The following is a 133,461-nucleotide window of genomic DNA, read 5'->3' as shown; positions in this document are numbered from 1 at the left end:
CCTCCCCATAGCCCTGATCCACACCCTATAGACCTGGCCCCCACTCTATATCACTGGCCCCCTCCCTATAGCCCTGGCCTTCACCCAACAGCGCTGGAACCCTCCCTATAGCCCTGGCCCTCACCTTACAGCCCTGATCCACACCCTATAGCCCTGGTCCTCACTCTATAGCCCTGGACCCCCCCCCAGCCCTGAACCCTCTATAGCCGCGACCCATACCATACTGCCCTGTTCCCCCCCCGGCCCCTCACCCCAAACACGGCCCCCCCCCCGGCCCCTTCCCCGCCCCCCTGGCCACGCCCCCCCAGCACCCCCTTCCTCGGCGCCACTGGCGGCGCGGCCCAATCCCGTTATCTCGCCTCGCCCTCGCCTCGCTCCCATTGGGCGAGACGGAGGAAGGACGCGGCGCCGAGCCAACGGGAGCTGGTGCCGCGGGCGGGGGCGGGACATCCTGCGGGCCGGCCCGTCCCCGCCCCGCTGCCCGGTGCTGCCCGCGGCCTGGGCCTCCGCCGCCGCCGCCCCGCCCCGCGGCCGCCATGCCGCACAGCTTCAAGCCCGGAGACCTCGTCTTCGCCAAGATGAAGGGCTACCCGCACTGGCCGGCCCGGGTGAGACCGCGAGACCGCGCTGGCGGGGGGCGGGGGGGGCCGGGACGGGGGACCGGTACCGGCGTGGGACCGGTACTGTCGCGAGGTGGGGACACGCACCGGCCCCTGTCTCCGGGTGGGGGGCCCGTACCGGGATGGAGATGCCATAACGGTACCCGTACCGGGATGGGGGACCTGGAACCAGCACATGTCCCGGGATGGGGACCCGGTACCGGCACCAGGGACCTGTAGCAGCACCCATACCGGGATGGAGATCCCGTAACAGCACCCGCTCCGGGATGGGACCTGGCACTGGTACGGAGCATCCCGTACTGGGATAGGAGGTGCCATACTGGGATGGGGACTCGCTACCAGCACGGGGTGTCCCATACCGGGATGGGGGACCCATGTCGGGATCTATCCTGGGATGCAGGCCCGGTACGGGCGTAAGGGAGCTGCACCCGTACTGGGTTGGGACGTCCCGTACCAGGGTGGGAGCTCTGGTACCAGCACCTGTACTGGGATGGGGACCCGGTACCAGGATGGGGTGCTCCGTACTGGGATGGGAGGTCCCATTCCAGCATCCATACTGGGATGGGGACCTGGTATGAAAATAGGGCATCCTGTACCAGAATGGGAGATGCCATGTTGGCACCTGTACTGGGATGAGGGCTCAGTGCTGGGATGGAGGTCCCCTGCAGGCACCCATGCCACGATGGGGGCCCAGTACCGGGATGGGGTCCTGCACTGGAGTGGGGGGTCCCACACCAGCACCCAACCAGCACTGGGGTTTGATCCCAGGAGGGGGGTGGCCTGTTGGCACCTGTACCAGGATGGAGAAACCCAGACTGGGATGGGGGTCCAGGACTGGAATTGGGGTCCCATGCAGGCACATGTACTGGGAGGGGATCTTGCACCAGGTTTGGGGTCCCGTACTGGCACCCTCACCGAGGGGGAGAGGGGGTCCCACACTGGTGCCTGTACCTGGGGTACAGGGATGGGGGAGACCTGGGGGACCCCTTGCCAGGAGGGTGTTTGATAACCCCGTGCAGGGGCACCTGGGACCCCACTCCTGACCAACGGCACCCTGAGCCCTGCCTTTGGACCCACACCCAGGGGACATCCTGACCCACTTGGGGTGACCACACGGGGCCTCAGCCCTGCTTCACCCACCAGGACCCCCGGCCTGGGGACCCTCTCTCCTGCTGGGGTGACCCTGCCACCCCCCTCCCTGCTGCAGCCCTGGCATTCCAGGCACCCCAACCCCACGGGGGTGTCCTTCACAGCCCACCTCCTGCCCCAGCACCCCAGCAGAGTCCTGCCCCTTGCTCTCCATCCTCATCCTCCCACTGCCCAGCAGGGCCCCATCCCTCCAGAGACCCCCACTCCCCTTCCCAGCCTGGATGTCACCCACCCTCTGTCTCCCACTGGGGACAGCAGCAGGAGGCCTGAGTTTGGGGAGGGGTGGGGGACAGAGCCGGGGTCCGGGGCTGTGTCCCTTGGTGGGGACGAGGGGGATACGCACGCTGGGGACATCGCCTGGGTGTGCCACGTGTGGGGGGCTGCAGCTGAGCGCTCGCGAGGGGCAGGATTGGAGGGTGCCGGTGCGGGTTGGGGGGGGTGTGTGTGGATGGGGCGATGGAGCGTGTGTGGTAGGGGACAACTGGTCCTGCCGGCCGGGTGACAACGTTATGCTGTGGTGGTGCTTGGGGGAGGCCCGGAGCAGCAGGCAGAGTGGGAACCAGTGGAGGATGTGCTCATGAGGGGAGCGCAAGGCAGCTCAGGGTGTCAGATGGGGGTCTGCAATGGTCCCTGGCGGCAGCTGAGGGCAAGGCAGGTTCATACGCTTGAAGGTGACTGATGGCAAGAGACTGGCAGGTGGAAACCATGTGGGATCGGGGCCGGCAGGTACCGGGGAGGCTCAGGGTGCTGGAGACGACGATGCTTGGCCGCACCATGCCGTGAGATCTAGGATGCTGTCCCCACGCTGTCGTGGCTGGCCTGGCGCTGAGAGGACTCGGTCGTTCCAGGAGAGCCCTTGCGCTGCCGGCATCTGCAACCCCTCCTGCTTTAGCTCGCTTGCTCTTTTGGGGAAGGCTTCACCCTGCCCCGAAGACCTCCCCAGCATGCGGGGCAGCCCCTGCAGACCCCGAGGCTCCCGCCTGCGGCTTTGCCTGCAGCCCAGACCACATGGAGCAGACACACGGGTGCTGGAGCCGCGCGTGGGAAGAAGACAGGGTGGCCCACGCGTTCCGCTGGCAGCGGGGCTTTTCCTGCGGCCAGTCTCCAGCCAGGAAGGACCCTCAGGCCACCCCGTTGGAGCAATCGTCCCCCACCCTGGGCTGGAGGGGGCTTCCCTCGGGCGTCCCCCCCGAGGCGGCTCATGCGATGGATCTCTGAGGAGTAGCACAAGGCCTGTGTTTCCCTGGGCGCTGAGCCCGGCAGCGGAGAGACGACCTCGCGCCGAGCTCTAGCCGTAGAGCATCCGTGCCGGATCCCTTCTGTTACTCTTCTAGAGATCCCGCCGGGCCCTGATGCTGCAGTGGGACTCTTGTGCGTAGCAAGGTCCCCATCCGGGTGCTTTCTTGCCATGCTTGCCTCCAAGCGGGTGCGGGTACCGGAGGCCAACACTGCTAGCCGGGGCTGACGTGCCTCGCAGAGGATGTGCTCAAGCCACTCTCTCTGACCACCTCCTGCTTTGGGTTTCCTTTCAGATCGATGACATCGTGGATGGCGCCGTGAAACCCCCACCGAACAAGTACCCCATCTTCTTCTTCGGCACCCACGAGACGTAAGCGCTGCCTCGCTCCCCTCTCTGGGCCTTTGCCCCGCTGCCTCTGCTACCAGGCTCACCTCTGCTTTGTTTCTCTCCAGCGCCTTCTTGGGCCCTAAAGATCTCTTCCCTTATGAAAAATATAAAGACAAATATGGCAAACCAAACAAGAGAAAAGGCTTCAACGAGGGATTGTGGGAAATCCAGAACAACCCTCATGCCAGTTACAGTGCCCCTCCGGTGAGTGCGGCCTTGTGTGGCGGGGGGCCAGCAAGGACGTGGGCTGCTGGTGCCTCCATCTCTCCTTTCCTCCGAGTCGCTCTCCTTTTTCTGCTTCTCATTGCTACGGTGCCTACGTGCTTCCAGCTTGCAGATCGGCTTTCTCGGGGTTGAAGTAGCTTCCCTTCCCTGCCCTCTCCCTTCCTGAGGGAGTCAGCCCTCCTCCTCCTCCTCCTCCTCTGGAGGAAGATGCCTTTGCCCCATCTTCAAGGTGGAACCGGGGATGTGCTTTGTGCTGCTTGCCCAAAGCACGGAGGATTTCGTTGTCAGAGCGAGAACTTGAGGCTTGCTTGTCCCCGGCTCCCGGACCTGCGCGTGGAGTATTGGGCAGTCCCCCTCTTCATCCGTTTCTGAGGTCCTGAGCCAAAAGCCGCTGGGCTGCTCCTTCAGCGGGCTTCAGAGCAGGCTGGGAGACGGCTCTTTGCTGTCAATTGCTTGCACGGGCATTCCGTAACCATAATTGTGTGATAAAATTTATTGTATAGCGATCTTCAAAGAAGGCGTCCAAAGCAGCTTCATAGGCAGTTGGTCTGAAGAGGCAGAGGAAGGTTTTTAAGGTGAGCTACAAGGACAAGGTGGTCTAGAGGTAGGCAGGCTCAGGGAATGAGCCCCCCCGGCTGTGCCGCTGCCAGTGCAGGAGAGAGGATGTGGTTTGAGTAGCTGTGGGAGATGGTTGGACCCAAGACTGCAGACGTAGGGTAAGGCGAGACCATGGAGATGCTTGAAAACCTGGAGAACAACTTCAGCTTATTGGGCGGGAGGCTGGTGATGGTGAGGGAGGCAGCACCCGCTTTGTCCAGGGACTCCACCGTGAATTCCCAGCAGGGGTAAGAAACCTGTTGGTGAAGGGCCTGCTGAGGGATAGAGGCAACGCCAACAGCCCCAGCAAGGCTGAGGGTTCACCGACACCAGCTGCATTTTGTGGCCAAAATACCTGGAGGAGCAGAAGAAGAGACTGAAGTAGAGATCTTTCTTGGTTTTGTGACCTAAATGAAGGAGGTGCCAGGAACAGTCAAGGACAAGGAGAGGCTTTCCAGCAGGAAGCCCCAGCATTGGAAGAATCCCAGCTCTAGGAAGTCCCTTTGGTGCAATGCCCTTGTGTGAGGAACCTCGTGATGGGCTGGTGAGAAGCCAGGAGACCTTCCCTCTGTGGGAGTGGGGGAGCAGGACACAGGAGGTCCCAGCTGGGAAGAGTGGTGGCCACCACGCCAGACTTCTTGTGTGGACCTTTCCCATGGGGAAGGTGTGCGATGCGCTGTGGGGTGAAGCCACCTGAGAAGAAAGAGGCCTGTCCCGAGTCGAGGGTTGGTGGCCAGCCCACCGGAGGAGAGTGGCTGCTCCCTGACGCTGGCAGAGAGGCTGAACCGAGCCACCCAGCCCTGCTTGTCTGGCGCCGTTAGGGCAGAGGAGGGCTGGGGTCCGCTCGCCCAGGAGGGGCTGTCAGGTCTAGGCTTCTCCAGGGGTCTTTAGCAAAGCGCAAGGATGGGGAGGAGAAAAGAGCGAGGCAGCAGCAGCGGGTGGAAGCCGAGCTGGAGGATCCAGAGGGAAGGTGTTGCTGGTGATCTTGGGGTGGTGTGTGAGGGGCCTTGGGAAGGGGGTGCAGGGGAATTAGAAGGGGGTCGACTGAGCGTCCTCATTGAAGGACTGGTCACGTTGTCCCTCTGCCCCAGAGCCACGCTGAAGGGTTCTGTGCTGGGAGGGGAGGCTGCCCCACGCTCCTCTGCACGCACACCTCTGCTCAGCGCTGCCATCCATTGCTCATCACCCTTTTGTGCCCCTTCTCCTCTCCCCCCTGATACGCCACAGGCCCCTCGGGCGATAACACAACTCTCGTCTCCACTGTCTTTAGCCTGCGAGCTCCTCGGACAGCGACATTCCTGAGAACGACCCAATGGGGGGAAGTGATGCAGGTGATGATGAGGAAGATGCTGCCATGGCTGCAGTCACCACGGAGAAAATGGAAAGTGATGAAGACTCGGATCGAGGCAGCGACCACAGCGGGCGCAAGCGAAAATCACTGGCTATGAAAGTGAGTGTGGGCTGAAGTGGTTCCACGCAGCAGGGATGGGAGGGTGTCCTGGTCAGGAGGGTGCTGATACGGTCCATGGGTCCGCCACTCTGCTTCCATCCACTGCGCAGCATGTCAAACCCACCGTGGCAGGAGGTGGTGAAGAAACCAACTCCCTCTGGATATGCCAGTGGGAAATGGGGTTCAGTGCATCTTTGGGGATCTCACAGCTGTCTCGTGTTGTCTGAGATGGTGGGACGGCCCAGTCCCGGTGTGGTTTGCAGCCTGGAGGAGAAGCCAGAGCTATGGATCTCTTCTGAGTGCATGTGGCTGCTCTTGCAGGGCCAGTCGGGAAGAGTCAGGCAAAGCCCTTTCCCAGCGAGTGTTGGCTTTCTGTGGTGGGTGGAGGGGCAGTGGGCTTCTCTCATGTTGTTACTTCTTGGATATCAGATGCCAGTGGCAAAACGGCCTCGGAAATCCTCCAGTGACCTGGATCAGGGCAGCCCCTCCCTGACAGAAGAGGAGAGCTCAGAAACGTCTTCCGAGTCAGAAAAAAACAGTGACCAGGTAAGAGGGTTTTGGGATATGGCTGGGAAGGCTTTGGGATGGAGGCTGGCAGGATGGTGGGTAAAAGGCTGTAGGAAGAGCATCACCGTCTCGGGGGGCGATGGCTTAAGGAAACCTGCCTGGCTTCTGAAACTGTCGTGAGACTGTTCTCCATGTTTTCCTATCTGTCTTTTCCTCCAGGACTTCACTCCCGAGAAGAAGCCAGTGGCCAGGGCTCCCCGGAGGATGCCGGCAGGGGGGAGGAAGAAGAAGGTAAAGGACCCCTAGTCTGCAGTGCAGTGGGAGGGAAGCTGGAGAGGAGTCTGGGGTCTGTGCTGGCTGGAGCAGGGCTGGGGGGTGGCAGAGCTCTGCCCTGGGTGTGGGTTCAGCACTAGGAGGGACCTTGCTGATGCCTCAGTGACCCGGCTGTGCCCTGTCCTGCTGTGTTTCGGGGCACGCTGCTGAGCCGCAGCCACCCCCTGGTCCAACCCCACTCTGTGCCTGCAGAAAGTGGAGTCCAGCTCCGACTCAGACTCCAAAGTGGACTCGGATTCAGAAATGGGAAATGCGACCGTGGACATGACCAAGTCGGACTCCAACTCCGATTCAGACTCGGATGTGTCTGTGAAGAAGGCTCCACGGGGCCGGAAGCCAGGTAACGCCAAGGAAGCTTCTTCACTGCTGGCTTCCTCAGGGGACTGGAGAGCATGTGAGGCTGGGGGCTCTTGAGGCTCAGGGGTCCCCTTCTGTTGTGGACACCCTCCAGCCCATATCTGAACCTGTGCCCCCCAACTTGGGGCTGTTTTAACAGAAGGACAACCAGGGCCTCTGCTGAACATCTCCCCGTTGTCTTGCAGCTGAGAAACCCCCTCCCAAGCCCCGTGGCAGGAAACCGAAGCCCGAGCGTGTCCCGACCAGTTCCAGCAGCGACAGGTGAGATCAGCTGGGACGCTGCCACCCTTGGGGCTGGGCTGGAGGGTCACCCACCTCCCCTCCGCACAAGGGGACCAAGCATGCTCTGTCCTTTGCAGTGACAGCGATAGCGACGTGGACCGCATCAGTGAGTGGAAGAGGCGAGATGAAGAACGACGGCGGGAGCTGGAGGAGAAGAGGAAGAGGGAGCAGGAGGAAGAGATCCGTCGACTCCGGGAGCAGGAGAAGGAGGAGAAAGAGAAGAGGAAGGAGAAAGCAGAGAAGGGCGAAGAGGTGCACTCAGACTCAGACAGCAGTGCAGAGGATGAAGTGGCCAAAAAGGGCCGGAAAGGTCGTGCCAAGGCCCCATCCTCCTCAGACTCGGAACTGGAGCTGGAGAAAGAGGTGAGTACAGAGCCGTGGGGAGCTGGGGACAAACAGACAGCCCATCCTCTCAGGTCAGCAGGGACCTCAAGGAGTGACAGGGACCTGCTGTCTCAGTCTTGCATTACCCTGTGGTGACCCACAGAGCGCTGGAAAGGGTTATGTCTGTAGACACATCCGCGCCCTGCAAAAGGGAGCTCTTCCGGCCCAGGACACCCCATCCTGCTACTGGTCTCGCATCGCCACGATGTTCTCCCTCCCACCACAGTCATTGGATTTGCTTTGCTGCCCTCCCCAGAGCCTAGAGGAGCATCAGCTGGATTCAGCTGAAGCACAGGGGAGGGTTGCAGAGGGCTCATAGGAGCCACGCTGCCCATGGTCAGAGGCAAGGTCACCCTTGTAGCCTGGTGAGTTCCTCCCTGCGGAGGAGGAGCCAGGAAGGCAGCCTGAAGATCTTGATGTCTGGAAGGACGCGTGGGTCTGCCAGTTGGGTACTGCAGGCTGGGTGGGCCACTGTAGATACCAGGATATTTACTTTTGGAGCAGCACACCCCTGTGCTGCAGCCCGAGTCCTTCTTTACCCTGTGCGGGGTTTGCCCCTGCACCCAAACTGACTTGCAGCAGTGGTGTGATAGCCACTGGATCGTGCCCAGTGGGGGCCGTGGCACTGTCTCCCTCCTGCAGCAGGGAGGGCTCTGCCGCTCTCGCCTGCATTGTTCTCTCCTCCAAGGTAAAGAAGCCGGTGAAGAAGCAGCCCTCGGAGTTGTCAAGGAAACCGAATCAGAAGGAGAAGAGGGGCCGAGCAGAGGAGAAACCACGGAACAAGTCAGCATCTCCCCTCCCTACATCAGCGCTTTCTTCCTCTGGGGACAGGGCCGTTCCTCTGCTGCCCAGCCCTCCCCGGCTGATACCCGGGGTGGGGATGGGGCCTCCCCATGGAGCTGCCCCTGGGCCGGCAGCACCTGTGGAGGGGCTGGGCTGTTTCTTCCCCTCCTGTCTTCCACAGCTGAAGGGGCTGGAGGAGGTGTCAGGGGGCACCAGGCTGAGCTTCCTTGGTGTTTTCCATCTTGCAGGGGAAGATTCTTGGGGTATCGCTTTGGGACTCTGCCTTTCTGCAATCCCGGGAAGATGGGGCATGGGGGAGCTGCTGCCTCAGGGCTCCCACCTGCCTGCGAGCTGGGAGATGTGTGTGAAAGCATGGGTGGAGCATGGCAGGGCTCTGCTGCCTGGCTCACACCGTTGGGCAGGCCGCGGGGATGCGCCAACACGTGCTGTCACCCTTCTTGTTAGCCCAGCAGCGAGCAGGTGGTTTCACCTGAATGATCTTACCTCTTTCCTTTTCCTCCCACAGACCTTTGAAAGTGGAACGAGGCCGGAAGAAATCTGATCTGATCCACGAAAGGAGGATGGAGAAGAAAAAGGGTGAGAGCTGTTGCTCATTGTCACAGAGGGGAGGAGAGGGAGAAAAGTGATCCAGGGTTGGTTCCCCCATCCCGAGGAAGGGAAGGAATCATTCCCACAGGGTTCTTTCCCAGCACTTCTGTTCCCACCATCATGTTGGAAAGTATTTACAGGGTGTGCAGAGACGGTGAGCTTCCCTATATACATCCCCTCCCAATCGTGGCGCACACCGACTCATCCTCTTCAGAGAGGCCCCCCTGGGGCTGTGTTTGACTTTGGAGATGCAGGAGGAAACCAAACCCTTGCTGGGGGAGAGGTCCCGGGCTCCAGGCAGTGCTGTGCTCTCCTCCGGTGGGCTGATGCCTCGACCTGTCTCTCTTGCTGCTCCAGAGCCCACAGTTGAAGAGAAACTTCAGAAACTTCACAGTGAGATCAAGTTTGCCCTGAAGGTGGATAACCCGGTGAGTGCCCAAGAGCGTTGGGCTGGCCTGGGATGTCCCTGCTCATCGGGTCCTTGGCCACTGCACCCAGCTGCGATACCTGGGGGTGCTCAGCCTGGCTGAGCCTCCTCTTGCCTTTCTGGATGCTGGGTGGCATCAGAGGACCATGCTCCATGCAGAGCTGCCCCAGGAGCCCACAGGGAGACTTCCAGGCAGCTTCTGACCTTTGTGCCACCCTTGCAGGACATCAAGCGGTGTCTGAATGCCCTAGAGGAGCTGGGCACACTCCAGGTCACCTCTCACATCCTCCAGAAGCACACTGATGTGGTGGCTACGCTGAAAAAGGTAGAGCAGAGGGCTGAGTCCCTGCCTGGAGCGAGTGAGGAGCGTGCTTTGGTCACCCCAGCTCTAAGGGCATCCCTCCTCCCTCTTTCTGGTGCAGATCCGTCGCTATAAAGCAAACAAGGATGTGATGGAGAAAGCTGCTGAAGTCTACACCCGGTTGAAGTCGCGCGTCCTGGGACCAAAGATGGAGGCGATCCAGAAGGCCAACAAAGCCAGGCCTGAGAAGGACAAGGGGGAGGCGGAGAAGGGCCAGGAGAAGCTGTCGGGAGGGGAAACACGGAATGAGAAGGGGGAAGAGGAGACAAATGCTGGTAACGCTCCCTGCACATCTCGGGGTGGTTCCCTGCTGTCTCTGGGCACGTAACGATCCGGGGGCCCTTCATGGGGCACAGCACATCCTGCTGGGGACCAGGGACATGAGCAGGGGTGGCTCTTGGCCTCGGTGGCGGAGGGGATCGGCAGCCATGCATGGCACCTCCAGTCCTTTGTTTGCTGGAGTGCCAAGAGTGGTAAAGGACTGAATATTGAACACTTGTGGCAGTGAGAGCAGAGGGCAAACCTCAACGCCCACACCCTGGCTTTGGGTGCCTCTGGGCTGATTTTTGGGCCAGGACGGCTCCTCACTGCCAGCTTGAGCACTGGTCCAAGGCACCAGCAAGACGGAGGAATGCGGAGACGCCCTTGGACGCTGGCTCAGGCTCTTGCGCAGGCAGCTGGTGACTGGGATCTTCCACCCTTGTAGCCGGGTGCCTGCCTGGGGACGTCCTGGTGATGTTACAAGAGCTTTCCTGGAGGAGCTGATGGGGAAAATCCGCTCTGATGCCCGCCTCTGGGCTTGGGGGATGGGGTCTTTGGGGTCTTTCTTCTAGCTGTTGGCATCAGGCTCAACCTGGGGTCCCCTTGGTCTTGGCTGTGTGTCCCTTGCCTAAATGGGGACAACCTGTGGCCGTGGGTCCTCAGCTTGCCCGGTCCCTCGTGGGTCAGTGTGGATGAGGTCTGCAATGGTGACCCAAATCTCTGAGCCTCTCTCTCTTCCCTTTAGAGTTGTCAGGTCCTGTGAATGGTGAATCCCTGTCCCAAAAAGCGGAGGGCACAGAGGAGAAGGACAAAAGCCAAGGGCTGGGAGCCGGAGAGCCGGAGGCATCCGCCGAGGAGACCCACAACAAGTGAGTGTGCAAGGGGCAGAGCTGGGGGCTCGGGAGCTCCCCTGGATCTGATGCGTGTCCAAGCTGGGTTCTCACATGGATGGTTTTGGGGGCTCTCCGGGCTTGGGAAGGAGCCTGAGGCACAGGAGTCGGGCTGCCGCGGGCAGGGGAAGGCAGACAGGCGGGGAGGCGCTTGTTGAGATGCCTGTGCTCTCCCCCAGCAGCATGCAGGACTATCCCAAGGTCGAGCGAGCCGGACCAGAGTGGGAGAGGGCTCGTGGGGAGTCAGAGGCTGTGGATGACGTGGAGGAGAGCTGAGGAAGCAGCTTCTGCCTGGAGGAGGAGGTGGAGGGGCTACGAAGGGAGACCGGCCTCTGCCTCATGCCGTTTGAGTTACGTCACTAAGACACACAGTAGCTGATGTCCTAGGTCTTGTCCTGTGCCCCCAGCCCTGCGAAAGCACTGACCGTAGGGGGGCTGTGCTGGTTGTCTGTATTTGTCCCCTCTTTTTTCTTTTTTTTATTCTTTTTTTGTTTTGTTTTTCTTCCTCTTTTTTTTTTTTTTGTTTGTTTGTTTTGGTTTTCCCTCCTACCTAATTTCTTGTGATTTCAACCGACATGAAATGAATATAAAGGGTTTTTTAATGAAAAATACAAGGAGCCCTAGTGTCTGTTTCTTGAGGCATCGCTGACTGTGAGGAGGGGAGAGCAGGAGCATCCCCCTGCCCGGGGCCAGGACTGGAAAATGACCCCACGGGTCCCCCCTTCCCTCGGGCCCTGGCCCACCCTTCGAGCCAGGACCAGGCACTCACAGGTGTCCCTGCCAGGCCCTGGGGAGGGGAGCAGACAGCCAGACGAGGCTGCTTTCTGCTTGATTTTCCAGTGCCTGTGCTGGGCTCTGCCTCGGCCATGGGGGCTTGTTGCTGTTGCCCTGAGCCCCTTTCCCCGCCATCACCTTCTCTCTGGCCAGAGGCAACAACTGGAGCCAGGTCCTTCTGCTCCAGGGGCGGCAGCAGGGCTGGGCACCAGCTTTTGGGTTAAAAACAGAGTGAAAATAGCATATTCTCTCTCCTATCTCAGCCAGGAGGGATTGAACTGTGGCGGCATCCTGCCTTGTGCTGGGCAGCATCTTTGTCTGCTCTTTTGCAACAAGCCGAAGCTTTTGTACATGTAAAATAAAGATGTTCCCAGCTCAACCAGATGCTGCGTCCTTGAGTCCTGTTTGTGCCGTGGCGGAGTAAGGATGCCTCGACCCTGCTTTGCGGCTGCTGTTGCCGTAACTCTGCCCTGGGGAGAGGGTTATATTTTTTCCCAGGGCTGTTTTCATGCTCCAGCCCTCCGTAAACAAAATCCAAAATAAAAAGCCCCGTGTGCCTCTTGCCCAACTGCCGGGAAGCGGGGGGGGGGGGGGGGGGGGGGGGGTGGGGGGGGGTGGGGGGTGGAAGAGATGGGTGCTACTGCCCAGTGCAGCGCTGGGGCTCAGCCCCATCCTCAGACTAGGAAGACATGGGGGCAACCCAGACCCTGATGCTGGGGAAGGTGGCTGGGGACAGGGGGATGTGTCACCACCCCACAGGAGGGGCTGGTTAAGCCCTGCACTGCCCCAGCAAGGAGCCTATGTGAGACCCCTCCCTCCTTGGGACCTCACCCTGGGTCAGGGGAGATTTAAAGGTGGATATGAGGTCTGTCCCCACCCCAAACGCCTCCATTGCCTTTGGCTGTTGCAGCCCCCATCAGCACAGGTGCCAGCATGGCAGGAACAGAATAACACCCAGACACGGACATGAAGGTGAGCAGAGTCATGTTGGTGCCACTGAGGACACAGCCGGGTTTCAGACCCTTACACTGCCCAGGGGAGCAGCTGTGGCTGGTTGAATTTGGGGCACCCCAGGTTTGGGAGTGCAGCAGGGTGGTGAGTGGTGCCTCTGTGCCAGCAGCCTCGGCGATGTCCTCCAGCCATGGCACCAGCGGGTGCAGGAACAGCAGCAGCGCCTCCCAGGTCTAGGCTACCACCTCATGTCCCCGGGCCACCACAGCCCCCAGCAGCTCCCGCATGGCCCCGGCTCAGCTGAAGGTGCTGTGGACCACGGCCATGCCATGCTGGGCTCGCCATGCTGCCTGCTGCAGCAGGGCTGGCAGCTGCCCGACCCAAGCCCGCAGCAGCACCAAGGTGTCCTGCAGCCGCTGTGCCAGCATTTGCCTCACAGCCAGCACCCGCCCCGCTGGCAGCATGGGGGTCCTGCACCCCTCCACCGGCCTCGCCTGGGTGCTGGGACAGGCAGAGTGTGGGCAGGGGCTGCCTGCGCTTGGTTCCTGTGAGCCCACATATTGCCTGGCTGTTGCAGAGCAGCTCTTCCAAGCCTTGCTGCACAGTCTTCATCTGCAGAAGGAACAGCACCATGAGCACGGGGGTCCTGGGCACACCGGGGGTCCCCACCCCAGCACCACGGAACGGCAGCTCTCACCACATTGAGGATGTGCTGGAGGTGGGGGGTGTCCAGCCACTTCTGCCAGAGCTGCTGCACCAGGGCCATGGCTCAGCACCTGGCGTTGCCAGAGAGGGAGCCGAGGGGAAGGAGGCTGCTGTGCTCAAGAGGTGAGGCCGAATCTGGCCCCTCTGCAGCCCTGTCCACTGCGGGGAAAGAGGTGCTGGAGACGGGGCGCTGGGGTTCCTGACCCCAGCAGCATCGCAGGGTGACAGGGATGTGGACACCCACACCAACATCCCCAGCAACATCCTGGGGTCTCTCACCCACCTGCCTCTCGCCCAGGGGCAGGTAACAGTTCAGCCACTGCCAGGATGTATCCAGCGTCCGCTCCATGCTGTTGAGGAAGAGCTGCCCCACCGTGGGGCCCAGCAGGGCACGGAGGATGGTGGCCATGACCAAGGGGATGCTGGTACCAGTGTCCTCAGGGACCCCAGCTGCATGGGGGGAGACCTTGGGGCAGAGCCTGCAGCAGCCTGGGTTTACACAGGGGCTGCCGTCAGACATGCACCCTGGGGACACCACTAGAGTCCCCTCCAGGGACCTGTGGGACCCCAAGCAGGGGCACAGCCCCCAGGGACAGGGTACCTGCTGGCATGGCTGCGGGGTGGTCTCATCCACAGGGTCCATGGAGGCTCTGCCTGCAAGGGAGGGGGGCACAGTGCTGATACCCAGGGTGCAGGTGGGTGCCATGGAGCCCCAGTTCCATCTGGGGGCCCAGCTGTGCCTGTGGAGTGGCCAGGGGGAACCCATGCTGGCCTCAGTGCCTGTCTCGTGGGCATGCAGGGGGCTGCTGGCAGGATGGGTGGGCACCCGGCTCATAGCAGGCTGTGTGGGGTGAGGGGCTCAGCCATGCCAGGGGGACCCCCACACCCAGCCCCTCGCACCAACCTGCTGCTGCCCAGCACCACAGCCTGTGGTCATCGCCGCTGGGGGGGTGATGCCCTGGTCTGGCGGGACAGAGAAGGGTGCAACCACATGGGATGCACAGCCCAGGGGCTGCCTCTCCTGCCCAGCAACCCAGACCCCCACACGCTCCCCTGGGTCCTGCTGCTGGGACAGGGGCTGTGCCTGAGCCCCCCAGGATCAGCTTGCCTGGGCCCCAGGGCTGGGGGGACCCTGCTCCCAGGCCAGCCCTGGTCCCACCTCCTGCTCCCATCCTCCCACACTGGGTCCCCACCAGGGCTGGGGACAGGCGGGGGGGTCTCACTGGGCTGTGGGATATGGGGGTCCCCAGGACTTGGGGGTAGCTGTTCCTCCAGAGCACCCCCTCCACTCACCCTCAGCCATGGGCTCTGCTCAGGGGGTGGGGTCTCAGCACCAGACTCTAATAACTCCAGTAGAAGCCCCAGCCCCTGTGAGGTCACGCAGGCCTATGACATCATCACTCCCCAAGCCCTTACTCAGGGTGGGATGCAGCCACCCCCCCAGAAGAAGCTTCAGTCCAGTGCAAAACTAACCAGAGTTTATTGCTTCATGAGCCATCCCCGATCCCCCAAGACCAGGGGTGTGAAGGCACTGAGGACAAGAGGACTTGGGGGATCCCGGTGGGGGCCAGAGGTGACCCCAATAGGCACTTGGGGGATTGAAGGCACGTTAGTGCATGTCCCAGGCACAGGTGACAGGGCTGCACTTGGGGCAGGCAGGAGAGGTCCCTTGTACAGGCAGGCACTATGGTTGCAGGTAAGGTGGGCTAGGCTGGAGTTAGTAGACGCTTCTATCTCTGCTTGGGAAAGGGGGAGAACCAACATCACCCCACCCCAGATGATGCTACTGCATCGCCAGGTCCACCAGGCGCTGGCCCGAGGGGGCGAAGGGTCCCACCAGCCAGGTCAGGGGGGTGTTGTGGGCCACGTGCTCCACCAGCTCGTCCATCAGCTGGCGAGCTTTGGTGGCACGAGCATGGCTTGGGCCAGCACGCTGCCCGTCACGTCCTGGAGGGAGGCGGCGGAGGTGAGGGCTGCCCGTAGCTCCTCCACGTTTTGCCAGACCTGCCCCGCCGTGTCCTGGATGGTGGCAGGGAGGCCCTGGAGGCTGGACACCAAGGGCTGGCAGGAGCTCTGGAGCTGCTGTGTCAAGCCCTGCAGCAGGGCCAGCGTGCCCGACTCCACCGTCTGCAGGGGGACAAGGGGGTGGTGAGGGGTGTGTGTGGGACACCGGGTGACCCCAGGGACCCCCTACCCTCCACCTACCTCTAGTGGCACCAGGTCCTTGCCTCCACCTGGTTGCTTCTTGCTCCACTCCAGCCACATCTGCTGCAGCTTCTCCTGCCCTCCTTGCAGCTTCTGGTCCATGCCCTGCTTGAGGTTCTCCACCTGGGAAGAGAGGCAGAGGCTGCCATGGGTGGTCTGCCACGGCCCCAGGGTGGTGTGGGGGGACATGGGGATGGGTCCTACCAGGTCGAGGGTGCACTGGAGCTGGGCCAGCACCTCCTGGCTGCTGCTGTTGCTGGCATTCTGCAGCTTGCCCAGCGAGTGCTGGAGGGCTCGGTGCCGCAGCTTGGCCGAGAGGGAGCCCAGGTGCACGAAGTAGCTCTGCTGCTGCTTCTGCTGCTCTGTTTCGAAGCCCTCCATGGCTGTGGCCAGCTTAGCTGTGGGAGAGGAGCTGCTGAGATGGCCCCACCACCAACAACCCCACACAGAGCCAGCACTGCCCTGCCCAGGCTCTGCCCACCCCTCTCCAAGAGGACCCCCAGGCCATGACACATCTCCAGAGGATTGCAATCTTCTCCTTACCCAGCTCCTCATCCGTCATGGGCAGGTAATGGTCCACCAGTTCCTCTGACTTCTCCAGCACGGAGCCCATCCCACTCACCACCATTTGGCCCACAGTCGAGCCCATGACAGTGCTGATGCGCTGCTCACTGCCGACTTGGTCAGCTCCACGCTGCCCTGCACGGCCCCTTTGGTCATGTCCATCACACCCGTCACCCGGCTGGTCACCACGTCCTTGGCCCCAGCCACAGTGCTGGTCAGGACATCCTTGGCCCCCATCACCATGGATGTCACCAGCTGCTTGGTGTCCCAGATGAGCTGGTTGGGGGTTGGACAACCCTCTGTTAAGTAGCATAGAGGAGGGAGGGAAACACAATTGTGCTTGCCCACCCCACTACCTTCTCTGTAGGCTCCAGCTTGGTGAGGATGGGCTGGGCCCCGCTAACCGCCGTCAGTGTCTTCACCCCCTTTTCGGTGGCATCGCAGACGGACTTGATGTAGGGGTGGCTCTTCTTGGTGGAGGCGTAGGCGGTGGAGACCATGTCATAGGCAGAGCTCACCAGGGGCAGGTTGGCCACGCGCATCCCAATGCTCTGTGGCATGAAGGGGTCAGGATGAGTGTGTGGGGTGATGGGGCACCAAATCTCACATGGGATGGGGGGCACTGTGTGCTCCCAGACCCCCAAGGATGGCTTTGGGGTATTCTGAGGATTCTCTAAGCCCACCCAAGGGTAGGATAACCCAGAGCCCTGTCCCCAAGTAGGGACCCCCTGGACACCCCCACCCCAACCCCTCCCTTTGCCCCCACTGACCTGCTGCTCCTCTGCCTTGGGCTGCGCCACCCCGGGCTCGCTGCTGGCCACGGCGGTGCTGCGGGGGAGGAACCGTGAAGTAGGGTCAGACCCCCCACCCCAACACCCCCAGCACGGGCGTACCCCACGTCACCCCCTTCCAAAGGACGGGGCAGCCCCCAGCCAGTTGGGGCCCTTCCGGGGGGGGGGGGGGGGGGGGGGGGGGGGGGTCCGGACCGGGCTTACCGCTGGAGGTTAGGCTGAGCTCCGAACTCGCCCCGCTCCCTCCCCGCCGGCCTTTATAGCCCCGGAGCCCGGCCCCGAGCGCACGTGACCGGGTCCCGCCCTACCGGGGCCGGCCCGGGGCGGTCCGGGGGCACCGACCGGCCGGGAGCGGCGCTGCCCGGGGCTGCAGCGACCCCCTCCGGGACCCCCGGGATCGGGCTGCACCGATCCCCGCCACCCCCGGGACTGGATGCCCCCGCACCAGGCTGCACTGACACCCCCCCCCCACCGGGGACCGAATCCCCCCGAGACCGTGTCCCCCAGGCCGGGCTGCTCTGACCCTCGGGACCCGACCTCCACCCACACCCACCCCCCCGGGCCGGATCAGGCACCGACGCCCCCAAAACCCACCCTCCCCTCGGGGGGAATCCCCAGCACGCAGCTCCCGCTGTTCCCCCACACCTGGCCCAGTGGAGGTCAGACTGGTCCCAGTGGGTGCCGGTGGCAGGAGGAGGACGGACAGTCTGGGGGACCCGGTGCCACCCCGCGGGGTGCTGTGGCCATGCTGCACCTGCAATGTTGGGGATACCCCAGGCCCAGCCCTGCCACGGGACGCGGCGGTGATAACCAGGACGAAGTTCACTGCCACATGGCTGCGGTTCACAGTCCAGCCGCCCCGGCACCCCGCCGGCACCCTTCACCCCAGCACCCCACCGCCACCCTGCCGGCACAACCCTCCCCATGGGGTCACCCCGCCCCCCAGCTCTGCCGCCCCTGCTGAGCCCCACAGCGAGCCCAGCACAACGTGGTGGCTCTGCCACAGCTGGCGCTGCGGGCTGCGAGGCAGATTAAGGCCTAAAAAGTTGTTTTATTCCTCTTTAAAATGCTTTGAAGCTGCTAAGACAAGAAATCCTCATGCTCCCCAGGCTCGGGGACACCATGGGGAGCCCTGGACCATGGACAGGCAGGGCTGGGCACACACTGTGCCCTCCGCATGCCACCATCCCCTCCCTCCCCAAATGAGTCCCTGGCTGCAGCATCAGGGGTCCCATGCCGGGTCACCAAGTCCATCGTCACCTCGACCCCAGTGGGGATGGGGTTCGCTGCTGTGGGTGGGTGGGTGCTCCCCCAGTTTGGTGGTGCCGGGGCTCAGCGCTGGCTGCAGAGCTGTGGGGGACCGGGCACCTGGTGTGTGTCCCCCACGGTGATGCAACCCTCCCATTTGGCCATTTCCACGGGGACATCCTCAAGATACTCCACCAGGGCGGGGGCGAAGGGTCCCACCAGCCAGGGCAGGGGCGCATGCTGCCCCGCATACTCCAGCAGCTCATCGATGCTCAGCTGCGCCCGCGTCACCGTCTCCCAGCTCTGCGCCAGCACCAAACTCGACAGGTCATGGAAGGAGCGGGTGCGGGAGAGGGAAGCCTGCACGCCCTCCACGCCGTGCCGGACATGTCCCGCCATCTCCTGCACGCTGCTGGGTAAACACCGGGCGCCGGCGGTCAGGCGGGTGCAGGCGGCGTGGAGCTGGCACAGGAGCCCGCGCAGCATGGCCAGCATCCGCACCTCCACCTGCAAGGCAGCCGGCGGGCAGCAGCGGCCCCGGGGTGCCGTGCTCCCCTTGCCCGGCTCGGAGCCCCATACCTCGGCATCCTCCACGGGCACAGACCCCCACCCCATACCTTGATGTCCCCCACACCTTGCTCTCCTCCATGGGCACAGCAACCTGCTGGCTCCACTCCAGCCACATGCGGTGGAGATGCTGCCGGGCACCGTACAGCGGCCCATCCATGCCCTGCCGCCCCTGCTCGATCTGGGGGAACAGACAATGAGGTTGCAGCACACTGTGGGGCGCCAGGCTGGCACGGGGCTGGCACGGTCCCCACTGCATCCTTACCAGCTCGAAGATGCGGTGGAGCTGGGCCAGGACCCGCTGGGCACTGTGCCGTGCCCGCTGCAGCTCGGCCAGCGAGCACTGCAGGGCTCGGTGCCGCAGCTTGGCCGAGAGCAAGCCCACATGGACAAAGTAGCTCTGCCACTGTCTCTGCCGCTCCGGTGAGGCCACCTCGACACCCGCCACCACCGCTGCAGGGCCAGGGGGTGAGAACCGTGTGGCTGGAGCATCCTGCACTGGGCACCGGAGCATCCCACCGCTGGCACTGGGATGAGCCTCCCCGAGCTCCTCACCCCATCACAGGACGCAGGGGTGCCCCGCTGCAGGATGCTTGGCCACTGGGTCATGTGGAGGTGTCACTAAAAAGCCAGGTGGCCTCTCCAGTCACCTCTGCTGTGACACGGGGCCAGCTCTGCCCACTGCTACCTCATGCCGAGCTATAAATAGCCGGGGTGGGTGGCGCACGGGGCTATATTTGCTTTCTGGTTTCCAGGTGAGAGTTCACCCACAGCCGCGCCACGTCCCCTGGCTTTGGGTTCCCGCCGGGCAGGGACCGTCCCCTGTGCAGCGTCATGGTAGCCCTGGGCACCACAGGGGGCTCGGCAGTGCCCTGGCTCTACAGAGCTGCCTGGGCACCACCGTGGGGGGCTAAGCAGAGGCACCAGGTGCAAGCGATGCCGGGGTAGTGCTGAGCGATGGGGTGGGGGTCCCAGGGGGGCTTGGCACCCTGAATTTGGGAGATGTTTTCCGGCCCAGTGCGGTCAGCACTCATCCAGCTCCTCGTCTGTCCCAGGCAGGTATCGCTCCACCAGTTCCTCCGATTTCCCCAGCACCACGTCCACCCCCGTGGCCAGCAGCTGGCCCACACGGGAGCCCACCACGGTGCTGACCCTGGTGCTCAGCGCCGAGCGCGTCCTCTCCACGCTGCCCTGCACTGCGCCGCGGGCCAGGCCCACCGTGCCGCTCACGGTGGATGACACCAGCTCCCTGGTCCCTGCCACCACCTGGGAGGGGACAGCAGAGGAATGTCTAGTCCCAGCACCTCACCGAGGACTGGACCCCCTCCAGAGTGACCCCCAGGGGAGACATTACCCTCTCTGGGGGCTGCTGCAGGATGGGCAGCTTCCCCTCCAGCTTATCCAGCCCTTTGCAGGCGTATTCATTGGCGGTGGAAACTAGAAACGTGAAAATAGAGGGGTTTTAATATCCTCCTGCCTGACAAGAGCTCTCCTAGGACCAGCTTTTTGGGTACCCCAAAGCCGCGGGGTGCCGCCCCCCCCCAGCCCCACTCACTCTGCGGCTCCAGCTTGGTGAGGATGGGCTGGGCCCCGCTGACTGCCGCCGCTGTCAGCGTCTTCACCCCCTTTTCGGCGGCGTCGCAGACGGACTTGACGTAGGGGTGGCTCTTCTTGGTGGAGGCGTATGCCGTGGAGATGGCGCCACAAGCACAGCTCACCAGGGCCAGGCTGGCCACCCGGCTCACCACGCTCTGCCGTGGGGGAATGGCAGTGAGCTGCGGCCCCCAGCGATGCCTGCAGCCCCCCCCCAGCCTTCCTTGCACCCCTACCTTCAGCTCCTGCCCGTCCTGTGCCGGCGCGGTGTTTTCGGCTGACGTGGCAGCGGCAGCTGCAGTGGGAAGAGAAAGATCATGCATGGGTGGCTGAGCCCAGCGTGGACCTTGGGGTGGCCAAGCCACGTGGCCACCCCTCACCGTGCTGAGGAAAGTGGCTCACAGTGGGGCTGAGCCCCCCAGCATGTCTCTCCATAGTCCCTACCCCTCTGAGGGCTGAGACCCACCAACTCATGACACGAGTGGGAGGCAGCCGGAGGCCTCCGAGCCACTCGAGGGAGAGTCACAGGGGGTCTGGGAGGAGTTTGGGGTCAGGGCTGACCTCCCATCCCTCCGATATGTGGTTGGGTTGGGTCCCCCACCCCTCCTTGCGTCCCCCCAGCCCCATTTGGGGCCGAGGAGGGTTTTTGGGTGATTCAGCCAGAAGCTGGGCTGGATGTGCCTTTGGGAAGCCTGCGGTGGGGACGTGCCACTGGTCACCCTCACCTCGGCCGGGGCAGCCCCAGGTCCCACCGCAGGGAGCGGAGCAGGGAGTGGAGCGGCCGGCAGCCCCCTCCCAACCCCACCCCAGCAGCGTCCCTGACCCTTGGGGTGTCCCACTGCCACGCGGCTGCACCCGGGGTCCCGCTGGGGACAGGGCAGCGTCCCTGCCCCGCTGCCCCCCCCCAGCCTGGCCCTGTGCACCCCCGGGGACAAGTCCTGGGGGGCTTTGGGGGGGCCTGCGGGCGGGTCCGGGGGGCGGTGCAGGTCCCTGGGGGTGTCCCCTTGGGTCTCGGGGGCCAGGTCCCCGGGGGGAGGCAGGTACCCCCGGGGTCCCTGGGGTGCTCCGGGGCACCCATCACGGGGGAGGGGGGGACCGGCAGGGGATACCTGGGGACCCCCCCCCGACCCTGCTGTCCTGCCTGGAGCTGCAGGGCTCTCAGCAGCCCCTGCCAGCCCCCGGAGCTCTCTCGGGCCCTGCGGGGCCGGATCCGGGCAGCCCCGGATCCCCCCTTCCGGGACCCCCAGGCCCCCCCACCCGGGACCCCCGGACCACGCCCTCGGGCCCACCTTCCACCCTCCCACTGCCGCCACGTCCCGCGGACGGTACTTACGGGGCGGGGGGGGTGGTCTGTCGCAACCCCCGGTCGTGATCGCGAACCGCCGGCCCCCGCCCAGCTCCGGATTCATAGTTGGTGGCGGGAGCAAATCAGCGAAGGGGAGGGCCGCGCCTCCACCAATTAGGAGGAAGGGGCGGGCCGAGGGGGGCGGGCTTTGGGGGGTGCCGCGGCGTGGGGGGGGCCCACATGGGGCCGCGGGGGCCCGATCCTGCCCGGGGGCTCCGCGACGTCCCGCGGCCCCGGGGACATCTGCGGGGACACCCTGTCCCGAGTGGGCGGCCAGGGGGCCTCGAGCCACCGCCCCACGGCAAGTGTCCCCACCCTGGGTGTCCCCATGCCAAGGAACCCAATGCCGGGTGTCCCCTTGCCAGGTGTCCCCATGCCAAGCATCTCCATGCCAAGTGTCCCCTTGGCATATGTCCCCATACCAAATGTCCCCATGCCAAACATCTCCATGCCAAGTGTCCCCAAGCCAGGTGTCTCCATGCCAAGCAGAGTCCTAGGCCTCCCCCAGCCCCTGTGGGTGCTCGGGCCAGGGGACAGCAGTGTCACTCAGCAGTGAGCAATGCCGGAGGGTGGGAGAGGGTGGTGGGCAATCCAAGGGGGTGACCCTGTGGGGGAGCAGGCTGGCCCGGATGGGAACAGGCCTGGGCAGGGGACACAGTGGGTATGGGGTGGGCATGGGTGGGGGACATGGTGCCCATCACTGCCTTATCCCCAGGGACTTCATAGGACAACACACAGGAGAAACTGTGATGGCTCCAAGTGACAGCATTTAATGTGCCCTTGTGGGGTGGGGACAGGGACATCTGCCAGGCGGGATGGGGACAGGGACGCAGGACAGCCTGAGCCAGGTGGGATGGGGCTGGGGGCCGTTGGGATGGGCATCACAGGATGGGGATGGGGCCATCAGGATGGGGACAGCTGCACCCCTGCCTGTTTCCCTAGGATTGCTCGTCTTGGCTGGGGACAGAGTGGCCAGGAGGGACGTGACATGCCCAGGCACCCAGGGTGACACCAAACCCCTCGCCTAGGGGTTTGGCGGGTCCTGCTTGGTCTCGCAGCCCGTGTCCCCAGCCTGGCCGATGGCGGCCACCTCCTGTCCCTGGTAGTGTGGGGGCCTTGCACAGAGGGTGTCGTGGGTGGCGCTGAGCCGCGGGGCCGCCTGCTGCAGCAACGCCAGCAGCGGGCACTCACACACCCAGGGGTTACCCGAGATGTCGAGGTCCAACATGGGGCCGGGGGACCGGGGGGGCAGCTCCAGTGCCTGCAGCCGGTTACGTGCCAGGTCGAGGACACGGAGATGACGCAGCGGGGTGAAAATGCCGGCAGGCAGCGCCCGCAGCTCATTATCCTGGAGGAAGAGGAGGCGCAGGCCGGGTGTGGGCGCGAAGGTGGCGGGCGGCAGCGTGCCCAGCCGGTTCCCCTCCAGGTCGAGCTGCTCCAGCGCCCGCAGCCTGGCCAGCGCGCCCAGTGCCAGGGATGCCAGGCGGTTGCGGGACAGATCCAGGCTACACAGGGAATGCAGCGGGCGGAAAACCTCCGGCGGCACCTCCACCAATGCGTTGGCAGCCAGGTCGAGCCAGTGCAGCCGGGGAAAGTGCTGGAACCAGGCACGCTACAGCGCCTGCAGCTGGTTCCCCTGCAGCACCAAGTGCTGGAGGTGGCCCGTGGTGGCGAAGATGTCGGCAGGGAGGTCGGCCAGGAGGTTGTTCGTCAGGTCAAGGACACGCAGGGTGGGTACGGGCCGCAGGAGGACTCTGGGGAGGGTGGCGAGGCGGTTGGAGGAGAGGTGGAGCTCCTGCAGCAGAGGCAGCCCGACCAGGGCGGTGGGGAGGAGGGTGTCCAGCGCCATGAACTCCACCGAGATGGCCAGGGTGGTGGGGGGCAGCCCGGAGGGGAAGGTGCTCAGGGTGGGCTCTGTGCAGATGAAATGGGTGGTGTTGGGTTGTGGGGAGCACGGTGTGGCAGGGCCCGGCTGCAGCAGCAGCAGGAGCAGCAGCAGCGGTAGCAGGATCCAGCCCGGTGGCATCATGGTGCTGTGCTGCGGGCAGGCGGACATCGTCTGAGGGTTGTGCAAGCCCCACCGCTGCCATCCCGCTGCCAGCTCTCCACCGCGGGGCAGGCAGGACACGGCTGCAGTCAGGGCGATGCCCTGACACCCATGACCCCCTTCCCTGGCCCCACTCTGAGCCCCCCAGGCCTGCCCTTACCTTTCCAACCAGCCGTGAGGCTCCTCGGGGACTGTCCTCCCTCCTCGGTGGCTGACACCCGGGGGGGGGGGGTGGTGGCTCGGCCTCACATGCTGGTTGGGAAATCACCGCATTTGCTGCCAGCTCGCAGGGTGCCAACATCCGGGGCAGGGTCAGGGTGCTGGCGTCCCCACATCCCCATTGTACCCCACAGCTCTTGGGGGACACAGCACTGACTCCCCTCTCTCCCACCCTCATCCCTCTCGGAGACCTTATGGGACCCCACCACCCAGCACACCGTGGGCAGCATATAGTGCCGTACACCCGCACGGGGGAAACTGAGGCACGGCACGTTATGGGTGCTGGGGAGCGGAGGGCCCCCGCGTGGCACCCGCTGCATCATGGCAAAGCCGCGCGAGTGGCTCCGTGGCATTACGAGCCATGGCTGGCGGCTGCTGTGGGCTGAGCACGGGGAACTCGTTGCATGGGAGAGGGGCTGGGAGTGGGTGGTTCTGGGTGCTGGGGTGTGGGTGCTGGGGGGGGTGAGCACAGGGGAATGGGTAGAGGGGTGTGAGGGCATGGGAGGGGGTGAGCATAGGGGTGTGGGCACATGGGGTGGGGGTGTGAGCACAGGTGGGTACACAGCGGCAGGTAAGCATGGAGGTGTGTGGGTGGGTGGACAGGGGGTGGGGGCATGCAAAGGGACATTGTACACTGGGAGTCCCTGGGCAGCCAGGCCCTGTATCCCCCCCCCACCCCTGTGTCCCACATCACCCACCGCCAGCACCCCAGTGCCTGGACCCAGCCGGGGGTCCTGCAGGGGTAAGAAGGTGCCAAGGCAGCAGTGGGGGAGTCGCCTCTGGTAAACGGGCGTTTATTGGGGCCGCGGGGGTACAGACCGCGGGCGGCCGCATGCATGGCCGCGGGGGGGGAGCGCCCGCTGCCCCCCACCCTATTTACAGCCTGCCACCCCCACGAGGGCCCGCCACCCCGGGGCTGGGCAGGGGTGGCACCGAAAGGGCACCCTTTGCCAGCAGAGAGTGGGTTTGGTGGGGATCTCCCCCCCAGCCCCAGCGCTGCCCCCACACCCTGGCTGTGCTTTCCAGGAGGGGGCTGCCAGAGGGGGGTTGATGAATGAGGCCCCCCCCAAGCTGGCAGTGGGCAGGGGTTGACCCCAGGCCGTGGGGGGTGTGCCCCATCCCCAGATAACACACACATTTGGGGGCCCCCCACCCCCCCACACCCCAAATGCTCACCATGTCCCATCACCGCAACAAACGCACCTCGGTGGCACCCCCTGGCTGGGTGTCCCCAGGGTGCTGCCAGCACCCACAAACCCCCCCCGGTGCCTGGCACGGCCAATAGGTCCGAGGGGCTGTGGCGTGGGGGGCACAGCCCTGCTCTGCCTTGGCTGTGCCCATGTCCGTGTGTCCATCCTGCTGCCTCCCAGGGATCCCCCTCCCAGGGTGCTGCAGGCCCTGGGTCCAGCCTGGGGAGGGGATGGGATGGATGGAATCCCTGCGACCCAGGCAAAGCAGCCGGAGCGTGGGGCACTGCCCCATGCCAGCTGGGAACGCCCCCAAACCCCATCCGGGGGCACCCAGGGGGTGCCTGTCCCCCACGTCTGCCCATGCAGCATCTCACCCTGTGCCCGCAGCTCCTGCCTGGCCACCCCTCCCTGTCCCCAGGGAGCTGGAGGACCCCATCAGTGCCCGGGGGGGGACACGCATGGTGGAACCCTATTTTCCCGAGGGAGTCCGCTCCATGCCGTAGCGCAGGAGGTGATGCAGGTCCGTCAGCGCCCGCGGGGGCCCAGCGCCAGGTGCCCGGGGTGCCGTGCCGTGCCACCCGTAACCACCCGCCAGCGCCTCGCTGCTGTTGAACGTGTGGTTCCTCTTGAGGTGGGCAGCGGGGCGGCCCGTGCCATTGTTGGCATTGAAGTTCAGCTGCTCGGGGTGCCAGGGCGGCCCCTCGGAAAAGTCTCCCCCCTCCCCACTGGGTGCCGAAACCACCCGTCGGTGATCAGGGCTGGGGTGCGGCGTGCTGGCGAAGTCACCGTAGGAGCTGCGGGGTGGGCGGCGGGTGCCGGCGGGTGGGTGTTGCCGGGTGCAGGGACCCTCCTGTGGGTCCCGACCCCAATGCCCATCACCCGAGGAGTCGCTGAATTCGGCCTCCAGCTCCTGGTCCACCAGGATGGCGTGGCAGGAGAGGGGGATACCGCGAGCCGAGCGGCCAGAGCCGGCGTGCAGCCGACCGGCGCCAACGGTGGCAGTGCCAGATCCACCGGGGTCCCGCAAAGCGGCGTTGATGATGTTATGACTCTGCTCCCAGGTGCAGTTTTGGAGGGCGCCGGGGCAGCGTTTCTGCTGCAACGGGGTCTGCTCTGGCGTGGGCAGGACCCCCGAGTCCAGGTCGTGTTGGATGACCTTCCCCAGCTCCTTGGGCCAACCGTTGGGCATGAGCGGGGCCAGCAAGGCGCCGGGTTGCCTGCTGCGCGCCCGCCGCTCGCCCAGCCGGCTGACGCTCACCACCGACTCGCTGTGCGCCAGGATGGACTCCTTGTCCTTGCGGCGTGCCAACTCCTTGCGGTCCCGGTGGCTGATGAACCAGCAGACGCTGAAGCCGGAGATGACGGTGCCGATGACGAAGGCGGCTACAGAGGAGATCACCAACAGGTTCACCGATACCAGCCCGTCCGGCTCATCCACGAAGCTCTCTGTCACCAGCCCTGGGTGATGGCGGAGCGGGACGTCAGGGGACGGCTGCCATGGGAGCCTGGCGGTGCCACCGCTGTATCCCCGAGCCCCATCCCTGCCCCACACTCACCCTCGCACTCGCCCAGGTGGGACGTACTGCTGCCGGTGATGTCCTGCTCGAAGGCCACCCTGGGAGGGTACAAATTGGGGGGGTCAGCTGGTCCCAAATAGCTGGGCAGACGGCTCCCGTCTTGCTTCAGCAAGCGATGAGTTTGCTGGGTCTCAGCAGTAGCGAGGGTTGCAGGAGCTGATGCTCTCTGGGGAGCCCGTGAGACTCTGCTGTCCCCCCTGCCCCATGTCCCCCAGCATCCCCCTGGGCCTGGCAGCGTTACCTGGGGTTGGGCTCCAGGAAGATGCAGGAGCCCTCGGGTGTCCAGCCGCAGTAGGGATCCTGGCTCCCGAGGCAGCTCCTGGCAGGGAGCAGCAACATCAGAATCAGCCTTGACATGGAGGGGGACGACACCTCGGCCCCCACGAGGCCCTGCACCACAACGTGCCTCAGTTTCCCCTAGCTGTGCTCCCAGCCATACCAAGCCCTTCCCAGCTGGATCCTGGGACAGAGCAAATTCCTGGGATGTGAAGGTAACCCCTCTGCCCATGGCCCCGCCCTGCAGTGACCCCTGCCCACCCCGGGGGGCATCTGAGACCAGCACACTCACTTCAGGCAGCCCGAGTGCTGCTGGCAGCGAGCCACGGGCACCCTGGCCACGCACGGGGGGAAGGCCAGTAGTAGGGATCCAGCTGCCTTGTCCAGCTCCAGCCCCAGGAGCCGCCGCTCATCCTCCGTGTCCCGGCCACACCTGGGGACGGGGCAGAGCTCAGTGTGGCCCCAGCCCTGGTCCCCACCTGCCCACCATGGAGCTGGCCCCAGCACAGGCTGGTCTAGAGGAGGGCATCTCACTCATACCCCTCACCCCACTCACCCACCCACCCACCCCTTGCATCCCTCTGACCCATCCCCTCCAACCGTCCATCATCTTGTCCATCCATCCATCCCCAAACACCTCATTCATCCTCCCTGTCACCCTGCAACCATCAATCAATCCCTCCCTAAACATCTTATCCATCAACCCACACCCTCGCATCAATCCAACCACCCCCATCCATCCAACCACTCATCCATCCACCCACCCACCCACCCAGCCGACCAACCACTCACTCTCCCACCCATCCACCCACTCACCCAAACAACCATCCAACTACCCACGCACTGACCCACCCACCTATCCAGCTACTCACCCAACTGTCCAAGCAACCACCCACCCACCCATCCAACCACCCACCCAAACAACCATCCAACCACTCCCCCACCCCAGCACCCACCTCCCAGGGTGGTAGGTCTCAAACTCCTCCAGGAAGACACTCTGGCTGCCGGGAAGGGTGGGTGCAGGGCTGGTGCTGGCGTTGGGCTGGATGAGGAACTTGAGGACGGTGCCCGTGCTGGAGCCCAGGAAGACCACAGTGTGGTTGCCCCACGGCCCCGCTGCATTGTCCACCACGATCTTGCGGAGCTGGTACCTGTGTGGTGTGAACACAGCAGGCGTTGGGGCATGTGGGAGCCTGCGTGTCCCCAGGTAGGGGGAAACTGAGGCAGGGTGGGGGGCTGCGATCCCCCGTGGGGATGGACAGGCTGCGGCTGGCCCTGAGCAGGGAGTCCGTAGAGAGCGTGAGGGGCTGTGCAGATCCCAGATGGAAACTAGTCCAGATCCCAGCCAGGACCCAGCCCAGGTCCCACTCAGGATCCTGCCCACATCCTGCCTGGACCCAGCCTGGATTCCTCCCAGATCCCACCATGGAACCAGTCCAGATCCCCCCAGTCCCTCGGCAGGATCCCAGCTGGTTCCCAGCCCCACATCACCGTACCCAACCTCGTGTCCCCATCCCCAGCCCTGCATCCTTGTCCCCAGCCTTGTGTCCCCATCCCAGCCTCATGTCCCTGTCCCCAGCCTTCTGTCCCTGTCCCCAGCCCCACATGCCCTTCTGAAGACTTGTGTCCCTGTTCCCAGCTTCATGTCCCCAGCCCCAGCCCCACACGCCCAGCCCCAGCCTTGTGTCCCCATCCCCATCCCCATGTCCCCGTCCCCATCCCCATCCCCACGTGCTCATCCCCAGCCCCACATGCCCATCTCCACCCCTGTGTCCCCGTCCCCAGCCCCACACGCGCCCCAGCTGCCCTGCCGGCGCGAGGCTACGGCCCGAGAGCACCGCTTGATTAATTCCCCATCAAGCAGCAATTAAGGCAGATTTAATTAGGAGGAGACAATCTCCACTGCAAAGTTTAGGAGATTTATCAGGTCTCTCAGCGCTCTCCTGACACTGGCACGCACGTGCAAGGGCAGCATGAGAAGCTCCAGCCAGCACCCACCAGCACCCGCCAGCACCCCCGCCCCTCCCTGGGCCAGATCCTGCCCCGGGGTGCTCACCGGCTCATGGTGCGGAGGATCCAGGGCACGTTGCCCAGGGACGGCACCGCCTCGTCCATCAGCGGATGCGTCTTGACGAAGTTGAGGATCTCGTCGGGGAAGGTGCTGGAGGAGTTGTAGCGCATCCCCGGGGACGCACAGCACCCGGGCCTGCGGCCGCGGCACAGCTCAGTGTCCCCATGGCCACCCGGCCTTGTCCCCAGCCCTGCCTGTCCCCGGCCCTGCCAGTACTAGTCCTGGCTGTCACTGTTGCTGTCCCAGTCCCTGTCCCCATCCCTGTCCCTTTCCCCATCCCCACCACTGTCCCTGCTAGCACCAGCCCTTGCCAACCCTGTCCCTGTCCCTGTCCCCATCTCTACCACCCTCCCTGTGGGTACCAGCCCTGATCATCCCTGTCCCTATGCCCACTCCCATTGCTCTCCCCGCAGAGACCCCAGCTGTCCCTGTCCCCACCCCTGTTCCCACCTCTATCCCCATGCCCCTTCCTGCCGATCCCAGCCTGGATGTCCCCATCCCTGCCCCCACGGCACGTCGCTCACCGGGGCTTTGGCACCATGTCCTCAGGCACGGGTGTCCAGATGGATTCGGGCGATTTTTGCTCCCGGAAACGTCCCTCAAAGACAGCGGCCACTTGGGTCATATCAAAGGCACAGACAGCCGAGCCGGGGATGCTGGGGAGACGTGGGCATGGCGTGAACACCTCAACCCATCTGCCATGTCCCCCACAGCCTCCACAGGCACTGGGGTGCACGGAGGGGTCCCAGCCCAGCCCCAGGGGTCTGACCTGTTGGTAGGTGTGGAGAAGACAGCCAGCACCACGGGGCGGCCGTCCAGCTCCAGGATGTCCGTCACGGCTTGGATGACGTTGAAGTAGAAGTGTGAGTCACCCGGCACAGAGCAGTTGAGCCGGGCCTTGAGGAAGGAGGTCCACTGCTTCTCCAGCACCCGCTGCGAGCCCCCCATGTCGTTCTTGCACACCCGGGCCACCCGGGACACCACCACCTATGAGATGGACACCCATTACCACCTGCTACCCAACCCCAATGACCATCCCCTTGTCCCTGTCCCCACCCTGGGTATCTTGGGTCACCGTGGGGTTGTCTCCCACCTTCTCCAGATAGTTGAACTCCATGGCGATCTCCCGGAAGAAGAAGTAGACGTGGCTCTTCCATTCCACGGCGTGCACGAAGTAGGGCTCTGTGGGGACAGTGGCAGAGTCAGGGTTGTCCCAGGATGGTGTCAAAGGGGATGGGGACCGGTGCTGTGTGGCACATGGTGGGCACCACACCACAGGAGGCACCTTTGAACCATTTGGAGTCGTGTTTGACGGTTCGGAGGGTCGGGCTGTCCCCGAGGCTGCGGTAGATGACGGCATCAATGGCCAGGAAATCCGTCACCGTGGCGGTGAAGAGCATCCCCCCTGCATGGGAGAGGGGCATCAGCAGGGCGTGGGGTGAGGGACAGCGGGCAGAGCGCCTGGCGTGGCTTCGGCAGTGCCACCGCTCACCTGTGAAGAGGGCCACGTTGGCGTGCTTAGGGTCATAGGGACACCGGGCCATGCCGCTGATGTTGTCCCCGATGGGCTCCAGCGTGTCCATCTATAGCGGGTGAGACGGGACCGTGAGCGATGCCACATGGGCAGCGGGGTCCGGGCTGCCCCGGCGGTGCAGGCAGGAGCATCCCCTGCCCACGGAGCCGGTCACCCGGACACAGTGGGGGTGACACGTGGGGTCCCAGGTATCTCCATCCCGGCGGGAGGATGGGTGACTCACGCTGTAGTTGGCGCAGACAGGGTTGAAGGCGTTGGTGCCGCAGACAAAGAGCAGGCTCTCATTCCGCACCAGCAGCACCTTGATGAAGTTACGGCACTCTGCCTGTGCCGGCGAGAGGGGACCGTCACCCCTGGGCTCCCAGAGCCCCCCTGCCCCACCTCTACGTGCTCCCACCCAGGCCTCCACTGCTGCGAGGGTCTGGCTTGGGGGTTGTTTTCAACCCAAAAAAGGCATTTATGGGACCTGGAAATTGGATTTCTGCCAGATGCTGGGCTGTGCCTGCCCCGATCCATGTGCCCCAAATAATTAATTACAAACCCAATTATCCAAGCAGCCAATAAATCACAGAGACACAACCGCTGGCAGGGAGCGTGGAGGCAGAGGGTGACACCGGGGGGGACAGGGTGGCTTTGTCTGAGTGACACGGGGTGCAGAGGGTGCTCAGTCCCCACCCGGGGGGTCTCATAGGGTGCGGACCCCCTCTCCTGCATACCTCGTGTTTCCCCTTCATCCGGCAGATGCTGATGTCATGCTGGTTCGAGCGCCACGTCAGCTTCTGGGGGCGGGGAGAAAACCCAGCATGGGGCTGGGGTGAAGCCAGCAGCCCCCCCCAGGACGCCCCAGCACCCGGGGACTAGGCACTTACCCGGTGGTAGCGCATCTCGCTGGCACCAGCGGGCTCCAGGCTCACGCGGTAGACATTGTCCCTGGGGAGGGGGACACGGGTGTCACCTCCCTTCAGGGCTCCCAGCTGCGATGCTGGGGGCACCCCGGGGATGTGCCCCCCAGTGAGGCATGTTAGGTGGGTGCGGGATCCACTGCCACCCCACTGGGGAGATGTGGGGTGCTGGGGTGGGCAATGAGCATCACCAGGGCAGGGCCAGCCCCACCAGAGCCTCCCAAGGTGCCCCATGGCAGATTTTGGGGTGCCCCAGGGCAGGTAGTGTGGTCCCTCCCCAGCAAAGAGGGTTGGGGTGGGTGTCAGGTGCCAGGAGGGTAGTGTCAGGAAGGGAGGCTTTGGGGTGTCACGGTTCGGACCTGTCCCCGATGAAGAGGGTCCGGTTGACCTTGAGGATGCGCTGGATGTTGAGGTGCTGGGTCCCCCCACCCTCGGGGCCAGCTGGGTGGCTTGTCCCGTGGCCCACGAAGACGGCGTAGTGCTTCACGTCTTGGGGGAACACACAGGGAGGGTCAGCTGCTGGGGCACCCCCACCCACCCTGGCTCCCCCAGCCAGCCAGGGCACCACACTCACCCAGCCCCGCCCATGGGTGCCCCCCTCCTGTCTTCACCCCAAAGCACCCCAACACCCCTTCCCATGGGTGCTCCCCTCCTGCCTTCACCCCAAAGCACCCCAAAACCCCTTCCCATGGGTGCCTCCCTCCTGCCTTCACCCCAAAGCACCCCAAAATCCCATCACCTCTCTGTGCCAAGCCATGTCCCCCACCTTACACATTGATGCAGCACCCTGACCCCCAACCTGCACCCCCGGAGACCCCCTGTGTGGGTACTCACAGTCCTCAGGAGCCACAGCGATGGGGCTGGGCTCCTCAGGGAAGGTGCCACGGGCTGTCCTCTCCACCGCGAGCAGGAGCAACAGGACGAGGGGGACACGGAGGGGTGGCCCCATAGTGTCCCCCAGCACGGGTGGGCACCCACCGCACCTGTGGGCATGGGGAGAGGGTGGGAGGGGAGGCAGCACCCACCCAGATGCCTGCATTCCCTCGCCATTACGTGCCACTGACCCCCTCCTCCCTGTAGCACCTGCACCCCAAACCCATCACCAGTGCCGGGGTCTGGGGCGGGTGTCAGGGGGCGGGTGGGGGGCTTAAGGCGCTGGCGCTGGGCTGGTGCCAGCAGCAAGGGGCCGGCACGGGATGCGGCTGGGATTGGCGATAAGGAAGCGAGTCCTTCCCCGGCTGAAGAATTTCAAATATGCTGGGAAAAGCGTCCCCTGTGCCCCCGCCGAGCCGCCCCCAGCGCCTGCGTGGCTCCGCACTGGGCCTACTGGGCCCAAACTGGGGGTTTACTGGCAGCTCACCACCAACAACCCATGGGGGAACAAAGGCCGTGTGTGGTGGCATGGCAGGGCTGGGGATATGGGGACATAGGGGAAGCCAGCGAGACTCTGCCCCCATCCAAAAATGCCACGGGGAAATCCCTGGGGACACATCAGTGCACCACGTGCCATGGCACCCCCACCGCCGGACAGCCCCAGTGCCACGGCCACCCTCCCCACACCGCACCTGGCCACTGCCACCGCCCTGCCACCTGTCCCCGTGGGGCAGCGGGGACAGGGCTAGGGCTGGGTAATTAGCAGCCAGGCAGAGATTTAATTGATTATCAATTCCGTGAGAGCGGGGAGCAGGTTCGATCGAACCATCGCCCTCCTGCCGCCGCGTCCCCTGCGGCGAGCTGGGGGGGTGACATTGTGCAGGGCTGGGGGTCACGGCGCCTGGACGCCGGGCGGTGCCAGTGGGGAGACTCGACCTTGTCCCCTCTGTGGTGTCACCAGCCCCGGGTGAGACCCCGCACTGTCCCCATCCCGGTCCCCTCTGCGGTGTCACAGCCTCTGGGGACATCTGACCCTGACACCGCTGTGTCACAGTCCCTGGGTAGGACCTGACCCCAGTGGGACCTGACCCTGGCATCACAGCCCCTGGGGACAGCTGACCCCATCCCCATGGTGTCATGGACCCCAGGGACAGCTGACCCAGTCCCCACAGTTTCACAGCCCCCAGGGGCATCCAACTCTGTCCCCACAGTGTCATGGAGCCCAGGGATGTGCAACAACATCCCCATGGTGTCACAGCCCCTGGGGACAACTTTCTCCATCCTCACGGTCTCACAGCCCCCAGGACATCCAGCAATGTCGCCAGGGTGTCAGGGACCCCAGGGACACCCAACCCCATCCCCACAGTGTCACAGTCCCCAGGGACACCCACCTTCCCAGTGGCCTCCCGGGGAAGGCCCACGCCACGTGGGGCCGGGATACCCAGCCGTGGAACGGGGCTGTGCCTCAGTTTCCCCACTTGCCCAAGGAGCAAACAGCACCACCCCTTATTAAATTATTTTATATATTTCTATTAAAAATAACCGACGGGTGCCTGCAAGAGCAAACCATGCCTCAAAGCCTGGCACAGCTGAGCCGGCAGCGCCAGCGGCACAACCATGGCACAACCACAGCAAACATCAAAAGTAACCCAGAGGTTTGGTGTTGCTGCCGAGTTCATGCCAAGGAGTGGGATGGGGGAGATTTTTCCTCAAAAAAGAGAGAAATGAGCTGCTTCTGGAACACGCAGCTGCAGGTTTGTCACCCACAGCACACTGCCACCGGCCCGGCTGTGCCTGTGGTGTGCCGTGGGTGACAAACCAGCCGGGATGGGCCCCGTCCCCTGGGTCCCAGCCTGGAAATTCCAATTTTTTAATCTATTTTTTGTGTGTGGGCTGTTTTATAAAAGCCATTAACAATTTAATTGCTGTAATTAACTTCTCAGAGGCTTTTACCACCTGAGCTGAATTAGTGGGCTCCCCTAATGCCCCCCCCCCAAGCTTTCCCTTTAAGGGCTGGCTGCTGGAGGCTCCGAGCCCAGCCTCATTACCCAAATGAACTGTCCCGCTTGGGTAATGATGTCCTCATGCTGTAACTCCCCCCAACACTGACCAACACCAGCAACATCCAAAAATCACAAAATTTAAGCATTCCTTTGGGGTCCCTAGGCACTGTAGGGAAGGGGGACCCCAAAAATCAGCCCAAGGTTCAGCATATATCAGCCACCTGAGAATCCACCCACGCCGGGTGGGATTTAGGGCGCGGGGAGGTCGTGTCACTACCTCAGGCGCCTGTAACCCCTAGCGGGGGGGGCTGGTGTTACCGTCCCCCCAGCCTGCGTGGTGACAGCGAGCAGACGTGGGGTAACCGGAGCCTCTGGCGACATAAATGCCTGCGATTGTGCAGGCGAAGAAAAGGCAGCGAAGGAAGCGAGGAGGAGGGGGCTGGTGGGGAGAGGGGCACGGCACAGGGACGGGGGACAAACAGGGACCCATTCACGGCGGTGGCGGAGGAGAGGGGACAGACACTGTGCTGGTCCCCAACATGGCTATGGGGAAACTGAGGCAGCAGGTAGGGACAGGGCGGCCGTGCTGGGGTTGCAGTGGGTGCTCCTGGGGGGTTGGGGGTCTCCAGCCAAGATGTCTCCGACACTGAGCGGCTGAACAGCCTCAGCCATGTCCCTTGTCCTTGTCCCTGCTGGAGCCCCTTGCTCTGTGCCTCAGTTTCCCCATTTGAAAGTACCCTCACCCTCTGCACACAAATCCCGGGCGGGGGGGCAGCCCCCCACCCTGTCCTCCCCACCCCAGCCCTGCAGCATCTCCCCCACCTCATGACACGGGGGTGATGGGGAGGAAGGGAGGACAGCCCCCCAGTTTTGTACCCCCCCCAATGCCCTCATTTCCAGGGGCTGATAAAGGGGGACTGCAGTGATCCCCAAGCACAGTGGGGTCCCTGTGAACCCAAAGAGGGGGCTGCCAGCCCCCTCCCCGTCTGCTGGGGGGGATATGCTGCCCCCATTCTCCTCCTGGGGATAGGAGCCCTTCCCCGTGGTGTCTGGGCATGGCTCCTGCTCCCGCCCCCCCCCCCAGCACCCTGCTCTGCCCACCTGAGCTCCGCTGGCCACCTCCGCCACTGGCCCTACAGCACGGCCACTGCTGTCCCCACCACTCGGGGGGGGGGGGGGTCCCGGATGCCTGGGTCCCATAGCTGGGGGTGGGTGTCCCCCCCACAGGCCGCCCCGATGGCACTGGGGGCTCCGGCGTCCCGAAAGCAGCTCAGCTGTCACGTAATCCCCCCAGGGACCCCCAGTGGAGGGGGGCCTGCGCCCCCCACCCACGCCAGGTGGGAAGGTAGGACTGATGTCACCGTAACCGGAGCCACCACCCCCCCCGGCAGCTGTCACCACAGCCGGGGACTCAGGGGGGGCTACCCATGGGACACCCCGAGTGGCACCATGGCGTCCCCTCCCAAAGCATGACGGGGAGCTGCCGGTGCGAGCCCACCAGGTGACACCCGGGTGACACCCCTCCCAAAGCCGCTGTGGGGACAGAGGCACCGCGGTCCCCCCCATCCTCACCAGCCGTCGCCGCACCCAGAGCTGATCCCCGCTCGGCTCGTTCCCGTGGGATCCCCGATTCCATCGCACTGGCTCAGCCTCAGAACATAAACCCACTAGAAAGGCACTGGGAAAGTGGGGGGACACCAGCCCTGAAATCCCTTAAAATACATCTTTTTGGGGGGAATAATGGCAGCGGCAGCCCAGTACAACCAGCCACCAGCCCCTAATTCATCAGGGTTCGTTAGGAGGCATCTGACGAGAGGCATGTTATTCAACCCTCCCCGTACGGGGGGGCCACCGTATTATCTCAATATCTGAATCCCTTCCCTTTTCATAGGGCTAATGCTGGATTTTATGTGCTGTTTGGGGTAATTTCCTTTAGAAAGTACCAAGCGCCAATAAGCAATCAGCAATTAGATATGCTAATGAGGCTCTTATAAGCAGCATTAAGGAAAATGCCCCCCTCCATGCACTTGCCAGCCCCCCCGAAATGCAGCTCCCAGTCCCCAGAGCATCCCTTGCTCTTCGGGGTCACACAGGGGGGCACCCCCATTGCCATAGAGGGGGGGTTTGGGGGTCACCAGCAATAGCACCCCCCTGAAATAGGCTGTAGAGACAACACCCCCCCCAACCCAGCTGCTGCTGCTGCCAGGGCTGGGGGGCTCAGTGCCCCCCCTGGGTTTCCGTTCCAGGGCCGGTTCAGATGGCAGAGCCAGGAAGCAGCTGTCCCCATGGCGGGGATGGAGCAAATGTCACCCCGGCCACCTGGCACCGCGGGCTGGCGCTGTCCCTGTCCCCTGCCATGTCATGTGTGCCCCCCCCCCCGCCAAGCTGCGCTCCCTGCCCTGCAGGCAGTCAGCACCCCCAGAGCTGGGGGGTGCCAAGAGGGTTGGGGGGACCCCAGAATCGGTGGGGTCTGCATGTGGGTGACAGGGATGGGGGGCCACCGGCATGGTGGCGGGGGGAACACACAGCACCCACAATTTACCTTGGCGCTTCCGCGGCCCCGCCGGCGGCTCAAATGTCCCCCCAGGCCTCCTGCTCCGGTTACCAGCTCCGCTTACAGCTGCCATTTATAGCCCCCATCCCTGTCCCCTCCCCATCACGCATGAACCCCACCCAGGGTGGGCACCCAGGCCTCCTCCAGGCCCCCCCAGGACATCCCCAGGCATCATGGGGGTCCGACCCCCCAACACGGGCTTTGGGGATGGTGGGGACCCTGTGGTCGCTTTGGGTGGCTTTATTCCCGCACCCGTCACCCACTGTGGGTGCCCAGGGGTGACACGAGCTGCTGGGTGCTGTCAGCACCTTCAACACCCACCGGGTGACACCCTTGGGTGCTGGGTGCCCCCGGCACATCCCTTCCACCACACCAGGGCAGTGCTGGTGGCTGGCCAGAGCCGCATGGTAATTTGCATATTAAATACATACTTATCTGCATATTAAGGATGGTTTCCTATCGAGGACGCATCACACTTCATGCCAAAACAAACTCATGGAGAGGACAGTGGGGGTGGCAGGTGTGCCCCCCAAAATTCACAGCCCTTGTCCCCTGTCCCCAAGCACATGGCTGCTCTGTCCCCCCAGTTCACAGCCCTTGTCCCCTGTCCCCCCAGGGCACATGGATCCCCCTGTCCTGCTGAACCCCAGAGGCACGTGTCCCTACAGACACACATCCTCCCACGTCCCTCTTGTCTCCCCGAAGACTGTCACCCCCACTTGTCCCCAAGGGCACTCATTCCCTTGTCCCCAAAAGCACTCATCCCCCCTTGTCCCTCTTGTCCCCCCCAAGAAAGCCATCCCCCTTGTCCCCATTGTCCCCAAAGTCACACATCCCCCCCTTGTCCCCAAAGGCACTCACCCCCCCTTGTCCTCCCCAGTTTCCCGTGCCACCCCAGGGGCACTGTACCCTCGCCGGGTCCCCTCAGGCTGCCCAGCCTCACCCCGGCACCCCGCTTCAGCATCTGCCTGGCCCCAGGGCCGCCCGGGCTGTGGGTGGCTGCAGACAGGTCCTGCCGGCTGGAGCAGGTCTGGCCACTCTGAGTCACCACTTCTGGTCTCATGCCGCGTTTCCCCATGGCGTGGGAAGGGGGAACCCCCTGCTCCCGTCCCAAGCCTGGCCACCACTCCTGGGAGCCCCCACCCAAAACCCTGCCAGTCCCCTGGACCACACCTCCCTTGTGCACCCCAGGGTGCCCCATGCCCAGGGAGCCCTGGCCCCAAGGAACCATGTCCCCAGGGAGCCTCCATCCCCATGGCACCCATATCCCCAGCATGCCCCATCCCCAGGGAACTCTGTCCCTAGGGTGCCCTCACCCCAATGGAGCCCATGCCCCCAAGGAACCCTGTCCCAGGGTGCCACATCCCCATGGAGCCCTGTCCCCATGGAGCCCTGTCCCCATGGAGCCCCATCCCCAGGGTGACCCCATCCCCAGGGTGACCCCATCCCCATGGAGCCCTGTCCCCAGGGAGACCCGTCCCCAAAGAGCCCCGTCCCCAGAGAGCCCCATCCCCAGGGTGACCCCGTCCCCATGGAGCCCTGTCCCCAGGGTGCCCCCATCCCCAGGGTGACCCCATCCCCATGGAGCCCCCATCCCCATGGAGCCCCATCCCCAGGGTGACCCCGTCCCCATGGAGCCCTGACCCCATGGAGCCCCATCCCCAGGGTGCCCCCATCCCCATGGAGCCCTGTCCCCATGGAGCCCCATCCCCAGGGTGACCCCATCCCCATGGAGCCCATGTCCCCAGGGTGCCCCGGCCGCACGGAGCCCCGTCCCTGAGCAGGCAGAGGGACACACAGCTCCTGGTTCAATCCCAAAACCCACAGGCAAACCCATCTCCGCAGGGGAGACCCTACAACAACAAACCGCCGCGTTTATGCCCAGCTCCAAGCGGGAACCCCGCAATCACAAACGAGGGCACGGAGCCCCATCATTGACCAGACGGAGGTTGCTGTACGCACCCGCACCCGTCAGAAACAACCCCCATCCCGAGAAAACAACCCTACAGTAACAAACCCACAGATCCCAGCAGCCGAGGAGAGCCAGAGGAGCTGGAGGAGGTGCTGGAGATGCCATGAGCGAGCGCTCAGCCCCTCAGCCTGCTCATTTTTTAAGCTTTAATAAAGTTTAGTTGTTGATGGTGGGTTTTATTTCCATTTTGGGCTCCCCCCTGCCGGCCGTGCTCTGCTGCCCTGCTCCAGCCGGGAAAATGGGGCTTTTAATTGCTCCAAGCCCAGGCGTCTCAAGTTCAGATTTCTACGCTTCAGAACACTTATTTGTAGTTAAATAAGATTAAATATTGGCTTGGTCAAAGAGCATGGAGAGGAGAGAGGGGTGTGGGCAAGCACTGGGGGGCTGAAGCTCCCGGGGTCCCCCCAGGGCCCCACTGTGTGCCCTCCCCAGCATCACACTGTCCCCAAGGTGATGGTGGCCCTAGAGCTGCCAGCGGGGTGTGTGCCCTCCCAGGGGGCCCACTCTGCGACCCCACTCCCCTCCTCCGAGCCACCCACCCCCTGGGGAAACCAAGGGACGGGGACCCATGGGGACAGGAGCCACGGCCAGATCCAGCAAACCTGCTCCCGGCACAGCCAGTGTGCCAGAAGGGTGGGAAGCGGCTGCCGGTGCCGTGGCATGGGCTACAGCACGTGAGCCCAGCATTCGCCTGGCGGCCTCCTCCTCCTCCTCCCCCAGTGAGGCTGCAGGCTCCATTGCACCCTCGGGGGCACCCTGAGCCCCGACTGGGCTGTGGGATGCACTGGAGCCGGACTAGTGTGGGTGCTGGCGCTGCGGCACTGCCAGGGCATGGGAAGGGACGTGGGATGGGATGTGGGATGGGACGCAGTATGTGGCGTGGGATGCGGGGTGCAGGGTGGGATGCGGGGTAGGATGGGATGAAAGATGGGATGCAGGGTCGGATGCAGGACACAGGATGGGACGTGGGACGCAGGCTAGGATATGGGATGGAGGCTGGGATGTGGGATGCAGAACAGGATGTGGGACGGGGTGCAGGATGGGATGTAAGATAGGATACAGGATGGGATGCGGGACACAGGATGAAGGATGGGGGATATGGGATGCAGGATGGGATGCAGGATGGGTATGCGGGATGCAGGATGGGATGTGGGATGCGGGACGGGATGGGTATGCGAGATGGGATATGGGATGGGATGTGGGATGCCAGCGGCAGCACGGAACAAAGGGCCATTGTTTGCGGGCGCGCGCCCAGCGCTGCCGCCTCTGCGCTCACCGCCGCGCCGGAAGTTCAGGTGTTTCCTCGCTGCCCTCGAAACAGCTCCTTGTTCTCCTGCCAGCGCCGGCAAAGCCTGCTCAGCCGCGGGTGCCCGCCAGGCCGGCACGGCCCCGGCCCCCTCCCACCGCCGCCGCATGCTCCCGGCCACCGGCGCCACCAAGCTCACACCAGGACAGGTGACAAAGGTCCCTGTCCCCGGGGTGGCCCTGCCAGATGTGCCGGGTGTCATCTGTGTGCGGGGGGGTGTGCATGGGGCGTCACATGTGTGCAAGTGTGTGTGTGCACCGTGTCATATGTGTGCGTGCAGGTGTCAGTGTGTGCACCGGGTGTCATGTGTGTGCACCGGCTGGCACATGTGTGTAGGTGTCAGCATATGCACCAGCTGGCACACGTGTGCAGGCGTGTGGGCACCAGGTGTCATGTGCATGTGCCGGTGTGTGCGCACCGGGTGTCATCTGTGTGCAGGCGTGTGTGCACCACGTGTCATCTGTGTGTAGGTGTTGGTGTGTGCACCGGCTGGCACATGTCTGGCACATGTGTGTGCTGGTGTGTGTGCACCAAGTGTCATGTGTGCAGGTGTCAGCATGTCGTGTGTGTGCACCATGTCATGTGTGTGCAGGTGTCTCTGCACGGGGTGTCGTGTGTGTGGGTGTCTGCACCGGCTGTCATGCATGTCAGGGGCGTGCAGGGGTGGGTGTGCACAGGAGCGGTGTGCGTGTCTGCACACAGGGCTCTGTGTCTGTGTGCACACATTGGGCTGTGTGTGTGCGGCTGTTGTGCACGCATGGCGACACGCACACATCTGCAGGTAGGGCTGGTGTAAACATGCACATGTGTGCACAGGGCTGTCGAGCACATGTGGCATGTGCAAGCTGCAGGGGCTGTGCAATGCACCTTGCATGTGCACCCTGGCTCTGACTGGGGTGCTGCAGGGGGGCGGAAGCAGAGCACCCCCACACCAGCGAGGCCTGACAGCCCCTCCCAGCCCAGCCAGGCAGGATCAGGCCCTGGGCTGTGCTCCCAGGCTATTCCCACCGCTGACCTCATGCCGTGCCGGCTCACTGCCTGAAAGGTGACACGAAGGATAGGGCGCAGCCGGTGCCGGGGCAGCTGCCGGGGTTATTTGCAGCTCCATGCTCCCTACCTGCTGCCCTGGGCAGGATCCGGCCCCGCGCGGGGCAAGGACAGATCCCAGCTCCCAGCCTCCCAAATCGCCTTCTTAACGCTTCCTAATTTCCCGGTGCCTTATTTCGATGTCCCCCGGCGGAAGATGATGGATGGGGCTGATAATAGAAGCCAGTTACATTCCCACTGCCCAAATTGGGGCCGGATTGGTCTCTCTGGGGGGCACGTGGGTGCTGCCACCGCTGCCTCTTCCCATCCCGCCCTCCTCTGGCACCGTGGGTTTTTTGCGGTGCTGGGATGGGGGCGGCTGCCACCCACCTCTCCTCATCCCCAGCTACTGCAAAGCCACATGCTGTCCCCCGCTCCGTGCCTCAGTTTCCCCACCCAATGCCCTCACGTCCCACGAGCATCCGCAGCCCCGTTTCGCCCTGCCGAGGATGTGCCCACAGCCGCCGCTCCCCCAGGGCCACCACATTGTGTCCCCCTGCCCTGCCAGATCCATCCAGCACCAAACCCAGCACGGAGCTCGACCGCGGCGCGGCCGGGGTTGATGAGATTATCCCGGCAGGTGGGATTACACAGGAAAGAACGGGGGATTAGCCACGGCACGGCAGCACACCGCCACTGCCACAACCACAGTTGCGGCCGGCCTCGCACGTGGGCCGAACTGGGAGGAACTGGAACCAAGGTGTGAATGCCAAGCCTCAGGGCTGGGGTCCCCTGGGACCTCCTCTGGGGACCAGTGGCTTCACCAGTCACTCTTTAATTAACCGGCTGCTGGGAACCGGCACAAAGAGACAAGAGGGATCTTTTTTCCCCCCCTTTTATTTTTTTAATTTGACAAAATTGTAATTAAATAGGGAGTAAAATCCTGTTAGCACAAGGCAGCCCCGCTGGGATCTCCTCTGCATCAGACGATCGCTCTTCTCCCTCCTGCCTTCACGAAGGGAATGGAAACCTCCATCACCCCACCGCGAGGGACGCAACTGAAGCCTGAGGGTCCCTGGGGATGAGTGGGGGGTCCCCAGCACCACCGGGTCCCCTCTGTGGTGGGGCTGGGCACTTCCCGGGGTACAGCAGCATCCTTTTGGATACAACGCTCCAGCATCCACCTCTATCGCCATCCTGGGGATGGCGGGATGGGAAGAAGAGACCCTGGAGCCCCCTCGGATGTAGCACCCATGACACCAGCAGCAATCAGGTTATGATGACTCGAACAGGTTAAAGCAGGCGCAGCGGCACAGCCCAGATGGAACCGGGCTTGCTCTTGGTTTTCTTTACTACTGTTTATGTTGCCAAACGCACGCTGGGTGCCACCGCACCAGCACCACCATGAAACCATCCCGTCTGGGCTGCTCGCCTGGCACAGAGAGAGGCATGGGGGAAGCCACTGGTCTGCACTTGGTAGGAAAAAACCTCACCAAATCCAATGCCAGGAAATAGATACGGCTGGAGCGGCCCCGGCGTGGGAGACACACCAAGGGGCCAGCACAGCTCAGCCCACTGAAAAATTAAATTGCGTTCAAACTGGCAGGTTTAATTAAAAATACTCGAGCTTGTCTAAGGATACAAACTGCGTCCAGCACTGCAGCAGGGATCTGCATCCAGCTCCGGTACCCGGCGAGCATCACGCCGGCATGGGCCTCCTGGCCAAGCTGAGCCCTCCCAGCCCTGGTATGGCAGAGCTGGTGGGGAGGGAAGAGCCCTCCCAGGAGTCACTGGTTTAACTGGGAGGCCTCCCAGAAGCCACTGGTTTAACTGGGAGCCAAACCATCACGTGGCATGTGCAAAGCAAGCTGCAAGGGATGCTGGCTCTGAGGGCTGAGGGGGCATGTGAGGGGGACGGTGACACCCAGCCTGGCGCGTCACCACGCTGCCCCGTGACTTCAGGCTCCTGGCAGGGCTTGGAGGGCTGCAAAGCCACCGAAAACCTCCTGCTTTAGGGAGAGCACTGGGGTCCCTGCAACCCCCCCTCAGCCAGGGGCAGCTCCGCCACCGACAGCGGCGCACCCACACGCGTGCACACGCATGCACATGCATGTAACACGCATGCATGGCCACCTCCAACCCACTGCGGTCACCGGGCAGCGCAGCCCAGTTTGCCAGTGGCTTCGCCACTGCCGGGGGGTTGAATTTGGTGATTTCCCTTTGTTTATGTGAACGGCAGCAAAACCACCTCGGGAAGCGGCTCCTGGGGGGGCGGGAAAGGAACCGTCTCCCCCACCGCCAAAACGCCGGCGGCACGGTCACTGCTGGTGGGGGCTGAGCTGCCCCTCAGCATCCTCAAAGCCTGAATCTCATCCCCTCAGGGACCATCTCCAGCTCCCCCCATGCACAAAACCTCCCCACTGCAGCCACGTGCCCCAGTGACAGCGGTGACCCAATTCCCGTGTCACCCCAGGGACTCTGCAAAAGGGGCGTCTCGGCGGGGCTGGGACAAGCATCGCTGCCTGCGCTCACCTCAGCACCTGCCTGGATCCAGCCCCCGGCACCCAGTGGGGACACGCACCTGCAAACACCCCCCATGGCTGGGTGTGGTGGGGGGGGCACACCACGCTGGCAGGGTCCTGGCACCCAGGGCCAGATCCTGCACCCTCCGGCTGTGTGCGGAGCCGTGAGCTGCCCTCTAGTGTCACCAGTTCAGGCCCTAAATCATGGCTAAAATTGCCCGGGGGGGTGGTGAAGGAGGGCCCCCCCCAAGCCAGTGCATCCCTTCCCCACAGCTATCTCAGCATGATGGGACAGGGGGCTCAGCCATCCCCCCCAGTGCATCCCCGGAGGAGGATCTGGCCCCTCTGGGGCAACCCTGGGACCAACCCAGAGCCGAAGAGATTGGGGTGAAGGCACTGGAGTGGGGAGCCGGGGGAGGACAACCTCTCCCAGGCGCTGGGGACAAGTGGACATGGGTGTTCCCGATGGGGGGGGTGCTCGTGGCAAACCCCCCACCCTTACTCCACAGGGTGGGTGGAGGGGTCAGGTTCAGCACTCAACACGGGGGGGGGGGCGGTGTCCCCTCTGCTGCTTATAGTTGTATTTGATGGAGGGGAAACTGAGGCACGGCGGGAGGCAGTGTTCACCCAAGGTCACCCCAAGCTGATGGCACATTCCTGCTGCCCCCCCACTCCCATGGGGGGTGCTGGGCCCCCCCAAAGCCCCCCACGCTGGGACAAGGCTCCCCAACCCTCCCACCCCTAGGGGGGAATCCAGAGGGGCTGGGCAGGGCAGGTGGGGGCTCGGGGTGGGGGGCAGCACCCCAACTGCTCTGGGTTATGTGGGAGCGAGGGAGGCCAGGCCTGGGGGGGCCGGAGTTGGGGGCTGGGGTTGCCCAGGGCACCCCACAGAGAAGGCGACAGGGCAGGATTTGGGTCAGGCTCAGAGCCCCCCACCCTGTGTTATTTTAGGGTTACCCCCCCAAAATCCACAGATGGCACGACAGTGCTGAGCCCCAAAAGGGGGGATGGGGCCCCCCAGCCCTGCTGGTGCTGCCTACATGGGGGTCCCCAGCCCTACCCTGATGCTGGAGGGTGCCAGCCCCCCTCCATGCACAGCAGGTGCCCCACTTTGGCCAGGCGTGGCCCCACCATGGGAAAAGTTACAGCTCCAGCGAGACAGAGCTGGGCACCCCCCTCAATTTGTGGGGGCTCTGCCCCCCGCAGCCCTGCAGTGTTATCGTGGGGGGGACCCTACCATCAACCCCCGAAGGGTGAGCCCTTGCCGCTCCCTGCTGCCCTTTCAGGGGCTGCATTGGCTGGGCCCCCCCATTTCAGCCCCTCCACTCCCACAGCCCAGCAGAGGCTGCCTGGGGTGGGGGGCACACACCAGGCCCCCTCCTTTTCCTGCCCCCCCCAACAGCAAGCCCTGGCTGCTTCCCAAAGAGGCGGTGGAGGCAAAACGGAGCCCGATGAAGCAGGGACACCCCCCCTCACCCCCAGTCTCTATCCTGCCAGTTCAGAGGAACCCCCCAGCCCCTTGTGCCCATCACCGTGTCCCGGGGCTGGGGTGCTGGCCCGGGGTGCTGATGGGTGGGATGGGGATGTGGAAGGGGACAGGAGGTGGGACTGGGTGCTGGGTGGAGGGGATGGGTGGGCCAGGTACGGGATTGGGGTGCTGGGGGGGTGCTCAAGGGTGCGGGGGGGATGGATCGGGGCGCTGGGTTGGGGAGAGATTGCGGCATCAGGGTGCTGGGGGGAGACTGGGGTGTGGGATCGGGATGCTGCGGGGGGTGCAGGGTGCTGGGGGGGGCATGGGGGTGCAGGACCGGGGTGTGAGGAGGGTCTCCAGGGTGCCGGGGGTGGGCTGGGGGTGCAGGATCAGGGTGCCGGGAGGCTCGCCGGGATGCCAGGCTGGGCTGGGGGTCCGGGCGGGTGCCCAGGGTGCCGGAGGGGACTGGGGGGGGAGAGGATTGGGGTGCCGAGGGGCCCCCCCGGGGTGCTGGGGTGGGGATGGAGATGCAGGATGGAGGTGCTGGGGGGGGGGGAGGCGCGGCGGAGGGGGGCCGCAGGGTGTAGGGAGGGAGAGCAGAGGAGTGCGGACTGGGGGTGCTGGGGGTACCGGGGGGTGCGGGGGGGCCGGGGGGCCCCTCCAGCCCGTGACCCTTCAAGGTTCCGTCCGCTCCGCCCGGAGAGCCGCTAACAAAAGCGCCGCTTCCCAATGCAGCAGCCGCCGCCGGCGGGAGGGGGGAGAGCTGGGGGGAAGGGGGGCACCCCCAGTTCCCTCCCATCCCCCGCGACCCCCCCCCGGGAGGAGACAACCGATGAGGGGGGTGGGGGATAAACCGGAGGGGAGACCGGACCGCATCGCTCGGGGCGGGGGCACCGGCCGCGCTCTTACCTCGCCGTCCCGGGGAGGGGGGGGTGTCCTGGGGAGGGGAGAGGGGGGTCCGGGGCACCGTGCACCTGCGCCCACCGGCAACGCGGCCCGGCCCCGCTCGGCTCCGCTCCGCTACGCCGCGGCGGGAGGCGCCGGGGCACCGGAGCCCGGGCGGGGCGGGGCCGCGGGCGGCGCTGGGGGAGGGGGCGGGGGAGCTTTGGGGGGGGGGGGCGGGCCGCGGCCGGGCCCGAAGCCGGGCCCGCTTGGTGGCTGCGGCTGCACATGGGCCGCTCCGGCAATAACGGCGCTGTCGGAGCCGCCGCCCCCGCCCCGGGGAGGCGGCCCGGCCCGGCCTCGGGCCCCCCCGCCCCCGGCGCGGAGAGGAGGGGACAGGCGGGGGGAGTCGGCCCGGCCTGCCCGCCCCCACCCCGGCAAAAGGGCATCCCCCTCTCTGCCTTCCCCGGCACGGGAGGGGCTGGGGCTGGGACTGGGACCGGGACCGACCCCCACCCCTGCCCGTCCCCTGCCTCAGTTTCCCCCCTTTTCCCGGCATGGAGAGGCGGGGGGACCCCGTGCTGCAGCCTCGCACCCTTCCCGGGAAGGGGATACCCCCCCTTTCGTTGCTGAGCACATCCCTGCCCCCCCGCCTCAGTTTCCTCCTGCAAAAGGGCTCCCCCCCGCCTCCTTCCCCTCCCTGGCACTGGAGAGGTAGCACGACCATGTCCCCAGCCCCCTGCCTCAGTTTCCCCTCACACAAGGGGGTCCCTGTCCCCCCCTTCCCCTCCCGGCACTGCCAGCCGGTGTGACACCCCCAGCCCCCGCCTCAGTTTCCCCTCGCACCGAGGGCCCAGAGCTGCTCTATGGCCCACCGGCACTGCCTGACTGCAACGAGGGGAGGCCAAACCTCCTCACCCCAGGGTGCAGGGGATGCCAGGGTGGGTGTCGGGGGGGCACACCAGGGGCTGGGGCTGACACATGGGGTGGGGACTGAGCGCGGCAGGAGAAGGTGCTTTGCTTTCACTGCTTCCATGCTTCACCACCGGTTCCCCCACCACCATCTGCTTCCCAGCCTGTTTTAGCTGAACTTTCCCAAAAAAAAACCCAAATCAGGCTAGTCAGAAATAAACCATCTGCCCCCCACCCCGGGCAGATGCTCAGCACAGGAAATCTCAGCTCAGCCCCGCCAAAGGTGCCGGGGTGCGCCACGGGCAATGCCACCGACCTCCAGTGTCACGGCTCTGCAGCCGCTTGGGTTTCCAGAGAAGCAAAGCACGGACCCCGCAGAGCTGCCGGTGCTGTGGCAGCACGTCTCCTACCTGCCTCGGTGTCATCGGTGCACTGAGTTGTGCCCAGCGCTCAGCCTGCACTGGCAAGCAGGAATTTTCTCACACCACTGCCGGTGATTCACCTCTTCCTGTCTCTCCTCCAGTCCCTCCTAGTCCCCGGGGCAGGGAAGGGGACAGCCACCACCAGGGCAGGGGAGACACTGGGCTGCCCGTGCTGGAAGGGGGAGTCTCCAGGGGAAGGAAACCATGGCTGTGACTCAGCACCTGAGTCACCGTCACCAGGGAAACACCGAGGGGACACCGCTGAGCCCCTTGACCTATTCACACAACCCCCCAGCCCTCAGCTCCCCGCGCTGGCCAAACTCAGACTAATTAAGGCTAATTAACACTCCTCTGAATTAATTCCTCCCCAATTCTCATACATCCTCCAAGCATCGCCAACATACTGTGGCACCCCAGCATCCCATGGTACCCCAACATCCCATGGCACCCCAAGCACCCCACAACACCCCAACATCCTGCAGCTGTGATGGTCACAGGAATTCTCACGGGTAGGGATTTTGGCCGGCAGTCTGGAAAACTGCAGTTCGGGGAGGGCTATTCTCGTCTGCAGCCTCTGTACCGAGATTTATTCCCAGGCTGTGGGGTTTATTTGACCTTTCGGAAATAGAGTGAGTTGAAGAGGAGCTAATTGGCTCGCTGTAAATCCTGCAGCCACATGTGTGATGAGCAGTGCCAGTCTCTGATGGGGGGACTGTCTCCCAGCTGGCTGGAGGGGGGGTTAAGGAGGAAGGTCAGCCCCCATTTGTGTGCACCCCGCCAACCTCGTGCATGCTGAGCACGCGGGGCAGCATGAAGTGGAGCTGCGGCCCCCCAGGCCTGTCCCAGCACACCTGCCGCCTCCGGCACAGCATGGCACGAGATCCCATGCCACGCACCCCACCCGGACACCCCTGGTCCCCTGAGCCCTGCTGGGGCCCAGGCAGGGGTTTTGGGGAGCAGTGCCTTCACAGTAGCTCCCATCCTCACTGGCAGAGCCCCTGGATGAGGGCCCTGACAGGGTCCCCTCCCCAGGACAGGGGCCCCACCCCCCACCCACAAGGTGATGTACCCCCAGCAGCACCCTGCCCTCCTTTCCTCCCAGCGGGGAGGGCGCCTTGTGGGGGGAGGAGGACACAGGGCTGGTCCCCAGAGGGACCTGGTGCACAGCGGGCCCAAGGGGACAGGGACACTGGCTGTCCCACCACACCCAGGGGGGTCCTGGCATGGGGCATGGCTGCTCAGGGGGGTCAGGCACCATGGCTTGGGGGTCCTCTCCTCCCCGTGTGGAACCAGCCATCAGCATAATTTTTGGGGGAACATCCCCTGCACCCAGCCCCAAGTGCGCCCACCCACCCACAGCCCTCCCTGGGGGGCTGGGGGGGTGCCAGGCAGGGCACCCAGCTCTGGTCCTGCCAACAAACCCCCACCCCCCCGCACCCACTTCCAGCCCTGCCCTGAGCAGCGACCTTAACCCCAGCTAATTGCCTCACTCCTAATTAGCCAGCCGCTGCTCGCCGCCTGCCTGCACCTGCAGGAAGGCCCTGCCTTAAGGGCTCAGCAGCCCTCTTAATGGGATGAACTGGGCAAACTGGGAATCGTACAGCATCGTCCCAGGCTGACCCAATTCTCTCCCCTTGGCCAGGCACCCGCAGCACTCAGCGCTGTGTGCTGGTGCAGGGATGCTCCGGGCACAGGGGCACCCAAGGGTTGGGCTGTGCCGCAACGGAGGCTGGGAAGATAAAAAAAAGCTGGACTATGAATAGGAGAGAGACAGATAGAAGGGGGAGACAATTCCCAACAAGTTGTTCTCTTAATTCTGCCTTATCCCAGCCCAGAGCTCCTGGTGTTTTCCTGCGCCTGGATCCAGGAGCAGCAGCTGGCTGCCGGAATAGGGAGCGGGGTGGGGGGGTGTCAGCCCTGTGCCCGTGGAGTGGGTGCTGCTCCGGAGGGATGGCTTCCATCTGCCCTTGGAACTGCCTGGCCCTCTGGAGGGTGGGGACCCTGTGGGTGCTGCTGGTGTGGGCCAGGGGTTGGTGTCTAGGTGGGGAGGGTGCAAGGCAGCACAGGCACCCATGGGTGCTGCACGTGGAGCGAGGTGGTGCTGAGGGTGTCGTGGCTGGGAAGGTGGGGAAACTGAGGCACGCGGGGGGATGCGGTGACAGCAGCACGGTAATGGGGGGAGACTGGGGCAGGGCTGAGCGCACACGTGTGTGCATGGCTGTGCTTCTGCATGCATGTATGCACGGGTGTGTAAATATCATACGTGCATGTCTGCCTGCTTCCATGTGCGCACGCATGCACGCGTGCGTGTGTGTGCCTATGTGTGTGCACGCCTCCGCATGCACGCCGGCGTGTGCATTCGCACACATGCACGTGTGTACATGTGCGAGCGGATGTGTGCACACGTGTGCACACCCTGCAGCGCAGGGAACGCGTCTCCCTGGGCTTTCCAGCTGCAGCCGAGGCTGCTGGGGCAGGCGCCCGGTGCTGGCTCGCTGCCCCCAGGCTCTGCGGCGCTGGGTGCCGGCGGCGAGGCCGTGCTGGCAGCCCTGGCGGGCAGGCTGCCCGCACACAGGCCTGCCTTTCAGGCACCCCGCGCTGTGCCAACGTCGCCCACCTGGGCCGGGAGCTGAGCACCGCACCACAGAGCCGCCTTTGTGCCGCTGGGCGGGCGTGCATGGATACATGCATGCGTGTGCGTGTGTGTGTGTGTGCGCACGCATGTCCCTGCATTCACTGGGCTGGGACCATTGCAGTCGCCCCCCAAACCTCCCCAGCTGGCAACGGCCCCCTCAAAAGTACACCACTGGGTCCCCAGCACCTGCCACCGGCCGTGGCTGTGCCTGGCCCTTCCCCAGCATGCCGTGGCGCTCGGGGGAGGAAGAGTGGTAATTAAGTTAATTTGCACATGCAAATTATCCTCAGTTTGAATCTGTTAATTTTATAATTTGATGTTTAATGTATATATCTGCTGTGTTTTCCCAGCCAGAAACCCAACATTTTCTGGGTGCTAATGAAGGGGGCTGTACTCCAGGGGCAGGGGAGAAGGACCCCACGGTTGCACAGATGCTGATGATGCACCAGAGATTAATCGCCACAGTAATGAGTGCACCCTGTGATGTGGGTGCCCGGCAGGGCCAGGAGAAGGGGCTCACCCAGCACCCAGGCGGGCTCAGCCTTCTCCCCGCAGCCCTCGCCCGCCCCGCGTGGCAGCGGCCGGGGCCGTGCCGCAAACCAGCAATTTGAGTTGGGTTTAAAATATCTACAAATCACTACCTGTCGGCAAGGCTGATGCTGTCAGGGAGAAGGTGAAGAGTTGCTGGGCACAGCTGCTCCTGGTGTGAGGAGGGGAGATGCTGTGTACTCATGGGGCAGCCCCAAAAATGACTGAATTTGCCCCGTTCTGGAGGCAGCACAGGTCCTTTCCATCCCTTCTGCCAAGGAGGTGTTTTGGGATGTGGGTGGTGGTGAGCTGAGACCTGGCAACTCATGTCACCCAGCTGCCGGCCTCTAAGGGACAGAGGGGCGTGCCGGTCTTCGCGCTGCAGGGCCACCCATGGCATTCACAGAAGCACCCGGCTCCCTGGGGAGCCCAGCACCCGCTGTCAGCACCTCGAACTGCAGGGCCCATGGAGTACACGGCATCCTCACCCTGTCCCATCCCACCCCTGAGAGCTCTGCCGGCTCATCCCCAACCCTGAAAGTCCTGCCTAAAGAAAGGGGAATGCAAAAACTGGGGCTGTGTAGGCTGTGCCGAGGCTGAGCATCACCCCAAGGCTGAGCATCACCCCGGGGCCAAACATCACCCCAAGACCGAGCACTGCCCCGTGCCACAGCAGCCGCGGGCTGGCAGAGGCCGACAAGCCGCATCCCTGTTTATCTGCGGTGCTGGCTGAGATTTTGCATATGCCAGATTTGCAGGTTCCCTTTGAAGCTCCGGCTGCTGCCGGCCCGTTTCTGCCTCGGCAGGGATGAAGCGGTTCCCCACAGCCACCGAGCTTGGGAAGGATGCTGCCACCCGCCTACCTGGGGCTGGATTGGGCCAGGTGATCACTGGATCCCCAACAAGGCAGGGAGCAGCCCTTGGGGAGCAGGGGAAGGTGACGCCACCTTTCTAATGAAAACTAATTGCAATTAATCCCATCTCATTGTTTACTCGGGGCTGATTTAAGCACATTTCAGGCTAGACTGAGCAGTTGAACATTTCTAATGTATTTTTCTTTCTGCTTTAATGACCTCGTTCCTGACACTCTGCTGTCGTCTCCCTGCTCCGGGAGAGGAGTGGTAACTTCATCAAGTTCATTTGGAACGAGAAAAATCCTTTGTGGCTGCTCCAGGGGTGGCCAGGAAGGAGCTGAGCCCCCCTCGTCCTGTGGGGACCTGGCTTGGCCCGGTGCTGGCCAGGACAGCCCCTTGTCCCCATGAGCGTCACCGAGCCATGGCCATCGCTGGGCTCTCCTGTCCAGCTGTTCCCCAAAGCCAAATCCAGCTGTTCCCATAGCCAGCCCTGCACAGCCCCTCTGGCTGCCCTCCCCATGATCCCAGGGCTCTCCCATCCAGGTGTGCCCCCATGACCCCATTCCAGCTGTTCCTATTGCCATCCCAGGGATCTCCATCCAGCTGTTGCCCCCATGTCCCCAAACCAGCTGTTCTCACTGTTACCCAGGGCTCCCCCACCCACATGTGCTCTTGTGAGCCCAGTCTCTCCCAATCCAGTTGTTCTCCCTGCAGTCTACAGGCCCTTCCTCCCAGCCATCCCCACACCCCAGCCTGTCCCCACGTCCCCCCTGGTCCCCCCTCAGCCTCCCACTGAGCCGGGGCTATTTTTAACCTCCCCTTCAGCTCTTTCCTGCTCCACGCAGAGCCAGTGACTTTCACAACCTCCTTTTTCCAACCTGGAGACTTTCTGTTCTCCTCCCTCCCTCCCTCCCTCCCTTCCTCCCTCCCTCCAGCAATGAAGTGATGCCGGGGGGGCCCAAGGAGGTGCCCATCTCCTTGGGTCCCTGCTGAGGGGCTTTGCCACACTCGCCTTCTCAGAAGAGCCATCTCCCATCCTCGCGCCCCCCCAGCCTCTCCCCTTTCTCCCCACCAGGACAAAATTCTTCAGGTTTCCATATCCTGCTGAGGAAGAGGAGCAGAATTAAGGCTTTCAGGGTGGGCGGGGGGGGGTTGCCTACTGGGCTGACAGCGCGGTGATGGAGGGGCAAAGGAGCATCCCTCCAACACCATCCCTCTGCTCCTTTCCCCACGTCCCCCACCTTGGCTCCCACCCCATGCCTCAGTTTCCCCAGCAGCCCAGTGCACCGTGACCAAGGGACCCCCCCAAACCCCACCACCAGCACCAGTACCCCCCAGCCGGGCTGTCCCCATGGCAGGCAGCCGGTGCGGATGCCACCAGCCCCCCGCCGCATATGGATGCCCTTTGGCAGGGCGGCTCTTGCCAGGGAAGAGCCGGCCCCGGCAGTGATTGTGATTTTCCCCTCAAGCGTGGCTAATGCTGGTGCTCGCTGGGCGGCACAGCCAAAGCCAAAGCATTTTTCGCTCCCCCTGGGGTAGCTCAGGCAACACCCGCTGCAGAGACAACACTGGGAGGGGGATCGCCTCCTACACCAGGGAGAGAAAAGAAATCACAAGAATTTCACCCAAAATAATGGCACCAAATCAGAGCAGGCTGCTGCTGAACCCATCCTGCAATTTATTTGGTTTTTTTTTTCTCCCCTCCATCAGCTATTTTCCACCTTTCAGCCCAATCCTGAAGCTCTGATCTCCCCTCCCTGAGAGGATAAAACCCTGGGAGCGGGGAGCAGGGGACATGCACAGGGCTCTGTTCCTTGAATTCACTAAATTCAAGGACAATCAGAGTCGAAGAAGCTGCTTTTTTAAATTATTATTTATTTATGCTATTATTACAGTGAGTTAGTAGAAAAAGATGCTCTCCCAGCTTTGAAGTGGAGCAAACAAACTGCCCTAAATGGTTAAAAAAAACCCAATTAAATGGTAAAAATCCTGCCCTTCCTCCCCGCCTAAGGACTGGAGTTAAGGTCAGCTCTTTCCTTTCCTTAATCTGTGATTTTGTACCTTAATAGCAATTTTCCCTTGGCTGCCAACTGGTTGGTAAACGGCCTCTTTTGTCTTTAGCCCTTCCTTTCCTTTCAGTAAAACGGAATCCTATTTTTTTTTCGGTGTGTTATCTATATGCCGGGGGTGCGGTACCCAATGCCACGAGTTGGGGTGATGCTCTGGTACCTGCTGCATCCCAGCGGGGCGGATGAACCCACACCGGGTGCTCTCGGAGCAGAGGGGCCAGTTGCTTTGGGCATCAGCCCGTGGCTTGTTTAACGTCCCCGTCTGTCACCGCGAGTGCCCGGGACGCGGTCCAGTGAGTGGTTTGCGACGGTGAGTGCCAAGCCAGCACGCTGCGGGTGCCTGGCAGGCATGGAGAGGTTTTGTCGGCGTTTCCCATGGCCAAGCATCACGTCGATGCGTGTCCCCAGCCCCGGCACGCTTTGTCCCCAAAGGGGTGCCTGTGCCAGAGGGGGTCCAGCACCTCTGTGGGTGCATCGCACCAGGAACGCTCCCCCAGCTTTGGCTTCCAGCCCCTGAAGCCAGATCCTGCATTCCCCTGCCCACGGAAGCCTTCGGCCTCGCTGCTGCCCAAGGCTTTGCTCCGATCGATGCTCCAGCCTCTCTTAACACCTCGCAGGGATCGATGGACAAGGCGGGGAATTGCCTGCACCAGAGGGACATGGCTAATCCCTCTGGCAGGGCTCTGCTTGCAGCCGCTCGCCTTAACCCTGCCCGTGCCGTGGTGGTCACCAGGCTCTCTGGCAGCGCCACCCACCTGGTGCCCATCACCATGGCTTCTGGGCACCACTGCAGTGCTGCATCCCCAGGGCTCTGCCTGTTTCAGCCACCTCCTCCAATCTCTGCCTCTCCTCCAACTGCAAAGAGCTCCCTGAGGTCACAACAGCTGAGAAAACACCAAAATTCACCAAAATCTCCCCAAAATTGGAGCCTGCTGGTGGCACCAGGGCTGTTTCCCCAGCTGCAGGGACACCGGTGCCTGTCACTGACCTTCCCCTGCCAGATCCCCTGCCAGACCCCACGTCCCATTCCACGGAGCAATTTAATCACTAAAAGGCAATTTGGCACCTTAAAATCATGCTCTGCAAATGGGTGCTGGGGTGGCAATGCTCCCATGGGGCTCCTGGGTGGGTGCACGTCCCCGGTGGGGTCTGTGGGGCTGGGAGAGGGCTCCCAAGCCACGAGGATGGTGCTATGCTGCGTTGCCCACGTGGCTGGAGCACCAGAGCATCCTTAAACGGGAGCAGGAACCGGCTCAGCCAGTGCCAGAGACCTGCTGAGCCCTGTCACAGCTCAGCACACGCATGAGTTCATCAAAAGTGGGATCCAGGTCCCCAAGGGGTGGCACGGCTGGGGATGGTGGGGACCACAACAGCCCGGCAAGGAGCTGGATCCTGTCCTGGGAAGTCGGCTTTCGAGGAAAAGCGGTGCAGGGAGAGGGAAGAGGAGGCTGGAAAGGCTCCAAGATCAGCAGCGCTGATATGAAACTATAAATTATCCTCCTGGCTGAGCCGGCTGCGGGGAAACGCAGCCCCTCCAAAAAGCTGGGGAAGTGGCACAGCCGGCACGGACCCCGGCCTCGCCTCTGTCTCCCTCAGCTGCGGCTAAATGGAGGTGAGCCGGCTGCCATCATTAGAGGAAGCTGCAATTTCTCATCAATCCAAAGTGAATAATTAATGGGTGCCGGTGACCGGGGCCGCTCCCTGCATCCATCACGGCACGCGGCCCCGGGGCCGGCAGGGTTGGTGCCAGCTGTAAATCACCCGCACGGAGGCTCTGTGCCAAGGCATGCTGGCCAGTACCCCCATCACCGCCCCCTCCCCCCCAGCTTAAGCTGGTCCCTTGGCAGAGCAGAAACCCCCCAAATTTTGTAGGGGGCTGGGGAGCATCCACGGTGGGACAGGCAGCGCTGGGATGGCTCCAGTTCCCTTCATCCCCCTCCGGTGAGCATTAACCAGCGCTGCTTCCCGGCATCCCCGCAATCTAATTACACCCAAGATGAAGCAGGGAATGATACCTTGCCTTTAATTAATATCTCGGCATGGCTGAGACCATGATGCTGGGTGCTGGCAGTTCAGGGTGCCCAGGTTTTGGGGTGCAGACCCCCTGCACCCCACAGACACCCTTGGAGCCTGAACGGAAGACAGGAGCTGAAAAATGACATTTAAATAATAAATCCCAGCTATTAAGGGGAGGCCGCACCTGGGAGAGCCGGCAAGCACCGGCGGCCAGCCGGGTAATTAGACCGCGGCTGAAATGATGAAAAGATATTTGCAGGCTTTGAGGTCGAGGCTTTGAAGCTGTAAATCCTGTGAAGGCAGCATTCCCACACGCACCCGCCGGGAGATATTTACCCAGGACTTGCTTTCCGCCATCCACACCGTGCCCAGAGCCTAGAAAGAAAAGCCTCCCCTGGGGAGATGCTGAGCCCAGAGGGATGCTCCTGGGTTTGGGGTGCGTGTGGGGCTGCATACCCTGAATTCTGCATATCTTGCTCTGGGGAAAGGCGGCCCCGGCGCTGGGAACACACCACGTACTGCGATGTCACGGCGGTTCAGCCGGAGGTTAATCCAGTGCCGTGAGCCTGTGCCGGAGAGGGCCGGAGCCTCATCCTGCAGGGAGCCAGAGGGAATCAATGAGTGTCCGTGCTTCTGGGATTAAGTAAAAGGCCCCAGTTCAAACCAGGGGATGGATGAGTTCAGCAAGAGGAAAAAGCGCTGCTGGGGAAGGGTTGGTGTTGCAGGGGGTTCCCTTGGACTGGCTGGGGTTGCTCCTCCACCATGTGGAAGGTCTCGACTTAAAACACCCCCGCACTGTGTTTGCATGTGCACACACCCACATACACACAGACACCCCTGCATGCACTGGTGAGTGCACACACTCCTGCACCATCACACCCGTGCACACTCACACCCGTGCACCCTCACACTCCTGCACCATCACACCCGTGCACACTCACACCCCTGCACACTCACACCCACCCGTGCACCCACACCCCACATGCTCCCCAGCGCCCCACGATGAGCAGCAGCGAGAGCAGTGCAGCTTCCCTGGCCATGGGTCCCACAGCTGGACACACGGACAAGCTCCTGGGGGGCCGACACACCACCCCACGCCTCCATGGCCGTGGAGCTGCCTCCGCAGCACTCACCAAGGCCAAGGCTGCGTGGGGATGGAGCCCATCCCCGTGATCTGCCAAACAGGCACCTTTTGGTCCTTAAACACCAGCCCGGCTGAGGCCATTCACCCAAAGGCATGTGACCAGGTCTGCGGCGGAGCCAGGAGCATCCTGGGATGCGGGTGCTGGCAGGCGCCTGTCCTCGGAGAGGGCATCCATATGGGAAGACCCTTGGATTTGGCCTCTATCCCCGCCATAAACCCATGGCACGGGGTCTCAGACCGGCAGTGCCGGGGGGTGCCGTAAGGGACATAGGTGGGATCCGGACGGCCGGGCCGGAGAGCCAGACCCCAGCGGTAATGCAGCAGCAGCTCAGCACAGGGGTAATTAGCAGCTTGTGATTCCAGATCCTCATTAGGGGCTGGCACCCCCCCCGCTGTTGCGCTCTGTGCAATTAGTCGCTAAGTAACATGCGGATATTTATACCCCAGTGAGGAACCGGGCCGGCACGCTGCCGGCATCACCGGGATGCTCCAGCTGGGGCCCAGCCAGCATGGGGACAATGACATGTTGGGACAAGCAACTGGTCCTTGTGGGTCAAGGAGCTGAGATCAGGGTCCGAGGGGCACTCTGGGGTGCTGAGCAGTTGGGGCAGCACCCTAGGGTGGGCACCCAAAGGGACACATGTGACATCATCACCCCGGGGAAGCCACAGCCCCGGCACCACCATGGGGGACAGGCTGCTCTGAGAGACATTTCTATAGGGAAGATGTTTTATCTTCCCTCTCACTCCACCCTAATTAATTGTTTTAATTAAGGAAATGCCACTTCCACTCCTGACTGCCATTTGCCTGCAGAAACGTTGCTAATTACGGTGAGGGAAATGCGCTGTGGCTTGTTAAACCTGTTCGCAGGCAGCTGGGAGGGGGGTTGTGTGCGGGGGGGGCGGGGCTAAAAATATATGGGAAAAGGGAAAATAGATGAGCTCCAAGATGCAAATCACCGTCCAGGGAGTGGAGGGAGTTTGGGGGTCCCCTTCAAGGGGAAGGGGTGGCCGTGGTCTGGGGATGTGCCTGGAGGTGGAGGTTTGCTACCTCCATCCATCACCTCTGCCCGGCAGCACTAACAAAGCCTCCTTCGTTACCGTGTCACCCAGACCGAGCCCGGCTTGCGAATGGAGATTTAACCCCCAAATTTGCGGATGTATGGAGTCGTCACCAACACCTCCTTCACCAGCTTTGTCATCAGCAGCCGGGAGCTTGCGCTGCTTTCTGCTTTTTAACAGGTTTCATGAATTTTAATGGGCAGTTGCTGCCAGGTTTCTCCTTTCCTTCCCATTGCTTTCCCTCCTCTGCAGACCTTTGGGTGCCCCTTCTCCTCCCCAGGGCACCTCTGGGGGCTCACAGCCAGCCCTTGGCATCCTCTGAGCCCCCCCAGACCTTCCCCAGCATCCCCCCCGCTGCCTCTGCAAGGGAGATCTTGCCCCAAAGGCACAATCATCGGCACAGGGTATTCGCTGCGGCACTGCCGGCACAACGATGCCGCTGCTCTGGCCAGTGGCTTTGGGCACCTCGGTGGCTTTTCCTGGAATTCAATGGATGTAAAGGCTCCAGAGACACCACTTCAGAAACATCCATCTTTATTAGCAGCTGTTTAACACCTCCCCGAGGGACCATAACGAAGGGAAGCAACTTAATCATCGTCATGCAGCAAAGTGCGGGCGAGCACGTCTCTCCCGGCCGCCCAGCCACAGCCGTTCCCACCACCTGCGCTGCCACTTCCCCATGGCTGCTGTGTCCTCAGGTGCTCCCACCTGGTGACAATGTCCCTCTTGGTCCCACCCTGCTCTGTGACAACGGCCCTTCTGGTGCTCGGATGATGTCTCTGCTGACCCCATGTGACAGCATCCCTCCTGGTCCTGAAGCCTTGTCCCTAATGGGCTTTAGAGGTTCTCCTGGTCCCTCCTGGCCCTGCAATGACATCCCTCCTGGTTCTCCAGTGATGTCCCTCCTGGTCCTTCCAGCCCACTCATGATCCCTCCTGGCCCATGGAACAACATTTCTCCTGGTCTTGCAACCACAGCCCTCCTGGTTCTCCAGCGATGTCCATCCTGGTCCCATGCAACAATGTCTCTCCTGTCCCTGAGCAATGAAGGCCCCTGGTCCTCCTGGCCCACTGATGATGGTCCCTCCTGGTCCCCTCTGGTCCCTCTTGGTCCCATGCAATAACATCCCTTCTTGTCCCACAATGATGTCCCTCCTGGTCTCTCCTGATCCCTCCTGGTCCTGCAACCACATCCCTCCTGGTCCCTCCTGGCCCCATGCTGCTCCCAGGCAGGGGATGTCCCAGGCAAATGTCCCTCGCAGCCCATCCCCAGAGCCCACAGCTGGGCCTCCACTGACATTTCTCAGGAAGAGAGGCTGAATCCTGACCTTTTCCCCAAGGGATTTGGGGTGCGGGGCCAGAGTGTTGCAAAGTGAAGCAGTTTGGACCTGCAAGAAAAGGGCCATGGGGTCGCAGGTCCCCAGACCACCTGCCCAGGGATGGGGACACTGGGGGTGTCTTGTCAGCAGGGATGGTGGCACCCCCTGAGCACCCACCACGGTCCTGCAGCAGGGTGATAACATGGGGGTGCGGATCTGGCCCCATGGGATGTCAAACCCTGACACCGCTCGCTGAGGCTCCATCCTGGCTCCCATCGGCGTTCCAGGCGGCTGTGCTCCCACCCCACAGCACTGTGGTTGCTGAAGTGATTGAAATAACATTTTCTGGCAAAGATTTGCTTTGTTTTTTTAAAAATGCTGCTTAGAAATAGCTTGGCACTGTCAGTCCCTCCCCTGCCACCGCCAAATCCCCAGAGATTTTGGAGCTGATCCCATCTGGCTCTGAAATTCCTCTTTTTCGGCGGGAAATTTCCTGGCTCCATCCCCACCCCCACCAAGAGCTGGTGATGGATTTGGGTGAGTTTTGGGAGGGATGGGAACAAGCCTGGGCTGCTGTTGGCTCCGCTTTGTTCCCTGAGCTGGGAAAAAAACTGTTCCAGGAAGGGTGCGTAGGAGCGGGGAAGGAGCAGGAGAAGCTGGATCAATCCTCCCTGGAGCTTCTGCCGCAATGCCAAGCCAGGTATCGCTGTCCTGGCACAGTGGGGGGAGCGTGGTCCCACTGATAAGTGTCCATCCTCCCACCCGTGGTCATTGAACTGCCCTGTCTGTGCGCAGGGAGGTGGTGGTTGTCACCATGGGGAGGTGGTGGTTGTGGCCATGGGGTTTGCCTCAAGTGCTTGGGTCTGCAACCAGCCGATCTGTCCCTGAGAGGGCAGGATCATTGCCCCATCTCCTGTTTCGCAGCCTCCATAGGTGAGGCAGAGTGAAAATGGACCAAAAGGGGAAAAATGGGAGGTGCAGCAAAGGGGAGCTGCTTGCTCACGGTCCCTTTGCCAGAGGATGCAGGTATTCCCTGTGATCCCCATTGGCCCTCCCCAGGGAGGATCTCCATCGCCCCCAGCCCTGCCTTCATCCCCCAGCCCTCATCTTCATCACTCTCAGCCCTGCCTTCATCGCCCAGTCTTCATCTTCATCATCCCCAACCCTTCCTTCATCCCCACCGCAGCATCCCCGCACCCAGATGGTGTGGCTGCCACCAGCGCCCGCATCCCTGCGAGGTGAAGGAGATGGAGAGGAGCGTAGGGAACCGGCGTGCTGAAGATCAAGAGGAAAATGATCAAAGGAGGGATGTGGGTGAGCGCTGGCAACCCTGTCACCCTGGAGACGGGAAGCAAATATTTGGGCTAATAGTGCTCTCGGGGAGTGGGGCCGGGCGCTTCCCATTGTCAGGTGACAATAGCGATGGGTAGCCACCCCGCTGATCCGCTGCAGGCCTGGCTTCATTAGACATCGCTGGTGCGGGGGGGAATCTGGGGTATCGGCAGGTTTGTTAAGCGGCTTGGCCATCAGCCAGTGCCGGGTGCTCGGCCGGAGAGATGCTTGGCTGGAGGGATGCTCGGCCGGAGGGATGCTGAAGTCAGCAGGGAGGGTGATGGGGCCACGGGGGGTGATGCTCTCCCATGGGGGCACCGTGCCACAAGGCCAGCAGCACTGGGGGTACCACCAGCCTGGATCTGTCACCTCCCCCAGCATGCTGCTGTCTGTCACATCCCCAAGCTCAGCTTTTCCCCACCGACAGATCTCCCAGCTGCGGGGAGCTCTCCTCCAGCCTTCCTCCCTCAAGTCACAGCCTCCCCTCCTGCTTGCCCAGGGGATGCTCCTCCTGCCTACCCGGGAGGGAAACTGAGGCAGGGGGCACTCAGACAGGCTGCAAGCAGCTGGGAAGGGTCTGCAGGAGCTCCTCCAGCCCACTGCGGCCACATCCTGCAGCCCAGCACCCAGCAGCCCCTTAATGCCGCTGCCCCCTGCCTGGAAACCCCCAGCCAGGCCAGCAGGATGCAGCCCCCAACCTCCACCTTCTCCCTGTGGGTGCTGGGTGGGGATGGGGCTGGAGCAGCTGCAGTGGTGGCTGTGCAGGGGGCACCAAATATATATAGATATATACATACATACATATACACACACACACACACATGCACTTTTATAGATATATTGGGGGTTTTTTTAATAAACTTGAGCATCTGGTTGAACACAGAGAAGAACATTTCTTTTTAAATATAAATATATCTCCATAGATCTCCAGTTTTAACCCAACAATGCCCTAGTAGCCCACAGAGAGCAGCCAGTCTGCCATCTCCCACCCTCCCACCTGGGGACACCCCACAGAGGTGACAGAACAGCCCTTGGTGGCTGGGGGGCCACCCGCCTGCTGGCAGCTGTGCCAGTGCCAGCCTGGGCACCCGTGGGTCTGTCTGCACCAGGCTGGCAGGGTGGGCACGGCCCAGGGTGGGGTGGGGTCCTGGGGGGGACAGGAGGGATGTAACTGCTTTGATATTAATATTAGTAATAATAATATTGATGCTATTGATAATAATATATTTATATAGATATATCCTGTATTTATATTATTATAATAATGTATTTATATTTATTTTATACTCTCTATTTTAATAATAAGAATGCTGATTCTGATAATAATAACAACAATAATGATAATAATAATAATAATTCTTGAGCTGGCAAAGGGCCTCTGGCTCGTGCTGGGAGCGGAGCAGTCCCCGTCCATCCCCGCGGCGCGGTACCTGACGTGCCGCCTGCCCACCAGTTCCAGGAGCACGATGGAATTGGAGTGACACAGAGGAAAATCAATCTGAATGAATGAGGTCACCTGCCTTATAAATAATTCATCAAAGCCGCGTGTTAATACACCTCTCCCCTGTGTGCAGCGGGGGGGCAGGCGGAAGACCTGCATGGCTGGGCTGGGTGCCAGGCCTGGGTGCTGGTGCTGGTGCAGCACAGCCATGCTGGGAGCTGGGTGCCAGGGCTGGGAAATGGGTGCCGGGTGTTGGTGTTGGGTGCTGGTGCAGCACAGCCATGCTGGGTGCTGGTGCTGGGTGCCATGGATGCGTGATGGATGCTTCTGCTGGTGCAGCACAACCGTGCTGGTGCTGGGTGCCAGGGCTGGGTGCTGGGTGCTGGTGTAGGTGCCAGTGCAGTACAGCCATGCTGAGTGCTGGGTGCTGGTCCAGTACAGCCATGCTGGGTGCTGATGTATTACAGCTGTTCTGGGTGTTGGGTGCCAGGGCTGGGAGGTGGGTGCTGGGTGTTGGTGCTGGGTGCTGGTGCAGCTCAGCCATGCTGGGTGCTGGCATTGCACAGCTGTGCAGAATGGGGCCCAGCACCAGTGAGACATGAGGTGGGGGTGCCACACCGTCACGGGGTGCTTGGTGGGTGCTGGGCCCTGGCACTGCTCCTGGTGCCACGTCGGCAAAGCCTGGCACAGCTGGAGATGTGGCGATACCACCATGGCCAAGACCTGTAATTAGCTTCAGCAAGGGGAGCGGGGCTGGATTCTTCCTGCGTGCGGGAGCATGGCAGGACCCTGACCTGGCTGGAAGAAGCCACAAGGTCTCTTAACAGCCCCACATAGTACAAAACCCCCAACTGCAGCCATCCCTTGCCAGGATGGGGGTGACCCCCCAGCACCCGGCTGCTGCCGCCAGCTGCCACTGGCAGTGCTGCCAAAGGGACTTTTGTCCCCTGGGACCAGCAGGCAGGTGATGGAGGTGCAGGCAGGAAGGGCAGCACAGCCAGGGATTACAGCGGGAAGAAAGCGATACAGTGTGAGACCAGCAAATGTTTTAATTCCCTTTAATTCCCCGGCTGCAGCGTGTTCCCCTACTTGGCCACTGCAGCTGGGGTCATCGTCCCCCCCCACGCACACAGGGCTCTTCCCAACCTCCCTCCCTGGAGCTGTTACAGAGGAAGGCGAGCAAAGGAGCCCGGCAGCACCAAAATGTTGCAAAAGAACATCTTGAAGCCGTTCTGCCATCTGTTGTGCTTTCAGCGCAATTAAGCAGGCAGCAGCTGTGCCAGGCAGCGGGGAGCATCCCTGCCTGCAACACGCGTGCCCCTGCCAGGCCTGGGAAATAACCCCGCGGGGCTGCGGGTAGGTTTTCGGGTGCTGTGCCTCCCCCCTGCCAAGCCCCAGCTGGTGCTGCAGTGATCGGGCAGCTGGCTGGCAGCCGGGAGCGAGCGCAGATGCCCAGGGTTTGGTTGCTTGGAGGGTGCAGGCAGGGCTGCCAGCAAGGAGGCAGCTCCGGGGTCCCAGCCCTGGTGCCCCTCACCGAGGGTCAGTGGGGTGCTCTGGGCCATGAGGGTTCATTTCGGGGTGCAGGTGGGGAGCAGGGGCTTGTGGGAGGGAGATTGTGGCAGTGCCACCCAAGGGATGGTGCTGCCCACCAGGGGCTGTGGCACCCCAGAACCTCTCTTCCTGCTGGTCTTGGGGTGTGGGACCTGGCTGTCCGGTGAAACCATGCACCCAGCAAGGCCATGAGAAGCTGCCATGGATGCAGCTCAGTGCTGGGCTGAGACCTGCCCAACTCATGTCATGAGCCCTGAGCCCCTGCTGCCATCCCACCAGACTCCGAGGCAGCGCTCGGCAGAGGGATTTGCCTCCAGAGACATGGCTACTGCCAGCTCGGGACTTGTCACCGCTTCCCTCAGCTGCCACCAGTGTTAACTTTCCTGGTAACATTGGTTTATCCCCTTGATCTTGACGGGAAATGGGGAGGCAAAGGAACGTCCCTGGGGAATTGCCGCCGCACGCGCCGAGCTTTAATTAGGGATGGGAAATCTCTGCCGACAGCCGCACGGGTAAGTGAGCCTGGCGCTGGAAGGGATTAAGACCAAAATTACATCGTCTGATCTGAAATGTTGAGCAAAACGCTTCCAGCCCAGAGCCCGGTGATGCCGTGGGACCAGTACCATGGGTACGGATTCGGGGAGAAATCCCACACCCCCCAGCCGCGGGAATCTTGGCAGATGGGTGAGACAAAGCAGTGAAACGCAGGATGGATCCGGCAAACGGCAGCAGCTGCGGTGAGGACGGCTCTGGCATCAGCTCAGATGGGGATGGAGGAACTTGTCCCCAGCCCCCTCTGCCTGTCCCCGATCCAGCAGGCTCCGGGATGGCCCCACCGGGACCCCCAGGCTGGGCTGGGGACAGCGGGGATGAGGCCACATGCATGGCCTAAGATGCTCTCCTAGGGGGTAACATCCTTGTGGGCAAGGTCGGGGTGATGCACCGTGCAGGGCTGGTCCCCAGCACCCTGCTCCCTCCGTGGCACGGCCACCGGTGCAGCGGCCGCCCAGCCAGGGACACATGTGGCACCAGCGACACGTGTGTCACCTCCACCCGCGTGGCCCAGATGGCACAGAGGTGCACAGCAGGCGGCTGCGCCGGGTGCCTGACTACCAGCTGCCCGTCCTGCTGTGCCAGGGCAAATCCCATAGTGACACCCACCACTCTTGGGGTGAAATCCCACGGGTTTCGGGTGACCATCACGTACAGGGCGTAAGGCCATCACCCGAGCCCCAGGGCCAGCAGCATGGAGGCAATAACTCCTTTCCCCCGGCAGCAGGGTGCCCTGGGCCAGCGCGGGGGTCCCAGCACAGCAGCATGCTGGGGCGGTGGAGGCATGGGGTGCAGTTGGCTTTAGCAAACATTCCATCTGATTAAATCTGCGATTACAGCGCTCGCTGCCGCGGCGCTCTCCTGGCAGCCCCGGCCTCCGCTACCGACCGTGCCATGATAACAGGCTCTATTAGCATAAACACCGGCTCCGAGCCTGGCCGAGGATGGGGAGGATTAAGCAGCCAGCTTCTTCTGCCAATTAATAATCCACTTGATTAAGAATTGTCAGTCAATATGTCACCAGCACAAGGACAGGCTCTGTGGCCATGAGCTGGGGACACCGCTCCATGGGGCCAGCATCCTCCTTCTCCTCCTCCTCTACACCATGGCCAGCCCCTGGGCTGCTCCAGCACAGCCTGCCTGGACCCCTCTTGGTTGCAACCATCTGATGTCATGGATCATGCTGATGATGTCATCAGCATCCTGCCTGCCCCCACACCCCCCCGTCCTCGCTGCCATGACCTGAAAGGCTGGGGCTCCCTCCACCCAGCAAGACAACATAGCAAGGGTCCCCTCTGTCTGATTATGTCATTTGTCACGCAGACTGGTGGGGATGTCACAGGCTCCCACATTCACCTCAGGTGCCACCTGAGCGGGCTGTTGCCAGTTCCCACTCAACGGGTTGGGCAGAACTTGGCCATGAAGGATCGATCCCAAAGCCTTGGGGTGCAGCAGGGCATCCCCAAAACATGGGGGGAAGCCAGATCCCTCCCTGGCACTAAGGAAGAGCATTGTCCCCACTGTCCCCAGCAGGTGACATCAGGGGCTCAGCATCCAGCCAGGCCAGGGGCAGTGGGTTTTGGGGGAAAACATGCTCCCCCTCCTCCCAGCCCAAATCCCCCCAGAGCTGCAGCAGAGCGGGCAGGCGGGGAGGGGACGGTGCCCCCGGGGCAGCTTTAGCACAGGGAGAGCATGGTGGGCAGCGATAACAGCATCCCCCCCAGCCCTGGCGCAGGAATACAGAGCAATTAGCTAATTGCAGCGGGAGATCACGGTGGGTGCCTGCCCCGGCCCCCCGGCACGGCCGAGCAAGCTCCATGTGCAGCAGCCGCATCGCTTTGTGCTTAACCTACATTTGCTTTTGTCCCAGCCGGCGCAGGCAGAGCATGCCTGGGGCCCTGTGCTCGGCTCGGCCTGGCATGGCCTGGCATGGCACGGCACAGCTCGGCATGGCTCAGGCAGGTCACCCAGCACTGGCATCCCTCTCAGCAGCCCCCAGACCCAAATTAAGCAGCCAGGGCTCAGCCTTGGTGCCCCTCATGGGGCTAAAGAGCCCAGGTAAGCTGGTCACACTCAGGTGGAGGTGGTGACATGTCACCAGGCCGTGGCACGGTGTCACTGAGGTGGGAATAGTGTTTCACCTCCTCCCAGTGCGGGTAATCACAGAAGCCCCTTCCCCAGGGTGTCCCCCTGGAGCATCCTCCTCCTTCCTTGCTGGGAGGACGGGAGTGCTTGGCAGCCTCTTGAGGAATGGCACTCGCTGACGACAGCTTTGACCAAGCTTTAATTACCTAATGAGTCTCAGCATTCACAGCCGCTGTACTGTGAATAAAAACAGAGGCAGAAGCACTGGCTCCAGCTGTGGCATGGGGGCCAGATGTGCAGCAGGGCAGAGGGGGAATTCCCAGGAGGGGTGGCAGGGGATGGTGCTCGGCAGGGACTGCCCTGCTTGGGGACGTGGCCCTGGGGACCCATGAAACCTCTTTGCTCTGGGGAAAGGGGGGGTCTCAGCAAAAAGGAGCACCAGGAGCAAAGCGGTTAAACCCCTGAGTTGGGGACCAGCACCCAGTGTTCCCCCCGTGCATGGTGACAAGATGATGTTGTGGTGCAGCTCATATGGCTGTGTCCTGCTCTACCCCCAGGGACACCCATCAGCACCCAGCCCCATCACCCTTCATCTCCCATCAGGCTGCACCCACTGCCCCAAAGAAGCCCCCACCCTGTGACCAAGCACCCTCAGTGTCACCCCTCCAGCTCAGCGGGTCCTGGGTCCCCACTTAAATCCCATCCCTGGGGGGCTGCACCGTCCCCTGCTGCTGCCTGGATCCAGCCTCACACATGCAGCAGCCCTTGCTGGGCTGGTCCTTACAGCGGCGGCTCCTTCAATCTTCCAAAATCAAAGCACAAGCCCTTTGAGGTGACTTGCTGGGACTTATTGCACCATCTCAGCCAGGAAGGGTCTCCTCTGGCCCTGGACCCCGGGGAGAAGACACGTGGGATTGGGATACGGCTGTAATTACTGATGGTGAGTGTTCACGGGGGCCCAGGGACCAGCAAACCCCCTAATTATCAGTCCCAAGTGTTAATGTCACCCCATGCTGGGTCTTGCCAGGGTGGTGGCTGGTGACACCAATGCCACTGGGATGCTCTGCTTATTTTTATCTCCTCCTTGATGAACCTTGTTGGGTTGCTTCCATCCCCGGAGGGTTTAATTATCCCAGATGGGATCTGCAGCCTTTCAGCAGAGTCTGTGCTGGAGATACCCTGGCTTTGTGTGCAGTGGCATGTGGTGTCCAGAGGCAGCGAGGAGAGAGCAAGAGAGCCAACACCTCCTGAAAAATCACCTCTGGAGGCTGTGGGAGCTGGGTGCAGGGTTGCGGCAGGGAGAAAACACATCTGTGGGTCCAAGTGATCCTTATTCCCTGCAGCGGTTTCTCTCCCCTGGGTGCCCCAGGCCAGGTGGGGATGAGCCTCATCCCTGTCCCAGCATCATCCACCCCATCTTTCCCAGGATGCAGGATCTGGATGGTCCTGCCACAGCCACAGCCCATCCCCACGGCTTTGGGGCATCCCCACAGGCTCACTAGCTGTCAGCACCCCTAAGTGACACCTCCGCACTCCCTTTCCCCCATCCAACGCTGGCTAAACACCCCAGTGCACCTCCAGGATAACTGGCCTGGTGTGTGCCAGGGAGAGCATCCCCCACTCACGGTTCTCCTCTGGAGCCGGCAGCCGCTGGGATGGAATATTTTTTAACAGGGATAAATTTTTCCGCCTCGGCTGCTGGCGGGGAAGGTCAGCGCTGGGGAAGGGGCTGAGGCAGCACAGCCAGTGCTGGTAACGTGGCAAGAAGGGGCCATTGTGGCAAGGCGCAGCTGTGCGGGGCACGGGAGGGGAGCAATGGGAATGCAAAATGCCGGCAACTGGAAGGGCTTGGGGGATTCACCACCCCCCGAGGGTGTTTTCCCACAATAGGGGCTTTATGGGGCATGAGGCGGCCCCCTGTCCCAGGAGCTGCTGGGCTCTGGCATATGCCATCCCAATGGGGCCACGTGGGTGCTGGGGACACCCCATCACCACCCTGTCCCCCCGCACAGCCACAGGCCAGCCCCGCTCACCAAAGTGGGGTGGTGGTGATGGGTGCTGGGGCACTCCCGGGGACCTGGTCCGCTTGGAGCCCAGGCTGTGCCACTAGCAACCTGCTCGCAAGGCTGATGGAGGTGGGTTCTTGAAGCAGTGAGACAAAGTGACGCTGGGGACAAAGGGGAGGACGGAGAGCTGTGCCCTTCCCAGAGCGCCTCTGCAACCCGGCGGGCAGCAGCTCCTGTTTCTCTTGCTGGGCTCTGGTGAATTATTCAGGCGCTGTCTCTCCGAGGAGGCTCCCCCCTTGCCTGGAGCCGATCTCCCCTGCACCCAGCTGTGGGCCACAAAGATGGGGAGCAGCCAGGGCTGGTGCTGCTGGTAGTGTGCCGGCCGCCGAAGAGGGATGCACCATGCAAGAGGGAGCGGGATGAGACGTGCAACCTCTGCGAGCACGGGGTGATGCTCAGCGTGCAGGAGAGGAGCCGTTGCAAACACTATTTCATTTCATTGAAAGGAGAAGAGGAGGAAAGGGGGGAGAGAGAGACAACACGCGAGCTGGCTCAGATCCTGTTTCTTCTCTTTTTTAGTCCCTGTTTTTGTGCAGCGCCAGCTCTCATCCCCCGCTGATCAGCAATGGCTGCTCCATCCACGCCGACAGCGCCCGGCACCGCCTGGCAGGGATGAGGCTTTGCTGGGGTGACCCCTGGTGTGGCCCCCAGCTGAGCACCACCCTCAGCTGCTGCTGGGACCTCACGAAGGTTTGGGGTCCGGCTCCAGGGCTGGGAGCAAGGTGGAGAGCTGTGCAATGCAGGGGACCATCCCCAAGATGCTCCCAGGGAGGGGCTGGAGACAGGGAGCAGCGTCTGCATGTTGGGCACACTGGGGGTCTACTGGGGGGGAGCAGGGTGCCTCCCGCATGCCCAGCCCATCCTGTCACGCTCCACAGCACCTTCAGCAACAGCCTGAGCAGGGTGAGCACAGCGACCGGGGCTGCAGGGATGTCCCAGCGATGAGGACGCGGGATGGGACAGCGATGGCGATGCAGAACAGGGCAGGAATGGAGACATGGTGGGGCAGCAACGGGGACAGGGGACAAGACAGCACTGGGGACATGGGACAGGGCAGCAATGGGAACACGGTGCTGGGCAGAAGCCGGCCCTGCCAGTGGGAAGCCGCCACATTCTGCTGGTGCTTCTCCAGCTCCATTCACTGCCTGCACCCCAATCCATCACTGTCTTGTTAGCCCACAGGCCGGTGCCGCAGTGCTCCCGGCTAATGGCTTGTTTCCCGTCGCTGCAAGTGGCCACCAGGAACAGATGAGCCTGGGAGGGTGATTTATGCCAGGCAGGTTGACACCACGACTGTTCAGGAAAGCGGCAACAGCTGCTCTGGCTGTTTGGCACAATGTGAGGCTGGAAGCAAATCCTCAGTGGCGGCAGGAGCTGGGGCTCGGGGCAGGAAATGCCCTGGGGGTGTCGGGCATCTCCATGGGGTGGGGGGATGGCAGGGTTGGAGGGGGCTGGGGAGGATCTGGGGGGACTGAGGTTCACTTCCCAGCCACTGCGTGAGACCAAAATTCAAGTCAAGGCTCCGGTTAATCCAGACTTTAATCCACTCTAAATCCCACCTTTAATCTGTTTAATGCCAACTTTCATAATTAGGATCCTGTGCAGTGGCTCCCTCCCACCGAGCTGGGAGGAGGTGGAGGGAGAGGAAGATGCTCCAACAGTCCCGATGCTGGGGAGCTCAGGATGGGGGTGCAAACCTCGGCATGGCTCGGCAGGACTGCGGGGCTTGGGGGGTCTCCAGCACAGGGACGACTGACAGCCACAACCCCCTCGTCGCTGCACCCCAGCCTAAAAACTCCTTCACTTGGCTGATACTGGCCGGCGGCAGGGCCCGGGCTCGGGGGGCTCACCATGACCCCCCCAGTGAGAAACCAGCCCTGCGCCCACAACGGCGGGCTCCATGCTCCTCCGGCCACGCCGAGGAGATGCCTGTCCCCGGGCTGTGCTGGCGGCAGTGGGTGGATTGGGGCTGGGTGGGGGTTTTAGGGTCTGGGAGTAGCCCCCTCCTTAACCCCCCCCGAGCCCCTCACGCAGCAGCTGACAACACACCCAGGCATGCTGCTCCCGGCGCACGGGGGGAGTGGGGAGGAAAGGGACCCGGTGCAGACATTGGCAGCGGAGCAGGTGTCCTGCGGACCCCCACGCCGTCGTCCCCCCCTTCCCACGGGTGTCGCATCTCCACGGTGCACCCAGGGCCCCCCACGCGCGGGCAAGGGGGGACTTTGCGAGACTCCCCTCCCTCCCCGGTGCTGCCTACGCTCAGCCCGGTCTACCAGCGCCCTCCTAAGTCCTTGCACAAAAGCGCCCCGTCGCCCGGCCAGCATCCTACGGCGTTTCCACGCGTGAACCCTATCACCCACGCGGGACCCTGTCACCCACTCGGGTCCGTCTAGCCCCGAGGGAGGCCCCACGCACAGCACGGCCGTGCCTGACCCGCGCCCCGCTAACGGGACCGGCCCACGCACGACGGCCGCGCACCCACGAGGGACCCCCCGCCGAGAGCTCCCATTGGCTGCTTCGTAGCAAGCCCCGCGCCGCCATTGGCTGGCACCGCCCGCGGGTCCCGCCCCCGCTCGCCGCCGCGCCCGGCCCCGCTCCGAGACTTGGCGGCAGCCGCGGGCGGGAGGCCCCGACCCGCCGGGCACCGGGCACCGGGCACTGGCTCCGGGGGCACGGCCGCGCCGGGCAGGGAGAGGCGCCGGGGGAAGGGAAACCCCCCGCCCCGCCCCGCCCCACCCCGCCCCGTCCCGCCGGTGGCACCGGAGCAGCCCCGGTCCGGGCGCCGCGCTCCGCCGAGGCAGGCAGCAGGTAAGGGCCGGCCGGGCTCTGCTGCCCGCCGGTGCGGCGCTGCCGGGATCGGGCCCCCCCTCTCCCCCAATCCAACTTCCTCCCTGTTCCCCCCGGTCCGTGCAGGTGGGGGTGCTCGGTACCGGCCCGGTTCGTGCTTCCCACTCCGGGACCGGCGGCGGGGCGAAGCCTCTCGTCCTCGAAAGAAAGCACACCCCTCCGCCCGCCCCGGGGCATCGGCCGTGTCGTCCCCCCCCCCGGTGTCACCGGGCACCAGCGGCCCTGCCTGGCCCACGGGGCAGCGCGGCCCCGGGGGGGGACCCCGAGGGTTTGGGGAGCCCCGAGGAGTGGGAGCTGCTGGGTGGGCAGAGCCCGGGGCTGCTCCCGGGAGCCCCTGGCCGTGCCTCAGTTTCCCCGGGAGGTTAAAACACGGGGAAAGGGCGATCTCCCCCCAAAACCAGTGGGAAATCTGAGGGGGCGGCTCGAAACGCCGCCGGGTTTGGCGGGTGACGGCTAACGGGAGCTTGGAGAAGGTGCCAGAGCCCCCTGCCGTGGGGACATCGGCGGAGCCCACGTGCGAGCGCAGGGATGGGTGCTCCATGGCAGTGCTTGGCGTCGTGCATCGCCCCGTCCTGCCTCCGCGCCCGGCTGCTGGGCCTTAGCGGGTGGAATTCCTCCGTTCCCGAAGAGGTGAATCCCCTTTTGCAAGGCTGGATCCTGCCTGGAGCAGCAGAGTTGGGTGTAAAACTTCCCAACTCCCACCAACCAAAGCTTTAGCGGCTCTGGAGCGGGGAAGAATTTGGCCCGTAAATACTCTCCGCTGACCCCAAGCCCAGCGCCGGATCCAAATTGAACCGTGGAGCTTTCCTCCCCTCCCGGAGCGGCTTTGTCCTCGCTGATCCCTGGGCAGGAAGCATGTGATACACCAGGGCCCCTGCCACGGGACAGACGGACAGGCAGACAGCAGTTTGGCCACTGCTTCTCCCCCACTCCGTTTTCCACTTCCCCATGAGTCTCCTGAGCCTCCATCTGCTCCGAGCGAAGGAGAAAGGAAGTTGCTGCCGGAGAGAGCGGCTTGATGGCAGCTCAATAAAGAAAAGGAGGAAATGGAAGGCGAGACAGATGCTCCAAAATAACCCCCCCTTCCTCTTCCTCCTCACCATAAAATAACCCCCCCTTCCTCATCCTCTTCCTCCTCTCCGTGCTGCAGCTGCCTCCCCGCCCCAGGGCATGGTAATCCCAGGGGGATTCCTTGATACGGCACTGGATCAGCTCCCCCAGCCCAAATCAGCCCCTGGCAGCACCCCAGGATTGCACCGTGGGTGTCACCCCCTCCCCGTGCCAGAGCACCCACGGTCAGAGCACTCTGTGCCAGGATCCCGTTTCCATGTGGTGCTGGCAAATGGGAAGTGCCGGCGGGATTCACCACCCACGCCCGGGGTTGGCATCGCCAGAGCCCCCTTAGATCGGCCGCCCGGCTCTTTGCACAGACACGTTGGAGTTGCTGGGGCAGATCGGCATTCCCAGGTGTTGGTGCATGCTGGATTTAGTGCAAAGGAGAAAATAAAAAGCTGCGGCTCCTTCTCGCAGGCACTATGGGAAGGAGATAATGGGATAGGGGAGTTTAGCTCCCGGTGCCAGAGATGGTGGGGACAATGACGGGGCCATGGCCGAGTGCTTGGTAGCGGCGCTAGCACAAGCGCCAGCAGTGAGCACAGTAAGATACAACCACCCGGCACCACGCGGTGCTGGCTGATGCGATACCAGCGCTCCCCACAGCATCCCCGGTTCTCGCTCCAGCCTTGTAGCTGGCTGCAAGGAGCCGAGGCGGCCACGGGTTTTCCCATCCTTGCCAAGAAATTAGTTTTTCTTTGGGCAAGGTGTTTACTCAGTGGCTTCCTCTGTGGCCTCACCCTGCTCGGCACACACGCACCAGGCTCAGCGGCTCTCGGTGCTGTTTGCGCCCATGGCAACACGCGAGGGATGGCTATTGCGAAAGGTGGCGGGCGTCCTTCCTCCTCCTCTGCCGCCCCAGCGCTGGTAAAATGGGTCTTGGGGAACGTGGCTGGAAACTGGAGGGGTCACGGCTGGTGACGGCGGCCGGGCTCTCCGGTTACATCCCTGTGCCGTGCCGGCATTCCGACTTGTCTCCTGTAATCCAGCACGGCGGCAGGGTTTAATTAATTAATGGGGGTTGGAGGCATGGGGAGCTGTTGGAAAGTGATGCTGGGGGACTGAGAGTGGAGCAGTGGGATCCTATCCACATCCCCCCCAGTGCTTCCTCTGAGGATTTCCGGGTGATGGGATGCTGGGGTGCGGAGCAGGGGTGTTTTCCAGAGCAGTGGGAAGAAATGGCACGTGGGATGGAGGGAAAACCAGGGGGATCTCCAGCATTAAATGTTTGCCCCAGCTGGGGAGATGATGCTTCTGTGTCAGAGGAAACTTGTAGCAAGACGGCTACAATTTAATATGGCCCTGGCAAGGAGGAGGAGGAGGAAGAGGAGGAAGATGTGCCTCTGCTCTCAGCTGGAGCTTTGTTGAGCCCTCCTCTCGCGCCGCATGCGTGCTCCACGCTGCCCCATAAATAATTTAAGTGCTTTTGCTTTCCTGCATGAAATATTCAGCCTGCTGCCAAGGGAGCTGGCGGGAGGCTTGGTGGGGGGGACGAGCAGACGGAGCCACTGGTGGGTACCCGGTGATTGGGATGGTTGGGGCAGAGGGACCTTTGGGGCAGGTAGAAATAACCCCGGATGGTGTCGCTGCTCGATTCAGCCCCTCTGCCCTAAATGAGCTGCCAGCGGTGCTCACGTGGCGGCTCTGCCCTGGTGTGTGCCAGCGCCACAGGCCCCAGGTGCTGGCAGGATGACGGGGTCTTGTGTTCCCCCCTGCAGAAGGGAGCTTTAATTGATGCTTTCTAACAAGAGGGCCAGGCTCTGCTCTCGCTTGCGCCTGCCATGGTGTGGGAGGTGTTTTACTGGGGGGTCCCCATGGGCTGGTGGGATGAGGTTGCAGCCAGGCGTTGGATGAGATGCTTGTAGGTGCCAGCCCAGTGGGGAAGAACGCCAAAGCTGCTGGTGGAGGTGCCGGCAGGGCTGCCTGTCCTCTGCCAGCCTGAGTTTGGTCCTCAGCTCCCCTGGCCTGCAGCAGCGTGGCCGGGATGCTGCCATGCCCTGGCGCTGGCATGTGTCCGTCCTCAGGGCAGGGACTTCGGCTGTGTCACCGCATCCTTACCTCACACAGGACATCTGGGCGGCCCAGCCCTCGGCCGAGCCCTCATACCACAACACTCAGCCCTCAAACCACTCAGGGCTGCAAAACCTCCCTGAAACCTGAAAAATGGGTGGAAAAAACCCCAAAAAGGGCTGTGACTGTCCCCAAAGCCACTGTTGGGACCACAGCCCTGTCGCGCTCTTCCGGAGCAGGGAGGGACTCAGTGAAAGCAATGCCTGGTTGCTCTTTTTTGGTGGAAGAAGCTGGTTTCAAGGGCGTTTTCATTAAAAAGAAGGGGGGGTGAAAAAAACAAGCCCTGAGCAGGGCTGGAAACTTCAGCGACAGGAAGGAAATGGGGTGGTTTATTTCGGTCTCGAGCTTGCTCGTCAGGGCAATACTTGCCTCTTCCTTGCACTGATAGCAGCCCCTCCATGAACAATGGGGTTGCGGGACCCTTCCCGGCAGGAAAACGGCTCGTTCTGGTGAAATCTCCTGGTCGGTGCTGAGTCAGCAGGTCCTGGTGGGACAGAGCGTGGTGCGGAGGGTGCTGGGTTAACCAGCCCGGTGTTGATCAGGAGCAAACGTGCTGGGAGGTGAGCTTGGGTTTCCTTGGAGTTTGCAGAGAGCGACCTGCCAAACAGCCCACAGGCACTGGAGAAGGAGCAGGTCTCACTTTTGGGGCCCAGGAGACACCCCCCCCATACCACTTTGTGCCTCAGTTTCCCCCCATCAGCGATGCTCATCTCCCTGTTCCCCGCAGGAGAGGGCTGCAAGGCAGCCAGGCGTTATTCAGTGCCAGGGGTGGAGGGTTGATTTGTTATTACAGTCACTAACTGGGAGCTGTGGGCACGTGGGGCAGCTCGCAAGAGCCAGCAGTTCCTATTTTTTTATGGGCTCCATAGGTGAAGTTTGCATTCGCTTTATGGCTGCGGTCACCCAACAGAGAGCTCAGGTGTGGGTTTTCCTATTTATCTGGGCACTGCTCCCGGCAGGGAGCCCAGGGCACCCCACAACCGCCATGGGATGCAAGGGGGGGGACATCCAGGGTGGCAACACCACGGCAAAGCCCCGGTCCTTCCAGAAGAGGCTGCCTGCTGGAGGCAGAGCGGGTCCCCCTTTACAGCCAAGGGAGAGAAGATGGAGCCACGTTGCCTCTGCCCATCCCTCCGGTCTCGGCTCCAGCAGCGTCTCACACATGGGGCTGTTAGCATTAAATGAGCCCGACCTGCCTAAGAGCTGCCAATAGCTCTGTGAGAGCAGCCTCTGCTTTGTCATTTCTGTCTTATTAAGCATGAGAGCCTCAGCTTGAAGCTCACACTGGCAAAAATCAATGCTTTCACATCGAAGGAAATACAAACTCCTGTGTTTTTCCTAAGGGCTGTAAATAACGCTACACGCGGCAGCTTGCACAGTGGCGGTGACAGTGGCTCAGTTACCACTCACTTAATTCACGCCCTCGCAGAGCCTCGGCAGCCCTTGGGCTCGGGGAGCCGGCGGCTGGAAGGTGCCCGGAGAGCCGGGGCTCAGCTTGCACCGTCGCCCACGCACCATTGCTCTTGCACGACCGGCTGCAGTGAGACAGCCTTGGGCACAGTGTGGTACCTGAGTTCTGTGGGAGGCCGTGGTTTGCTCCTGAGAGCCCGGCGTGCGCTCCGTGATGGTAGGAGCAGGATCGAGGATCCCCAGAGGGGTCCGGGACTGGATGGCAGCTTGGCCAGGGGGTCCGCAGGGCTGCCCATGATGGAGAGGAACTTGGTTCTGCACTAGAATAACCCCAACTCTCCTCTCTATAGCCATGGCCAATTTCTCCCAATCCATTCTCACACCAGCAGCATCCTTTAGCTTAAATAGCTCTTCTCTCCTCCCTGGTGATGTATTTATAGTGCGATCCCATCCCTTCCCCGCTCTCGCTTTGCCAGGCTGACCGTGCCACGTGCAGGCTCTTGCATAAGCAACCCCCAGCACTGCCCATTCATCCTGGTGCAGGAGCCGGTTGTTATTGTGCTGTTCTCACCTCCCAGCAATTTTGTTATTTCCTGGGGCAAGAGGCATCTCCAGGGTTAGTGGCATTTTATTCTTTCACAGTGGTTTTTAGAATCGTAATCTGCCCAAGGTGATTGATTTGGTCCTGCTGGGGTGCGGGGAGTCGGGCTGTAGGTAAGCAAGGGGTGAACTTTCTGGCTTGCTGAACTATTCACCTCCGTGCGATGCTTGTGCTGGCTTCGGAGGAAGCCAAGACGACAGCAGAACAAGTCTGAGCTCTGATGGCGTGGGCATCACTGGGGAAAAGGGCTTCAATGCACATCGGTGGGTGCTGCAAACCGGCCGTGCTGGCAGGTGCCGGGCCATACACCAGCACCTGGCTGTGCTGGCTGTGGTGGGTGAGTCAGCCATCACCTGGGTTGTCCCCAACTCACCCTGCAGGAAATGAGTCAGGTTTTAAGGAAGAAAAATGTTAAAATGATGGGGCAAGAGTCCTTCCTGCATGTGGAGGAGGGCGGTGCCAGTTGCAGGAGGGAGACAGGGATGGAAGGTCTTGGGCAATGCTCGGGTCTGGAGACCTTGCTCACCTCTGACACTGCCTGTTGCGCTGTGGCTTCTCCCCAGAGTTGGGGGGAAGGAAGGTGGGAACACCCTGTAACTCATCCCACCAACAAAACCCAGGCGCGAGCTCAGTTCTTGCCTGCCCTGGCACCCAGGAGCTCCTCTCAGTCTTGCCGTTGCCCAGAGATGCTCTTCCTCCTCCCTGCTGCGTGGGGAGGAGAGGGGACGGGGCTGATGCAGGGCACGGGCTGAGCTGTGTGCGTATCTCTTTCCCCCGCAGAGATGGACACCTTCAGTACCAAGAGCCTGGCCCTGCAGGCCCAGAAGAAGCTCTTGAGCAAGATGGCTACCAAGACCATAGCCAACGTCTTCATTGATGACACCAGCAGCGAGATCTTGGATGAGCTCTATCGGGCCACCAAGGAGTACACCCACAACCGCAAAGAGGCCCAGAAGATCATCAAAAACCTCATAAAGATTGTCATGAAGTTGAGCGTGCTCTACCGCAACGGGCAGTTCAACCCTGAGGAGCTGCTGGTGATGGAGCGCTTCCGCAAGAAGGTGCATACCTTGGCCATGACGGCCGTCAGCTTCCACCAGATAGACTTCACCTTCGACCGCCGGGTCATGTCGGGTGTCCTCACGGAGTGCCGGGACCTGCTGCACCAGGCTGTCAATGGCCACCTGACGGCCAAATCCCACTCCCGCATCAACCACGTCTTCAATCACTTTGCGGACTATGAGTTCCTCTCAGCTCTCTACGGGCCATCCGAGCCCTACCGCACCCACCTGAAGAGGATCTGTGAAGGAGTTAACAAGATGCTGGAGGAGGACAACATATGAAGGTGGTTGAGATGGGCCATTGGCAATAACTGCCGGACTCTGCCTCCTCTGAGACTGAGGATAGGACATATGCGTGTTTTGACCATTACTAGGCTTGAGGTCCTCTTGTCCTCTGTAGTGCTAACTCATTTTCTCCTTGTTTCTACAAAAGACTGAACCTCTTGACTTTGTCTAACCCTTGCCTGGGGTCTGCAAACCCACCCTATGCTGGAATAAGTCCTTTCCAGGTGATCCTGGGCTCCTGCTGTACAGTTTCATTTCCTTTGCCCACGAAGTGCTCTTAGCTTGGAGTCCAAGGAACTGGACTTCTCACCTTGAACTCTGTCGTAACCTTCCTGGGGGAAAACCAAACCAAAGGCTCACGGTGTGTAACACCTCCAAGGTGTCTCAGAGCAGGTGGGCAGTTGGTTGGGTGAACGGTTGTGACACCCTATTACTGGAAGGTTGTGGAGCCCTGTGGTTGTGTTTCAGCAGCTCCATGATGTGATGGGAGCAAATCACGGTCCAGACTTGTGCTGCCCAGGGCAGGAAGGTGCTTCTGCACCTTGCAGGCTAGCGTGGGCTTTGGCCTCCTGAAAGATGAGTCCTTGAGACCAGAAGGATCCCACCTCACCTGGGCAAGCGACTGTCCTTCGGGGCAGGGAGGGGGTTGGAGGGACCTGCTCCATCCCTGCACCCCAGGTACACCCTTCATCCAAGACCCAACCAGCCTCCCGTGGCAGTACCACTGTGATGACTCCGACACCTTCCTTGGTGGTTGTCCAAAGCTCTCCCTAGAATTTCATACATTTTACATGTCCTCGACTGAGTTATGGTTGTTGTTTTTTAGCAAACTCAGTAGCTCTGATGAGTTATTTAAACAAACTTACCTGTTTGGCCTGGGTGCTCCATGCGGTTGATACAAAGGCGGTTGACAGTGATAAAATGAGTGCCAGGGGCAGTTGGTTTTGTCTTTTAAATGGTAATTTCTCTCTGAGACCTGGGGTTTTTGCTCTCTGCCCCTGGCATCACTACCGGCCAGGCTGCCCCTGCTCTGTAGCACAGCAGCTCCAGGCTTTGCACGGCTGGTGCTGAACTGGTGGGAGGAAACGTGCAAAACCCAGCACAAACCAATAGCACAGGTCTGGGGTCCTGGGGGGAGCAAATCCTGCTCCCACGCAGGCACTCACACATGCTCCTCTGCATCCCCGCATCCCCTCGCTGCACAGCGGGAGCTAAAAAAGCACAACCCTGATAGCAGAAAGCGACAGGCAACTTTGCAGAATTCAATACGGGTGTGTTGTAAAAGCGTTGTGCTCTCAGAGCATGGATGCACCAGCTGTGGCCCGCTTCCAACACAACGATCTCTGCTTTGAACACTGAAAATTGCCCTTTTAGCATACAAGATGCCACACAATCTCAGCCGGCCTTATCTCTGTGACCTCCTTGTGCCTCCTGTTCCATGGGATGTCTCCAGGCACAGGAGGCTGCCAGCACTCGTGGGCAGAGCACGGCTCCATGGCTTCCATTCACTGCTCCCTTTCCACCACTGGCTCAAGGCACTGATAACTTTCAGCCTTAAAGATTGAATAAAAGCAATAAAGCCCCTACCTCTGTCATTTCATAGGCCTGGCTCCAGCTATCACAGCTCATTTAATTGCACAATGCAGCTCGGGGTGGGGGTGAAGCACATTTACAGGTGTGCCTGGAGGAGAACACGGTCAAGATCCACCGAGGTGTTGGTCACTCGGGGAGGGCAGGGTGAAGTCGGCCTTTGGCGCGCAGCATTTGAGAACAGACGTTCCCGTCCCCCCTGGGCTCATGGCAGCTGTCAGGTATGTGCTGAATTGGAGCCGGAGCTGGAAACAGCTCGGTGGAGTTATCAGCAGATGCAGCGAGCAGGCAAAGTGGAATGGGGCTGATGGATACGGTGGCGGCAGCTGCTGCGCTGACAGCCAGAAACGCTTCGCTGTTCTGTTCGAGGTGCATGTCGGCACCAGCTGCAAGATGCTCCTTAATTGCATGAAAACATCTCCGCTCAGATGAGCCCCGACTCACGGCTGTTCCCTTTGTCCCCAGTTCCGTGCACCCCAGGACCACACTTAACCCACCAAATGCCTGCCACCAGCTTTCCTTCGCATACAGGTGTCTAATCTGAAACCTCTCCCCCAACACCCCATGGTAAACACCCACTTCGTACCCAAACGCTTGCCTTTTTGCCCTGGAGAGCACACTCTCTGCTAGAAGAGCCATCTTATGGCCTGCGTTTGCCATCCCAACCCTGCTGTACAAGTCTGGGAAATTAGTCCCTTTGGTCTGGTTCCCTCTGAGCAACCAGTTAAACAGGGAGAAAGGGCAGAAACCTGCAACATCAGCACCCTACATGTAGCTTGGAGCTCAGGTAGGAGCACACTGGGGACACTCCTGGGCCCTGCAGGTGATCTGCAGATCCAGAAGGAGCCACACAGCAGAGGAAGAAGGATTTAGGAACAGACTGGAAAAGAAAGCTTGTAAAATCCCCAGTGCAAAGTACCCCCAGACTGCCAAAAACCAGGGAAACCCCCCCAAAATGGGCAAAGCAGCTACCAACCACAACCATCACCAAGCATCAAAAGCACTCGTTATGCCAGTGCTGGGTTAGGCAAACTTACAGCTGGAGCCTTGTTCTCATGTGCTGGGACTCCTCTTGGCGGAGAGAACCCCCATAAACCCTCTGCAGCCTCCAAACTCCCGTGTGACATCTTGGCTCCTCCTGGCCAAGGAAAAGCTGAAGGTTGTGCCACTCGCTGGGCATCCCATTGGAGAGGGCAGGAGTCACAGAGCAGAGCAAGCTCAGGCCAGAGCACGATGCTTTATTTCTTTATTTGTGTTTTATTTACACAGGAAAGGAATTCCACATTCCCTCACTGTTATTACTCTAGATAAGAAAAAAATCAATTCTGTACGTAGAAAATAGTCCTGTAGTTGTACTGAGACATGAAAGTGTTGCTTGGATTGATTCCTGGGTTGTGTCAGAATAAGCAGCTCTGCCTTCCCCATGCCAAGTTTTCCCGACCGTGCTCTGCACTAGGGCAGGTCCACAACATCCTCCCCAGCGAAGCCAGTGACGCTCTTTGTGGCTGCGCTCAGCAAGGAGACAGACAGCTTTGGCCAACTCAATCCTTTCCTCCCCACCCCTCCCCAATTTAATTATTTGCTCCTGTCATGCTTGCAGAGAGAGAAATCCTGTCTCCCCTCCAGAGACTACAGAGTTAACAACTTTCCTTTAGCAAACCCTGCTTAAATTCAGCCACTTATCTTTCTGCATTGCTCTTCCTAGCAAGGGAGATAAGGAGCCCCCGTTCAAGGGGAGCTTTACCATATTCAGCAGATCAACCAAGCAGAAAGCGGGCAACAGAATGGCTGGCTGCAGATCAGGAGTCTCAGAGGAGGTTTCCAGCTGCAAAGCACATTGTTACTCTGACACAAGACAGAATGCATCTGTCTTAACACCTCCAAGTCCCACTTGTGTTGGACCCTGGCACATTTCAATATGGAAAACATAAAAGGTTTGGCCAACCAAAAAACCCACAGTTATCAAGTAATCCTCTTTATCTGCCATGCTCTTCCAGCCAAAACACCCTGCCCAACACCAGCCTCAGGGTCACAGCTCATCATGGGGTGTTTTTGCCACAATCGTGAGTTTGGACAGTTCAAAACGGAACTTGCCTTCCCTGTGAGACACTAGAAAGAGAGAAAACAAGCACAGGATAAACAGATGGTAAGGCATGAACAAAACAGCCCTGCTGGTTCCTTTCCAGGACAATAAAGCCAGCAAGCTGGGCATTGCACTTCTTTTTTATACACACGACAAACATGTTCTGATAAACCCGTTCTTCCCCCATGCTAATTTACCATTTACACTGGAACAGGACCTACAGAATCCTGCTGCCAGCTATGGATCAAGAGCACTATCCCCCCAACTCCATAACATGCACTGCTCTCCTACACATTGTTACCTATCTGCATTAAGCTTAAATACACGTCTCCTGGTATACAGCCAAGCTCATCTCCCACGCCAGACCCTTCCTCACGTCGTTCTCTCAGTCACAGACCTGTTGTTTCGGTGATTTCGAATTCTTCCTGTTTTAAGGGGATGTCGCTTTGTGCACCCACTGCAGCTTGAGACTGAAATGGGAAGGAAGAAGGTTTAAGCAGTTGAAGCAATCCAAGAAGCTACTGTATTTAAAGCAGGAAAAAACCAAACAGCACATTTTGAAGAATGAACTTGTGTTTTAATAACATGGAATGAAATAATTAAATCCACAAAGGAAAATCTCTGGCTATTTTTCCATTTCCTATTAAACCACAAACGTGTGTCCTTTGGGTGACTGAAAGCCTCGCCACCGAAGCCTGGGAAATGGAAGAATGAACCAGAGAAAAGCACCAACAGAGGTTTTGTTTACTTTGTCACGCGCAATTTGTTGAGGCACACTGAACCTCCCCTCATGCAGTGCGCCCTGGCAGGATGGTGTCTTTTGGAGTCACCAATGCTGGCAAAGCCAATGGCAAACCGATGACGTTGAAGGAGCAGAAATAAAATGGTGCAGCAGAGCCTACCTGCAGCCTCTCTCCTGACTGCCGGCACTCTCTAATTAGGGACATGATGGAGTACGTTTTATGGGACAGATGTCTAATAAATGTTCTCCATGTCCAATTCATGTGTTATAGCAGCCTCCCACACACCTGTTCCCAAGTGATCAGCTGGGACTTACATAAGCCATGGCATGCTCTATCTTGGCTCCTTTCACTTCAGCTTTAAACTGGGTAAAGAAGAGATATGACTTCCCTTGGGGCCTGAAACAAGAAAGCAGAGTCTTTGACATCAGCAGAGAGGGTGGAGGTGCAGATGAGCTCAGTACTCATGGCTCCCTCCCTCCACAGCCACCTCTGCTTCTCTTGTAGCTCATCTAGTGTAAAGGGGGGAGAGAGGGGAGCAGCACTTATCAGCCACCGCCTGGCTAAAAAGCCCACCCAAGTCAGAGCACCTCTCGGGAGAGGAAAGCCCTCCGGTGCTGCCCTGCAGAGAGGCAAACCCAGCCAGGAGGCAGGGCCCCAGCCCAGATCACACCTGCCTTGTTGCTGCTTTTGCCTCAGAAAGTTTGGGGTTAAAGAACACACCTCCAGACTGAGCAGGAGAAGAGCAGGTTGTCTTCACTGACTCCAATGTTCATCTGCCATTGCTGCAGAGGGGAAAGGTCCGAAGAGTTTATGTGAGTAAGAGCCTCCCACTTCCTGCTCACCCCTGAGGCCACTCACCTCCCCTCCTAGCTGCAGGCATGGCAAGTTTCAACTGTTCTAAAATAACACAACATAACTATACAACACTTGCTGATGGCCCCTTTAATTTTCTGTTGCACAAAGCTTGAGGCCTGCTTGCCCTCTCCTCTCCATGATTTCATTAGTACAGCTACAGAAAAAAGTTAAAGTCTCATTTCTCTTTACACTAAAAGAAAAGGACCTGATTCTAACAGGACTTGCAGATAAGAAAGTACAAATTGTTTATCTGCACAGCACTGTGTATCAGCAGCAACATGAGCTACAAAAACCTTCAAGCCTCCTAAAGAGCACAGGATTTACTCCTATGAGGTCCTTCCCACCAACCGGAGTATGAAAATGTCACTCCCTGTTCTCCAGAGACATCTGGCCCAGAGATTTGTTAAGCCTTACAAATGTCATGGCCTCGCGAACCACAGCACCATTGCAACACACGAAGGATGTTTGCGTTCAGGGAGCAAATTCACTTTTGCAAACACGCAGCATTGGAAACGGTACAACCACCCTTCCTCATGGCTCCCGGTCCCTGGAATCAGCTCATCACAAACGAAATCGTCCTGACCAGCTTCTCACTCTGTGTAGCTGTAAAGCCTGAGCATAAGGCGAACACTCAAAGGTTTGCTCAACTCACCTCATTTGTTCCTCCCTGAGCTGAGTATGTGAAGGTGCAGGTGTAATCCCCCTGGAAGAAGAGAAGACGACGGTGAGCAGCCTTGCTCGAGCAGGACCTTCTCTTTGTTCACCAACAACCACTTCTTGGTGATGAGGTGAGATCTGGGGACACCTGAGAGAATTACTGGGGCTGTGCATCCCCTGGCAGCCTCACCCTGGGGGTGACCGAGGAGGAGCTCACACCACGTCCATGTCCAGATCCCACCGGAGTGCAGACGGAGCCAGGGACCGTGCAGCCCTCATCCCCCGTGGGGTGTCAGCAGGACCCCATGGTGCTGGGGTGGGAACCCATGTTCTGGGGGCCCAGGGACTTCCAGCCCTTCTTTCCATAGGGCTCCTTCCCCTTTGTGAGCCTCCTTCCCATGGGGACCCTCTTTCTTTGAGACCTACTTCACCCTGGCAACTCCCCCTCCCTCGGGGTACCTCCTCCCTTTGGAACTCCCCCTTGGGGACCCCCTTCTCCTTGGGGGCCATTCTGCATGGCAAGCCTCCCTCCCTGGGAACCTCCTCACCACAGAGACTGTCCCACCTTGGGGAGCCGATTTCCTTGGGGACCTCCTTCTGCTGGAGACCCTCCCTTGGGGACCTACTTCTCCTTGGGGGCCCCCTCCCTTCTTGGTGATCCTCTTCTCCTTGGGGTCCTCCCTGGGAGCCTCCTGCCTTTGGAGACCCCCCCTTGGGGACCCCTGTCCCTCTGGGCCCCCTCCCCTGCCCCCGTCAGAGGTGGGGTCCCCCCGCCCCTAGCAACCGGCCCCCTAGCAACTGGCTCAGATCTCCCCCAACCCCCCCGCCACCAGCTCATCCCACCTTCCCTCGCTGGCTGGCAGCCAATCCCCATGGCGGGAAGAGAGAGCTACGTGCCGCGCAGCCAATCAAGGAGAGGCGCGTACCCTCTCCTCACCCCTCACCAGGCTCCGGGAGAAGGAGTGAACTTCCCCGCCGGGCCGCACGTCGAAGTCGGCCGTGCTCGGTTCCTCGGCGGCCCGGGCCACCAGGCACAGCAGGGCGGCGGGTACTACCGCGGCCCACAGCCTCCGCCCGCTCCTCCCGCTGGACGCCGCCATCTTGGAAAGGAAGCCCGGGCTACGGCGTGCGGGAGGGGTCAACCCGGGCTGCGGCCGCTCAGCGGGCGCCCCGGCGGCCATCTTGGGTGTGGGCAGGGAGCCCGGGCGGGTTAACCCTTGGGGGGCCGCGGTGGGGACAGGGGCTCCTGCGACAAGCAACCACTGGGATATAGGACAAGGGGGACATGGATACAGCAGTCTCCCCCCAGCCAGTGCCCCTGGGGCCATGCTTTGCTGTGTGGTTGCTCCCACGGGGGATACGGGGCAGCTGTGGGATATTTTGGGGAGCCCATGCTGCACACCAGGCTGCCGCAGGCCATGCCCTGTGTCCCTGCAGCCCCTCTCACCCCAGCCTGGTCCCCTCGCCCTCTGGGCTGCACATAGGGGGAAAAATGCAGTGTGTGTGTGGGAAGGTTCATTTTGTGCCTTGTCACGCTGGTTTAATGGGGTAAAGGCCTATTTTAAAAGAGCTTGGCATGCAGGGGCAGCGTTATTGGCTCAGCCCCTGCAGGGTTGGGCAGAGCTGCAGCCACAGCCAGAAAATCCAGCCCTGGCTGGTGGCCTTTGGGATTCAGCTGGAAGGAAGAGGGGCCACGGGAGGGGAAAGAAGGGAAAGAGATGGCCAGGCTGGGAGGAAAAGCACGGAGAAAGAGCCTCTCGCCAAGCATTGTGTGGAGGGAGCTTTGCCTTTCCCATCAGGAAAAGGACTGGCTGCATCAGCCATGCCTTGGCCACCAAACCCTGCCCGGTCACCATTCGCAGGCGCAGAGCATTTAGGCATGCCACTTTTAATTGCTTCTCACCACACACAAATGAAAACCCTTTTTCCAAAGGAAACAGCCGTGGATCCACAGCCAGGGCAGGGAGAGATGCCCAGGGAGGGAGAGATGCCCTCTCCTGCCGCAGCCCTGGCTCACAGCATGGGGAAACTGGCCTGGGTGGCCACCCCGCACTGGTTGTTGGTGCCCTTCAGCAGGCGGACATAGCCCTGCTCACCCCACACCTCTGACCAGCTGCAGGAAGAGATGGAGAATGAGCACATCCGCATTCCCATGCACATGGAGACATAGCCCCGCTCCGGGAGGGCGAGCAAGGTGGGGCCAGGAGCCGGGCAGGGATGTTCCTGCCATGCAGCTCTGACCCCAGAAGGCTTGGGGGATAAGCCATGCATGGGGGCAGGAAAGGGTGGCAGGTTTAGGGGTACAACACCCTCAGCCTCTACCTGTTTTTTAAGATCCAGTAGCTCACGTTGCGCCCGGGCTCCTGGCTCGTGCCGTAGCCCACGGCCAGTATCCCATGGTTTACCCGCTGGCTGCAAAACATGCTGCTGAAGATGCCTGGGAAGAGCAAAGGCTGAGTGAGCTGGGGGTGGCCCCCAACTCTTCTTCTCCAGGTGAAACCAGGGTGGTGGATCCTACTCCCCTGGGCTGGGTGCCCTGGGGAAACTCTGGGGCTCAGTGAGGGCTCAGCAGCCCAGCCTCCCACGAGGCAGCCCTGCCTCAGTTTACCCACCCACACCATGAAAAGCAAGACAGTACCCGACTTGTAGAAGTGGAAGTTGCTGGCATCCACCGCCACGGACATGGGGCCCACAGCCGCCACCGCATGCTCCAGCACCACCTCACTGCCCTGGGCCACCAGCCAGATGGTGGAGCAGTTAGCCGCCCTGTCCTGGGGATTGTATCAGCAGCTGGAGGTGTCCTGAGAGGAGGAAGAGAGTGATGCTGGGGCTGGAACCTGACAGCACAGCTCTGCCATGTCCCCAGGGCCACCCGCTGTCCCTTACTGTAGCCGTGTAGGGGTAAATGCGCTCCGAGTTCAAGCCACCGTTTTCGTGCACGTACTGGAAGGCACGGGTCATGAGGCTGCCGTGGCAGCCGTTGTTGCCCAGCTTTCGGGAGCAGTCGATGAGGTTCTGCTCGCTCAGTACCACCAGCTTCCCGGTCTGGTTGAAGACAAGCCCCTCCAAGGCCCCCGTGGCACTGAATGCCCAGCATGACCCGCAGTGCCCCTGGGCAAGATGGGGACAGCAAGGGAGTCACAGCATTACCCCAAAACCCACCGGAGGGGGATGCTGTGACCCCCTGGTGCTGCTCTCCAGCTCCTCAGCTGCAAAACTGCAGTGGCCAAAACTATAGGAGCTGCTTCTTGGGGTTGCCTAGGGGTTTTTTGGTGCCTGGGAAGAAGCTGCTGCTTGTTTCTGCTGCCCAGACTCCCAGCACCCATCACACAGCCCCTGTCCCGTGCCCACCTGGTTCTTCACAGGCGTCACGTAGCCCTTTGCCCTCCAGTCCACCTCTGCCGGGGCGTTCAGGGCCGGCGGAGCCTGGAAAAGCAGTGCTGGCTCCTCCCACTGTGCCAGAGTGAAGCCATTCAGGAGCTGGTTAAACTCCTCGTCCGTCTGCAGGTTGTCAAGGGAAAGCTCGTGTGATGCCACCAGTTCCTCGCCAGCACCTTGGCAGCTCCCCACTGGCCAGTTGACCCCCGGGAAGTAGCCCAGCCCCAGGGGCACCTGCAGCTCCCAGCAGAGCGAGTTGGGGGTACTTGATCCCTGGATCAAGCCCTGGGTGCATCAAGGGGTCCCCAGTCCCCAGATCAGGCCCTGGGTACAAGAAGGGGTCCCGGGGGAAGGTGCTGGGTGTGTCGGCAGGTACCAGGTCCCCGTAGTGGTTCATGGCCAGGCGGAAGGTGTGCTGTCCCTGCGACTCCTCCTGGTTGTGCTGCTGGATGCGCCACAGGTTCTTCTCCCAGACCTCCCTGCGGACAGCCTCGGCCTCCTGCCATGGGACAGAGCAGCAGCAGGATCAGAAATGTCCCCAGGGAGCACGGGGACATGGGACGGGGTGGGTGGCTCTGGGTGAGAGCCCCCAGGAACCAGCCCCCGGCACGTGCTGGGAGGCCTGGGGGGAGCAGGACCTACCTCTGGGTACTTCTTGGCATGGAGGCTCTTCCATCCTTCCCAGGCCTCCTCCAGGGCAGGATCCAGCGCCACGGCACAGCCCAGCAGAGCCAGCAGCAGCCCCAGCAGCTTGGCCATGGCACCCAGCTGGGGGGGAACGGCCAGAGCAGGGTCAGGGGGGTCCCTGGGCTGAGCCCCACGGCCGCCAGCTGGGGCCATGGGCTGGGAGCAGGACAAGTCATTCTGAGCCCAAATTAGAGGTGAGGGGGAGGCAGAGAAATTCAAAGAGTGGCCAAGCCAGAGGGAAGAGAGACACTTTGGTTCCTTCAGCTGGATCGGTTTTGTGTGGCTACGCTGCTGTTTTGACAGGAGCTTTAGGAGGTCTTAGCTGTCCTTTGGGTGGCATTTAACTGTCCTTTTTAGGAGAGGAAGGAGTAGCTTCTCAAGAGAGCAGAGCCGAGGCGGCAAACACAGACAAAAGGGCAGTGAGAGCGGTGGGGACGGGGCTGGCTCTCCCAACTCCCTGCCTCACTACAGCCTCTCCCAACTCTTTTGTTTGCAAAACCCTGCTGGCTTTCTCCACCATTGCCCTGGCCCCCTCTTCCCCTTCCCACGGCAGCAGCAGCTCTCCCTGCACCACCGACAGCGGACTGCCCCTGCTCGGGGACTCAGCGCCCAGCAGGATCAAGCCCCAAGTAAAAGGATGAGTGGAGAAGGCAGGATCATATCAGGACCCCTCCAGAGCAAAGTTTGACGGTTGGCTGGAGACAACTCAGCCTCTGAGCTCCAACCCAGAGCAACTTTAGGACTCAAAGCAAAGCAGAAGAGCCCAGAGGAGCAAAAGCCACAGCTGCTGGGCCAGGACAAAGCTGTTTTCACTTGAAAGCCAGCGGAAATCTGCAGCAGCTGAAACCTGCACCAGCCTCCGAGCAAGGGGCTCGAACTGGAACAGGAGATAAGGGTTTTTTCTACAGAGGTGGGGAAGGTGGAGGAGCCGTTGCTCCACGCTGATGACTGAAACCTTCCATCTGTCCCAGCACAAAGGCAGGATGCCCGTGCGTACATGCTTCACCAAAATCCCTCTGTGAGGATTTTCCAGTATCAATTTACACCCTTTCTTTTTGCCAGCATCCCCCAGCCCCCGTCACCGCCCGACCCCCTCCATCGCAGCCATTTGTCTTCCTCACATCGCTGCCACACGCCCTGCGCCTCCTTTGATGGGCCCTGGTATTTCTGAGCAACTTCAGTTATTCTGGGGGTGCTGTTCTGCAAGGCCACGCAGCGCACAGCAGGGCCTTGGCAGAGAACAGATCAAATGCCTGAGACACCCCTAATCACCGAATACAGTTTCCACTGACGTGGCTTCCCAAGAGCGAGAGCTGGTGTCGCACCTTTATTTCACACGCTTTGAGAATGGAGATGTCGGAAAGTTTTCCATTCGAGCATCTTTCAGGGCAAGTGGTGGCTTTTCTGAGCTAATTTTGTAGCTCGAGCAGTGTTTTTGTTTTAAAAATAAGTCATCGAGAACATCTGTTCCCCCTCCACATCCTCCACCTAAAAATAAAGCCCCACATGTTGGGTCTCCATGGGAGAAATGCCTCCCAAGCCCCTCTCATGCTCAGTCCCAGTTCTTGAGGAAGAGTCATTTTTGCCCAGTTTCCCCAGCACCCGTTACAACACCTGCTTCCTCCTGCTGTTACCGCTCAACTCAGGAAATTAACTCAACTTCATGCTACAGCTGCAAATCCTCTATCTGAAAGAGACACCACAAACCCAGCTGCACCGTGCTTCACACTCCCATTACCTTTCCTGCAGGACAGCTGGGTGGGGGCCTCCCACATCATTTGTATTTCAATCCCCAGCAGAGTCTGTTACATATTGAAAAGCTCAGGATTGGGGTAGGTGATTTCCCATTTAATGCCTCTCAGGATTCTTAATCCTCAAAAGAAGAAAATCAACCCCTTTTTATGGCATCAAATAATCCTACAGCTTCAGAAGCAAGCTTGGAGGATCAAAGGAGCTGACAGATTTGTAAACTCTTCTAGAGCATTTTAAGAGTGCACTGCAGACATTTTAAGAAACACTTGCTCTTTTGGGACAGGAAAAAGCAGTTTAAGACTGAAAAGAAACAAACCCTGCAAAATAAAGCTTCTTACCATCCACTGGCACCCACCCGGCTCTAAAGGCAGCAGGGAGAAAGGGGAGCAACTTTTCTGTCTGCAGATTTCTCTCAAGGAAACTTCAGAGATGTGCAACTTCCTCCATTACCTCCCCTTCCGCCCCTCCGACCTCAAAAGCTGCACCAGGGGTTACTCAATGGGGTGCACAGTAGAAGCTAAAGCTCAGCTGCCATAGTCGGGACAGTTATTTGGGCGCAGGGCTGAGAAGGGGGCAGCCATACTCAGAGAAGGGCACAACCCTATTCAGAGAACAGAATGCTCCAGCTGCAAGATGCTTTGCATTTAAAACAGGAGCCTCCAGCTTGCATCCTCAGGGCATTTAATAGCACTTTAATTAACGCCTCTCATATAGGAAGGAAAACAGCAAGGCCAGGTTTTGTGAGAGGGCTAGCACAGGCAGGCCCAGCACCCACGGAAAGCAGCTCCGTGTCTCCTAGCGTGGGATCAGAGCTGCGAGTGCTTGGAAGCACTTGGATCAGAGCAGCTGCATCCCCCTAAGTCATTGGAGGGAGTTGGGGTGCTGGGCGAGGTACCGACCTCCAGCGCAGAGGCTGGTATTTGCAAGCACGAGATGTCTGACTTGCTTAAGGTCATGCAGCGCCTTAATGGCGGAGCCAAGAACACAGTCCCGGATCCCCAGCTCTCCACCCTGCATCTTCAATTGCTTGGATCATGCTTCCCCCGAGGAACATCAGGGATTTAATATTCTCTCCACTGCTCGGCACAGAAACCGAACAGAACGCTTTGCTTTTACCACAGACACAGCTTTGGCGATCGTGAACCAAGCTGCCGTTTCCTCCCGAGCCCTCTCCTGCACTCCAAAATCAGGCACAAATGCCAGCCAGCATCTCTCTTTCCAATATTTTAATGAGTCGCTACATCTTATACTCATAATTATAAAAGAATAAGAATCCATAAAAATATTTTCTTTTCATAATACGCACATAAAATACTCCAGGGCAAGTCAATGTGGTTCATTTGGGTGGGGTTCCCCCCCCCCGGCAGAACCCTTGGCTTGAGGGGGGTATGTGCTCCCCTGAGGTGCGATTGCTCAATCCCCCCCTCCCCAGAACTGCAGTTCCTGTTGACCAGGTAAATAAAAACCAGAAGAAAGCATTTGCTGAGTAGATGGGCAAGGGGAACAGTCACTGACCCGCAGAGAACTGAAGCACAGCCAATTTCAGTGCACGTCTGAAAGCTCAGGGCGTCTGGGAAGGAGAAAGTGGGACCAGGAGGCAGCACAGAGAACGGAGGGAGGGAGGATTTGCATAAATATCATCCATCTTGTGTTGCAAAAACCCAAATACTGCTGTGATCTCTGGAGAGGTGATCTCTGGTTGTAGCCAGCTGCTTCGGCTGCCGTGCTACCTGTTGGCACGACTCTGCCTGTGAGCGGCCATTAGAGAAAGGTATCAGAGGACGCTGTTACCGACCCCAGCCACTTCCTCCATCTGCTCTGCAAAATAAAACTGAAAAATAGAAGAGACTAGTGTTGCATGCTTCTGTAGAGCTTTCTTCACAACCCAGGGCTCCACATTGTCGCAGCAGGGCCAGGACACAGCAGCAGCGGATCAGCTCTCCTGGGGCTTAACAATAGGTAGTTCTCTCTTCCCTCCCATTCCTGGCTTAAGGCAGCTTGCTGATTCGGCTCTTCCATTTCCAACACAGGCACTGAGTTCTTGCAGGTAAGAGTGTAGGAACTGCAGAGGTGCAGCAGAAAGGGAAAAGGATGGGGGAAGGAGAGGTGGACACAAACCTCAGCCTCGTGAGACAGACCACTGTCCATTGATTCCCAGGACAGAGGGAGTAGCAGCAAAAAAAGCATTAACAGCCAGGCTGGAGGAGAGGAACAGGACGAGCAGCCGAGCAGGGGCAAACCTCCAGCTTGGAAAGTGAGAGGTGGCACTGTCCAAAGGGAAGGTGCCCTCCCCCCTCGCTCGGGGGGGACACCCAGCCTGGGGGTGGGCGCTCAGCCACTTGTGCTCTGGGTTAGATGGCTGTCGAGGGAGACAGTAGTGGCAGGGCACAGGAGGGGGAAGGTCAGCCGTCAGTGTCCAGTTTGCAGAGGCTTGTGCTTTCAGAGGTATTCTTGTAGAAAGTGCAGCAGCGTGATTTCATAGTGCTCTCCTGACTCAGGGCACCGAATACTGTGTCTCTCGTTGGGGTAGATCTGTGCAGAAGAGGAGAGACGGGGCAGTTAGCCAGGAGCAGCTTATTCAGCATGGACAAGCATCCCTCACATCACCCTTTCACCCTCACCCCACTCTCCATCAGGACAAAGAGACACCAGGGAAGGTGTAGAACACCAGCCCCCCTCCCTCGATGCGCTGGCATGTGCTGCTCATCCGCTCGGCGAGTGAGCCACCTCTGCTGCCACCAGCCCAGCCAGACAGCAACAGTTCAGCAGAGAAGGAAAGTTCCAGGCCCTGAGGGCAGGAGCCCTATTTGCAAATGCTTTTAGATACAGGCCACATCTGCCAGCAATGAAACAGCCATAGTGCCACCTCCCGGCCACCTCCTGGAGTCACACTAGGCATTTACTGTCATTACATTGCAACAAGATGTGGGAGCATCTGCCACCACTTTCTCCCGCCCCCAGAACACACAGCAGAAAACTTCTTCTCTTTCCAGATTTAAAGGGACCTTCCCACTTCACTCTTTTTCCTCCTACCTGCAGCTGGTAAGGTTTTCCAGCCCGGATTAGCTGTGATACCAGGAAGTTGGTATGAAAAAAGTGCACATTTTCATCCAAAAAGCCATGGAGGATCAGCAAACGATTCGGCCTGGAGATGGGATGAGAGATAGGATGATAGACCACACAAAAAGCTCTGTAGTGGGTCTAAGCAAAGAGCTGCCAGTCGGCAAGCCAGAACTGAGCAATGGACAGGCAGTCAGAAGAGCGTAAGGCTGGGGCCGTGGCCCTCAACCCCTCCCTGGCAAAGGAGGTTGGGGATACAACGCCCCAGCTTGCTGCAGAAGGCAGCAACCTGCCACGTGAGCTAAAATTAAACGGGATCAGAACCCATCCATTCTTTTGGGATTCAGCAGAGGTGCAGCTGGTGGCACCAAGTAGGACCTGGGAGTGGGTTTTTAGGAGATCCCCACGGTACTCACTCGTTGGGAAGCTTTTCTACGTGTAATGCCACAGAGCCAGCCTCATAACCTTGCTGGTTGTTTTCTGGGATATCCATGTACCGCTCAGTATACCCGGTGTCATATGCCATCCAAACTGTGACAGGAGCACCTGCTATAGCAATCTGTCAAACAAATAGGTGGCAGGAGACAGCCTCAATTATCATGTGTTAAAGAGTTCAAGTGCTCCCCGTTTCCTGAAGAGGCAGGAAATACAGGCTCTAGACTGTTCTGTCACTCAGACCAGGATTCTTCTACAGCAAACCCACATAAAACCATGATTCCTCCTCCTGCTATTACTCTTATGGTCACAGCAGGGCAAATTCCTGCATACCAGCACTAAAGGCTTCTCCTTTTCAAGGAGGGCTTGTGGAATGATCCAGAAACTGTGCTGGGAACTTGGGAAGGGGGATTAGGCATAGCACATCAATTAACTCATTGGATGCTAGGCTAAATCCTCCACTGGCAGGAACTGGGGAATTACCCCATCCCAGAGACCCCACCCTCATCAAGCTCCAACAGGTATGATCTGTATGCAGAATGCAGGACTATAGCCAGGAGCTACAGGCAGGACTGAGGGACATTGTCACCCGGCCATCAGAAACATCAAGCTAGCTCCAGATGCCATGAGTTACAGAAGCTGAGAGCTAAGTGTCCCAAGATGACAGCCCCACAACCAGACTTACCTTGAAGACATTGGGTTTACAGATAAGACCCATGAGGGAGAGAAAACCCCCATATGACCAGCCATGTATGGCTACCCGACTCAAGTCGATGAATCTGTATTTTTCTGCTACATAATGCAAACCTTCCACCTGATCCTCTATCTCCACCTGACCCTAAAAAGGCAACACAGAAGCTCAAGTTAGTGGTTTTCTAAATCTAGAAACTTGAGACAGAAAAGATGAGAGCAACACACACACAGGAAACATGCAGCCAAGCAGCCTTAGAAAGAGCAAATGGGCAGCGATTCACCAACAACCAGCAGTACATTACCATTTGGTTTTTCAGGGCCCCTTCAAATTTGAGTCCTCGTTGGCACGAACCCCTTCCATCAATCACTACCACAGCATAGCCTAGGGACGCTAGCGTGTTTAGCCGTAAGTACTTAATTCCTTTGAAGGAGTTATTCACTAGCTGCACCTGCAGGAGGAGGGAAGAGAAGTTTCAGAGCTTTCCAGTACCTTCCTGTCTGTCCCGCTCTGTAGGATCCCGAGCTAGACAACAGCCACTAAATGAGCTATCAGAGCCACGGAAATCAAACTAAACGCTGGAAAAGTCATCTGAGGTTTGAGCAGAGATCAGAATAGAGATCCAGTGCTCAGTGCCAACCAAAGCATAAGTCCTGATGCATGAATGCGCTCTGCCCCAGACAGCATCCCATGGCCAACACACAGTCAACAATCTGGATTATTACCTGAGGGCCCCCGTACACAAAGAGCACTGTGGGATGCTTCTTCCCAGGTTGGACATCATGAGGTTTGTAAACCATTCCATAGAGCTCCACATCTGACTGAGTGTGGAAGTGAAAGATCTCAGGTGGGATGTAATCTAGGGGACAACCTACAGAAGGAAGTTCAGACACTAGCAATGCAGTAACCGCAGCAGGCTCTGCCTCCTACCCCACCTGAACCAGCTCATTTTGACCCTAGTCAGGTCTCTTTCAGGTACCAAACCGTACCAAGCCTTAGCAATGCCTCTCAGAGAAGCCTCTCCCTGGGAAACAAACAGCCTCTCTCTGGCTGCAGAGGGCAACAAGCCATATAGAGAGCAAAGGGGTCACCCAAGAAGACATCACCAGCTGGGTATCCTCAGACAAGGCAGGCTACGCCACAAGAGCAAGACGTGGCAAGTTAACAGCAGGGACAGGTAAATGGAGAAAACACTTGCAGGAGGGGTTCACGTGCTGCTGTGAGCTGTATCTAAATCCTTGAAGGCCTTGGAATGAAGTAGCCACTGCATCCCAAATACTTGCCCCTCTTCAGACAGATCATGAATAAAGAAACCCCTAAACCCACAGCCATCTAAACCCTGTACCCTGGAGCACTGCTTTCACCCAAAGCATGAAATAGTAACATCTTAAAAGCCCATATACCATGTCCTGGATGAGCTACCCACTAAAGGTATCTCCCACCTAAGACAACACAATCTTCCCTTAGAGTGAGGTTCATTGGGCCACCTCCCTCTCCGTCACCTTTGGCTACCACTAGTAGGAAGAGTGCCACAGACATAATCTAGCATTGACACCTTCTACGGGACTTACTGGCTGCCTCCATCATGCTAGCCCAAAACTTGGGCTGCTTGTGGAGCGGGTCGTCATCGGAGCCACTGAGCTTGTAGACGTGCACGCAAGGTGGAGTGCTCACGCTGCTGTAGTGGCTGATGAACATATCAAAGTTCTACAAATGGGAGAGAGAAGAATTAGGGGAACAGGGTCTCATTTCCCACATCTAATCACGTGCATGCAGTTCTCAGACAAGAGCTCCCACATCTCAAGCAACCAAGACAAAGAAACCCTCAGGACTCATTACTGGTCATGATTCATTACCATTCCTAGTCAGGAACCCTGTCAGGAGACGAGGGTGTCTTGTATCTAAGAAACAACAAACCTGGCTCATTGAACAGCTGTGGGAGAAGCCTGGAGTGGTGAGTCGCACAATTTCTCCAGGAGACTCATAGCTGACTACGTAGAGGTGGTGCTCCAACGGGGTGTCCTTTGTGCCTTGGAAATACACCAGCTTCGTAGCCTCATTGACCCAGATCTATGTGGAGAAGAAAGGGCTCAGCGACAGACGGATGACAACTACTGCTCCTCTGCCAGTTCAAACAGTCTGGCCCCAGGCAGAGTCAGATCAACACACAAATAGACCATGACAGACTGCTCATGGTATTAAGGACCGTACACAATGCCTGTTGATATGATAGGCTAGAGAACACATGCGCAGCACTTAGAGCACCGCATATAGTCCCAAGAAGTAGCAAAAAGCAGTCACTCAGCTTTTTTTGAGACTCAAAGCGTTTGCCTACTAAGGAGCATAAAAAGTTGGGCTCTGTTCCCCATAGGCAAAACTAGGAAGATTCTGTGCTTAAATATGGTGTCTTCCCACAGTACTCCTGGATTATAAGGGTATACGTATGTTTTTTCCAGCAATCACGATAATGAATTCCCATCTGTGGGAGGATCAGTCTAATAGCTCTAACAGTAACTGAACTTCAAACCACATTAAAACATGTTTTTAATGCCCAGATAAAGCTGCTTCTAAAAACCACCTGGCCAGCCAGGAATAGAGACTACAGCTTTTAAGTAGCGCATTGATCCAGCAACAGCAACTGAACTGTTTTCCACCTTACAGTTTCCAAGTGCTGAAGCCCAAATGCTATTTCTGGCTAAGCCACAGTTTGAAGACCACTGTGGACAGCAAAGGGAAAAAAATATCCAACTCAATTGGCCAGAAAAACCAGGTAGAGCCCTGTGGAGCAACAAACACATCAAAATAATTGCTGCTAACACAATTGTAGCCATAACACATGCAGAGATGTGCTGTGGCCAAAATCAACAGCATGTACAGTGAGAATCCACATGGGGAGGGACAGCAGGTTAACTGCAGATTGAGGAAAAGCAGCAGAAACCAAATGCATGGAGCCGTAGGCCTTTTAAAAAGCAAGAAGTAAAAATCCAGATTAATTGAAGATGAACAGACAAGGTCTTTATTTTGACAGAAATCACCTGGGAGCATTAAACATCAGACTCAGAGTTAATTCCCGAAGCAAAAAATGGAACTAGGTTTCTACAAGATTAACAAAAATTCATTTCTAGCTATTCTGCAACCAATAACAGATAGAGTTTCTCCATATTCTAAATTGTTTTATACTCCCTAGCTGTCTTCTTCCTAAAGGCTCTACTGAGGGATCAGCTGGAGACCAAGAGTTCACTCTAAGTGCTAGGACATATTTCCAATTCACCAGGACTCACTGGGGTTAAAAATGCCTCGGCAAAGGCAGCAATCCCAAGCTTCTCCACAGAACAGATCTTTGTTGCTCTTGAACCTCAGACTTGTGTCCTTTTTTTATGGCCTGACTCACTCACGGGATTTACCTAAGGAGCAATCTGAAGTCTGATTAAAAAGGCAATCAGTTCAATGTGCACTGGACTACAGCACTTCTGGGGAAAGCAGAGGCAGCAATAAAAAGAGAAACAAAATGAAGCTTAAGTAGTTCTAGCTGGTCCCAGGTGTAATAGAGGGCGTAGGCCAGGACTGTGGGCAGACAATGCAGAGCTGTAACACTGCAAGAGAGAATAAAAATAACCACTACCTTCGATCCATGCCTTGCCAACACCTCCCATTCCCCACCAGTCAGGGCAATCTCCTCTTTGATAGGACACTTGAAATCATCTAGAAGAAATGACATGAGAATAAATGCCTTCCCCAAAAGACAACACAAGCAAATCAGAGGGGGAGCTCCCAGAGCTGAAACGGTGACAGAATGCAGCTCTTACCCTCACTATGGACATACGGCTGCACCCAGTCATAGCTGCCTTGCTTTAGGACTGCTGTGACTCTGTACAGGTGACAGAAACCTGTTTTGCATTCGTTGGCTCGGATAAAGCAGAGTTCTTCCTCCTCTCCCTCCGGCTGGATGAAAGGATAGAAGATATCATGAACCTGTCACACAAGGCAAAAGACCCATGAGTGATTTGTATCAAGACAGCAGACACAGCCAAAGGAGTCAGTGCTAAACCACTGGGCTTTCAAAGGAAAGGAGAAGGGGGAGAAATATCTCCGATGAGCAGCTAGTGGGAAAAAGCCATTCCCTACTTTGTTATTACCACAAAGAAACTCTGGACCCATGTAGAGACCACGTGCTCTGGGCTTTCCATGGCTACCATCGAAACCAGCACCAGCCTTGCCTCTGAGCTAGACATTTCAGCTATGAGCCCTACAAGGCAGTGGTTATTCCAACACCTTAGGAAAGCCACGGTGTGAACTCCAGGCTCCTTTGTCACTTCAGTACCAAGGGACTGAAGTTTATTCCCATCCCCTATGTCCACTACCCACCTAAACAAGTATAAATTCCAGGGATTAGGGCTGCTCATGCCTCAAGAAGCCATTTAATCTTGTAATAGAATGCCCCCCAAAAGAATGGCAGTGTTACATCCAAAAGCATCAGCATCCAGTGCTTGTGTTCACCAAGACTGTTAGCAAGAATTAAATGAACAGCCCTGACTGCAAGGAGATGGCAGGATTCTCATCTCTTCCAGTGCTGACTGCATCAAAGTCCTTCTCATGGCTTTATCAAACCCCCTGAATTAACACCAAATCTGGCACTACTGAGTAGCAAAGCAGTCTGCTGGAGCATAGACTAAACTGGACACACAGCCAACACAAAAGTGGTTAACTGTAGGGGAGGAAGGGGCAGCCCGTGTTCTCCTCCCAGCCCCGAGCCTCTTACATTTATCCACACATCAGTGGTTTCTTCATAGATCACAAATGGCTGGACATTTTCTGGCACAGAGTTGGCAAATTCAGCACGCTGCTCCTCATTTTCTGGGACTGGGATAAAGAGTGCTGGAGGCAAAAGGATTAGCTGCAGCCGCTGCTGAGGTCTGTCTAGGAACGTAGCCCAGGCACTGAGGAAAGAAGTTGGAGGTGAATATCAGTACCACAAAATAGATGTCCCTTTCTAACGCTCAGAACATGCAACCCTTTTCCCCCCTGCTGGCAAAAGGGATTTAGATATCTGAATGCAAAGCTTTTCTTATCATTACTGCTTTCTAATCTCCTGGAAGCTTTGCCAACAAACATGTATTGCCAGACATCTCTGGTATTTCACAGGGATATCATTCAGACAAGATGTCTGACAGATTTGCCAGAGCATCTATTCCAAGGGAGCACTGTTAACAGAACCCTGTCTCCAGAAGGTAACTCTTCCTTGGACAGCCCCTCCATCAGGAAGCGCTATTTGTTTTCTAGCAAGCTCCTAAAGAGTTGAAGTAGTCATTCTTAAAGCGATCCGTTTGTAGCTTCCTCATTGCACGCTGCACTAGCAGGGAAAGGCACAACCTAAGACAACTGCCAAGCGAAGGAGTCGCTTCAGTCTCAGCCTTGTTCCTCTCCAAGGAGAGTCATTTGAAGTGGTGCTGCACTGCAGGCCTCTCAACATGACAGATGGCAAGCCACCGCTGCATAGTGCAGCCACCCCAAGGCCTGGAAGTGCATCAAGGGAAGGTTCATCATTAAGAGAGACTTTCAAAAGAGCCAGTTCTCCTTAGCATCTCAGTGACTGTGGATTTCATGAACTGATATATTCAGCACATTTAGATAAGCTCTGGTGCAGAGCATAAGAATCACCTACGGGATTACCTTCTGTAAAGCTGTATGAATTTAGCTTCCAGAGCAGAAAATTAATGATGAGTTACAGAATGCAATCTTCAAAGACAGCTAAGTCACCTTATCTGGACAGAAACTAGTTAACGGTCAAGCAAACTTTTGAGGGGAAAACATTAAGAGCTTTAAAATTTCAAACCAATCAGTTTGGTGTGAATTCTGTAACTCTTCAGCAAGGCTGGCCAGCACAAGGCTGTATCACATTTGGAGCAATAGCGAGCTATGGGAGCACACTGGTCACAGAGAAATCCTTCCCCTTGTACACACTGCACAAAGGACTTAGTGCCACGCAAACTGCCCACTTTCCCGTGATACATTTAGCATTGATCATAAACTGGACCAATGAACAATGATAAAACTGCTTACAGGACATTCTTATTGTGTTAAACATCTTCAACTGAAGAGAGTTCCCTAGGACTGCCTGCTTAATATATCAATATCGTTGAACCTTGTGGTTGTGACTTAAACCCCACAGCTTGTCACTCTCATCTACATTTGGTTAATGCCTACTTTTAGGATATTATAACACTGAAGAAACCAAACACTCTTGTGCCATTTCTGGCACTCACCACAGCTTTAAAACCAGGTCATGACTACAATACGAAGGACATTGAGGGCCTGCAATAGTTCAGCCAGGGAAACCCTTGGAAGCATTAGTTCAGAAGAAAAACTTATGTACTATTTGCCATCTTGGGTCCATCCAGCACGGGCAATGTACTCCACAGTCGGAAACAATGCAGCAAATGGTTGCACCAGCTCCTTGTCCTGAGCACACACGATCTGCAACAAAAGGAAGGACCAATATCAAATCAGACTGCTACCAGACCTCCTTACCTCCTCCTATGGAAGCTCAGTGGAATGGGAGAACACAGAAGTTTGACTATTGGCATCAGCCAGGGTCAGGCCAGGAGAAGCAAGCCTTTCTACAAATGGCAGGAAGAGAAGGGAAAAAACAAGCTTCAAAGCAAAATTATTTTGGCGTTCAGCCACAGAAAAGGATACAGCCAGGGACTGAAGCCCAGGATTAGATCAATCTTCAGCCCTCCTGCTCTACTACTGACAACGTGGTACCCAGGCTAACCTTCCTTCTCGTTTCCCTCCCCTCTCCCAGCTGCTTCTCCACCAGAACAACACTTTTCAGTATTATAAAGTTTTTCTCTTTCTTGGACAAACCCATTATAGAACCAGGTGTTACAGAAGGATGAAAACACAGGCTAACACTATTTAGGATTTCTTAGTAATCTTGTCTTAGTTCTAGGGAGCTTCAGCCATCAACCTTCCTGTGCAATGCCCTGTTCTGAGTCGTTATCACTTACCTTACCCTTGCTGTCTGTTTTAAATTCTGCCAGTTTTAATGTAATCTTGGGGTTCTTGCTGCCTGCAGAGGAAAGTGAAAGAAAACCAAGATGACCAACTTGAACAACCCATAGTTATACACAACACAGCTTCTAGATAAGAACTGACCCTGGTCCTACTAAAATGGCTGCCTGTGAATGTACAAATATCAAATTATATATGTAAGCAAACACCACTGTAAACACATGAGTCATTTTGGGTATGGGAAAAGTTTGCTTTTGCCTTGCCTAGCTGGCTGTGCATATTCTCAGGGGGGAGAGGAAAGACAGAATTAAAAAAATGTATTCCATGATATTCCACCAGATATATTCCATTTTCTCAGCAATCCTTTAATTTAAACTGAACTTTAAATCCCATTCCTTTCCCACAGTAGATTTTGGGCTCAGAGACTCCATTAGGCCTCAACATTTACAACCAGCTTCTACATCCTAACAAGTACTCAGATTAATCATGCAAAGTTTATCTCACAAATTCTGTTGCTTCTGCCAGCAGGAGTCAAGAGCTGCATTAGCAGCCCTGCGGTATTTCACTTACCTGTCCTGGGGTACCGATAGGAGTCTGTTTTTCTCTCCTCCAAGGCAGGCGAAGGAACATGAATTATCTCCACCTCTGACTCATCCACTTCCTCATACAAGATCCTCAGTGTTTTTAAGTCCTCTGAACCTAGGGCAGAGAGTAAGCATGTTTGCTACAGTGTTTTCCAGCTGTTTCTGACTTGCCTGGAGCTGCAGCAGTACGCTCTGGTGCAACAGTGTACATCTCCTGTACAGCCACAGCTCCTAGTGACCACCTGCAAACACCCCTCAGAGCACAATTATAATCCCTCAGCGTTTTGTTCCTTCAGGTGGCCTCCTCAGAAACAGACCAAACCTGGGCCAGAAGAAAACCTTGCTCAAAATATCATTCATAGCAGGGGCCTGCAGCAGTTAGTGTCAGAACCTGATAAGCGGAACACTGACCTTCTGTGGAAGCTGTGGGACACCACCAATAGCCCGTGAACCGATCAAACTCCTCCTGAATGACAAAAGTGGCTATGCCAGCAGACTTGGGGTCATCAAGAACATTGGATAAGCCTGGAGAGGAACAAAGAAGAGACTGCATTTACATCTCCTTGGAAAAGGCTGATCCAAAAGAAGAATGTACTTTTAAGAAATAAGCCAGGAAGACCTGAGTCTTTCCAGCCTGGATTTGTCAGAAGACATTTCCTTTTGAATCTGGCAAGAAGCACCAGTTACCTTTGTGGCAGTATGTCATCCGCTTCTCCTCTCCTGTCTCAATATTTGCTACCCACAGATCATTGTTATTTATGAACGAAAAGAAGGCAGGGTCAGCAGGGCAAATCTTGGGATCCATTCGTGGCCCTGTGCACTGAGTCTTGATCTCCAGAGGCTTCATTGGAGACACCTACAGCAACAGACACACAAACAGCTCTGTACCAAGTCAGCTTTCAGCTTCATACTTAAAGGCCTAAACCATGGATACAGCGCAGCCCATGGAACTATGGCAAACGCAGCCCTCACAGGACACAAGAGAAACGACCATAACCATAACCAAACAGACACAGATGTGCAGCCATCTCCAACCAAAACCATTACGTCCTTTTCAGGTGATATTCATAAACACACTAGCAGACTCACCATGAAACCATTCTTGCCCCCATCTCGACAATGAAAGAGGCTGTTGCTGGCCTGGAAGAGGAACAGGCCACTCTCACTGTGGAAATCATAAGATGTTATTCCAAAGACACCAAGTCGCTTGCGTTCCCTCAAGAGTTCCTCTTCTCTAGAATACATCCCATGATGAGGGGTTGCCTAGTATTGAAGGAAAGGAAAATCTGAAATAATCTGCAATAATTCACAGAACAGGAATGCTCCAAGACTGGCACCAGCTAGTCTGTGAATGCCCAAAATACAACATACCAGCCAAAACCAGCCAGCAGTCTTACCATGCAGGTCCATAACTACTGTACTCTAGGCTACAGGTGTGCACCAGGAGGACTAACCCAACCACATACCCCAAAGATCCCTCTCCACGAGGGGTGAATTGCAAATCTGTCATTTCTGCACCAGCACTTCAGCACGAACTGAGGACAGCTACACTTGCTCTGCTTATGCAAATCAGATGTAACCAATTAACTTGATGACTTTACAGCCTTCACAAACAGTTTCCATGTCAGACACTGCAAACAAAAGCTCTTCTGGGGATCTTGAATTACCCTGAAGGGGAGTAGCAATCCCAATGGGGTCAAGGCAGCTAAATTCTTTCCACCAGGAACCTTTTTAGAAGGGAAGACAGACCAACAGCCTCCACTCTCCTCTTCATCAATGCTGTTACAGCCAAAGGACATTAAGATACTGGAATCAGGGCGGGGGGGAAATTCACCCCCTTTCTGGTTCACTCGCAATAGAATGTAGGGCAGAAACAGAAGTTTAAATTCAACTTCCCCAGTGTCCTTAAAAGCAGGAAAGATCACAAACAGGCATTCCACCGAGCACATCAACAAGCATGGCAAGAGCCCAGACAAGATACCCAGAAGAAAGGTGCACTGTCCTGATAGCTTATAATCTGAGGTAGACTACGTGCTAGTTTACAGAGTCCTCTTTGCTAGGTCAGCCCTTTGCTTGCCACATCAACTGCTGTTCCACACTCACCACCAGCTTCACTGTGCATGCAAGCGGCTATCTTGCATTACAAAGCAAAGCAATTCTTAATACAACATTCCTACCAATACCATTCTCCGTGTCTTATACACTGTCACGCTATTATCTCTGCAGTTCAGCAGAGGAAGACCCACTACAGCCTCACATCAGCCAGGTTTCCCAAGCACTGTCAACCCTGTCTCTTCACACTTCGGCTTACCTGAAAGTGATCCAGCATCTGTTTCCATGACAAGAGTAGCAAGGCCTCCTTCCGTACCTTTTTAGGAATCTCTGAGTAAAGAAGGGAATTCTCTCGGCTACCATATGGCATTCCTGTTAGGAGGACAAAAGCATCATCCTACTTAAGATTGGTTAGCGAGGACAAAGACAACCAAGAGCAAATTGAAAAAGTCTTTGATAACAGAGGGGTTGGGGCAGCCCAGGGGCTTTTACCAGCTCTCGTTCCCAAGCAGCTTGCAGTTCAATCACATATTAATATCTAAATTATTTAAATTCAGATATTTATTTATTTAGAAATTCCCCTAAGCAAGACTTAACACTAACCAACCTCTTCAGAATTGGTTATGTCCAACTTTCCTCTCTGTGGACTGCTCAACCCACACCCTAGATTCACTCTAAAAAAGAACCACTCCCTGAATGGGTGACTCAACATTACGCTCCACATTTCTCAGCCAGAAATTTGCTACAGGGACTTCATTCAGGCCAACGCACCAGCCTGCAAGAGCTGGAAGAAAAAGCTTGGAAGCTCTAGAAAGCCCATTCAAATATGAAACAGTATAGCACATAGTCAAAAGACCCTGCCATTTTACATAAGCCTTTGACTGTGATTATCAAATAAGCTGCTGGCCTTCATCCAATTTCCAAAACAACCATGAAAAAGAAAATATCCTGACACATGATTCTGGCAGTTTCAACAAAATCAAAGACCGTGAACTTGCCCTCTACGTATGCTGTAGAGACTGCCTAGATTAGAATTTTGCACAGGGAAACATGCCCAATATTGCCTCCTCTGCACATGTTCTGGGCAGAACAGAAAGGTTTCTGAGCTGGTTAACCCATCAGTACAGTTACTTAAAATGAAAACTGAAATATTAATAAGTGCTTAGGAAGCAAAGCAATATGTGAGCATATAATCCTCAGAGATACAGAAACACCAAAGTGCTGAGCATGTGGTGTTTAATATAAGCAGCATCTGCCATGATACAACATAAAATTCTATGGGGACAGCCCAGGAATGATTTAAGATGTCCAAACAGAAAAAACTGCAGATAGGAACAAATTACTGTATATACACACATTTGACACTCATGCAACTGACCTGGACTTCCTTTCTCCATATTATATTAGTACTTTCTACAATGACCTCAGGCTGACTACAATCAATCAGCATTTACATGAAAAATATTGCCTTCCTCCCCAAAAGACATTATATTTTGCTCACAAGTGAAGAAAAGTATTCAACTTCTACAGCAGAGTTCTTCAGAACTCCTCATCCTACTCCTCAGCATACAGTCACTAACAGTATTCACATAAAAACTTGGAAATGTTATTTAACATTGGGACAGTAATAGCACGCTCACGTTAAACACTTATGAAGTGCTGAAATGGCTTCTTGAGTATTTATCAGCACACAGTATGCAACTCAGATGATGCTCATTATAGCAACAGAAATAATCAGCGTTTAGCCTTAATTAGGGATGTCTGAGAAGAGATACCCCGGTATTACCTCGCAGATACCGATCTTAAATGATGGATCAATCTGCTCTATGCTCCGTACATTTCCTTAAGGAAGAAGACACTGAAAAGACATTCGTGTATCTTCATCCCTGGTTTTGGCTCCTGCGACAGTCACACCCAGGCAGAACACCAACCAGCTGGTAGCTGGTCTGGTTGCCGTTTCATACAATAGAAGAACACTAATTTTTAAATTTTTTTTTCAATTAGCCACTTAGACCCTTAGTTCTTTAGCTATCTAGATCAAAAACTGTATCAAATTCACCTTAGCCTTGAAATACATCCAGCTTTATATCAAGTCCCACTGTTCAGACTCAACAAGAAAAATATGCTAACTCTGGCTACTGCCCTTTATAATAGCACTTGTGTCCTAAGAACGTATGAGGAACTATAACAAATCCAGTCACTGACACACAGAAACTGCTCGATGACAAAACAGATCAGGCCTCAAATCCAGCATCCTATGTCCTACAGTGACCTACACTCAACAACTCAAAAAAAAAAAAAAGCAGGTCACTTCAGGAAAGCAGTCGCTGTTTTGTCGTGCAGACAGAGTTGCACATCAGGCAATTTCTTTACTGGCCCAGTAACGATTGGCTCATGCCCCAAAGCATAACAAGCTCTTTATAGTCTATAAAGCTTCCCATGTTACCAACCACAAAATTATCCAGTTACTAAAATCCAACCACTCTGTTGCTAATTACATTGTGGCTCCGACTGTAATGAGGGACCTGTACAACATCGCATTCTGCTGTCTTTCAATCCTACTGTAAGGAAGAAGATATTTCCCGGTGAATACCATTAATAGCTCAGCCCCACCTAGTCTTTATTTTTTTCCTACCCCTACTCTTGAAACCGTTCTACCTACACAGTACTTCATAAAGCAGGGAGACACCACCACCCTGCCATTAATACCTAGTACTTGCAACAGAGTTAGCAGTTACTGACAGCAAATTCCTTGGAAAGGCAGTCTGGTCGATCAGTCACGTAAATCCCATTTCTCCAAAGCTACAGAGGCACAAGATAGTCCCGAGTTTGCAGAACATCCTTTCTCTTGCCTCATCACCTGGACCGACCTGGGTTGCCAAAGGACACTGCATTCATACCTCTGTCACGAGGTAGGTCTGGCTAGCCAACACTTCCCCTTATCGCTAAGCAGAAAGGCTGTGGTTAAAGCTCTTGTCTGGGACAGGAGATGTCTCTGCTCAGTTCCAGGCTTTGCAACAAATCGAACATGCAAATCTTGAGCAATATCACTTAATCTCAGTTCCCCATCTCATAAACGCAGATACCTCCCGTCCTTTTCCTCGCCTGTTTAGATTGGAAGCTCTCCTGTAACATACACCCAGCGTCTGGCATGCTGGCTTACCCAGGTAATAAAGACGATGAGAGTGTGGGCTGGACTCTTCTGTTTTCCGGACAAACTGGAAGTCATGGGGAGCTTTGTTCACTATCATGCCCGAATACTTCCTGCTGCTGTGAATAATGTCACGCAGCCCATCCCAAGAATGCTTTTGCACCTGGAATTGGGAAGGCGCATCCTCCATCTCAACCACTTCAGAGTTGTCTGATAGCGCATCCACTGCAGTCATCCTCTCTTCCCCTTCAGAACTGGACAAAAAACTGAGGGAGGAGTTGAGGGAGAGAATTAAGCCATAAAAATCAAGCTCTAAGCATGCAACATGCTTAAGAGAACAGCACCCCTTAAACTATAGATCCTAGGATTCGCTGCGTTCAGAGATCACATTTTATACACACATTGATGTATTGAAAGGAAAAGTTCATCTCCCATCCCATATCAAGTCTTGTAAATGAAGACATTAACCTCAGAAAACTCACTCTCCCAGGACTAGTTCTAGAAATAAGCTGTTAAAGGAAGTACAAGCAGCAGATTCTGGTGCAGAAAACAATCAGCTTGACTCAAAGGAAAACAACCCCAGGAATTTGGATGGATAAGTCACCAAAGCTATGGCCTATCGTAAAGGCACATAAACTTCTGCCCTGAAAGACCACAAAAGCGAAGTCCCCTTCCTGCCCTAAAGGAAAGCCGGCTCATCACTGAGAGGGACAGGTTTAAGCCCAAGCACAGCACCTCACTTACCTGAAGAGCTATTGCAGCCAGGAATGAAGTAGGAGAGATGGCAAAACAGGAAGAAAACAGTGCAACTGTCTTTGCTAACAGAAAGAAGACAGCAGTAACAGACCCTGGTCGTATCCTGCAAAATGTGGCACACATTCCTCATACGTTTCCAAGCTAGCAGTTATTGAATGAGAGTCTACAAAAAATACCTCCACATGCAACTACAGCAAATGTTAATTTGAGGAGAGGTGGACCAACAGACTTGCCCAAGGTCAGTGATGTAATCTACTGCAAAGCAGGAATGAGCCTAGGACTAGGGAAACCAGTTCCTGTCGCCCCATTCGAGAAGCTGGATTTCCCTCCATGAGGGTATTTTAGTTGTTTTGGGGGTATCTGGAAGAATGTTAAAAAAAGAATTTCAGGTAATCTCCAGTTTACTGAAAAATTAGGCCAGAGGAGTTTGCTCCATGGAGACACAATTGCTACCTTTGACGCAGCAACAAGAGGGCAAAACAGCGACTAAGGATCACACCAAAAAAGGCCTTCTCCTCAGCAGCCCCAAAATTTACATTTTCAGATTAGGCATTTCTTGAAGGCAGCCTGTCATTTGGGACAGCGACCTGCATTCTGACAGGAGAACAGCTTCCAAGATGAAGGATTAAGCAAGAATTACACATAAACCAAATCTTGAAGGCTTCAGCCTCAGTAGATGCACAATGAGTTCTTTCCCAGTGGAGGGAATCAGGGGAAAGGAGAAGGATGGTTATTTATATCACCACAAAAAAAACCCCACTTGCCTCTGCCCGTTTTCTACCAGGAGCATTTTTCAGGAGAACCTCGAGCGTTCCTTGAAGGTTCCCCACCAGCTTACACCTTCTAGCAAACTCTCTAAAAGGAAGTTCTCACCTGGTTTGACATCTTATGCAATTATGACAGGAGATGAGCAAACCTAAACCAAAGTGCATCTGGACTTCCTTAAACTACAGACACCCAGTACAAGGGCTGTAAATATAACCATATCTTCAAACTGCTGAGTCCCTAAATAGTACAAAATGGGTGAATAATAATACAAGAACAGGCTCCTGAAATAAATCTGTAGGTACTCCTGGTACTGCCCAACAGTAAATCCACAGCTTGAAAATGAATAAAGAAGAGTATTTTCCAATCAAAGCCAGGCAGGAAGCCCAAGTAAAACCACAAAAGAGAACGTGACGGGATGTTCTAAGGCTGCGAGTGTGTCTGTGGCCTCTACTGCCTATATCCAGGGTCTCCAGTGCAGCAACTAAAATCACACCAAAAGGCAGAAGTGTTACCTATCAGAAACACATGACAGGAAGACCACAAATACCCATAAACTGGGTACAATTCTCTCAACCCAATCCCACTGCAGGTCGAGTCAGTCAACTAAAATAATCTGGATCAAGACACCTGACCCTTAGGTTACTCTCACTCAGCTGTGAAACTGTCTTGAGTAAGACGGTTCCTCACAAGGGAAAGTTGCACCTTTAAGGGCTAATCACCGTCCCAATCCGAACTGGAGTCCCTTCTGGACTATATTGCCATGATTTTATGATGCGCTAGGCAAGTAAAAGGCACAACTCTTAGTTTGGTATTGCTCTCATCCTGCTGGTTTTGACGCTAGAAGAGCGCGGAGTAGTAGGATAAGCAAAGTTACATGAAAGTGTTGGGAAAAAGCACTGTCATAGCTGAAGCATGGTGGAGTCTCACAGAACTTAGGTCCTGACACCATACAAAGTAAAAACAAAATCCAATTGCTTCATCCATTGCTACAGCCATCTCTTGGACAAAACATAACAAGTATTTGGCAACACCACACACGTGGTAAACAAATACAAGGAGTAACTTGTCTAACTGAAATTGCAGGGTGAATTTTGAGATGCAGTTATTCAAAGGTGTATTCAAGACACTGATTTTAACCATCTTATTCTTAGATGGTCTTGAAACTTCCACATCAATACAGCACATCTGAGATTTACACCTTACTGGAAGAAGGCTGTCCTTTACAGTCCTCATGCTGAGGCGTTGATTTAGATGATTCAGTGTTGTTGCAGAAGCACTGCTAACCCCGCTCCCAGAAACACCTAGCTATCCCTCAGAGGTCTTTTTCGTGCTTTTTCTGCCCTGCCTGGCCAGGTTAGGCAGACCAGGCACACATCCACCAAGCCCTCCCTTCAGGGGGAATGCGTCAGTCTGAAGACAACAAGCAAGCACAGGTGGGACATCAGCCCAGGAAAAAAAAAAAAAACAAACAAAACAAACTGTAAAGCTTGGAATTGGAAATCAGTGAAACAAGTTATCTTCCTGAGTCACTTCCTGACCCGCAGATCCTGACACAGAGCTCCGCAGGCAGAATTATATACTTGGGATTCTTCAGAAACCTCATTCACTCCAAGAAGTGCTTATTGCTCCATCCCACACAACCTAAAGGTCAATATAGGCCCTGGGAGTAACTGGGACACGTACCTTCTCCAACTTCCTGCAGTCTCGTTTTCCAGACGAACCCTCTTTATCTTCTGCATTAACTACTCAGCAAGCTGGGCAGGACAGGAAACTAGGAAGGAAAACAGCAAATTTCACCTCACTGCAGTTCCTCCCGTCATACGAATAAGGCTGCATAAAAGCATCCTCCATAGGTCATATTTCCAACTGAGGGTGGAGGCACAAGCGAAATCCTTGGTGTGTACTTTACAGTCCAGATCTGTTCCGCCAGCACATGCTGGATATTAACAACCCAGACAAATCTGAGAGAGACTTCTTCACCTGAACAATGGGATTCCGCAAACTCTGTGGCCTGCCTCTTTCTTTCCTACAAAATCTGTCTTAAAATCTAAGAATCCTCAGTGCCAACCCTTCCTTTCATTCCCCTCCCAAAATCCTAAATTCTCTGAAGTATCAGGCACTAAGAATTGAGAAAACAGAGGTCTGGTCCATACACTTACAGGCAAGAGTCAAACAAAGGACACCATAAGGAGCCAGACAGAGGGTCAGCAGCCCCATTACCAACAGCGTCACAGTCCCACCTGGGACATAAAAAACACATTTGTCTTCCAAGCCAGACTGCTGCTTCCCTCTGCCTCAGCCTGATGCCACAGAGGGACCCTGGCTCACCACAGAAGCCCCTTTTCCATGAGCATAAGAAAGTGCTACCTTCACTATCATCCTCTCTACCCAAAAGCACAAAGATTTTTTGTCTCCTCTCCCAGAGAGCTTTGAATCCCAGACACACCCAAGACCTGCCGCTATCTTTTGCCGAGGCACCCGGTCTGCCCAAACAGCCATTCCTCCACCAAAACCGCACTCTCAGAGGATCAGGAGAGACAAAGCATCACAAAGAAGCGCCAGCAGTGAAGCTCCTAAACTGCAGAGAACAGAGAGGGACCAAGTAGCAGCATCCAGTAATTTAAGGGCAATTTTCGATACAAGCATGAAGGGCAACAGGAGCAATGCTCAGGAATGCTAAGTAACCTGGTCTGATCTCACAGCTGACCCTGCTCTGAGCAGGGGGTTGGACCAGAGACTTCCCAAGGTCCTTTCCAATCTCAGTTATTCTGTGATTTTAATGATTCAGAGGAACATCTCACCCTCATCCCACCCACTACAGCTCACAGAGAGAAAAGGAACAATAACATCCTCTGATGCTGAACCCAGAGAAAAAGAAGCTGAACAAAACAGACAGGAGAGATGAGAAACCTGGCATGAATCATGATAGTCATTTGTCGGCGAGAGCCTGAGGGGCCTGCTGGTGCATTCAGAAGAGCCAAAGCAACACAGTCACCTGGAGAAGCCCTTACAAATGTGTCCCTGTCATGGCCGGGAGCTTTAAGACCTCCTTCTCCAAAAATAAAAGCAACTGAGGGTGGAATAAATCGGTGGGGATTTCTCTACAGAAGAACAAGCTCTGGCAGAGGCTGCCAGCAGCCCATGTCCATCCCTGCACCCCTGTGACTGGGGTGAAAGCCCCGACAGGGAGCTCCTGCCCAGCTGCAGAGGGAAGGCCGGGCCGGGGAGTGGGAGAGGGGGCACCCCAGGGGACAGAGCACCCTGTGCCCCCCCCCACCTCCCCGCAGGGCTGGAGGCAGCTCTTTGCTTGTGGAAAAATAGGAGCGAGCAGCTCCTCACCTACCCGGGTGGAACACAGGGTGCTGGGCGGGGGGACAAACCCACCCCCCCCTCCGGGCAGGGAATCCCACTCCATCGCCCCACCTCTGGGGGGCAGGTTGGGGGCAGTGAGGTACAACAAGCCCCTCAAGGCAGAGCGGCCCCCCCAGGCCTGGAGAGCAAATCGTGGGGGGAAAACACCCCCCCTCCTCCCCCAGGAGAAGGGCTGGCCGCCCCCCACACCCTGGGGAGGGGGTCACAAGTCACGGGGGAGCCAAATATACAACCCTCGCCCCCTCAGGCCCCCCCCAGCCCAGGGGTGGTGGGGTGGGGAACGCGGCTCACGGAGCGGGCAAACACCCCTTCCCCGGGGTGGGCGTCCCCGGGCCGGGGTGGGCCCCCGCGTCCTCCCGCCCCCGGGGAGCGCCCTCTCCCCTCCGCACTCACCCCTGGACGCGACGACCTCCCCCTGAGGGGCGGGGGGGCGACTCCTCTGCCGGAGGGCGGGTGGGACGGCGGCGGCTCCGTCACTCCCGCTCCATGTCCCGGACACGGGGCAGCCCCGGAAACGGAGGGGGGGGGGGGGGGGGGGAAGGGGGGGCGGTGGCCTGCCACGGCGCGAACTTTCACCCGGCGGCGGAAGTGGCAGGAGAGCGCCGAGGGAGGCGGGTGGGAAGTACCAACTCGCGGGGGGAGAGCGGGGGCTGGGAGGAACCACTGCGTGGGAAGGAGGGATGCCTGCGGAAGGACGGAACTATTCTCCCTAGCGAGGGGGGTGTAGAGAGAATAAAGGCTCACAGAGGGTAAAAAAAGCAAAAAGATAATATTATTTCCCCACCCAGCCTCCGAGAGAGGACCCTAATTCAGCATTCATTGCAGCCCTGCGGCGTTTGTGGTGATATTCTCAGCGCTCGCTACGCCTTCCCCCCCACTGCTGGGGGATGGTTGGGTCCAGAAGCAGAGCTTGCTGAAGGAGGCCGGGCAAACATCATTCGCCAGGCGTTGGTGGTATAGTGGTTAGCATAGCTGCCTTCCAAGCAGTTGACCCGGGTTCGATTCCCGGCCAACGCAGCGCTTCTTCTCTTTTTTTTCTTCATTTTAAATTTTTTTCCATTCCCCACCGATTCCGAGGCAAATTCTGCACGCGAAGCGCCCCGTCCAGCTGCAAGTTTTACCCACCTGAACCCCGGCGGTCGCCAGCTGGGCGCGGCGGGACGCGGGCGCTGCCCGGTGGTGCGGTACATGGTGCCGTTACTTCTCTCCCAGCTGGCGGCGGGGCCCCGAGCCATCGGGGGGGTGGTGGGGAAATAAATAAAACTAAATAGAAGAAAAAAAAAAAGAAAACACCACCCACAAGAAAAACAAAAATGTTTCCGCCCGGGATCGAACCGGGGACCTTTCGCGTGTGAGGCGAACGTGATAACCGCTACACTACGGAAACTAGCACTACTATCCCCTTCAGGGCGGCATATGATGTTGCCGCGCTCCCGCGGGTACATGCCCGCCCCTCACCTCACAGCAGCCTGAGGCAAAACCTACCCCAAACGACGAGAAATGCAGTGCGGGATTCCAAGTGATTAGCGCTAATGAGTAATTAGTGCGTCCAGAGGCCAGCTCACCTCAGAAGGCGGCGGGTGTCCCTGGGCCGCGCTTGGCGGTGCGCCCCTCAGACAGGGGACGGCCCCCAAAGGAACTTGCCGCTTCCCGCTGAGGGGGAAGCAGGAGGGGCTCACCCCAAACCAGCACGGCCTGGCCTTGCACCCTGCTCCGAGCCTTGGGGGCTGCCGGGAGGCCCGGGACAGGCCTCAGCCTCTAGGCCCCAGCACATCCCCTGGGCCCGCCAGCCGAGCCCAAAGCCAGGCATGGAGGCCGAGCACAGGTTAAGGAGGGCAGGACGTGCCAGACATTGGGCCACTTTTGAAGAAGCATCTTTTCTTCCTAAGGCAGCTGCCACCAGATGTCGGTAGAATAGTGGCAACAGGGAGCAGAGCTCCCCGCAGAGCTGCTCAGGATCCAGATGGAAGAAGACTGGCCGTTTCCTGAGCAAAAAGAACAGACCCTCGGTGGTCTCCCTTTGCTGGGGCAAAGTTTTCCCTCCCTGCAAATGAAGCTTCTCTAATGCACAATGGGCCAGACTGTTCACATCACCGGTGTCTCTCCAAGGCAGCGGGAGCTGCGGCAGGATGGGACAGAGCAGGGTGACACGATGCCAGCATCGCACTGTAGTGAGTTTCCCATCACTGAGGTTTTAGGCAAAGTCCCTGTTGACGATCCCAAGTGGTTCTAGGAATATGCTAATTCCTCTTCTTTCATCTTAATGAGGTGTTAACAGCTCATACACCCATGGCAATCAGTTTTTTTGGTAAAACCCCAGCCCTTAGAATCAGGTGGTAATGTGAGAATTATTTTTCCTGTTCTGTTTTGTTTGTTGAAGTGTGTTTTATGCTCTGCTGGCTGCAGAGAAAAGCTTAGAAGGGAGAAATTAATCATAGACCCCGATGAAAATTTAAAGAACCTCACTTTTAATAAAACTTACTTTTCATTTTATAATTTTATAGCTCATCTCTTGGTTTGGGGCTAAAAGGGACAGAGGAGAGGTTTTCACATGTCTTTGAACTGCAGGACTTGCCAGTACTTGATTCTGATCCAACTTGCTATATAAGGATTAGAACATTACATTAAAGTCCATGAAGCCTTGGGGCTTGTTTGCTTCACATTGCTGTTAAACGTCCTGGTGTTGTACTCTATGCCTAGAGCTGGCAGGAGAGGACTCTGGAAGCAACCTTTGCACTGTGCATCAGCTGAACGTGCTGGGGACAACCCTAATCAATAGCTGGGGGCAAAGTCCTCTTCCCTAGAGCAGGAAGAAGCAGATCTGTAAGTGACCCAAGACCATCAATGGAAAAATTCAAATGCTTCGGGTTTTCTTTTCTTCCACAGACCTCTTTCAGTCTGGCGATTGGTAGAGAAAGGAGAGCTGCAGACCAGACAGCCCCAGGAAGGAAGCTCTTGGAAGGTACCTGTGGGAGGCAGATGCAGAAATTAGATGAAAGAGGTTGTGCTGCCGGTGTGAACGCCCAGATATTGCCTTGGTCCTTTGTTAAGGCAGGACAGGACTCTGGTAGCCCTGAGGCTTACTATGTAGATGGGTCATGGGCTCTAGATCCTCCTCGCTTGGGCAACTCTGTCTCTGAGGGCCCAGACAAAGCTCCCTCTTTGTGCTGGTTGCCACTTGCTGGAATGGCTCCCGGGGACATTCTTACTTTTCCTACAAAGATCCATTGTCAGTGACTGCTCAAAATTTGCCCTGCAGGACAAAGAGACTGGCAGCATTGCAGTCTCCCCTCCAGCCCCTGACCTATCCCACTTCCTCTGCTCCCAAGACTTAGCATCCCTGCGGCACTGCTCATGTGTGAGAGCTCCCTCTTCCTCAACCCCCTCCCCAAGGACAGTCTCCAGAGCGTCAGCAAGGACTGTCACATAAATACCCAGGAAAAAGAAAGCAGGGGGCTCATTTGGAGGTGAAGGATGGATATTCTCTACTATTATCACCAGCATCTGCCCTTTCTGAACAAGGGAACCCTCCCCCAGTCAGCCTTTTCACCAGTGCGCTGAAGGCGGCCATGCTCTGCTTTGTTTGCCTGACACGCTGCGATGGCTGCAGAGTCCCATTCTCCCCTCTTCCTCCCTCCACTCCCCATACAGCCTGCAATGGCTGTTACAAGAGAGAGGAGCTCAGAGCACCGTCGAGCAGGAGAGCTGACAATCAGGGCTGGGAGATGACGCAGCCTTGCACAGTACCCCCCCAATTAGCCATTTATTTCTGCTACCTCCGAAATGGGGAGCACAGCCCTTGTGCTGGGAGATAAAACAAGAACAGCTTCAATAGCACTGATTTAAATTAGGTCAGGCTAGCTTTTGTGTGGCAGGGACCACACAATAGCAGTCACACGACTGTGGAGGGGAGCAGCATAAAGGAAAAGAGGCCAAGCAAGTGGCACAGATGCTGGGAGTTGATGGGTGCTGGGAGATGAGGGGTGTATGTACGTGAGTGATAGCAGAGGGGCAGACGCTCCAACCAGCGCGTGATGCTAATACATAAAAGGGGGCGCATGGTCAGAGGGGGACAGAGAGGTCAAATACTGTCTCTGCAGAAACAAAATTAGCAGCTAGTTCTGCCACACCACGGGGTGCAAGAGCACAGCCGTGCATCCTTGCAAACTGGTCTTTTATCATAACTGGTTACGAGGCGAAGGGGTGACAATGACGTTAACCTGTAACATCTTCCCTGGGCACTGCTGCAAGCCCTGTCAATCTTACAGGGGAAGAGGGGGACAGAGACCCTCTGGGACCTTTGTACTAAGGGACTTACGTCTTGTACCTCAGGCCCAGGGACACTGCTCTTCCTCTTGGCAAAAACTAAAATAAATTGCAAAGGGACAGTAGTTTTTCTGGAGCACACAGCAAGTCAGGGTACGATAAGCGTGGTGAAGCTCCAGAGACCTGGGCTGCAATCCCCAGCACTGGCCAGGGTTTGCAATTTCTTTCCCCTCATAAGTTCATGAGAAGTCCACACCCAGCCTGAACGGCTGATGTGCTATGAAATCCTACGCTTGGTTCTTTATCGATTGGTGGTGGGCTTGGGGAAAAACCACCGACTCCTTCAAAATGATCTCTTAACCCAGGTTCTCAAAGACACCTGAGCGTCTGACTGCCTTCAGAGAGAGGTCCTGGAGACAGTTGCCCAGGAGAATAGGAGCACTGGAGACTAGCCCCAGTTTTTACCCCAGTATCATTAATATTAGCATTGCTGTTATTACAATAGTTATGCAGATGCTCATGTTTATCTGGCAATGGCAGAACACGAGAGCAGCATGTTTAGCAATAACCATGTGCTCAGAGCTATCAGTAAGAGCCTGATCTTTGCAGGCTGGGATGAGCAAGCTGTTGTCATGGTCTAAATGAGTTTATCCAGGTAAGTCCATATGCAAAGGAAGGTCAGGCAAGTTTAAAAGCAAGAGTTCACCCCCTGTAAGTCTCCCAGGCAGAAACTGCTCTCATTGAATTGTCTTTTGAGAAAATATGGGTGTGGAAAAGTTGAAAGATATAATCAGCCATTTAATACGGTGTTCTTCAGCCTTTTTGAACCAAAGGAACCTGATATTCTTTGGCAGCTGCAAGAAAAAGTTGTAAGCAAAGACAATACTATCATTTAAGCAAAATGTTTATTGTATTACAAAGTCATAATTTTCTTGCTAGAATTATGAGCATTACAGTTTCAACTACTGATAGTAAAAAAGTGGGTGAGCCAAAGAACTGAGCATGCCAGCCAGTGCCAAAAGGAGAAAACTAGGTTAAACTTTGAATTATCAGCTATTCTTATTCTTCTTCATTTGTTAGTTCACATATGAATGACTTTTTTTAAAACCCAAGACAACTTCAAGTCATTCTGTGGGTCATTTTCTGACCCCCAATGGCCTACGCAGTTCACAGGGTCATTTAAACACACCTGCGTACACAGACAGTAGAATATTTAGTGGTCAGAAGCTGATATTGGAAAGATACACACTAAAACTAAGTTGTCCTTTTTTAACAGTAAGTGTAATTAAGCACTAAAATAGCACCTGTTGGAGGGGGGGTGGCCCTGAAGGCATCAAGCCAAAATGAGAACGTTGCTAAAAGGTGTGCTCGTGTTCAGCCAGATGGTCAGGGCTTTGATGCATGAAGCACCAAGTGAAATTATCTACCCCATTTATGCAGGAAGCCCATCTGGAGCAACCACAATAGCCCTAATTTCTCACAAAATACAACTATATGGTTGCTAGTTTTCACTGCTCTGCTATTTGGCGTATTTTTAGCCTTTTACTTGTGAGAACACAACTAAACACAACAACAAAGTCCCGCTTTGGTTTTCTTTGTGGTTTACTTTCTAAAGGCCCTGCCCACGCTGCAGTAAAGACTGGAGGCGCCCAGGTGCCACAAGCGTTTTAACTGTGGTAGCACAAAAATCTGCGTTAGTTGGTTAGTTCTGCTACTTTGCTCGCTTGCCTCTGGTGCCTCTCCCTGCACGTGGTGCAGTATGGAGGCAGAAGAGGCAAGACTCCCGCTCTTACAGAAAACTTACAGATGTGATCTCTGTGGATTCCAAACAAGAAGACATAAAAATGATATATAATCATGTTAATAGCACGCATATTCCTATATAGATATATAAAAATAAATCTGAACTATACAATTAGGTATCTATCGCTATAGATCATTATTCTCAAGCAAATGGCATGAGCTGGGATGTTCCTGAGTTGCAATTTTGTAAATCCCGGTGTTACTGAGATGGACTCTATAACCTGAAATTTTCATTCGAGTCCTTCAGCTCTCCAGCAACCCAAAAACCACTGCAGAAACAAATATGCTTTGTAGAAGGCTAGTTTATTCCCTAGATATTTATTTCCTGGCTTGGATTGGGGTATTTTTTATTATTTTTGTTTTGTTTATTCTTCTTTTATCAGCTCCAGCTGAGACAGGAGAGGGTGGGAGGAGGGTTTTGTTCCTCTGGAGATAACAGAAGGCTGTGTCTGTGCAGCCATGGTGACAAGATCCAGGGTGCTTTCTGGCTTCCAAGCAATTTGCTCCCCACCCCTGGCTCCCAAGTAAAAGTGGGGCAGAGAGAGAGGAGCTTTTGTTTCTCAAGTGCTTCAGCTGTTGCTACTAATTAAGCAAAGAGCTCTAGTGCCTTCCCACCTCCTAAGTCTAAGGAGGATCTAGTTGGGGTGAAAGGAGAGTCAAGAGGCTGTGCGGCTGCTTCTCAGCACCCTGCTCTCACTATAAGGCTCTTCTGCTTCATCCTTGCTCTGGCACAGCCTTGCTGGGTGACCTGTGACCAGCCCTATGCCTCAGATTCCCTGGCTGCAGGGGGGAAGAAATGAGAGACCAAGCTCAGCATGAGGCCAGATGGAAACTACCACCCTGTTGTTCAAGGTGTTATTATCAGTTTAATGCAATATGTTCCCAGCTTCTCAGACACGCTGGCTATCAGCAGATTGCTCTTTCCTTCTCCAGCCTTGCCTGGATGTCATCCCCTTCTCTCCCTGAGATGCCAGCCCCTTCCCTGAGCTCTAACAGGTTTTCTGCAACCTACCCAGGGTGTCTCTTTTTAGCTCTCTCCAGCATCACCAGAGCGTGCTGGAGGAACCAGATGGACTGTCAACAGCCAGGTACCAGGCAAACAGCCTTTGCACAGGGCAGGTGTGTTTTTTTTTGGACAAGGGGAGCGGTGTGGGTAGAGGGCAGAGTTTGCTGCAGCTGTGGGGGCTGCAGGGGAACCACACAGCCTCTGCCCAGTTCTGCAACAGGGAACACATACTGTACCAAAGCATTGCACCCAAGTGGGAAGGACTGCAGAGAGGAAAGGGGGGGGGGGGATTAATGTAGGAAATAGGAATGCTGCAGGAATCCAACAGCCCACAGGATTGAGGTCCAAGCCCTAGCTCAGCTCTGTAAAATGCCCAGTCACCAAGGACTGAAGTAGCAATCAAGGTCACAGCTGCTCCTCTGTGCCCATTGAACTCAGCTGGATATCTTCAGCCCAGGATCTTGCAGGGAGAAATTTAGGGCCTCACTGAGGAACAGATGGTCTCCCCCTTGGGCCCCATCTGCCAGGCAACACTGGAGCAGTTGGTCTCCACAGTGCTGAGCAGAATCTTGTTTACTTTCCCCTCATGTCAGCAAGGTGATATGTAGGGTAACCAAACCCTGCTGTTACAGGCCTGGATTTCCAGGAGTGGCCAGGAACTCAAAGGTGCAAGTGTGTAACCCAGGAGCCATCTCTGAGAGGCCCAGGTGATGTGGCATCAACCAGCCCTGATCCAAGTCAGAGTCCAGCCTGAGAACAGGGCTGTAGTTGCAAAGGGTCAGGATGTTTTTGGGAAGCCCTTGATCCATGTGCAGGAAGAAAGCACGTAGGCTAAAGGAGAAATCTGGAGTAAAGTTTGATAAGGGGCAGCCTGCAGGAGCGGGGCCAGGAGCTATAGGCATGTGAGCCTTGTCCGTGATGGATTGGTTAGTGCCTGGACCACTGAGAAACACACAGTGTGTTTGGTGGAGGTCTTTGCCACTGACCTTACCTGGAGCCAAGTTCTGAGCATGTGTTCACAGTTCCTGAACTGAGGGAGGAGGAATAACAAGGCAGCAGCCTGCCTCCTGCGACCTGTGATTTTCAGGGTGTCTTGGTCATCTGGAAATCCTAGTGAGCTCAGCTTACTCAACCTCAGTATTTCTAGCCAGGCAGAAAGCTGGGGGCTGCTCTGGAAAAGTTCAGCCTTAATGCTCAGAAATCTCTACTAGAAATCCTTGTCAGCGGGAAAGCCAGAGCCTGAACTGGCCCTCATGGTGGACTCTTCCCTCTTCTTCCCTAGGCAGAAGGGGTTGGAGAGATGGACCAGTACCTTATAGCTGCTCCTATGTCCCTGCTTAGGGTGTAAACAGTCCCCGTCCACCAGGGATGTGGAGAAGCATCTCTAGACAATATTAAACACACATAAAAATAGCAAGTGAGACCGACTCCCCTTTAGCAGCAGTCACCAAGTTTGCTGCAGCATGGCTGATAAAAGAACTTTGCTTACTCTTTTCTGAAGCCCGGTATCAAGGGCTGCAGAGGATATCACGCATCCGTGCACTAGCACATGTTTTCCAGAGACCTTGTCCCCAGAAGTCAGGCTGGTGAGGTCCTGCTCTCTTAGGTTGCCAGGTTAGGCTGTCAGTACTCTAATGGTGCTTGGTGAGCAGAGGGCACAGAGCATTACTTTATCCCCTCCCCTGAGGGTTCCCATCCATAGAGGCTCCGGCGCAGGATGCTGCCTATGTCAGCTCTGCAGTAATCAGCCCAGAGGCAGAAAGTGGAAACTTTCTAGTTGCAGCCACTTAGTTTCATTAGAAGCATCAAAAGAGAAAACAGGCCTCAGGTGGGGCAGTGAGAGGCAGAGACATGCAAGAGGTGGGGGAGAGGGGATCTGCAGTTTTGTTTTGCATGTCAGTTAGGAGGTAAGCTTCAGCTAAGGATGGGAGAAGAGAGGTAGGAAAGGGGCAGAGAGACAGCCTGAAGCTAGGGCCTTTCACCGATATAGTTCAAAGAGCTGTCAGGAGATCATACAGCACTGTAAAACCTGCTCTAACTCTGTTTCACGAGACCAGAAATAGGTTTGAGCTGAAGCCCCATCCTGCTGCCCTAAGGCTCCCTCCCTGCCTCACATCCCTTCTGGAAGAATACTGTCTGAATTTCTTTTTAAAAACCTTATGCACTGGAAATTGTATCCCCTTCCCAGGGCTCTACTCCAGGACTTAATTGTCCCTATCACTGCAAAGAATTTTCCCTGATGTCTAGCCAAAGTCTTCCTCGTTCAACACAAACATGATAGTGTTCAGAGGTAGAATATTAAGGCCTGGAGTCACTACCATAATAATGTATTGATTTCAGTGAAGCTGAGCTCAATGGAGAGGAGTCCGTCCAGCCTTGCTCCATCCCCCTTGTGCCCCAAGAGGATGTTTTGTGTTAGACTAAATGCCTCTGTAAGTGCCTCTCAGCTTTGCACTCAATGTGAGCCATTCTGCATAGACACATTGAAGCAGGCAGGGCACAGGATCAGGCCTGTAATCACATTTCCTTTTGGCAGTAGGTGTTTTATCAGCCTTGGTCTCCCTGGGCAGTTTGAACTGTCTGGCTGTAGGTTCTCCTGGGCAGACCTGATAGCCCAGCCAGGCTGGAGTTCTTCTGCCAGCAGCAGCCTTCAACCCCTCACCTCCCATTTCATTCATGTCCTCACCCAACAGCAGAAATGAATCCAGCTGCACACCTCTAAGCCCTATTTCTCTGCTTAGATTTTTCACTAAGCCATCTCAAATAAAGCAACACAGGCACCCCAGTGACTTTGGGAAGGCTTTGGGAGTGGGACAGAGCTGTGCACGGCTGGTAGGCAGGTAGTGGTTGGAGGTTTGCTTGCTGACCAGAGGCAGCAGCTGGGATCTTGAATCAGAGAAGATCCATCATTTGATGACTGTCTCTTGTGGTTAATTCTGCCCCACAATATCTCCATAGCTGAATCCTGCATCCAGCTCCCCTTCCTCCATGGGTAGCAGCATCTCTACCCTTCTTTCCAGCTGGGAGAGGAATCTCTTTGGCTAGAAGGGGAGCACAGGTGTTAAGATGCTGTGCATCATAAAGACCAACATCTGCATCTCTAGTTCTCACTGCCTCTGCAACAGCTTTCCATAAGATTGAAAAGGAGAGCTGAAGGTTTGACGATGGCCATGACATAGCAGAGGTGTGACTGAGCTTGTAGTTGAATTAGAATTACTGAAATAGAAGGCAAGGCTCAGAGTGCTGTTGTTAAATACCACAGTAGCTCCTGGATTCTGCTCCTGTTTCCACCAGTGACCCTGGCCAGATTCAAGGCCTTTGTATTTCTCTCTGTTCTGTAGGAAAGTAGGGATCTGGAGCCAGGGAACAGCAGCTGTTTTGACAAATAAGGCAGGAAATAGTGGCCAAGGTGTCCCAGAAGAACAGAACCCAGATTCCTGCAGTCCCACTCATGAAAAAATGTTGTCCCTTGTTTCTGGTCCGTGCCCAGTTTGTGGACACAGATGGTCTATTATTCCCACACGGATGAGCGGTTGTTTTTATGTGTGCTCCTGTCCACGAGCCGCGCACCTCTCAGTTAGAAGGGTTTGTTTATTAGCCTTGGAGGTTTCAGCAGAAATAATCATGTTTGGAGACACCTGCACCATTCTCCAACAGGCTCTGCCCTGAGATAAAGAGGGGCCTGGACAGGGAGCCCAGTCAGCCAGGAGATGGAGCAGCTTGCCTCCTCAGCATGGTGCAAGCAGGGGACTGGGGAGAGAAAGCCTGGGCCCTTAGCAGGGCTCTTCTCTTTGATGAAGCAGATGTGACTGCTTTGTTATGCCACAACCGCTGTGTGTTTGCGGAGAAGCAAAAAGGCTCACGGATTTGTGGCTCGGGGCTGGGACATGGGGCCTTTAATTTTTTTCAAGGGCCCTCGAGGAAGATCTTGTTGTACCTTCTTGGAATTAATTCTGCCAATCCCAGTCTGGTCACAGACTCCCCATGCTGGAGTTCAAGAGATGCCTTCCATTTTCTTTCTTCTGTCTGGGACAATTGATATCCTGGGACGGAGCTGCATCACCAGCCAGGGTCTGATTCTAGTGAAGGCTAGACGGGTTCTCCACGTCAACCTGCAGCAGCAGCTGGCTGACAGCTTTGTCCCATTCCCCGACGCACACCCTTGTCCCCCAAGCCCAAGGACCCCCCTCTGTGCCCCTTCGGCAGAAAGTGCTGTTCAGTTTGGGGCTACCTGCTGGCACAACAAAGCTGTTTTGTTTTTGGCTGAGCGCTCGGCATCTGAGCTCTCATGTGGTTGGAGCCCGCTTTTTTGCAAGAATGAAAACACTGGATTAATGAGCTGCTTGTGGCTAATGTGCAGGGTTTCTCAGAACTGGTGCTATTAGAACCCAGCATCATGTAGGAGGTAAATGGCAGCACATGGTGAATAAAGCAGTGATATAATAGGTTTAAGTAGTCCATTTCCCTTTGGAGTGTTACTGATAACATGCCCAAATGCATACAAGACCATTACCTTAATGAATAAGACCGCTCTCTGGCAGAGCACACACTGCAGCTCCTCACAAGGGGTTTATTTTTCATCATTTTCATCCAAAAAAAAGCCTTGGGTGTTTGAGTTGGAGTGGGGTGCAGGGAGGGTAGGACAGAGACAAAGGGGAAGAGAAGGGCAGAAGAGAAGAAATATGGATGAGAGTAGAAGGGGAAGGGAAATGAGGAAGGGACATGAATAAATGCAGAACAGGCATGTTGCGGTTTGGACCAATACGGTCTCTGGGAACCCCAGTAAGAGGAACTCGTACATACACACACAGAGAACAATTACCAGACATTTGATCTTGTATATTGGATGGGACACGTCTGTCTTTGGAAGCATCATTGTCCACTGCCAGAAGCAAAGTACTACAGGACGGACATCAATGGGCCACTATTCTCTGTGTTCACCATTCAATGACCAAGCATTGCCTTTTGCCTCAGGTAGTCCCAGGCGGTTCAGAATTATCATCAGTTTATGGTAATTCTACCTACATCAGTGGAGTTTCTCAGGACTTAGCCTCTCCGATCAGCACTGTGCTCACTAATTGCCAGCCTAATTCTGCACTAGTTAAGCATCTGTCAGCTTGTTGGAGATGCTCCATACTGACACCGCTGCAGGTGGGAGCAGAATTTGCCTCTATACCTTTCCTCATACGCAGTTTACTTTTCTACTGGGACGGGCATGTGGAGCAGCATTGCCTGAAAAATCTCTTCAAAGCACAATGACCAAATGTTTTCTGAATTTGCTTCTAACTGGTGTGGTGGGATCTGAATCAGACTGCCTTGTTAACACAGTAATATGTACTCTTGTGCCAGCTAAAGCCTCATTTTCGCCACCTTCTTCTGGAATCTCTCTGCAGAGGGGACACTGGATTCAAACGCAGTGTTAAATGACCCTAAATTAACTGCTTGGGATTCACCATATGAGGTGAGTTCCACAGAGGTGTAATTCTGTTAGGATGTAGGGGCAAGAGCATCTAATTTGTAGCAGAATAAATAAGATGAGGATCTCTAAGGATCAGGGTTCCTAAATGATTGGTTATTAAGACCTCCCTAAAAGCCTAAATTGGTGATTCACGATATGTTTAGGAATATAAACATGGTCTGACTGATCCACAGCAGACACGCCCTTATCCCAGTGTACCGGCCCTGGTAGTAAAGTAGAGGAAGATGCTCAGGACAGTGTACAAGGGTATATAAGGCCTCTCCTACCCATAGTTCTGTAGCTTCCAGCAATCTGCGAGGACTGCCTGGACGTTGCATCCAGACTATTAAGTTTAATCGCCATTGATAGACCAAGCCTCCATAAACTTGTCTAAAACCTTTTGAACCTATTTATACTTTCAGTCTACACAATATCCTGTGGCAAATGAGCTCCAAAATTTAATTATGTGCTGTGTGAAAAAGCACTTCTTTTTGTTTGTTTTAAACTTGCCTGGTAATTTCACTGGGGCACCAACTTCTCGTATTGTGAGATACAGCATCTAAAATATTTAAGGGACATAGAATCCCAGATTTTTTTGAAAAGTCATCTGATTTTGACTTCTAAGTGTTAAAAACATTTCTGAAAATGGAACATAGGCTCTACTTTTAATGTTTATGAAAATATTGCCTCCAGTGGTCTTGTTTGCTCTTCAGCTTGTTTTTATTTATTTTGTTTTTTCCTTTAACCTCTGCTTACAAGCTGCTCTAGCCCCTGACAGATCCACTTCTCAAGCTTCTTGTTTACTCAGTTAGCACGGGCTTTATTTTTACAATATTCTCCTTTTAACTGCTTCAGCTGAGAGTCTATTGCTCGAGACAAACTCAACCAAGGACAGGCAAGTTTGTCTGAATGACCTCTTTCTCCTCATTATATTTGTGATGGTCTCAATGTCACAAGTTCAAGTACATGCACACGGGGTTTAATATAACACAGAGATAAAGGCAGGGAGATAGACTTCCACACTCTCCCCTGAGGCATGAACATACTCTACTTGATTGTGCCTTTTGCAGACACCTCATTAAAAGTGTGTTCATTACACATAAACATAGCCTTGCACTTTCGCAGGCGTGCATGCTCACACACATAATTTGAACCCGGTGAGAGACAGCTCGCCCTGACACAAACGTGCCTGATGCCTTACGTACGCTCGTGCAGAGACCTTGGCTCTAACAAGCAGTTGTTCATTCATAGCCTTTTCTGCCCTCCATGGAGTTGTATCTTCCTGGCTGCATTGTTAACTTAGACTCTTATATGCAGTTTTGAACATGCTTCCTCTTGCTTAAGCCTTCGAGCTTAGTCCAAATAACATTTCTTCTCTGTATAATACACCTCCTGTATCAAATGGTCTGGTGTGGCATAAAACTGAGTTAAGAGGCCCTTTGAATCTTTCTCTTCCATCGTGGAAATCCAGTTTGCTACATGAAGCCATTCACATCTTATATTCTTGCAGGCACATGCTCTACTCTGGAAGATTAGATAAAAGACAGTGGATAAGCATCTCGTGAAAGCAGTTTGATACAGAGAGTTAGCAAGGATGCGTTACCCTCCCAGGGAAAAGGAGAAAGATTTTGGAAGGTAAGGGGTGTGAGGAAACCGAGCATGTTTGAGACATGTTTCCCTGAGCGTTCATGTCCTTCAGCAACACAAACCATTGTGTCAGCGGGGATAGATCAGTGTTGCTCTAGAAAAATCAGTTGAATGACACTGCCTTTCTGCTGCCAAGGATCAGGCGTATGTGAGATTTGAATGGAAGGTCTCCTGGCACAGCACTGTCAACCTCTGGAGCCTCATTGCAGCTAATGCTTACCCCACGACTAACAGACCTGGAGCAGCATTAACAAGCTTGGGAAGTTACTGTGAGAGTACAGTGCAGATGTACACCCTCCATCATAGTGAAAGGGAAAAGAGGAAAGACAGGCTGTTGTAAGACTGCCTAATATATTTGGAAGACTGACATTACAGAACAGCGCTGCTTGCCAAGTCAACTGCATTTGCTAGTTTAGGGACTTTATTTTTACTGCCAAGAACTGCTGGCCTGTGTATAGCACATGCTAGGCTTGTGAGACAATGCAGATACAACCCCTGCAGCTGCAAGAAAGGGGAGAAGGGAGGAGGGGGTGCACGCTAGCAGAAGTCCTCGTCAGAGGTGTGGGGTGTGCTGGTGGACACCGAATGTATGTTTACGGGTGCACGCACAGGAAGCGATCCTGAGATGTGCATCACTGGCCACGTGCTGGAGGTGAGGGTGCAGATTGCGGGGAGCGTGGAATAAAAGTGTGAGTGTGTGTGCACATGCAGAAGGGTGTCTCCATCTGTGTGCAAACAAGCAGGAACATCTACAAACAAGGATGTGAGTGTAAGTCTGCAGAAGTGTGTGCGCAGAGGGAGATGCCTGCAAGTAGTGCAGAGTGTGTGCACGTGTAAGGACGTGTGTCAGGAGGGGAGGTGTGAAGAGCAGCTGTGTATGTGGAAGCCACCATGGCTGTGTGTAGGCAGCACTCTGCCTGCGTGTGCAGGGAGAGGGATTTGGGGGAGGGAGATGAGATTGGTCTATGTGGGAACTCTGTGCCAGTCCACATAGGTAGGCTGGATCTGTGCTTGCGGTGGTGAAAAGGTTTCTAGGGGATTGGATCTCTGTCTATAAAGGTCTCTGTAATATGAGAGAGAGTTTTTAAACGCATTCAGGAAAGGGGTCTCAAATGTGTGCTACAGCTCCTCTGCGAAAGAGGAAAATACACAGGGGCTGGGAGCGTGTCTCTCTGAGCACGTAGCTGTTGTTTTGTTTGTGATGTGTCTTTGGTTTGATGGGGTGTATGTAGGATTGTGCATGAGCGATGCGCGCGTGGGCTGGGATAGGTGTGCAGCAGCTACGGCTGCGTGCGCAAGGGAGGGTGTGCAGGAGAGGATGGCGGGGAGGGCTGAGCAGAGGCAGTCCCGTGGCTCGGGGATTCAAGCACGCACCGCAGGGCTTTGTCCGAGCCGCTCTGCTGCGGAGTGTCACTAAATTCAGTGCAGGTGCTTTCTATTTTGGGTGTTTCTCCATAAACCTTTGCTCCCATCTTCTGCCCGGCTGGGCGTCAGGCCCTCCAAACTGCGGCTCTCCCGCACTTGTTGAGGAGCATCGGCAGGAGAAGGAGCGGTTCCCTTGGAAACCTCTGGATGCCCAGCAACAAGTCGCTGGCAGCTGCCATGTGACCAGGTGCATTAATCAGACATGTTGTATGAAGCAGGTCAGCTGGGGCCAAAGTCCAGCTTGCTCCCCCTTCGCTTCGTTGCTAATTACCGAGCTGCGAGGGCTGCTCTGTGTAGGGGGTGGAAAACAACTTGAAATAATTAAATAAAACAGTGACCTTTCCTGTTGTGGCTTCTAAGTTCGCCCCAGACTTTCTTCACGAGAAAAATCTGTCCAATCCCCTCTTCCACTGAAACGAACCTAGAATGCAAATGAGTGAGGCAGAGGAGTCTCCCAAGGTGGAAGAGCTAGAGAGAATGAATCTGCCGTAGATGCAGTGAGTTTCCAGGTCTCTCATTGCAATAAGCCATACATTTCAAATGCACCTTTGGAATGAGTGGCTCAGGCTTGAGACAGTTTGGCCTTGACTCAGGTACACCTTGTTCACAACTCGGATCCCTTTGTAAATCAAGTTTCTGAAGTCTTGGCTGAAATTGCTGGGCAAAATTACTGGTTAGATGGCACAGAGAGGACGTTAGTACAAATTCCTGCCAGATACCTCTAAAAGAAGAGGTTACAGCTCTTGGGAAAACAGGCAGTGCCTGTACACTTGTTGTTGCTTGTGGACTCGCCACGGCTGCAAAATGGCTGCTCTTTGTAGATATGCAGCCGGAGGGTTTTATTCTTCATCATTCCTCGTTAACCTTAGTGGGGCCTTTCTCCATTTGACTCAAGAGCAGATGACTCAAAGGCAGAAGCCAGAGGAAAATCAAAGATGGTTTTGTAGCTGCAGCTCTGGGCCAGGGGATAGCAGCAGTTACCAAATTACGACTGAACTGAGGGCAAATTGGGGGAGTCCTGGGAGGCAAATGAAGTAAAGGGAAAATTAAGGATGAAGAGATCCAGCTGGGTAATAACAGCCGTAAGCACTGGTCTCAGCCCCTTCCTCTGTATTTCCTTTCTAGTAGGATCTTCTGAGGGAATTAGGTACCCAAGTCTCACTGTCCTTTTGACGTATGTTCTGGAGGGACTTAGGCACCCCTCAGCACTTTCCGTAAGATGCCATTTACAGTTTCAGCTCCCGTCCTTTTCACGTTTCTCCCACATTCCTGCTTTGCCTGGATAAAGCCAGAGCAAAGGATTCCGGATCTGGCTCCTGAATGAAAATCTCTCACAGACACATGCTCAAGGCCAGGCACTAGCAAGGCTGTAACATCTCTTACCTGTACACCAGACTACATTCTTTGTGCTGTGACTAATGCATTGCAAGGTCACCGGGTACTGCTCAATCTCCATCTCCTCCTTCAAGAGATCAGCGTTTGAGCCTCCCAGGGTATTCGCTGATTCCTGGTGACACACAGGTACATTCTGCTCAAAACTGTCTTTTATCTTAGGCGATAACAAAAATGTCGCAGTGGCCGTTCAGATTCTCAGCTGATGTAAGCCAGGCAAAGGATTTGGCCCATCATCCACAATGGTACTGAAGACCAGGGAAAAAAAAAAGAGTTGGGAACAGAGCACCTGGCTTTATTCTAATCGTGCTGTAATTTGAATAGCATCCAGTGCCACTTGAAAATGGGCTCCCTTCATGTCATTGCTTTTAGATCCAGATCTTAAGAGCCCAGTATTTTCCCGCAGGAGATTCATTCATAGCAGGTAGCAAATTCCCCACATCAGATCTGAATGTGGATCTCAAGCATTACCTAGACCAAGCCTTTAACTTTGGACCATTTTGATTTCTATCTAATTAATGTTACAATCAATTATTATTCTTTCCTTTGGTATCACGTGATATTACGTCCTGTGCACAGGATATACCAGAAAACAAAGCTCAGCGTACAGACCACCTTGGACAACATAGGACAACAATCTTGAAGAATTGATGCCTGCAGCCTGTGTATTTGTGATCTAAGAGGCACAACACAAATCCATCCCAGCTGGCACCCCCCAGTCAAAGTCAGAAACATATGTGTGTTCCTGGACGTAAGGGTTAGAAAATAAATCTGGTTTCACTGGTGAGCTGTTTGTTCTTTGGCACACTTGAGGGAGTCACGGTCTGATCTCCTTGCACTGGGAACGCAAGAGAACCAAATGGATCTGACTCTGCAGTTCAGCTCGGTATCTCCCGGAAGAAATGGAGGGCTGGGTTTTTGTGCAAGCTCCAAAACCGGGATGATAAAGGCTGAGAAGTTGGGGTGAAACTTGGCTCGTCCATGGGGCTGGGAAATCAGAGGGTTACGAGCAACAAAGGCCGAGGGACACTATGGTAGGATGGAAAGAACAGGCTGGTTAGGGTTTGGTCCTGGGAGATATTGAGCAACTTACATCCGCAAAGCAAAGCGCGCAGGTCTTTGCTCAGGCTGAAGCACAGGCAGAATGTCGCTGCCTCTCCCGGCAGGCTGTCCCACCTGCGCGAAGCGTGTCCCCCTCGTGGGGGCAGCTCCTTCACCCGCTCCTCGCCGCTGCCCCCACGGACAGACCTGTTGCTGCCTGCCGTCTCTCCTCCGACCCGCCTTTACGCGAGGAGGAGACTTTTACGCTGAAGCGCAGGCAGCTCTCCATGATGTAATCTGTGCGATCTGTGCATTTGCAAGGAAAAGCAGCCTCCCGTTGGCCAAAGCGGAGAGTCCCCGCCTGGGCGCTCCTCCCGCCGCCCCCCCGGTGGCTCATAAAAGCCCCGAGGCAGAGGCAGGGCAGCTTTCCCAGCCCCTCTGCTTGCAAAGGTGACCCGGGGACAGGTGAGCTCCGGCGAGGGTGCGGAGGCAGGCTGGGCCGAGGGCGGGGAGGGCCGGGCTGAGCCGGGCGTGCTGCGGGTGCCCGGGGGGAGCCGAGGGGCGCCCCGGCCACCTGTGGAGCCGGTCCCGCCTCTGCCAGGGAGCCGGGGAGCTCCTCCGGCGGCCGGGCGGGGGGACCCCGGCCGGGGTCCGGGGGGCCACAGTGCCCGGGGGTGGCCCTTGCTCTGGGGGGAGCCGGGGCAGAGGGGAGGGGAGCCGGGGGCAGGGCCGGGCTGCCGCAGCCGCCGATCAGCACCACGGACAGGGCCCGGGCGGCGCGGCCCGGCACCGACATTGAGCACCGGGCACCGAGTACCGGGCACTGAGCACCGGGCACTGAGTACAGGCACCGAGTACCGGCACTGAGCACCGGGCACCAGCACTGCGCAACGTGCACTGAATACCAGGCACTGAGCACTGGCACCGAGTACCGGGCACCGGCACTGCGCACCAGGTACCAGGCACCGGTACTGAGCACCAGGCACTAAGCACCCAGCACCAGGCACCGAGTACTGGGCACTGACCATCGGGCATCGGGCACTGGGTATGAGGCACTTACCACTGGGCACCGGGCACTGGCACTGGGCACTGGGCACCAGTACCGAGCACCGGGCACAGAGCCCCGAGCATCGGCCCCGGGTACCGGCCCGGCAGGTCGGGGCAGGGCCGTCCGGCCCCCCTCGCAGAGCCTGCAGAGCGACGCTCACCGGGGACGGCGGGGCCTGGGTGAGTCCGGTACCGGAGGGGACAATAGCGGGTGGTCGGAGGGGGGGAGTAGGGCAGCGAGCGGGAACCGAGAGCGGGCCCAGCCCCGGTCGGTCAGTCCGCACAGTGCCCGGTGCCAGGGCAGAAATGCCCGAGCCATCCCACAGTCCGGCCGCTGCCCGGGCAGGTAGGCAGAAACGCAAAGGAAATGAGTGCACCGCACCGAGAAGGAGAAGGGAGGCTGGCTGCAGGCTGGAAAGTTGGGATCTGGCCGAGAGCCAAGGGCTGAATGTGGTGGAAAGGGAGATTGGAAAAGGTGTGGCTGCGTTTTGCTGAATAACCCCGACAGCCCCAGGTGAGGAACATTCACCGCTTCGGGTCTGGGGTAGGACAGGGGCTAAAACAATTCAGGAAGCCAAGAATGACTATGTGAATCTGAATGTAATCTACCCTGTCCCCCTGCTCCAACATCAAGGCTTTATGCTGAAAAACTCAACATTATTGCTTTGAAAATGTGGCTGACAGGTGTATGAAGTTGCTCTTAAAATTCCCTAGTTCATAGGAGAAATAGGATCATTCACTAAGATGCTATTGCGAGTTCATTCTGTCTGAGCACTCCAAATTTGTCTTGCTTTAGTGGTACATTTAGGGTACATTGACAGATTGTGTTACATTTAAGTGCTCAATGCCTATATCATAGTGGGTTGTTTTTTGTTTTTTGTTTTTTTTCCCCCACAAAATGCTTCTGTCCCCCTCAAAAAAAAAAAATTGACTGGGAACAAATTAAAGTTTTTCTTTTTTAATTTTGACAAAATTAAAACCACAAAGTATTTAACTCTAGGTCAACTCAGAAATTTGAAGAAAGCTGAAATAAAACATTTTAATCCTGTTTAGGTTATTAAACTACAGAAATAATTTAGAAAATAAAAATATAAAATGTTGGAAGTCAAGTGTGTGAGCACTTTGGAAGTAAAGCCTTTCATATCGCTGTTGTCAGGTGAAGTGATTTGCTGCATTTGTTTCATCTCCATTTTTGGAAGCTGAGACTATTCACTAGATGAATCCCTATTCCCTGAAAATTGTCACCCAGCTCCATTAAACATACGTTTAAATACTTTGCTAAACAGAGCCTCAGCGAGGCAATATAATCCAAGGCTCAGACTGTCCCTGTCTCCGGCCTTTACACCTGTATTTTTCTTAAGTAATGTTGGTCTCCGAGGGGGAAAGGAAACAAGCTGTTCTCCATTTTAAGGAAATTCCTATTTGCTGTTTCAGAATTAAATATTTGGGAAAAAAAAACCACTTGAAAAGGAAGTTGGCATTTCCTTTAAGGCCTTGAGTATTCACACAGCCTTCAGAGATGTACATTGTATACACTGACAAACTAATGGTGGAAATGCTTGCCTATGGAATCTGAATGGAGAGGTGTCTTTCTCTTACCGATCTGTAAATCTTTTAACACCTTCCATCAGTTCCGTGTCCGCACAGTGACTCAGTTTGTGATCTTTCTTCAATGCAACATAACGTTTTTGTAATGCCTTGTCTCTTACGTCATCAATAGAGGGTCTTTTCCCTTTGAAGTTCACCTGTAAAATAAGGGCAAGAAATGATGTTGTTTGTCTCCTGCCCCAACACACGCATGCAAAAGAACTTGAGGAGAAGCCAGAAAATTATATTGCACCAAATACCTGCTTTAAGAGGTTTGTCTCCGCATTCTGGGAAATTGCCTAATCCGATTTCATGTTTAATATAAAAAACATTAGGACAGATGATACCATATCCCCAAAGCTAACTAAATTTTGTATTGTGCAGAATGTATTGCTTAATCCAAGACACATTTCAATTTGTTTAGGGCATATTTTGTCACCTTTTTTTTACTAGCAATTTTCTGTAGATCTCAAAACAAACGCATCTCGCAGAAGGATACAATCCTGTCTCTTTTCTGAGAAATCCTAACACAGAGGTCTCTGAAGAACAGGGGATTCAGGGTAAGATCTGAACTTAATTCAATTTAATTCCCGACCCTTAAAGTATTTAGCAAAACGCGTAAAGTGGGAATCAGTCTGGCAGGAGGTTACCACATTGCCTGCTAGAAGGAAACGTTCTAAGTTTTGCTAGAAATAAGCACTGTATAGATTTTTGTTATTTAATTTTGCTAAAGGCAAGGTCCTCCTTCCCCTTTCCTCCTCCCATCAGAGAGACAATGTGTTCCAGTCTCTGGGCTCTGTATGCCTTGCACAAATATTTGTCTGTGCATCGCCTGCCACTCCAGTAATGAGCTGCTTTTCCACTGCAATCATGGCATCTGGTAGGGTTTCAGGCTGTGAGTAGCTGGGAGACTGGGAGGTGCTTGGGAATCTCAGCAGGAAAAAGAGAGTGGATTTCAGACACAAGATCTGCGACAGCTTTTGAGCTTGGATAAACATGTCAAGGTTCTTCTCTCTTTGGCAGAGATTTGTTCCACCCCAGACACCTGAACTTGGTATGCAGACCTAGGCGCTACGCCTGCTCCAGACACCTGCCTTTGCATGCAATTTTACATTTAGTCTCTTTCAAACACCTGCATTCATGCGCATTAAATGCCTGTGTGTCTGTGTGCGCCATGGTCCGCTACTGCACTGCGACACAAGCATGGCCCTACCTCTCTGCTGGGCAACAGGAGACAAGGGGTCTGCCTCAAGCAGCCGTTTAAACACACACTCCAATTGAAGCGCCTGCATCCGCTCCCAGTTCATCAAACACTTCAGCAGGATTTAGGTGTGCCTAATCAGGGCCAGAATGAGATCTTAAGGAACAACCCTTAGCAAAGAATATGGCTTTTCTGCTCGCTGAAATCAATGGGAGTTGTCTCCGTTAAGATACTAAATTCAGACCCCTCCAGAGTAATCCATTACTAGGAAAGCAAAAGAAATAAACCCTCCCATGGAACTACCCTAAGGCCCTGATAGGGACCCAAAGCACAGAAGAGATGAAAAGCAGGTGATAAAATTGATGTAGGCATTCTGTAGAGGCAGGCCTTCCCTCAAAGGCTGTTCTGATCATTGCGTGGCCTCAAAGTGCGTCATTGTTTAACACCTCTTTAAAACTGAATGAGTTTAGAACAAACATTAGCGTCCTGGTGGGATTTGTAGAACAAGTCAGCATCCACCTCACCTGAAAATAAATAGGAGTGGGCTTCCAAATTCG

General features: G+C 57.3%; 9 protein-coding genes, 1 long non-coding RNA gene and 2 other non-coding genes across 22 annotated transcripts; 4 read left to right on the top strand and 8 right to left on the bottom strand.

The window, feature by feature from the left end:
• Positions 1 to 448: 448 nt before the first annotated feature.
• HDGFL2 (HDGF like 2) lies at positions 449 to 12,020 on the top strand. 5 transcript variants are annotated; one of them, XM_075076711.1, is made up of 16 exons: positions 449 to 608; positions 3,302 to 3,378; positions 3,462 to 3,600; positions 5,489 to 5,668; positions 6,098 to 6,214; positions 6,395 to 6,466; positions 6,701 to 6,848; positions 7,051 to 7,126; positions 7,225 to 7,510; positions 8,220 to 8,314; positions 8,841 to 8,911; positions 9,281 to 9,351; positions 9,574 to 9,675; positions 9,773 to 9,986; positions 10,718 to 10,841; positions 11,045 to 12,020. In XM_075076711.1, the coding sequence occupies exons 1-16, from the start codon at positions 537 to 539 to the stop codon at positions 11,136 to 11,138; spliced, it is 1,938 nt and encodes a 645-aa protein (XP_074932812.1). In that variant the 5' UTR covers positions 449 to 536; the 3' UTR covers positions 11,139 to 12,020. The 5 variants fall into 5 exon arrangements, with proteins under 5 accessions (XP_074932812.1, XP_074932811.1, XP_074932813.1 ...); XM_075076710.1 differs by having other exon boundaries at positions 11,042 to 12,020; XM_075076712.1 differs by lacking the exons at positions 3,302 to 3,378; positions 3,462 to 3,600 and having other exon boundaries at positions 454 to 608; positions 11,042 to 12,020.
• Positions 12,021 to 14,753: 2,733 nt separating this feature from the next.
• LOC142049243 (perilipin-3-like) lies at positions 14,754 to 17,793 on the bottom strand. The gene is given in 9 exon segments (XM_075076730.1): positions 14,754 to 15,209; positions 15,212 to 15,419; positions 15,498 to 15,620; positions 15,702 to 15,895; positions 16,041 to 16,160; positions 16,163 to 16,424; positions 16,427 to 16,612; positions 16,832 to 16,889; positions 17,498 to 17,793. Coding segments are annotated over 9 exon segments (1,566 nt in total). The 5' UTR covers positions 17,779 to 17,793; the 3' UTR covers positions 14,754 to 15,075.
• A 90-nt stretch (positions 17,794 to 17,883) lies between these two features.
• Positions 17,884 to 20,775, bottom strand: LOC142049245 (perilipin-3-like). The gene is given in 9 exon segments (XM_075076733.1): positions 17,884 to 18,189; positions 18,191 to 18,607; positions 18,735 to 18,848; positions 18,933 to 19,194; positions 19,698 to 19,933; positions 20,022 to 20,104; positions 20,223 to 20,418; positions 20,497 to 20,555; positions 20,641 to 20,775. Coding segments are annotated over 9 exon segments (1,542 nt in total). The 5' UTR covers positions 20,735 to 20,775; the 3' UTR covers positions 17,884 to 18,108.
• A 1,580-nt stretch (positions 20,776 to 22,355) lies between these two features.
• On the bottom strand, positions 22,356 to 23,920 carry LRG1 (leucine rich alpha-2-glycoprotein 1). The gene is given in 2 exon segments (XM_075076731.1): positions 22,356 to 23,638; positions 23,813 to 23,920. A coding segment is annotated over 1 exon segment (1,005 nt). The 5' UTR covers positions 23,635 to 23,638; positions 23,813 to 23,920; the 3' UTR covers positions 22,356 to 22,629.
• Positions 23,921 to 24,636: 716 nt separating this feature from the next.
• SEMA6B (semaphorin 6B) lies at positions 24,637 to 46,139 on the bottom strand. 3 transcript variants are annotated; one of them, XM_075076708.1, is made up of 17 exons: positions 46,058 to 46,139; positions 32,256 to 32,404; positions 31,781 to 31,910; positions 31,389 to 31,449; positions 31,236 to 31,298; positions 30,743 to 30,844; positions 30,478 to 30,568; positions 30,271 to 30,390; positions 30,079 to 30,167; positions 29,755 to 29,972; positions 29,510 to 29,641; positions 28,971 to 29,120; positions 27,871 to 28,065; positions 27,207 to 27,347; positions 26,880 to 26,957; positions 26,618 to 26,676; positions 24,637 to 26,519 (listed from the first exon to the last, which is right to left on the bottom strand). In XM_075076708.1, exons 2-17 carry the CDS (start codon positions 32,368 to 32,370, stop codon positions 25,531 to 25,533), a joined length of 2,733 nt encoding a protein of 910 aa, XP_074932809.1. In that variant the 5' UTR covers positions 32,371 to 32,404; positions 46,058 to 46,139; the 3' UTR covers positions 24,637 to 25,530. The 3 variants fall into 3 exon arrangements, with proteins under 3 accessions (XP_074932809.1, XP_074932810.1, XP_074932808.1); XM_075076709.1 differs by lacking the exon at positions 46,058 to 46,139 and adding an exon at positions 35,870 to 36,368; XM_075076707.1 differs by lacking the exon at positions 46,058 to 46,139 and having other exon boundaries at positions 32,256 to 32,650.
• Positions 46,140 to 70,738: 24,599 nt separating this feature from the next.
• On the top strand, positions 70,739 to 78,283 carry TNFAIP8L1 (TNF alpha induced protein 8 like 1). Of its 2 annotated transcripts, none has more exons than XM_075077512.1 (2): positions 70,739 to 70,824; positions 76,838 to 78,283. In XM_075077512.1, exon 2 carries the CDS (start codon positions 76,840 to 76,842, stop codon positions 77,398 to 77,400), a length of 561 nt encoding a protein of 186 aa, XP_074933613.1. In that variant the 5' UTR covers positions 70,739 to 70,824; positions 76,838 to 76,839; the 3' UTR covers positions 77,401 to 78,283. The 2 variants fall into 2 exon arrangements, with proteins under 2 accessions (XP_074933613.1, XP_074933614.1); XM_075077513.1 differs by lacking the exon at positions 70,739 to 70,824 and adding an exon at positions 74,357 to 74,606.
• Positions 78,284 to 80,211: 1,928 nt separating this feature from the next.
• Positions 80,212 to 84,527, bottom strand: MYDGF (myeloid derived growth factor). Of its 2 annotated transcripts, none has more exons than XM_075077509.1 (6): positions 84,258 to 84,527; positions 83,327 to 83,377; positions 82,540 to 82,601; positions 82,134 to 82,215; positions 81,474 to 81,546; positions 80,212 to 81,102 (listed from the first exon to the last, which is right to left on the bottom strand). In XM_075077509.1, exons 1-6 carry the CDS (start codon positions 84,510 to 84,512, stop codon positions 81,023 to 81,025), a joined length of 603 nt encoding a protein of 200 aa, XP_074933610.1. In that variant the 5' UTR covers positions 84,513 to 84,527; the 3' UTR covers positions 80,212 to 81,022. The 2 variants fall into 2 exon arrangements, with proteins under 2 accessions (XP_074933610.1, XP_074933611.1); XM_075077510.1 differs by having other exon boundaries at positions 84,276 to 84,527.
• A 681-nt stretch (positions 84,528 to 85,208) lies between these two features.
• Positions 85,209 to 89,564, bottom strand: LOC142049634 (procathepsin L-like). The gene is given in 8 exon segments (XM_075077508.1): positions 85,209 to 85,444; positions 85,654 to 85,768; positions 85,970 to 86,132; positions 86,218 to 86,442; positions 86,683 to 86,832; positions 87,086 to 87,208; positions 87,352 to 87,477; positions 89,487 to 89,564. Coding segments are annotated over 8 exon segments (1,005 nt in total). The 5' UTR covers positions 89,490 to 89,564; the 3' UTR covers positions 85,209 to 85,344.
• A 940-nt stretch (positions 89,565 to 90,504) lies between these two features.
• DPP9 (dipeptidyl peptidase 9) lies at positions 90,505 to 111,612 on the bottom strand. The gene is made up of 21 exons (XM_075077507.1): positions 111,425 to 111,612; positions 109,343 to 109,430; positions 106,148 to 106,401; positions 103,244 to 103,356; positions 102,022 to 102,195; positions 101,620 to 101,788; positions 101,344 to 101,457; positions 100,919 to 101,047; positions 100,345 to 100,406; positions 99,708 to 99,808; positions 98,094 to 98,271; positions 97,141 to 97,306; positions 96,957 to 97,036; positions 95,252 to 95,404; positions 94,906 to 95,041; positions 94,060 to 94,205; positions 93,639 to 93,785; positions 93,329 to 93,481; positions 92,625 to 92,767; positions 92,182 to 92,293; positions 90,505 to 91,680 (listed from the first exon to the last, which is right to left on the bottom strand). The coding sequence occupies exons 2-21, from the start codon at positions 109,396 to 109,398 to the stop codon at positions 91,588 to 91,590; spliced, it is 2,679 nt and encodes an 892-aa protein (XP_074933608.1). The 5' UTR covers positions 109,399 to 109,430; positions 111,425 to 111,612; the 3' UTR covers positions 90,505 to 91,587.
• Positions 111,613 to 111,976: 364 nt separating this feature from the next.
• On the top strand, positions 111,977 to 112,048 carry TRNAG-UCC (transfer RNA glycine (anticodon UCC)). Its single transcript has one exon. It is a non-coding gene; the product is annotated as a tRNA-Gly (tRNA).
• Positions 112,049 to 112,345: 297 nt separating this feature from the next.
• On the bottom strand, positions 112,346 to 112,418 carry TRNAV-CAC (transfer RNA valine (anticodon CAC)). The gene has a single exon. It is a non-coding gene; the product is annotated as a tRNA-Val (tRNA).
• A 1,329-nt stretch (positions 112,419 to 113,747) lies between these two features.
• Positions 113,748 to 128,812, top strand: LOC142049295 (uncharacterized). Of its 3 annotated transcripts, XR_012657670.1 has the most exons (4): positions 113,799 to 113,993; positions 123,500 to 123,567; positions 125,075 to 125,199; positions 128,608 to 128,812. It is a non-coding gene; the product is annotated as an uncharacterized LOC142049295 (long non-coding RNA). The 3 variants fall into 3 exon arrangements; XR_012657669.1 differs by lacking the exon at positions 123,500 to 123,567 and having other exon boundaries at positions 113,802 to 113,993; XR_012657671.1 differs by lacking the exons at positions 123,500 to 123,567; positions 125,075 to 125,199 and having other exon boundaries at positions 113,748 to 113,993.
• Positions 128,813 to 133,461: the final 4,649 nt, after the last annotated feature.

Source organism: Phalacrocorax aristotelis, chromosome W, assembly GCF_949628215.1.
Source record: "Phalacrocorax aristotelis chromosome W, bGulAri2.1, whole genome shotgun sequence".
Taxonomy (NCBI): Eukaryota; Metazoa; Chordata; class Aves; order Suliformes; family Phalacrocoracidae; genus Phalacrocorax; species Phalacrocorax aristotelis.
Note: the sequence above shows the minus strand (reverse complement) of the source record. Positions and strands in the feature narration are given on the sequence as shown.

What these genes read in the sequence shown, in the direction of transcription:
- HDGFL2 (XM_075076710.1), top strand. Translation starts at nt 537, where the DNA reads ATGCCGCACAGCTTCAAGCCCGGAGACCTCGTCTTCGCCAAGATGAAG. An exon ending in ACCCGCACTGGCCGGCCCGG is followed by an intron (nt 609 to 3,301) that starts GTGAGACCGCGA and finishes GTTTCCTTTCAG; the next exon opens with ATCGATGACATCGTGGATGG. An exon ending in GAAAATCACTGGCTATGAAA is followed by an intron (nt 5,669 to 6,097) that starts GTGAGTGTGGGC and finishes CTTGGATATCAG; the next exon opens with ATGCCAGTGGCAAAACGGCC.
- SEMA6B (XM_075076707.1), bottom strand. Translation starts at nt 32,460, where the DNA reads ATGCAGGCATCTGGGTGGGTGCTGCCTCCCCTCCCACCCTCTCCCCAT. An exon ending in GCGAGATGCGCTACCACCGG is followed by an intron (nt 31,299 to 31,388) that starts GTAAGTGCCTAG and finishes CCCCGCCCCCAG; the next exon opens with AAGCTGACGTGGCGCTCGAA. An exon ending in CGACTCCAAATGGTTCAAAG is followed by an intron (nt 30,168 to 30,270) that starts GTGCCTCCTGTG and finishes CTGTCCCCACAG; the next exon opens with AGCCCTACTTCGTGCACGCC.
- DPP9 (XM_075077507.1), bottom strand. Translation starts at nt 109,398, where the DNA reads ATGCAGAAGATAAAGAGGGTTCGTCTGGAAAACGAGACTGCAGGAAGT. An exon ending in AAACAGACAGCAAGGGTAAG is followed by an intron (nt 99,809 to 100,344) that starts GTAAGTGATAAC and finishes CTTTTGTTGCAG; the next exon opens with ATCGTGTGTGCTCAGGACAA. An exon ending in ACAGCTGTTCAATGAGCCAG is followed by an intron (nt 95,042 to 95,251) that starts GTTTGTTGTTTC and finishes TCCCATTTGTAG; the next exon opens with AACTTTGATATGTTCATCAG.
- TNFAIP8L1 (XM_075077512.1), top strand. Translation starts at nt 76,840, where the DNA reads ATGGACACCTTCAGTACCAAGAGCCTGGCCCTGCAGGCCCAGAAGAAG.
- MYDGF (XM_075077509.1), bottom strand. Translation starts at nt 84,512, where the DNA reads ATGGCCGCCGGGGCGCCCGCTGAGCGGCCGCAGCCCGGGTTGACCCCT. An exon ending in CTCAGGGAGGAACAAATGAG is followed by an intron (nt 82,602 to 83,326) that starts GTGAGTTGAGCA and finishes TCCCCTCTGCAG; the next exon opens with CAATGGCAGATGAACATTGG. An exon ending in CGAAATCACCGAAACAACAG is followed by an intron (nt 81,103 to 81,473) that starts GTCTGTGACTGA and finishes CTCTCTTTCTAG; the next exon opens with TGTCTCACAGGGAAGGCAAG.